The 118,643-nt window shown below is 41.6% G+C and overlaps 3 protein-coding genes across 5 annotated transcripts; 2 read left to right on the top strand and 1 right to left on the bottom strand.

Annotated features, from left to right (window-relative positions):
• Positions 1–17,750: 17,750 nt before the first annotated feature.
• TNFAIP8L3 (TNF alpha induced protein 8 like 3) lies at positions 17,751–62,617 on the top strand. Its single transcript, XM_059858353.1, has 2 exons — positions 17,751–17,913; positions 59,632–62,617. The coding sequence occupies exons 1-2, from the start codon at positions 17,862–17,864 to the stop codon at positions 60,192–60,194; spliced, it is 615 nt and encodes a 204-aa protein (XP_059714336.1). The 5' UTR covers positions 17,751–17,861; the 3' UTR covers positions 60,195–62,617.
• Positions 62,618–64,786: 2,169 nt separating this feature from the next.
• Positions 64,787–85,834, bottom strand: AP4E1 (adaptor related protein complex 4 subunit epsilon 1). 2 transcript variants are annotated; one of them, XM_059858351.1, is made up of 21 exons: positions 85,643–85,834; positions 85,244–85,315; positions 84,271–84,394; positions 82,056–82,129; positions 80,564–80,685; positions 79,614–79,773; positions 78,969–79,135; positions 78,322–78,395; positions 76,150–76,272; positions 75,952–76,061; positions 75,552–75,691; positions 74,344–74,456; positions 74,085–74,203; positions 73,088–73,390; positions 72,414–72,528; positions 71,912–72,047; positions 71,113–71,368; positions 69,794–70,372; positions 68,268–68,452; positions 67,416–67,573; positions 64,787–66,974 (listed from the first exon to the last, which is right to left on the bottom strand). In XM_059858351.1, exons 1-21 carry the CDS (start codon positions 85,802–85,804, stop codon positions 66,793–66,795), a joined length of 3,474 nt encoding a protein of 1,157 aa, XP_059714334.1. In that variant the 5' UTR covers positions 85,805–85,834; the 3' UTR covers positions 64,787–66,792. The 2 variants fall into 2 exon arrangements, with proteins under 2 accessions (XP_059714334.1, XP_059714335.1); XM_059858352.1 differs by having other exon boundaries at positions 85,244–85,311; positions 85,643–85,780.
• A 4,145-nt stretch (positions 85,835–89,979) lies between these two features.
• On the top strand, positions 89,980–117,310 carry SCG3 (secretogranin III). Of its 2 annotated transcripts, none has more exons than XM_059858350.1 (12): positions 89,980–90,204; positions 90,879–90,931; positions 91,508–91,553; positions 91,648–91,863; positions 92,888–93,030; positions 94,156–94,317; positions 94,625–94,802; positions 96,656–96,772; positions 107,097–107,180; positions 107,771–107,899; positions 109,883–109,951; positions 114,066–117,310. In XM_059858350.1, the coding sequence occupies exons 1-12, from the start codon at positions 90,120–90,122 to the stop codon at positions 114,182–114,184; spliced, it is 1,401 nt and encodes a 466-aa protein (XP_059714333.1). In that variant the 5' UTR covers positions 89,980–90,119; the 3' UTR covers positions 114,185–117,310. The 2 variants fall into 2 exon arrangements, with proteins under 2 accessions (XP_059714333.1, XP_059714332.1); XM_059858349.1 differs by having other exon boundaries at positions 109,883–109,963.
• The last annotated feature ends 1,333 nt before the right edge of the window (positions 117,311–118,643 follow it).

Below are 118,643 nucleotides of genomic sequence, written 5' to 3'. Positions count from 1 at the left end.
CCAGTGGATAGAAAAAAACCTTTTCAAATCTTGGAGATTTAACTTCGAGTTACATTCAGTAACAAATGTTCACAGATTCTTGCAGTAACCAGACATCTGTATTAATTTCTCTACAAAAGTTAAAATACATATTTAGGAAAACTAAGATTTAATTAACACCTCTGGAGAGTCACTTTTAAAATTACCATTTGACCACAACTATTTTTCTAACGCTTCAGTATAACTTGGGGTGTTGGTGTTACAGGACATGCAGAAGTGGATTAGCTTTAACCATGCATGACTGCAAAGCACACAGACTCCTGATTACTCCAACATGAGCACTGAGAAGTTCAATGAAGAGAAATACTTGCCCTCCCCTTGCTAATGGTGATTCTGCTGGGTTATTAAAAGGGGTTTTATGCATCACATCTTTTGTGTGTATGGAAAGGGAGGAACAAGGATTGTTTCACCTACTACATGCAGAAATCAAAGGATAACCTGCACATTGCTAATCCCATTTACTCAAAAATAGGGATTATGCATTGGTACATTCTTTTTGTGTGATCTCATACAAAAAGTTTCTGTACTTAATGTAATAAAAAGAGGAAGGCAAGAAATTTTTTAACTATTTTGAGTCCCATATACACCAGTTTTCTAAAGCATGCAGCAATACAAAAACCCACATTCCTAATTTATTAGATGTGATGGAGCTTTCTTACAAAGACAAAAATTTTGTGCCCACAGCTCATTAAACAAAAGTAAGCTGAAGAAATAAATTGGACTTTCCTAATCCTGGTTGCACAGAACCTTTTTGTCTTCCTCCCAGCCCTTGGGGAATCTTGTACCAGGGAGAGAAATGCCTTTGTAAGCCACAAACCACAAAGAATGAAATGGGATCACTGGATCCAAACCACACAACTTCTTAGGCAAAAGCAATTGCTTCTGTTGAGAACAAAGTGGATGAGCACTTGAACTCTGATATTATCCCTTAGATGGCAGAGCACCAGGTGGATGAAACACAGACATCAAGAGTCATGCTAAGACAATACACTTGGCAAACAATTTTCAGTTTAATTATCTCTCAGGAGTAAAAATATCAGTTAGTAAATCTGGCCTGTAAAGTCAAGTCTATTGTGCTTTCAAAATTAAATGTACAAAAGCAGCAACATCAAGAAATGTAAAAATTATTTAGGGAATAAGTTGCCTCCAATGTGTCTTTAGAATTAAATATCCTTTGAAGGCAAACAACAAGAATGAAACGTTCATTGCAAACTGGCTTATATTTCTTTTCAGGTGTCATACATTAATAGCAATATGTATTGACAAGAGGGCACATCATTTTTGGGCCTAGAGCAATGACTCCCAGAAATAATTATCTTTTATTAGACTGATGCTTGTGTACAAGACAAACAACTGATAAGCAACAGAGCTGTCCATCACAACCATCCTGCCAGGCTGTTATTAAAGAATGTCAAAGGAGTGATTGTTATGGGGTGATTATATCAAGTACATGCATGCATATAAAAAGCTTAACATTTTAAATTTATCCATTGGCAAAACCCCATCACTGGTCAGAACAGCCAACAAAACACATTCAATTCTGCATAAAAACACCAGTAAAGAAATTAAAAAGTCTCACAAAGTGTATTAAAAGATGCAATATTTTTGCCTCACATAAGGCAGATTATCTAAGGTATCTTGGCTGTATCTAATTCTTAAAAAAGTAAAAGGCAATACAAAAGCCTACACAGACTTTATCCTGTTCCCATTTTAACCAAAAGAGATTTTGTCACTACCTTTATTAAGGATATGCTACATTTGCTCTTTTGCAACAGGAAGGCCACTTGTTCTCAGTCAACTCTGCTGCAATATTTCCTCCCCATATCCATGACAGAGGAGGACATCTTTCTACAGAGCTCTCCTTCACACCTGAAGGAGAAGTGCCTTTTTGGTATTTTTATGCCTCTAACTCAAGTCAAATACAACTCTCTTCTCATTTCCCCTAATTCTGCAGTTTCCAGCCTTCATAAGAAGAAACTGAAGAAACTGTGACTGTACCTGAACCAAAGGAGGCCTTACTCATGCAAACCCCAAATCTTTAATTCAAGTACCTAATTAATGGCTTATTCATCACCATTTTTCTAACTTGAAAATTGTGACTTGATATCCAGAGTTGTGCAAATAAGAAAGGTCCTCCTCACAAGCCAGCCCAGTCTCAATAAAGCTGTAATAATATGCTTTGGAAAGAGTATTGGTTTATTCTAAAATTTCCATACCTTCACCATGCCTGTCAGTGGTGAAAAACAAAGCAGAATTGATGTCTTAAATGAGACTGATTTTTCAGCTGTCCCCTGTGATGGTACCAAGCAGTAGTTTACATTTTTTGCTATGAAAAAGTCTCATAGGAGTGTCCTTGCCTTTCTACATGAAAGTGTGAGGTTGTTTTCCCTACCTCCAATCTCAGAAACCAGGAGATTCAATCTCAAAACCTGTTTAAGACATATGGACACACAGAAATCTGAGCTCTCTAGCTGGGACATGATGTGTTATTTAGCTTTGTTCAGGTCAGGCAGACAGGCCTGGCTTTCAGCAGCACCAGGAAATCTCAGGCAGGGCTCTCTCTCTCTCTCTCTCCCCTTATCCAAGTTCTCCCTTTTGCTGCTCAGACATTCCAGTTCTCAGGTATTAAGTGGGACATGTACAGATCTCAATGTCATAGGGCACTCAGACACACTGTGCCACCACAGCCATTGGGAAAGGCTATTTTATCAAATTAAAACCAGATTTTATTGGTCCTACTGAAGTTATGTCCTAAGAAAACACCCTTCTGACTGCCTGGTTCTGGTCTGTCTCTTCATGAGTTTTCCCAAACTACTCCTCCCTCCTGCTTTCCAACAAAACTTCTGTTTGACAGCTCAAAAATCTTCTGTCTCACATCATACCTCAGACAAGTGTCCCACTGCTGCAGCAGGGGAGATAAATTATATCTTACATAAATCTTGAGTGTGGTTTGCTCAAACTGGATGTAAAATTCTATACAAACCAGTTGACAAGACCAGTTAAATACACAAAACTGATTGATTAGACTAGAAAAAATCTTGCTGAAACACATGTGTAGCCAGCAAGTGTTTACCACTTGTCCATGTATTTCTGTTGTGATATTGAAGTATTTTGCCCTGTAGTCAAAGAAAGCTTCAATAATGGGGAATATTTGTCTACCAAGGAAATTTGCTGAAGTGCTGAAAAGGTAAAATTTGCCATTTCCTTGAGCCAATGTAAAACATGTAAAATGACATAGCTCCACAATCTCTGCATGACTGTGGGGACCTGTTAACCTGAAAGCACTGAAGGACTCAGGATGATTACATGCTGGAGAAAGTCTAATTAATACAGCTGCTGTAAAAGAGTATTGCATCTTTTGATAATTGAGTTTTATCAGAAATGGAAAACCAGAGGCATTAAATTGATTGATTAAATTGATCTATTGCTTCCTGGATGAAAATGAACAATAGCTAATTCTTGGCACTCAGAGAATCCATTTTTGAGAGACTGTGGGGTAAAACTCTAAAAAACCTTGTTAAAATACAGGTAGTTCTAAAATATATTTTGAAAAAAAGGTAGTAAAAGCTGTATTTTCCATTCTGAATAATCCTGATGCTTTGCTGGTCAGTCATGACACAGTTACCACTGCACCTTCCCATCTACCAACCCCGTGGGAAATCTTCTCAGACCAACAGTCAGAAAATCCATAAACTCTGATTCAAAGGGGAAAATTCTGATATGGACTGCCAAAGGTAAATATGTTTACTAATCACCCTTCCCTGCCTCTTTAAGTTTTAAAAAGGAATTCTATTCAGCAGCCATTTTGATAAAGCTACCAAAATAATAATGCAGCTGTCAGTCCTTACTGGACAGCAAAATGTTTGCTGAGGTGGGACTAATTCAGCAATATATATTCATGTGATTGAATAACATCTATGTAAGAAAGTTCTCTTGCACTTCAGACTCCTCTCCTGTGAGTGGTCACTGGCTCATCATCTTTTCAGAATAACACACAGTATAAAAACACAAAACAGAATGAAACCACAAAAGAACAAAAAAGTTATCAAAGATTTCCACACAAAAAAAGGGCTGATTGTGGTATCCTCTCTTAAGCATTGTCCTGAAACATTGCTGACCCAGGAGTTCAGGACTGAAAAAGGAAGATGAGATTGGGCTATTAAATATGTACACAGATTTCTGAGCTGGGAGGAAGACAAAAACCTAAATTTACAGGTTTACCACACGTAGCATTCACATACAATTTTTCAGAAACTGGATACTGTGAACTTTATTCACAATATTTCTTTATCTCCACTTCAAATTTGACAAGTCACACCTGAAATAATTTATCTAAACACCTTAAATTCCCAAGATTGTTGAATTCAAACAGCCTCATGTGACATGATGGTTCAGGACAAGATCAAAGTAACAATGTTCTGGAACTGGGGTAAAGTTTCATGCCTTTTATAGACAGAATTTATACAATTTATACAATTAAGCTTCAGAGATTAAAGGTGAGCTCAGTTCATTGGTATTTATGCAAAGAAAATGGATCAGCAAATGAAATTCTGCTGCGGGATAAAAATGAATGCACTGACTGAGCTTTCTTTATCAGTTTCTATTTTTATTGTGTTCCTATTTTCCTCTTTGTTCAATAATGAAGGGGAGGGGTTGTAAGCATCCAAGCTTGAGCCCCCATATGCAGAACAAAGTTTCCATTGCTGTGCATTATCCAACTGGGTGTTAATTTCTTCCAATTTTGTTTCAACTCTGCCACGGGACATCTGTTCTTGTGTGCTGTGTTATGTTATTAACACTTTCTACACTCTGTTACAGGAACTCAGACAATTTTGAAAGGATGTTCCTGCTTTAGGAATTCTAGAATTTGCTTTTTAAAAATTAAAATGCCAGCACAGCTCTGTCATTATGGTACCAGCTGAACATCCATTCCCAAGTTGAGGATGTCAGGAGAAGCCAGATGTGGTGTGATATGTACTGCATGACAAACTTATTACTCAATGCTCTGTGCCATACCATACAAAGAGGAGATAGTTCCTACTGCTAAGTCCAGAATTTGAAGAGTGAAGATCCAAATCACTCCAGTTTGTTTTTAAGAGTGAAAACCCAACTGCAGTACACTTTTCTACAGCAGAATCAGACCCATTTCTTAATTTTTAGTGGAAGGGAGATTTCCCAAAGAGAGAATCAATCATCCAGATTCCTTTTCCACCCCAACAAATATGAACTTCAGTTGATATAAGTAAGACTAAGCCCAAATTTGTCTGAATCTTCAAAATTAACAGTGCAAAGACAACTTTATGATAAAAGGGATAAAAAAGGGTTTAATCCATCATACAGCATTATGTTAGAGCTGGATGTCAACTTTTAATAAAGTCACTTTTTATCAATCATTTGCCTAAACTGAGCATCCTCAGGACTGCAGCACTGTTTGAGAAAAGGGAAACAGAAATCCCAAAACACTGTTTATTTAAAGCAGTTCTCTCTGTTGGCAAAAGTTTGTCTTCAGCCTAGTGAGCATTTCCATGTATGTTTCATAGCTGGAAAAAGAACAGCGTGAAGAGGTTTCCAGACCAGCATGGGCTGTTCTAAGACTTAAATCTGGGAAAACAATCAAAAAACACTTGGAAGATTTGGACCAGATTGCTAAATATAATTGTAAAATTATAAATTATTTTCACTGATGAGATCTGGAATAATTGCATGGTAGCTGAAACCCAAGGCTGTGTGCCACTTTAAATAGGTTCAGGGTTTGTTATTAATGCATCACTTGGACCATGGTTAATGGACATGGGCAGGAAAGAAATTAAAGGTCCTGGCTTCCAAACCAGCTTTCTTTGGATTACTCAGACACACAGCTTCTGTGTCAGCTTGCATTTGCAGTGAAAGAAAGAACACATGCACAGAAACCCATCCACATGCCTTGTCCATGTTACAGCAATCAGCCTCTGGATTTCTGTGTTGGCCCAATAATGAGGATACAGGAAAGGATGTACAATGCCTGACACAGGAGCCAAGGGCTTGGTTATTGCTCGGAGTAAATCCCCACCTAATCACACTTTGCCAAACAGCACCACAGCTTTCTTGTGGCACACACCCAGCAAGCATTCCTTACTGCAAAGCTTACAGTATTGACAGCTTCAACTGACAGAATGATAAGAGTCTAACTCAGTTGAATTCTCTGTATCAGTGAACATTTCTGTGTTGCTTCTTACTGAAGGAGTTTGATTTTAGTGGTTGCCACTTAAAAGTTTGAGAAGTTTTGGGAGACTTTTTTAATGCTAAAAACAAAACCAAAAAAGCCCCACTGCTACAAGAAAAATGCACAGTGCAAAGAGTTAATATTTCCACTCAGGGACCCTCATCCTGACAAGAAACTTCTCAGATAGATTTGCCTTTAACCCTGCCAGCCTGCCAAAAATCCAGCTGGGTTATAATGGCAGACACAATGGTAGGGGAGTGCCATCCCCACCATAATAAGCAGCTAAAACAGAGACAATTTCATTACAAACCAAAACGAACATTTTGTCAGCTGTTACTAGAATACACAACTGCTGAAAATAGGGTATCACAAATAATGATAAATATTCATTAGGACATCATTACAAGGCTATGAGAGACATGGCTCAAGCAGAGCTGCCCTTGCTGGCTTTACAAGCCACAACCCCTTCTCTGGAGATGCTAAACTCTCTTCACTGACGACCAGCAATGATTTTTCCTAAATATCAGCAGGAAACAGGATTGTTTAGGATTTCATGGCAGACTCTCAGTGCCTCACAGGAGTGAGCTTCTAAAGGGAGACAAAAGGAGAAGAGAGTCTGCAGGCAGATGGCAGGCAGCCGGGGAAAAGCCCTGCTGTGTTGGCTGACCAGCTGAATAGAAACAGAGGGAGATGGTCCAGCAAGCCCATTGTGGAAGAGACAAGGGGAAAACTTGGGGGGATCACAAACAGCTTGCTTCTGTTACTGGTGCCCCTATTCCCCAAAGTGCAGGGGATCAGAACTCGGCAGAGGATGTGTGATACCATGCCAGCCTCCCCTGGCACAACTGCCTCTTGCCTCCCTGCTCTTGGGACTCCCTAGGCTGCCACAGCTCCCATCGGGTTTGTACTGAAGTGGCTTCAGCCATCCAACCAGTAAGCAGGTAACAAAATAAAGAGAGAAAGTCTCAGGCTGAACCTGCCCTATACAAAGGAATTACTGTACCAACAATATTGCATCCATTTGACCAGATGCAACAAGGCTTTTGAGAAGCTCCAGAACAACATCTGCACTCAACAGTCACAGGAGAGCTGCAAGTACCATGTGTATTTATGCACTTACACTGCTCTGCAGCCCCATAACCTGCCTTTCACATATCATTGCAATATATTGACACTGGCAGGCCTATTTCTATTATGGACCTTGGAGTTTTCATGATGCTAAAAAGAAATGCATTCAGCCCTTCCACACCTCTCCTCCCTCCTCCCACATACACATACTTATGTCCCGGCTTTGTAACGATCACCTGATTTCTACATGTCCTTACCATCCAGAAAGGTTTAAAAGTCACAAATTGAGCAAATCCTAGATGTGAAGAAAAGATGGCTAAAATAACAGGGTCCATCTTTTGAAGCAGAGGTAAGAAGCAGGGAGCAGGGGAAGTGCAAGAGCATTGTTGCAGCCGGGAGTGCCAGCCAGGCGAGCCGGGCTCGGAGCCGCCGGGGCAGCCCCTCCATCTGCCGGCTGCGCTGAGCGCCTGCGGCTCCCCGCGGCCGCAGCACCGCCGAACTCAGCCCCGACCTAAACAAGCCACCTTTCCCACACTTCATCCAAGGGGATTTATCACCTGATCGATTATGCAAATTAGAGAACATAATACTTTTAATGATGCAAATGCTCATTTAAAAACAAAACAAAAAAACCCCAGCAGGGGGGAAAGTTGAACAGTCTATTTCATCTCTTTACCAACCAAGACCTAAATCACCCCCAAAACTTACTTTCCCTAATTTTTGCATAGACATTTTTCACTGTATTCTAATTGATCACTGCTTATCAAACAGTCTAGCAAGATAAAATGAGACTATGAAAATCATAAAAGGCATATTTCTCTTAAAAATCTTTACCCACAAAACCACTTCAGCAGCAACATATAGAATCCAACAGAGAAGAGGGTAGGTGAAATTCCTCCATTAACTCAAGGGGATCACAAAGAAAGGGAGAGAAGAAATGGGGGCCAAAAATCCAGATTGCTGCCTGGGACAGAAGATGGAATTTTCAATAGTCAAATATCTGAGACATAAAAATCTCAGGATTGTTCTGTGAAATGAACATATTACATTCCTCACTGAGCCCTTGAACCTCACCCATCTAAGGGAACAGGAAAGAAGAGAATTTCTCCATAAATCAGAAATAAGAGAAGCAGTGTATAAAGGCTGAGTCATCACAACTAAAACTTCAGCTTCCACCTACACCTCTTACACATGCACACACACAGAAGATGAACAGCATTGTTTATGAACACTGACACATCTTAATATCAGATGAGTCACAATACAAGGTATTTCAGGATCCATTTTATCACAGAACATTAGAGGGATACAAAAAATGGACTGCTTCAATCCAGCCCACAGACACTTTGTCCAGGGCTGTGAAAGGTTGCCTTTTCAAATAGCGTTTTTTCAATATCACCAGCATCTCCCTTTAAACAACTAAAGCCCATTTCTGAAATTGAGGCAGTTATCCCAAAGCAGGTTTGGCTAGTGGGCAGTGTGATCCTGGATGCTTTGTAGTGATTACTGTAGATATCCTTGTACTATTTATATTTCTTTTCATTTCTACCTACTAAATGTATGCATAACTTTAAAAGTGTACAAGTTACATAACCAGTTAACTAAGGATTTCCTCTCCCAACAGTTCCAGTACTTCATACCAAAATTTAGCTGCAACTGTACCCCAGCTGTGGGCATTTTTCTCAGTCCTCATTCCTATTGTATGATGCTCTGAGATGACAGCAACAGCACAGGATCCTTGCCTCCTTCAGTGCTAAACTTTGCTTATCAGACCTCTTAAATCCCTAGAACTCATTAGAGCAAAGAATGCTGGCCTTCAGTAAAGTCATGAGTGGCCAGGCTCAGTTTTACCCCAGATAAGATATTTTTACTCCCAGAATGATATCAGCTACTACTGTAGATCCTTCTCTCTAACTTCTCAGTAGACTTATAACTTCATGGCACCTGGTTGGCTCTAGTGAGGCTCTGAACGTTCTGTTTGGGGTTATGTGGTCTCACTTAGACTGGTGTTCTCTGGGTGTGGTTTTTGTCATTTATTGGGTTCAATCAGGGTTCATGGTCCCTCAAAATGGTGGGAAACTTTCTTTAATGTCAGCAAGGAGCACACTTGCCTCAGCACCCTGATGATCCCCTGCAGCATTTCATGGGATGATGTTCTGTGCTTCTTCAGACTCTTCTCTTGTAACACCTGCTGCAGCCACTGCTCTGCCCCTGGGCTTGTGCTCTCACAATGAGTCTCTGCAGTGACTCAGCTGCTCCCTGAACTCTTGCTGGGAGCTGAGTGGTGTTACACAACCCACCCATGGACACCACCACAAATCTGTTCCCTCACTTGGGCTCTCAGGAAGGAACTGGGCCTCTCAGCCCTGCACAGAGAGGGTGTGGATTCTCACATTCCACAACACCTAGTGCTGTCTCCTCCTCAGGTTTGCACCACGTGCTGCTCATCTGATCATCCCTCTCCAGCACCCTTCACACCAACACTCAGCTTCCCTGGCACTCCCCAGTCCCTTGTGGTGCTCAGTGCTGCCTGGGAGAGGCTGAGCCTCCACTTCCACCTGTTTTTCTGAAAAGGGGAAATGTTCAGCCTCCCTCATGACTCAATCTTTACTCGGCATTCAAATAACTTCTCAAATACCCAGACATTGCCATTTTAATGTGACAAAAACCTTGGCAGAAACAGTTGTTATAGGAATGGCTGGGTTATCATCTTTGGCTCTAAACTGCTTTCATATAATGGATCTGATTCTCTCCTACCTGCAGTTTTTGGTTTAATTCTTGAATTTTTGTGTCTCTTACAGGTGCATAACAAACCAAGAGGGAAGATGCCCTGCAGACTGGTGCTGTATCCTCTGAGGTTTGCCTGGTTAATGCCCTGAGGTGTTTTCCAGCCTGGACTGTCCCAGGTAGTTTTGCAGCCACACACGTTGCACCAGTAAATGCAGCACTACTGCATCATGCATGGCATAATCTTGTTTTACCCAGCTACTTTTCTCTGCATGCCTTTGACAAATAAAGCACTGGAAGAGCAAAGGGAGTCCATCATGCAGTGAAAACAATCTGAGACTTCAAGCATTTCAATGTGAATTCTTCCCACAGCATCTCTGTCCCAAACTCCCATCTCTACTCTAGGTCCTTGATGTGGAGCAGCAATGCAAGTCCAAAATTCAAGGTATTTTTTCCTTCTTTCAGATTAGTATTTCTTTTTCCTGAAGGAGCAGAAACAGTGACCTTGACCCCTCACACAAACAGCTGTAGCAGCAGGGAAACAGCTGGATGTGGCACTTCAGTGCTGAGGGTTAATTGTCAGGTGGTGTTTGACCAAAGGTTGGACTCAGTCTTGGAGGCCTTTTCCCACCTTAATGATTCTGTGACTCTGTACTGGAAATAGGTAGAATTCTCATAAAATTGTTGAGTAGATATTATTAGGCTGACACATCCCACAGTACTGATCCAAACAATATTAAAAGAATGTCTTAAGTCTTTTGTCTTAGCTGCAAAAAAGGACCCAAGATCTACAATCCAACAATTTCATTAGAAGCAATAAAGTCCCTAGATCTTATCTAAAGACAGATTTGCATTGTCCAAGTTGAATTCAAGTTCCTCATATATTGTATTTATGGGTACTCTGAAGCCCTCTGTGCGTGCAAGAGAAATAACTCACCTGAAAGTGGCCTGGACAGCAAGTTTCTAAGTAATTTCATTCCCTTTAGTGGAACTGTTGTAGGACTACATGTAATCTAATTGCCTATGTTGCATGTTCCCAGGACTACCCATAAAATGCAATTTTATTCCTGGGTTGATGATATTTAGTTATTTATAGATAGGTGGGCAGCAGAGTGCTTTTTGCCATGCTATTAGAGATGGTCATGAAGTAATGCCCACACAGTCAGATGAAGATGATGCTTCCATGCTGTTCCAAAAATCACATCAAGCTCTACAGAAACCACAAATGAGCATATTAACATTCTGCCATTTGAGCATTCTCAGCTATTTGTGAATGTGAGTGAATTGCTCCACAAAATATTGATTCCTGCCTCTCTGATTGCCTCTCAGAGACCATGATTCCCTTTAGCTCAAAGGGTGCAACACTTCTCAGCAGAAACTCTACCCCAGGAGCAATCCCAGCTGCTGCATCTGCCTTCCAGTCACAGCTGTAGCACTCCTGGGCTGGAATCCACATCATGGATTCTGTCATCTGGCCAGAGTGCAGGTACCACTCATGGCTGCAAAGTCAGAGTCAGCACCAAATGTAAAGAAGCATGCAGACCCAGTCAGCTGCAAAACACCGAATGCTTTAACACTTGTCCTGAAAATATCCACTTGATTAAAGTTCTGCACAAAATGTGCAGCTCTGTGGATTTCAGCATCTGTCTTTTGTGGGAAAGTGTGACCTATCTGTTCTAATAAATCAGGATGCATAGGCATCATTATTATGTGAATAAATAGCAGCTTTCCAAACACAACCTAATTTGAAGTGCTAGGGAAGTTGGGTTCTGTGTGGTAAATAAAGCTGTACAGAAATAACCACAGCAAGAAGGCATTTTCTAGGATACAGAAGCATGTAACAAACAGGATGACTATAAAAAGGGGATGCTAGCATAAAGAACAGGATTAGAGAAGTTAATTAAGTAACTGATGCTACCTATAAACATTCTGGAAAGGCAGTACAGTATAGGTCCTCCATGGTTTCCTAGCAACAAAATTTTCTCTGTTTTCTCAGAGTATGGTGAAGTTGTGGAATCCTCCTACACGCAATTGGAAATCAGGGATGAAAACAAGGATGACCCATCTTCCAGGCTAGAATCATTAAACTGCCTCAAAGCATCCTGAAACACAGCTCAGAAAAAGGCACTGCTGGCTGAACTGTGTTCAATTTGCATTTTAGGCAAGGTCAAAGGCTGAAATGCAGCCATGGAGAAATCAGCCCTTGTACTGAAGGGCATAACTCAGTAACACCTGAAAACGAAGGAATGTGACATATTTTAAAATAACTTCAGTGACAACCACAAGAATTAAAAATAATTCCCAAAGAAAATGACAGAAGGCAAAAAGGTTTAGACTGGCAGCTGTCCCCCTGCTTTCCCTAGACAGCATCAGAGTAGGAATAAAACAGAAAGTCCCCTGGTTTATCCTATATTTCACAGTGATGCCCTTGAGAAATATTCTTTAAAATTTATTTCCCCACCCCCAGAACAGAGAAAGCAAAAATTTGTTTCAGCTAATCAGTTTTAGCCTTTACTATTATTAGTATCCTCTCTGTAATGAAATTTAAAATAACAAGTAAAATTATTTTAAAGCCCTGATAGTTACTTATAATGCCTAAATTCCTCCTCACTAAAAAAAAAAACAAAAAAAAAAATAGAGAGAGAAAGGATTATTGTTTAAACAATACAATTTTCATGCAGAAATTCCTCAAAAGAAATTTCCTGCCACAAAATTAACAAGTTGTTTTTCAATTTGGAAAGTAGCTTTCATTTCTTTAATCACTTAGAAAGCCAGGTTATGAATTCAAGAGTTTGCCAATATACAGGTAATTGCATCTATAACTTAAAGGAGTTCTATCTTTCTAAGCACAGGATAAATCACCATCTCACACAAAGGAATAGCCAAGTATTTGTAAGAAAATAAAACCCCATTCCACTAAAGTAGTAGAAAACCATGAACTTCCCAGGCAATCCAATTTAGAGTTTAATACAGAAAGCTTTACTCTACAGGCAAAATCCTACTAAAACTGAACAGAAAAGTAACAACATCCTCATGGCCAAAAGTGTACAGGAACATTTCTGCTGTGCAGTTCCCATAGGAGTCTTGTCTCTACAAGCTAAGAGGAAATGGGATAAGTTACTACTTTGCTTTTTCACTTTATTTCACTTGTAATTGAAATCTCCTGAGAGCAGCTGACAAGGCACTGAGATGATAGGACTGAAATTGAGCCTCAGTCTTTAAATCTGGTATTCCAAACACCACAGCATAGGCTCACAGCAGTAGCAGGCTGCAGTCTCAGCCTGTGACTGCCTCCTCAGCTCTGCTTTAAGAAGTCAGCACCAGAGGCAGAACAAAATTCAGCAAGACCAATGGCTAAAAATATGTCCGTGCTATGGTTGGTATCCAGAGCTGATGCTCCCCATCTCTTACAGTTACTCAAAAAGGAGGGAACAGGAAATACTGAACTCTTCCATATTTATCCTCTCAACACAGGATGTACAGGCACTGCCTTCATCATGTGTTACAAAAATCTCAATCTTTGAATGCCTACTGGCCCATGAGAAAGAATTAAATAACACAGACATCTTGTTCATCATTTGAACTCCAAATCTAATCAGACTGTTCACAGATCACAATAGATGCATGATTGCAATGAACATCTCCTAGCAGAGCACACAAGGTGTACATCTGCAGTGCATGCTGATTGGCTTCCAAACACCAGCAAGAGTCTAAGTTGCCAACATGACAAAATTGTTGACAGAGAATCCACTGGCACCAATTATTCACGTTCTGCCAATAATGGTGGGGGGGAGTTTTCTTCATGAAATATATACAGATACACCAGGAAGAAATTGGGGAAAAAAAAAATCTAAAACCTGCTACAGCACATTCCAAGAGTGTGTCAGCCTGTGGGAGATGCTGCTCTGTTTAATACATTCAGTAGCAATGGTGCTTGGCATTGTTAGGCTAGAGTGTCACTGCCAGAGAGTCTCATAAATGGTCAGACTTGAAAAGTTCCTTAACATCTATGAAAGATAATAAAATATATAGCAAAATAAAATATCAGTCAAGTTTAGAAACAGTACAACCTAGGGTAGATGAATTTAAATAAAGAAATACTTTGTGAAGAAAGAAATATAACCTTACATTTTTACATTTAGAACTGAGAGGAAGATACAATCCTACACACCTGTCTGGACAGTGTAAAGGAGAAAATTCAAACACAAAGATGGTAGATGGGGTTCTGTTAGATGTAACAATGGAAAGAGAAGAGAGACTGTTTTCTCTCACAGGTTTGAAGGCTCAGTTTCAAGGAGGAAAGCTTGAGTAGCAAACCAGAGGCAGCTTACCAGCCTTTCATTCAGCAGAAATGGATAACTGGACAGCTCAGGTACAGCCCATGGGATTCTGGTGAAAGTTTGTGCTCTACATCTGACTTTAAAACACAGCTTCTCAGTACCTCATTTTCCTCTAAAAAAGAAAAAATACTACTATCTTGATTTCACAGCAGGCCTCTAAGAGTAAGGCATGGATGGAATGGTAGCTGGGCACCCTAAGCATTTAAAATACAATGAAATGGCATTTGTGTGAACATGCAAGTGTGAGTTGCCAACAGAACACTGCAAAAGCATGAGTCCTGAAAGCTGCCACAGGCACATCTCCAGCACTCACACAATGAGTGGGCAGAGGAGAGTTTCAGCTCAGCTCCATATGGAATGAAGATCAAGACCAGATGCAGCTGAAATGTGAATGGAGGAGCCACACAGAGATGTAGCATCACATAACTGGGATTACATGGGGCAGCTCCAATGTTCCTGGCTCCCCTGCTACATCCTATTGGTAGTGATTTATAGACAAATATATTAACTGGCCCTTGAGATAAAACATTCCAGATTCTAAACATCCCAGTCTTTAGGAAGGAATAAAGGAAGCAGTTGCAGAGCTACAGTCAGAGATTCAGTTTATAACAATGAATATATAATTGCACTATTTGTACCAAATGCAAAAAATAAATCATGAAATACCAGCTTTCTCCATGTGGTGTTTCATTGAACAGGCATCTAGATAAGTGCATATTTGCTGTTAATAAACTTTTTGTGCTTTTCTCTGCACCAGTATTGCAAGGACTGGAAACTATGAAGTTCAGAGCTCTAAGCATATGGAATTTTCCAGGTCACATGTTAAACCAAGTGCAGGACTGCGCTGGGCAGAGAACACTGAGAGGAAAAAAAAAACCCTGAATTCTAACCATATGCTTTGAAATGAAACAATATGCTCATTCTGTTACAGCTGAAAACTTTTCTAACTGCTTTATGGTTAGCAGTAATAAAAAGGGAAAGTAATCTTGAGGCAGAATTTACTGTCAAGTAGCAAGTAATTACAGCAGAGTAATGAGAATACCCAATGCATGCATGGCAAGCATGGTGCAATACAATATTGATTGAGTTATACCATTTCCATCATTATATTTATTAGTGTGCTTATACAAGGATAAAAAACTGACAGGAATTAAAATAAGTGGGGCTTGGGTCTTTCTTTTAAGTATTCCATGCTGACTTCCATCTTTGAGAGGATTATGACTTTTCCTTCTACCAGCTGAACTATGATCTGTAGAAGAGAAGTAGGACTATTCAAGACCTTAACATTCAATTCCACACTCAGAAAAGAAAAAATCCCACACAGAAAATAGGGTAAGGCCAGTGCCTGAAACACTCCTTGGAAAGGCATCCACAGCTGCACTGTATCAGCCCCATGCACGACCCAAAATTCACTGCAGAGGCAGCCCCCTTTGCCACTGACAGAGCTGGAAGGGCTCTGCTGGACACGTCCCTTCAAAAAACCACCTTGTTCCTCTGCTTATCTGATTACAGCCATTGCCTTGAAATAGTCAGAATTTGTCCAGGTTAGAAATTATCATTAGTTTCTAGCAATCTAAGACAGTCCACAAAATCAATTCATTGTACTCAAATACAAACTCGCTCTTCCTGCTAAGCTGTGCTCTTATTGGGGAGGTGATTTAGGTTGCTTTTGACAATCATAAATGCAAACAAGAAAACAATAACAAAAAGAGAATGAGAGAGAGTAAAATCCTTTCAACTCTCAGGTTCTGTGCTTGGTGTGGCATCTGGGATTATTTCTGTAATACAATATTGGGACTTTGCTGTTGCCACGTTGTTCATACCACGACTGTAGATTCCCCCCATATTCTGCAGTCAGATTTTGCATTGGCTTTTCACAACAGAATCCTAGAGTCACTTTGGTTTAGATGTTTCTCTTTACATGAGTACTAATTTATGAAATTATATTCAGCAGTATTTGGAATGTCATTTTAAACTTAATGGAAACATCTACAAACAAAAGTCAGAATTTGTTTTCATGGAATAAAACCCATAAGTGTCTTAACAGTATGGGCTCAGGTTATGACAGCAATGTCCCAAATTACTTGAGAACTAACTTTCACTCCAGAGGTTGAAGGTTTTTGTGTCTAAACTGACCATAGCAATGTGTGCATTCTGGGGTCAGAAAGCTTGAGGTCTTTTGTCTCTTCAGGCTCAACCTGATTTGAAGGCAGGGAAGCAACCTTAGAACATAAAATGGCCTTCATTTTTAGTATTGTAGCATTGCAAAAGATAAGCCATCCCTGGAAAGAATTTAACAGAGCCCTTCGAGTTAAAAGAAATATGCTTTTTCTTAAATTTCATGCTCTATGTTAAGAAAAAGTCTTCACACTTGTCAAGAGTGTCAAGCTTGATCTGATGCAATAGATAATTTTCTACATGCAGCCTGAAAGCAGCATCCAAACATGGCTTTTCCCAGCAACAAGGGTGTGTGGTTTCGGGTAGAGAATTCCAGACTAAAGCTGTGGTCTACAGCTACAGGCATAAACATCTGGCTGGAGCCTGGGGTATGCTGCAGGTAAGTGTTGAAGGCCCCAGGCAGCTTTTAGGATGTGACATACCCATGGATCCATTAGATCTCTAAGGCCTGTTTTAGGACGGTGTTTGGCTCCCAGTCAGAAAAGTACTTTTATCTACTGCTTTCCTGAGACTTTGGTGCTAGAATTTCAGTCACATTTGGTCTATAGCAGCAAGAAAAAGTTGAAACGAATAAAAGCAAAGGGTAAGATCTGACTGACCTCAGAGCTGAACAAGTGACCTCAACCCCCGAATTAAGGGATGGCTCATGACTGTAGTAGCTTGTATGACAGAAGCAAGCCTGCAGAACCTAACTTATCGAACTTTTCACTTCAAAACAATCTAGTGACATGACCATTTACCAGATATTGCACTGTGTCCCTTGGAAAAACATATAATCAGGAAGCAACAGAATTCAGCCTTTCATTATTCTTCTGGGCACTAATGCCCAACAAGAACTGGCACTTCCCCATTGGCTTCCTCTCTAATTTTTGAGGACACATCGTAAAGGAGACAGAACCAGGGAAAACAGACAAGGCGACTGAAGCTCAAGGGAGATGCCCACGAGAAGGGCCATGGAAAAGACAGACGGGAGATGCGATGGCAATGTCCAGGACCGTCATTTCGGTATTTTTGCGCTCTGCAGCGCTGCCTCGAGAGCTGCCCCGGGCCGCGCAGCCCAACTCGTGTCCGACGCGGGGCAGCAGCCGCTCCTCGGCCGCGCCCCCGCTGCCTCCGCCCTCGGCGCGCCCGCCCGGCCCCGCTCCGCCCGCAGCCAATGGCACTCGGCGGGCTGGCTGCATGCGGCGGCGCCGACCCAGCGCCGGCTGCGAGCGCAGGGCCAGGAGCGGGCTGCGCTCCGCCGCTCCGGGCACTGCTCCTGCCAGCGGCGGCCCCAGCTGCCCCCCGGCCCCCCGGGTGCCTGCAGCATGGACTCGGACTCGGCGGAGCTCAGCGAAGGCGAGCTGGTCTCGCCCGCAGGTAAGCGCCGGCTGCGCGGCGGACGGGCGCCGGGTCCGGGTCCCTTCCCGTCCGCTGCTCTCGGGTCCCCGGTGCCGAGAGGCGGCTCCGGCAGCGCTGCCAGGCTGAGGGCACAGGGCAGCGCCATCCCCGCTGCCGCGGCCCCGGCGGAGCCGAGCACCGCCCCCGGTCCGGCCGTCGCTGCCGCGGCTCTCGGGCACGGACCCGCGGGCCCCGCTCCGCTGTGCCCCGGCTGCGGGAGAGCTGCCCCAGGGGCTGTGATGTGACAGCTGATTAAATAGCAGTGCCGGCGCTAGCTGATGCTCTATACCCAGAGGCTGCAAAGTTTTCGGGGGTTTTTTTCGCGGCTATTCCGCTGTTGCTCCGGGACCCCCGCGCCCGGCGCGCCTACAGAAGGGGGGACGGCCCCGTCCGGAGCCGAGCCCCCGGGCTGCCGGGCTTTTGTTTTCAAGTCTTAACTTGTCACAGGAACCATGCTGTCTGGTTGCTGCAACCCACATAGTTCTTGGATGAGACAGAAGGAAAAAAAATTAAAAACCTCTCCTGCCCTTTCCAAACCTTCACGTTCTCGTGTCTTACGCGAAACAAATGATGGTTAACGCGCAGTAGGCAAAGGCCATCCCGCACACATGGTGACAACGGGGACAACAAACTCGTGTGAAACACACAGAGGTAGGTTCGCTCTGCCAGCGCTGCACGTGGCCCAGAGATGCGCTGTCACCTCCCGGCCACACCTCTGGGTGCCGAGCCCTGGGTCAGTGGCAGTGCCACTCTGCCCACAGCAGAATGGGCAGCAGGGTGTCACACACACAGACAGCACCGGGCCGCAGGGGTGTCTCACACAGACAGACAGCACCGGGCTGCAGGGGTGTCACACACACAGACAGCACCGGGCTGCAGGGGTGTCACACACACAGACAGCACCGGGCTGCAGGGGTGTCACACACACACACAGACAGACAGCACCGGGCCGCAGGGGTGTCACACAGACAGACAGACAGCACCGGGCTGCAGGGGTATCACACACACGGCTGGCACCTGACAGATGCTGGGCTGTCACTGACACCAGGTGCAGAAGGAACCTGTTTGACCGCCAGCTTCCCACAGTGAGAGTCATCGACATCCTTCTCTGAAGCCATTTAACTAGCATCAGATGCAAGTGCAATTGGAATGATGCCTGAAATAGTGCCAGTGATCATCATAAATCCAAATAGAAAGTTGCCGTGTTATGCTATTAGATCTTTGAGAAAAATCCCCATAACCAGCCCAGTTTGGATGTGTACTTCATGCCAGCTAACACCGTCCTGCATCCCCAAAAAGAAGGATTTGAACACCAATGTTCAAACTACAAAGGCAGAAAAGCATATTTTTTGAAATAGTTCACCTGTCCTATTAATACAGCAGTGATAAACAACAGTAGCAAGTCAAAAGATAAACGTGCTTTCTAGTCTCCCAGCAGAACATTTCATAGCATAATCTGAAATCTAATTCAGTTTTAAATATAGGGGGTATTTACTCCTGATATCTTGCTTTGTATTTTCTTACTTGAGATCTAGAGAATTAAAGCAAGACCAGCAACAGGTCACAAAGCTCCTTTTATTCACAGAGCTCAGTTAGGCTGAGCTTACTTGCAAAGACCACCAACAGCTATAATTTTTCATCAAGACAAATCTTCCCAGCCATGCATGAAGAGCAAGTTACAAACATTACTTTATAGACAAATTAATATAATAGGGCTCCTGCCAACAATTTACTCCTGTTCTGAATAGGAATGTCTTCTAAATAAATTTAAAATAACTCTGCTCAGAGATTGCCATAAGTGGTTTTCATGTCATCACTTGCTAGCTGCCAAGAGTTGATGTTCATCAGTCTCCTTTCCTCTTTTCTATTCCTTCTTTGTTCTATTTAAGAGAAGAAAAATCTGGTATATTGGCCATACATGGCAGATGCCTATGCAGGAGAATAAAACTGGAATATAGAGAGAAAACTTGGATGTTTTGTCTTACCCAGCTGCAATTTTTTTCCTGCACTAAAGAATTACAAGCTCTTTGTATCCCCCATCGTCTTCCAAAAAACAGATATTTTTTCTAGATTTCCTTGGGTATTCTTTCTGTTCCCTGCCATATGTGTAGTGCAGCCTCTCTCAGTACGTGGGTGTTCAGTCAGGCTGTCAGTCACTGCTGCAGGCACAGCAGCTGAGGGGCTCAGTGTGGGGTTCAGCCACCCCCTTGCTCGGGGAGGTGCCCACCCCACAGCTCAGAGGGCAAGCACAGTGTCTTGGAGGAAAATTTAGGATGAAGTCCTGGTGGTGGTTTGATTTTGGACACTGATTTTAGTGCAGCTCGAATTTTGCACTGAAACCGACAGCAACCCCGGTGTTCAGCTTGCTCTCCTCATTACCAGTCCTCACACTTGCCCGGGCTTCATTTGGCACAGCTCAGCTCCCTGCAGGCACTGCCGAGCCTGGCCGACTGTCTGAGCCCCGGGGATGCAGTGTGCTTTATCTCCAGGGCTCCACCACGCTGATGCAACACAGATGTTTCGAGCACAGCCCGTTTCAGGGACTGCACTGCTCGTGCAGTGCTCTCCCAGCCTTGTGTTCTGTCCCAGTGAGCAGCACCCTTGCCATTCCTGGGCTCACAGGGGTGTGCAGGAGGCTACCTAGTGCTCCCCCCATCTGCCATACACATGTGGCTTCCAAGAACCAGCTGGAGTCTTGCTCCAAGACCCCAGCAGCCTCATTTGCTTTAATGGCCCTCTTCAAACTTGAGTCTCAAGGAGGCAGAAATATTTTTCTGTATTTATTCCGAACATACTGCCACAATAGCATCTTCACATTCCTTTGGTGCAAACAAAAGGCTCCTTATGTGTGAGCAGTGCAAGATGTCAGCTGTACTTTAAAGCAAACAAACAGAAAAACCACCACACCTCTAACAACATTCAGCTCCACAGCCTTGGCTCCCACGAGTCTCCCACGCCCATCTATTACTGCTCTGCACTTGAGGTGTCTAGAGGGTCAAAAAGCTTTGGTTTTCAAAAATGGTTACTCATGAGACAGACTCCTATTAAGAACATTAAATGGGTCTTCATGATTCTGAAAAAAATTATGTATTGTGGAGCAAAAGAAGAAAAGGTACATGCTCACTAGCTAATGAAATTTCTAGTTTTACTGTAGAGGTGACTAGTCACATTCTTTTTCTTGTCCTACAGAAGAGCTTTTAAGAGCTGAACAGGTAATCTTAAAATAGAACATTGTTCTCACTTTTTAATGTCCACCTATTGAGAGGTTGGGTTTCAAAAAAGCCCTTTTCAATAGAGTAATGGTCTCCTTTCCCTCAGCTCTTTCATAGTCATCCTGCCACATGAAAGAATGATCCTCCATGTCATCTTTCAGAGTAACATTTCAGAAATTCAGGTCATCACCAACAGAAATGATTTCACAGCAGGTTTAGAAATTCTGCATGTAGGAGAATAAAGGTGTGATACCTTCATTTGGTGTGCCTTGTCCGAGGTTCCCTGGCTGAAACAGGCAGGGATTTGGCCATGTAGCTTTTATGTGCACTGATTTAAGCCTTTATACAAGCCCCTAAGTCACAGCATGGATTTCCATGTTTGTTTTGATGGAGCTGTTGTGTTACAGGAGTAACATAAGATGACCAGAGGCTAAATTGCCTGTATGGCCTCTGAAACACAGATTATCCTCATGAAGTTTAACATTCTGTGGAGAGCAAACTGTTGCTGGTCCCTTCTCTGGCTTTCCTTCCACAGAAGTCAAAAGGTGTTTGACCTAGGAAAGAGCAGTTTGTACCCAAGCAAAACTCTAAATTGGTGGCAGGGGCTTTGGTTTTGGGGGTTTTTAAAGAATTGACAGTGTGAAGCCTACAGCTTTGTATAATGGCAAGGATGTGATGAAGGTGACCTTATCACCAGGCTTGAATCCATAAGGGCAGTGGGAGCCTGATGATTACTTCAGTACATCTTCAGCAGGGCCAAGATCTTACCCTGGAACTCTTAGCACAAAAAATGGTAATGCATTTAAAATCATATGATAAATTATCTGAGCTTTTGCCTGGGCAATAAATATATACTTAGTAAAAAACCCAATGGATTTAAACATTATTTACTGGTATAAAATGACCTGTACAGACATGAATAATTTTTCTAGAGCTGTACTATTATTTGATTTGCAATGCTTAGCTAGTAATTTTTTTCTGCAAATTATTTATCATGTCATGTGAACTGTCTGTAGTTCTGTGATGTTAATCTTTGAAGCCTGTTACATATTTTAATCACTGTTTTACAGAGTTAATGCCATTCAAGAGTTAATATATTCTTGTAAATACAAAATGAATTAGAAAGCGTCATGAAGACGTTTAATAATTATTATTTGAGGCATCAGTAACATGCTTATGTGATGTATAGTGCAAGAAAGCATTGTTTAACCTTTTGCAGTATCACACACACATTTGAAAAATACAGCCTTTGCCCCAAGAAATACTTGTATGAAGGAGGAGAGGTTTGGTTTACCAAAGCCTTGTTTTGATTCTACATAGAATGTTCCAAAGATAAACAATAATATTTATTAGACTTCAGACAAGCCAGAAGAAATAGTAGATAACATGTTCTAGGTATGAAAACAAGAAAAATATTTTAAAAGCAAAGAATTTTTATGAAGTTCTTTCTAACAACTATCTAATAAAGACTCTCCCTTTGCTTTCTGCTGGACAACAAAGGAAAACAAAGCTAATTAAAGGAGAGATGGACAGACAACAGACATGAGCTAACATGCCATGGGACCTCAGCACCAGACTGTTGCAGGGCTTCTGCATCACACTGCAAACTGAGACAGGTCCAGCTCTGTCTGCCAAGAGAGTGGGCAAGAGATGCTTTGGGGTGAGCAGGCAGCAGCAGCCAGGGCAAGGACGTGAGCCAAGAGCCTGGTTGGGTGAATTTTTTCTTTTAGTGCTCCCTCCAGGAATCACCTGGGCTGCTGATTTGCATACAGAGCCCTCATTAGCACAGCAGCTGCCAGTCAGGGAGTCTTGTCCAGCAGGGGAAGAAAAAAAAAAAGTAAAAATTTTATAGAGAAAAAATTCTAAGCACATTGTAAGGATAGTAAAGACCATGAATAATTCCATGTCTGTCAAACTGACACCTTGGACAAACAATAATTCACTTGAACAAGTCAATTTGATCAGGGTTCTGTTCTTAAAATCAAGTGGAAATATGAACTGCATGAGGCACTGGATGAAGCCCAAGCTCACCTGCCTGTGCAAGATCATGACCAAGCTGTTCCCCCACCTGAAATTTTGGTGCTGCTAGCAGTCAGTGAGCAGGAAGCCTCCACTCTTTCTATTATGTGGATATGGACTAGGAATTTATGATGGCATACTAAACTCATAAGTAGGAATATGGAGCAATTGCTGTCATGCAGCAATTATTGGCCATTCCTGTCTGCCTTGCCAAAGGTCTGGGATGAGACTCAGTTCTATTTCAAGTGATATTTTGGCAGTAAGGAGTGACCTGTACAAAGCAACCAGTGCACTGCCCCAAAAAACTCACACTTCCCCTTTGAAGAAATAAATCTCTTAGCCTTTCATCTCCTCTACAGCAGAGACTAAAAAGTCATGGTGGGAAGAGTATGTCACCTTGTTTAGCTGGTAACAGAGCAATCAAGCTATAAATCCCAGGTAAAAAGGACAACAGTGTGCCAGACACATGAGAGAGCTTTCCTGAAAACTCTGAGAAACCTTTGGTACTTGCATTCTACCCACAGCATCAGCCTTAGGGTGACAGGCCCTCCCAGGAAGGCAGGAGAACCCTGTAACTTTGAGACCTCACTGTTTTATCTGGTAAACTAAGCAGGACCTGGCTGTGAGCCCAAGCAGTGGTACACAATCCTCTAAACTGTTTATCTATTAATACTCTTCCTGGCACTGTTTCAGCCCATGCTAGATAGCCTCCCACTAAATGTCCTGGCATGAGACAGAGGATAACAGTGGCCAGTATGAATTAAACAACATTTGGAGTGTGGGAAAGAATTCAGCCTGTATCCAGATGGCAGCACAATGCATGGACAAAAGGGTCTGTGCTGCTGTATTTACAGGCAGAGACCCTGTGGGCAGAGCAGGCTGCAGAGGTTCTTCACTTGACTGTGGCCTCTGATGCCTGCTCAGGACTGTCCAGGCTGCTCAGGGACCCTGCTCAGGGCAGCTTCCCTGGGCTGAGAGCTGGGTTTGGAGCCTTGCCCAATTAAAAGTGTGTTACTTGCTGTTTGCCTGCAGAAATCTCTTTGCCAGTTACATTATGGGAGGTCATTTCATGGGCTGACAAGTGCAGCTGGAGGAGATTCACGGGAGGCTGAGACTTGCTGCAATAAGTACAACTTTATAGCCAAGCCTCCAACATCATCTCGAGAAGCCAAGCTGAGCTCAGACATGGGCTGGTAGCCAGTGAGTTTTTCTGCTCTTTAAGGCAGACATCTTTAACAAAATAGGCTGGGAAAGAGCAAGAGTCACTTGGATGTCTTTTCAGTGGTCACTAATCCCTCCTTGGTGCAGATGCTGGTTTATGTCAGGTTTGGGCAGCTGGCTCTGTTCAGCCCTTCTGCAGAGGAACAGACTGACCAGTCCCTCTGTCCAGGCACAGGTTTTGGCTGACATCTGTTGATATAACAACACAAATAGGGCAGGAGGGTTATGCCATCTATGAAACAAACACTTCACCATTCTCCTTCTTACTAGTGCTAGTTTAACATGAAAGGCAGTCTCCTGAAACACTAATAGTAAAAGTCAGCATAATGCCTCACTTATCACCATCCCATTCCTGGCATTAACTTTGTTTATCCAAGCAGTTTGTGTTGCAGGAAAAACTAAATTCTCCCTTTGAAGAAATGTATTAACACTATTATTGTGTTAGTGCTTCCTTTCCAAATAATTTTTCATTTACTTTTAGAGCCTATAGTTTACATGGTCAAATCACTGACAGATGCAGATCAAACAAATACAAGCTCCTTAGACTTTTCAAGTCAGGGGTATCTTTAGGTTTTTTTAATTAAGATAACCATCTTTCAGATTATTTTTTCAGCAAATGCTCTGTGCCATATAGTGTTATGCCAGATGAATATCTGGAGCTTTTGTTTACTTGCATTTAATTTTAGTTTTGTGGTTTTGTGCATCATTTCCCTCCAACTCCCAGAAGTGAGGAGGAAGTAGGCTAAAGGTATCAAGAATGACCTTCACATTCACTTCAAAGCAAGTTATAGTTGGTGCCTCACTATTTTTATACATTATTAATCATCTCCACCATTAGGAAGAATGCTTACTAGTAGATACAAAAGTAATCAGTGCAGTCATTATGATGCACAGCTACTGGATTAATTAGAAAGTGATAAAGAATTGGTGAGGAAAAATAGTGACTGAAATTACAGGTTTAAGAATGGGATAAAAAAGCTCAAGGCTAAGTATACATAAAAACCACTTGCACAAACTTTGTACAGTGCCAGTGTGTCCCCTTCTTACCCCCCTGGACTGACCAGTGCACTTTAAATTCAGAGGAAGAAAGGAAGTTGCTGTTCAGTGATTAAAACCTCACCTGTATCAGAAACCAGTTTCTGGTGCATGAATCTAGCCTGACCTCAGCTGAGGTTTCTCTGGCTTCTCTTACCTGCATTTGTCTATTTCTATACCAGTTCTTAAAGGTCAGATTATCCTGCATAAGAAGGATGTAACACTTTGCATCCTTGGGGCAGATTTAGCCCCAAGAGAGTTTACTCCTGCCTGCAATCCTGTCCATTCCTCTCCCCCAAATCAAAAACCCACAACCAAAAGCAAAAGCAACAACAAGAAACAAAAACAACCACCCAAAACCCCCAGACCTGTACACTCATCCAAAACAGTCACCACTGGCATTTCTCTGGAGAGCACTTCCCCTTACAGAAATAATACAGAACTGATGGAAAGCCAAGAACAAATTGTCTCAAGGACAGATGAATACCACTGTTTTCCACAATTTCATGATTTAACTTCGTAGTTTGGATTAAATCAGATGCTGGAGGGCTTAAAGTAGTCCCAATACTTAGTAGTTAATCAGCTGGCATCTGTTCATCCTCAGACCTGGATATCCCCTGTAGTTCTGAAGCCAAACTGGGAGCTAGGGCTCTTAACTAGTTGCTGTTGTTCACTTCTGCACAACTTTCCCTTAAACTTGCTGATTTTACTCTGTGCTAGGTGTTTGAAAGCCTAGAAAGTTGGGGACAGACAGAAAACAGCCACTTTCAGTGTTGTGTTGGCACATACTTGTGCTGGTGTAAATGGATGTTTCCACTCCATCAGGAGCAGTGAGGGAGGACAGGCAGAAACTCCTCCTGCTTTGAGAGCAGGCACGTGGAGAGGAAGGTCTGAAGTTTCCTTGCACCCTTGCTTGGGCTGCCCCTGCCACCAAAGAGGCTAAGGCCCTTGCAGGAAGGCAGGCACCTACATTTTGGCTGTATTCTCCATTTTCTAAAAATTTCTTTAAAATTCTCTCTTTTCCTCTCTGCCCTGATATCTTACACTAACAATTTGTTCATTCTCCAGATACCCACATCTTTCCAGCACTTCACTGATCTCTCACTTCTCTGTGCTCCAGCCAATGTGTTGCCCTCCTCAAGCCTCAATTCTTCCAGTATTGATCTGATTTCTCCTCCTTAACTCATTTCTTCTCAAATGCTCTTGGGTTTATGATTTCTACCACTAAAAAAAGGAGTAAATACTGTTAGGTTATATTTCAAGAAAGGGAAATTGATGGAGGTAAGATATCGACTTGGCATTGTAATTAAAGGTCTAGAAACAGGAACTAACATGCCTCCCCTGACAAACAAAAAATACAGACAGTGGACTTCCAACTGGGATCAGGAAAGTTAATTTGATTTTGAAATACAGAAACAGGTAGGTGCAATATTTGCAGAAAGTGAGAACACAATAGCATCTTCACAGATAACAAGGGCTTCCCAGCTATTTCCAGAATGCAGTCCTGAATGAACAACTCCTTGAAGGAACAGTATATCCTCACCCCTGTACGTTCAAATCATTGGGCTTGAGTAGCAAATGCAGGGGAGAACTGCATCTGTCACCAGACACAGCAGTGACTGTCACTGATCAAACGAGGTCAGAGCAGGACACTGTTTTCTACTGATAGAGCTTAACCACAAGGAACAAGGGAAACCAGAGCCTTGCCATTTTGCAGAGTTTTGTGTTGAATCACAGCATGCAGATCTCCCTCACACAAGGCTACAAATACATATTTATTAAAAAGTGACAATAAAGTTTCATTTAAAAACTATTAGAAGAGAATTGACAGGAATTGCCTCTAGAAAGTGATCAGAAGCTTTAAACAGCTGGGAAACCAAAATATGCTCTGTAAACTAAACTCATCTTCACTTGGGACAAGAATGCCTATTTGGATTTTCTACTGCTGATAAGACCAGGATGAGAGCACAGGAATGCACTGAGGGAGGCTTCAGGGAAAGGGCTGGAGCACAGGGATTGCCTAGGAGGTGCAGACTCCCCAGAACACCAGCACAGTGCCCACATCCACCCTTCCACTCTGCCACTGAATCAAACTGAAATTGGGCCCCTCCTGCCCTTTGGAGGCCAGCAGCCACCCTGACACTCAGGTCTCATCTTCCATCACTGGGGAAGAGAAACAAGGTTCCCAGAGCCAGGGTCCCCATTTCCCAGCACAGCATCTCTCTCTGGATTGCTGGCTGTGCCCAAGCCATGTCCTCACATGTCCTTGGTCAGCAGCAGCCCTGAGTGACCAGAGGGGGACACAGCCCTGCCTGGCAGACAGGGAGGGCACAGCTCTGCCCTTCCCCGTTGGCCTGGCCCAGGGCAGCAGGACAATCTCCCACTCTGCAGCCAGAAGCTGTTCCAGGTTGCCCAGGGCTGGGTGTGCCTTTGCCCATCCAGGTCTGCAGGGAGGGTACAGCTGCCCTGCTCTGTCTGGAGCTCTCTGTAGTCACCTCCCAGAACCTGTCAGGGAAGTGGTGCCTTAGCAACAGCAGAGTTTTATTAAAGAAGAGACACATGACATGTAGGAAGAGAATTTAGAGGGATGGTGGGGGAGAGATTATTCAGGGTTTTCCATATTTTGGTATAAGAGAATTTAATTTCCTTGAAGTTACAGCAGTCAATGACAGGCAGAAGTGTGCATGTGGAATACCTCTGGCTGAGCACCAAAATAAAGCATGACTAGACATAGCAAATAACCCATGCAGACTGCAAGGGGTTGTTTAAAAAATAATTATATACTTGTCACTGAAGAAGCTTTTCTATATTTATAATTCCTTTTTCCTCATAGCCTCCTCTGATGGAATTCAGATAGCATGCATGCCATTATGTTAAACAACCAATTCTGGAATACTTCCCTTCTTTCCTCTCTTTTGCAGGCATTAAGGCAGTAGTTACACTCCTTAATGGGCATTATTTTAGGTACAGCTAAGGCCTATGCTTAGTCACTTCATCACTGACTAAAATACAAACTCTGCTCATATGCCATTAAAGAGATGGAAAACAAATCTTTAAATAAGTACTTAGCTTGCTTTTAAAGCAATGTGGTTTCTTTACTATGATAAAGTGATAAAAATACATATGAGATCATAAAGCTCACAGAAATTTGTTGGTGAAGAAGTTTTACAGCTATCTACTTGAACTCATTTGGTTTGAAGCTTACCTTGGTCTAGCATTCTTTGAGTTGCAAACTTTTTATACAAACAGCATGTGATTGAATATAACTAAGCCTTTTTATACATATGTAAAATGGACAAAACAAGATTTTCCCTAAGTAAGGAAATGCTATATATAGAAGGAAATCTGAAGACTTTCAAGTCACAGACTTCAGGAGGTTTGTTAACACCATCCCCAGGGAGGCAGGAGGACAAACAATAAAAAAGCAATTTCCTGCACAGGAACACACAGAAGATCAGAAACACCTAGTAAAGAGAACAAAGAGTGTTGTGCAGAGTGGAAGTCATTTTTCCTGCTGGTTCAACGTTTTTCACTCTGCTAATCCTCATTCCCTGTTACCCTCCATGGGAGCTGCACACATCAGTAGGTAACACAGTTCTAAATGTTTTTAATAGGTGCCACAACCTGAATAAGCCAGAGAAGGTGTAGCCTCCACAACTCTTGAGATGTACAGTGTGGAGTAACAGCTCTGGGGAAGAAAGAATGCAGCAGGGCATGATTGTGCCATCAGAACTGCAGAGCCAGTGGGGACAGAGCAGTCTCTGCCCTCCAGAGCTGCCCCAGGCCCACCATGGCCAGGAAAGTGCAGCCCTGGGCAGTCATTGTTCTGCTGCTGAGGGAAAATCCTGCCTGCTGACCTTCTGCAACTTCTACTCAGCCTGGAGGGTGGCAGACCTGGATTGTGGTAGGAGTTGGTCCACATGCTCTCACTTGATGTTTTCCTTCTCTTTTTAGCAGACACACTACAAAGGAGTTAATATGAACACAAACACACAAAATTGGTATTTAAAGCTACTTTCATTTGGGCTCACAGACACACAGCTTTCATGATGACAAAGGGGAACCAGAAGCTTGTCTACAGCAAATAAAAATTAATCCTGGGGCAGTGCTGCCTGAGCCATTGAAAGCAGGGGGCTGATTGTGCAGTAGCAGATATTTAGGTAGAGCAGACATCACAGAAGAAATGTTAGATGGCTGCACTGAACGGGTTTAGGAAGTGCATGGATGTGTCAGATTTCAACAGATGGATTGCTGATTTGGGGTTGATGTAATTCAGAGCTGTTCTGACAGAGTACTCAGGGACAGACATACAGGGTAACAGAGAATGGCAGCATTTAAAAAGCTTTGCCATGTTTTCACATGCTCATTTGGAAAAAAGATGGAAAGAAAATAAATGTTTCCTTCATAAAAAGAACCCCAAACACATACAGAAAAAAAACAAACAAACAAGAAGGAAAAACAAAAACAAACAAAACCCTACAGTGGCTGGAATCCTTTGTGTGACATCCCATTTAGGTTGGTTCACCAGTAACATTGTATTCATATTAAACCAATTTAGTACATTGTAAAAGGCATCTCTAATCTGTATCTCTTTCAAAATGCACCTTGCAGCAGGTTTCTGTTAAATAACACCTTCCTGAATTTCAAAGCAAATAAAACTGGAAATTTAAGGACACTGTAAAGATACTGGGCTAATTTCTTTGTGCAACCTCCCATATGATAACGTCTCAAAATCTGGTGGATGAAGTACTGGGCTGTCAGCAGGATCTTAATGACAGCCTTAAGCAAGGTTTTCAGTTGTGTCTGTGTCTCCTCCCCTTCCTGGTCTTTGTCTGTTTTTACCTTCACTATTTTTAGATGAGGAATGTCTTTCCTTACACTTGTGCAGTGAGAACCCTGAGATGTTTTATGAAAAGCTTGTAAATACTAATATCAGGGCATGGTCCCTCCTGGCACTTTTATAGGTATATTATCAGAGGGCTTCCTTCCCTGCCAGAGAAAATCTGCACTTCTGCAGGGCACCCATCATCTCAAATGTGAAAGATACATATGCATCAATAAGGACTTCCAGAAGTTTTTATGGAAAAGACTGCAGTTTGTACACTACTTTATCTTAACCAGACTTGACATTTTGTCACATTGATCAGATGACTGAAATTATTTTTTTCAATTATCAGTGCTACTGTGTATCATAAGACAAAGGAATGTTACAAGCAAAAGTAGAAAATTCATATTTTTATCAGCTGAGCTAATGGGAGCACACATTTTTCCCCTCCATTTTCCCATTTGTTTCTGATTCCAACTGTTTTGCTTTCTGGCAGTGAAAATATGCTTGGAATCAAAATAGGCCCCACAATTTGAAGTTAACCTGTGTTGCTTTGTTTTGTTTTTCCCTTTAATATATTCTTTCTGAAATGAGGAAAGCCATTCACCCAGAGAGAATTTACCAGAAAGGGTTTGGCAGCATTAACCTGCTGATGTATTCTCTGATACAAGTCTTTGCAAGGTGGGATCAAGCACAAAAAAAGAAATCCTGATCAAGTGATTGGACAGAAGCTTTGCTGCATGGCCTTTGTACACACCCCATGGGGCAACACTCCATCATCCACGAGAAACCTGCTGTAAGCCACAGGGAAAAGTTCTCCCCCTCACAGAGAGCCACCTCCTTCTTTGCAGTTCTTGCACATGAAGGAGTTGGGGTGGACTTCACAAACATAACCCACCTACACAACCATCTTCCCAAGAGGTGCTTGCTGCCAAGCTCCCTTGTGTGCAGGCCAAGGAACATGGACATTTTCCAGTCCTGTCTGTTAAGGCTTCCCTGCAGGAAGCTGGCTCCCTAGGGTGTGAATTTGTGCTTTAGACCATCTGCCCAAGGCTGCTTCATCTCAGGCAGTGCCTCAGTGCAAGAAACAATAAGTCCTGTTCAAGGTCACAGGGTCTGGTAATCTGACACTGACCCTCAAATTCTACAAAGCCAGGTGAAATCCCACAAACAATCCCCTGGCCTGAAATACAACAAACTCCAGAGTCAGCTCTGGCCAAAACTCAGCTTTTCACTAACAGAGCTCTGAGAGTCACCTTGCCTGTAGAACACACAGGTTAAAGACTTCCTAGTAAGCAGCTGGAGTGGATAATGTTATTTTCATTCCCTCACTTCTCAAGATCAGTTTATTTAACCTAGAAATGAAATCATGGCAGGAGAACATTTTCCACAGTCACACACACTGGAGAATGCTGAGCCCTGTTAATGCACAGAGGGATCAGTGCCTGCTGGGGAGACAAGAGGCACTCAGCAAGTTTGCAGCCAAGGCTTTAGGAAAATCAGAGTTACAACCACTGAGAAGGAACCTTGGTCTTTAGGAACATATCAGACAGCTATCTCTTCTAGCCTGTTAGCCTTATCAGAGAAAGGAATGGATTAGATGTTTGATACAAGTTGGTTTTTTTTTCCTTCAACCCCAGGTTTCCATGGCACTGAAACAATACACAGCAGTTCAAAACTTTAGCTCAGTGATGTAAACAACCATTTTTTACACCAAACCTGACTCACTTTCCATGTGAGCACATAGAATAAACTTTGCCAAAACTCAGTCCCTAACTCCATCTCATTTTAACACTGATAGTCTTTTAGATAAAGCCTCCACTGGTTCTGGAGGGATAATTCCTTCAGTTAATATCTGTGCAGATTGCCCATCCTAACATCAGCCCTGCCAGCTGTGCCTCATTCAGTGATCAGTTACCTAATGACATTGCAGGTGACTTTTAACACAAACATTGCTTGCCAAGGTGTAAATGCACACAGTTCAGTTGCAGAGGCTCATAAAGACAGCTGAAAAAAAAAATTTTAGAAAACATACTGAAATATCCTTATCCTCCAATCTGCAGCAAGCCAAAAATCCATAGATGGCATGGAGCCATGAGATCAGGTGCACCCCATGCTATAGGATCACTTTCAGAACCCATTCTCATCTCCCTGGAGTCACCCCAGACTGATTCCTGCCAGCATCACCTCGGGTCCTGCTGGTCCCTGACTGCTGCAGCAGGCACTGCCCTGGAGCCTGGGCTGGCCCCACCTGCCTGGAAGGCAGTGCTCCTGCAGGAGCCAGGTGCAGCCACCTGCTGTGCCAGCTGGCTTTGGAGGCAGCAAAAGAGCCAGTCCAAATCACCAGCAGATTGTACCTGGTGGTCTTCAATAACATTTATGCTTCCATACCCCACAGCCATCATTGACACCTCCCCCTCTTCACTAACAGCAAAATGGATCACCCATAGGAGTTGTAGATGCCACTTGACTAATGCCTACCAGAAACACTCTGTGAGATAAGTTACAGCTGGGAAAAAAGGAAGGTGGGTTTAATTAAAAATACACCATCTACTCCCAGCCTGCAAACTGATTATACATTGATTTGGAGCTCAGCAGTGCAGTGAGGCCAGGAGACAAATGAATAGCAAGTGTAGCTGCTGAGGAGCAGACACACTTTCTGTCAAACTGGACAATGTAATTTTATACATTAAACATCTGGGGTTTTTATTTTAATCTTGTTAAAACACAGCTATATATAACAGGAAAAAAGAATCTTACTAAAGTAGACCTGTTCTGAAGTGACTTAAGATAGACTAAACAGACCATCTGTCTTGGGAATCTGATTTTTAACCAGAAATAAAAAGGAATGTTAGAACCTATGAGTTATAGTTAGTCCTTATTTCATAGTGCTCTAACTTTGCCCTGGAAAAATGTAAACAGACTGAAGGAGGGGGAGGAAAAAAAGGTTTTCTAAAGTTTTATTGCCTAGAGGGAAGACAAGGGGGAAAGTCATTTTTCCTCTCAGGGAGAGAGCTGCAAAGTCTCTCTGAGCTGTTCAAGAAAAGCACATCAGAGCAAAGTTACTGAAGTGCAATGCACAAACAACACTACTATAACAAAGTGATTGGCATCATGTTAGCATCCTCACCTATGCTGCTACCAGAAATAAACTTAGCAACTTGTCTTGATGATATTTATTTGAATATTAAAGAAGATTCATTGCTCTTCTAGATGAAAATAAAATACCTCAACAGAAAGCAGCTAAAATGATAATAGAAGAGTAATCCCAAGGACCATGTAAACTTGCACTACAAGAAAATACCCTTTCTGGGAACTCCTCTTGAGCATGGACAATGTACTTATTTATACTGATTAATCCAATAGTTTCCTCTCTTTGTTTCAGATTACCAATTAATATCTATGCTTTAAAAAAAGCAACAAACCAACCAACCAACAAAAAAAAAAGCCAAAAACCAAACACAAGAAAAAAGAAAACCACACAACCTAAACAAGCAAAAATCCAAACATTGCCAAACTAGCTTTACTTTTAAAGTCAGAGAGTGAAGAGGTATCTTTTAAACCCATAGTCAGACTGGCTGGTGGAGGTGTTACCACACACAGTGCCAGGGGAATTGACTCCTTGGTGCTTGCAGAACTTTGCCAAACACCCTGCCAGACACCACTAAGAATGCATGAATAAAGAGCTGTAACGTCAGATATTTCCATTTAGCTTCTTTCAGCAAAAACAATGAAAACCTTATAAAAGTAGTTGGATCCATTCTCAGTTCCATGACAATGAAACAAAACTACAGCACCCATGCAGACAGCCCCAGGTTCCTCCTGTACCTGCTGCCAGAGCAGCAAAAAGGAGCACAGAGCCCTACCCTGTGCAGACCTGGGGCACTGTGACAAAGCCACCCTCCCTCACAGAGGTTTTGCCTGCTGGCCCCAGGTACCCTTGGGCAGAGCAGTCCCCAGGTGGGACCAGGGCTCCTTCCAGCCCAGCACACCATGTCTCACAGCAGCAAAACCCCAAACAACAACTGAGTACATTGTGATACCAGCAAAGCAATTTCTCACAACAAACAGCCCCAAGCAAGAGGACAAGGAGCACCCAGGAGCTGCTCACTCACCTTGCAAGTTGTGTGTCCCCTGTTCCAGCCTTCCCCAGCCACCTTCTCCCCCAGCCTTCCCTGCAGGAATAGCCCCCTCCCCTGCCCCTCCCACATTGGAGCCCCAGGTGCAGCTGCTCAGTGCAGCCCTGGCTCTGCTGATGGGGAGCACCTGGAGCCAGGGGGGACAGCACCAATGTGCTTGGGTCAGGGCCCTGTCCCAGGAAGGTGCCACGGCAGAAGGGCTGGCAGGTGCCCCCACTGCCTCCTGACACCCCTGTTCTGCCCTGGGTGCCAGGTGAGTTTGCCACCACAGGCTGAGCCCTGCCTGGCACAGTGGTGGGGCAGACACTGAAGTTCTGAGTCTGTTGTATCTGTGAGGTGCCCCAAGGAAGGAAGGAATGATGAATCTGACTCCATGCTCTCAGGAGGCTTATTTATTATTTTATGATACTATATTATATTAAAGAATGCTAAACTAAACTCTTCTAAAGAATACAGAAAGGATCCTTACAGAAGGCTAAAAAGATAATAATGAAAACTCGTGACTCAGAGTCCCAACACAGCTTGGCCCTGAGTGGCCAATGACTCAAAACACTCACACCAGAAATCCAATGAAACAACCATCTGTAAACAATCTCCAAACACATTCCAAAGGAGCAAATCAGGTAATTATTGTTTTCCTTTTTCTCTGAGGCTTCTCAGCTTCCCAGGAGAGAAATCCTGGGCGAAGGGATTTTCCAGAGGATGTGAATGCCACATGCATCCTGGTGGGGTTGTGCCCCCCAGGTGACCCATGAGACCCCAGCACTTGCATAAAGCTCCTCTCTCCCAGTGCAGCTTTCCCAGCTGCCAGGCTGGGAGTGGCACCACGTGTCTCCCATGGCTGCAGTTCTGTGTGCCTTGGACACATAATCCCAAATGTGGGCACCTGCCTCTTCTGAGTTGGAGCCCTGTTTTTGTCCTACTTTGGTACTTCAAAGTCTGCTTGTTGGTTTTCTGCTTCAGTCATTGCTGTGTTCAGAAGCAGAATATAAATAGGATCAATCTTCCATTTCTTCCAGAATAAAAATTACATCTGCACTATTGACATCATCATATGGCAGCAGCAATCACAGAATAGAGCTACATAGCAAGTCATAAAAAGATGCATCAAATATTAAAGGCGTTTGGTTTTTAATTGGACTTTCAGTGGTCAGACTTTTTTTAATTCTGTCAATAGTTTTGAAAAGCATTGACAGAATTGTCTTGCAGTATAAAGTTGGTTAATACATAAAAGAAGTATCTTCAGATCAGAGTAAGGCAATTTAAGAGCTCAAAATACCTTATTAGGATTATGAGGAAACACATAATTACCTACTACCAATTTGCTACTAATAAAATAGATTTTTGTTTATTGTGAAACACTGAAGCAAGACCTAACCTTGCAGCTTTAGTTTGGTAGAACTCCCATCAAGTGGGGAATTAGTGCTGCTGATGTGTCATCACATGGGAATAGTGCAGGAAATATTTTTCTAATTAAGCCTTACAAGTTATTATTTGGAGTAGCTAGCAGGTATCCTCACCTCTGGGGAGGTTAAATGTTTACCTGTCATCATGCACTGGGAAAAGCACACTGTCAAGAGCCTGAAAGGGACATAGCACTGAAGCAGGGAAATAGAAATTTAAAATTAATTTACTGTCCCACTCGTAGGTTAGTCTAGGTGGAAGTTCTCAATCTGGAAATGATGTTATTTGGGTCTCTGTCTCACATCCTTCACCATATCTTTCATGGTTGCTAAGAAACAGCAGCATTAGAGCAGAGTAATCATTGGTACTTCAGTGTAAATTGTGGTTAATTAGCTGATGTGTGAAGTGGGATCCCTGCCACGAGCAGAAAGAGACACCCTTCACGTTTAAAAGCACAAACCAACACAAGTGACAAGCTGAGGATTCCTTCTCAATCAAAATGTTCAAATGCTAAAACGCTTTGGAAAGTTTACATTTCCTGGAGTGGTTTGTAATACATGGGAAGGATAAAGGAAGCATTATTAGCTCTGTCCCAAAATCTGTCCTTTTGCAGGCCTTAATGAAAATTCTCAGCTTGAGTGTCAGATCTGATGGGTACAAACAAAGATGATGTGATTGGATAAATTAAAACAAAAGGAATTTGTTTTCTGCCATGGATAGCACATACAGCAGGAAAAGGGTTACAGCTTAGGAGAAGGTGGGAAGATGCTACTGGGCTTTTTTAGAAGATTTGAAGGTATAATTTTATGTGGAAGTTATTTGGAGATAGAAATGTTTAAGATACACAAAATAACTGATTATCCTTGTCTTCTGTATTTCTTATTTACCCAAACAAGGGTAAACATCATAGTCTTGAACAGAAATCAGTCTTGGCTGTGGCATTTGCCAGGGAATTTTCTAATTAGTGCCATTGTTGTACATAGCTGCAGTCAAACAATCTTGTCATTTGATTTCCAAACAGGAGTGAAAATTTGATATTTCATTAGGAAAGAACAATGAACAAGTGCCTGATACTTGAAGTTCAGGGCAGATCTGTCATTTTCTTTCTAACAAATTTGAGATAGCAGTGAGATTGCTTTTAGCTAAGTCAAGTAAGAGAATTTTAAATACCTCAGAAACTGATTGCTGTGAAAGCATTTATTTGGTACAATTTTAGATAATATAAAATTTTCTTAAGTTCTACTTGGAGAGGAAAAGAATATTTTGCTTCAGTCTCTTTTCCCATTTCTTTTCCAAATATGGATATTATGGAGAGACATTTCTAAGACAAGTGCAATGAACTTCTCAGTTCTTACTGAGCAGAGCCTCTGGCAGACTATCTAGGGGCCAAGTGTTTGCATTAATAACCATCTCAATCTATGCTCTGTTAGACAGCCTTCATTTTAGCAGCTATTTTTAAGAGCCAAAATGCTTTGTGTGATGGTTTATTAAGCAGGATATACACTGCAAACAAAAAGATATTTGTGTTCATTATGCTTTGGGAGCCTTCAAATTACAAAAATGTAGAAAATATGTTTTAGATCTTTATATGTTAAAAATGTCTATTTTTGTGTGTGTTGCAATTTCCAGACTAGGATTCAAAAGTTATTACTCTGATTGTTTCTAAAGCTTCTATTTTCCTTCCTCTCCCTGATGGTAGAAAGATTCATACATCTTGTAACAAATCAATGTTTATTTCATTTTGCTACTGATTGGGATGTCAGAGGGCTTTTAAGATGTATTGTAAATAAATAGTTTGAGTGAGACCACATTGGCTGTGCCCCAGAGGAGAAGCTGTGGTAATTTTTGGAGCAGCCCAGTGCTATTTTGGACATCAGCTGAACAACCAGCTGTTGTCACTGGGGCAGAAAGAGGTTAAAGCAGGGGTGGATGCAGCCAGGAGCACATAGTGAAATGAGTGAACTGAGCAGAACTGGGGTTGGAAGTAGGATAAAACTTCCCTTTCTCCCACTCTTTCATCTGTTGATCCCAGCTCAGACTGTGACATTCATATGGGTACAAAAGATCCCCATAAGATGCACTTCAATAAGGAGCTAAAGAATGTCTGTAGCCAGGGGCTTGTGTTGGTCTTCAGCAATTTGGAGAGCTCTGCAGGGATTCTTTTATGTGTCTTATTGCCCTAAGATAACACAGTACTGAGAAAATCTTCAATTCTAGCAGTGAAAGATTGTCCATGGTGGATCATGGCTGGTAAGGTTTCACAGAAGCTTGCTGGCTTGTGACAATACAGTTTTCAGAAGCATGTGGACATTCCACAGAAATCTGTTTCAGCCACTGTGTTGGAAGTCCATCAGTATTTCAGTGTTTTGTTACTCTTTGAATGTCGTTGTGAAAATGTGGTGAGACATGGAACTCATTGGGATGGGGAGTTTTGTTGCCAATTCCCAAATGTAATGCATCATTTGATTGCAGGGGATGTTACTTGAGGGACTGGCAGCCCTACCTGGGCCTAGCAGAGTGGGTTTGCATTTCTTTAATGGGACTAGGCTGTGAGTAAAGCTAACCATGAGCTGGAGTAGCTCATCTTTAGTAAGGACAAACTCACCCACAGTCCTGGGAGTGCTCTTTGCTGATGCCTCACAGACCACCTCTCTTCTGGCTTGCTCGTCAGGACTGGCTGTGCAATGTGAAAGAAAAGCAGGGATGTTCTGCACATGGTCAGGAGCCCTGCCTGGGCACATCACTCACTGCCTGAATCCTGTCAGCAGAAGACATTCTCAGCCATTGGGTGTCTCCCACACAGAGATGGTTGCAGCATCAATACAGCTGGTACTGATGTGCCCAGAAAGCTTGGGCTCCTGAAATCAACCCAAAAAAGTCTTTATTGAAAACAGTAGACAGGTCTGTAAGTGCCAACCCCTTAAGGGACAGCAGCATGGCAGGGCAATTCCACTCTGTGGGAAGGAGAGTGTGTCTCAAGGCCTGCTCCAGCTGTAGGACTGCTGCATGTTGTTCCTGGGATGCTCTTGGAAAGGCTGGTGGAGATGCAGACATGTGACAAACAGATTTGGCTTCCCAAATCCTCTGGCTGAATCCCCTGAGTGTGGCAGGGGCAGCACTGGGCTCTGTTGCAGCATCTGAGCTGTCCCAGCAGAAAGGGAGGAGCTGGCAGGACCTGCAGACACTGGGCAAGGACTGCACTCCTGCAGTCCCAGTGGCAGGCTCTGGCAGATCTCTGTGCCCCAGTGTTTCAGCTTTCAAAGGAAGCTTTTGGAAAAAGGCTATGGAACAGCCACTCAGTTTCCACTTGACAGAAAGCAGCAGTTCAGTCCCAATAACTGCAGATTCTTTTTAGAGAACAACCCTAGAAATGAATCAGTAAAAGGCACAGCACAAAACAGGCTGCTGTTTCAACTGGCAACTGCAGAATGCACTTGTGTTGGGCTATTTCTGTCTTCCTCATACAAGAATAATTTCCATTATTTTAAATCATTTTTCCAAGTTGCACAAGCTGGTTTCATTTTCCAGCACTAATCGAGGAGAAACCTTTATTTAAATCATGTAAACCATCATGAGTGAGTAGGTGAACCTGTAACAGAGCTAAATAAATATGCCAGATACCCAAACGAGTTTGTTATCTAAAAAATAAAAATAAAAAACCTATTCTGATTAAGTCTTTGAGTGGCAAACTTCCAATCCCAGCAATAAAGGCAGGCCCTATGTACTCTGGAGCTGACATATTTCTTCAGCATAGAACAAAGTGGGCTCTGCAGCAATGATGATACAGCCAGCTATGGGGAGGAGTAAGCACTCCCAAGGAATAAGCACTCAATAGTCTCCTGCAGTGTTTCCAGTGTTCTATTTAATTTTGCAGATTATGTAACTTTTTTTCAGTTTGGAGTGCTTACAGTAAATTTAGGCTTATAAAGACTTGACTAGGTTTTCACAATTACCTTTTGCTCAGACATTTTGGAAAAAGCTCATGGGCTGCTGTGGTCTGGGTATATCCTCCAGGTCTACAGTCCAGGACTCAGCCTGGATATAAAGATGTAACCTTCTATAATATGCTTCACCCAGGAAATAAACCAGTGGAGAATTGGGGAATTTTTCCTCTATCAAGACCTGGTACCAGTGTGATACCACACGTGAGCAGTGGTGCATGACATCCCTGTACACATCTGAGCTTCATCCAATGCAAGGAGGAAGGGAATACTTCAGGGCTTAGTGGGTTTTTTTGTCCAGCATTTTCCTTTTTAATTAATTTGTTCTTTACTTCCCCTCTAATAAATTAGACATCATGGACTTTCATCTGTCTCTTTGTCTAGCCTGAACTGCACAGGCACAGCCATGGAAGTCAATGCTTTCAGCTCTGCACTCTTTACTCAGGTTTTTTAACACAGTCATTATCAAAGACTGAGCATAACAAATATAAACAAGCTATCTGAAGTTAAAAGCTTTGAAGGTTTGTATAACTACTGGTTCTAAATAAAAGCAAGCACTGAAGCACCAGCAGCAGCACTTCTATGGACAAGAAAGACACCTTTCATGTGGGGAGTACCTACAGAGACTCCCCCTGCTCCCCAGCACATGAAAGGAGAGCAAAGAGGAGACGTGTGAGACTTCACTTGCACGAGGTTCATACATTGTCTGTTTGAATCATCAAAAACAGCAGCAAGAACACAGGACACTGAGAAGTTAAAAAAGAAAAAAAACAAACAGCTCAGCCTGATTTAATTGGAAAGCATCACTTGGCTGGCTTCTTCAGTAATTGTTGGAAGCCATCCCAACTCTTTATATATTTAGAAGTGATACAATTCAACTCGTAAATAATTTTTTAATAAGCGACAGTGCTCCCTAAGTATGTGACTTAACCCTTCAATGTGTATGAGAAATAGGGTTGTTCCTTTCATGCTTCACACATTTAGAAGGTTTTATGATAACAATAATTCTTCTGTTGTGCATTTTAGAAATAGGATATCACAATAAATGCATTCACTGTCCTATGAAATGACAAAGGCTTTGGACAGCAGGTAACAATAACAACAGAAACAGTAATACCATGCTGAAACAATTAGTATTACCAGTCCTGTGGTGTCACAGAGATGAAATTATCATTAGGGAGATCTACATAAGTGTATGCAAGATTGGATTTGATTAAAAGGCAGTCTTTGCACTGCAAAATCTACAAAATCTAGTGGTGCTGCGTTGTCACTGAGAATGAAAAACTCCCTGAAAAAAATGTAGATTAGATAGATAGATAGATAGATAGATAGATAGATAGATAGATAGATAGATAGATAGATAGATATTCTGGGGTTTTTGGTTTGTTTTGATGGTTTTGTTTGGGATTTTTTTCCAAAATCACACCAAGTCTACAATAACCAAGGTCAGTATTATCAGCTCTCTCAGAAGAGGACTGAGCTGGATTCCCAATTGCATGGGGGAACAATTCACTTTTTCAGCCAAAATCAGTGCAGCAAGGCTAACTCAAATGGCAGATTCAAGAAGAAAGGGCTGAAAACCTGGGAGATTGACAGGAAATTACTAGGGGTTTTAGAAAAAATACATGCACTTCCAACAATATTTTAGCCAGCCAACATTTTCTGTCAAAATAGCCTAAGAATTCCATTTTATATGAATGCTGGAGACGGTCTGTAACTTGTGATTTTTCCCTGTTCTCAACTGCATAAGTAGAAAAAGTTGTAGTATTTGTCCAGTCTTAAGTCTCATTAGGTGCAGAGTGGGTATTGTTCTTCAGTCAGCCTATTAAAAAGAAATCTGATGAGGGAGTGCTCCCTCTCTGGGTGTGGAACTGGAGCAGTGTGCCAGCACTGGCTGGAATTGTGCTGGTGCACACCAGAGGATTTAGCTTATTTTAAAGACAAGCAAATCTTTTCAGAGTCTGAATCTGTACCTAGGGCCAGAGGGTATAGGAAAGACCACAAATTATTTTTGATTCAGGGGTTATGTTTATCTATGACTTCAGTGCAAATTTCAGCCATGCTGTGACTCATCTTTGGGATATTATTCAATATAGCTATTAAACATTAGATTGCATGAACAGGGTCACCTTAGAACTGGCAAAAATTAAGGACATATTTGGAAAGATATGAGGAAGGGGGGAAATCAATTTTTTTTTATTCAATTTCCCAGTAAGGTCTGCTCATTTACCTGAGAGCAAACCCTATAAAATGACAAAGCTATTTACATTTGAAAGTTTAGGCAGCGCTTGGCTGTGAAATCCCTGGCTGCTAGGGAGGCGTTTTCATTAGTTTCAACTGGCTTTGGGTTTAAAAAAAGTAACAAATAGTGCTGAAAATCAGCAAGGTGCCAAGGCTGGCAACAGGGAGTGCCCTGAGCCTGCAGCCCTTCCAATCAGGGTACTGCTGAAAAGCTCTGTTCTCAGAGCTGTTCTGGCAATGGAGAGCCAAACGTCTTTTCATTCACTTCTTCCCACTCCAGTGCCTTAGCCAGCACTGACTGAGGAGAAAAGGCTCCTTCTGGCTGCTGTTCAAGGGATAAGGATTTTATATTTCTGTGTGGGGGTGGCTTTGCTGGTGTGACCAACCCCTCACAGACTGTCGTAGGACCTCTAAAGGTCCACCTGCACACAAAGGTCCCCAGAGGATCCCTTTGTTCCACTTACACTGAGAGTGCTCAGTTCATTTCTGCACATCTCAGTCAGGGAAAGCAGCCCCAGCAGCTTTACTCTCTGCAGCTCATTCATGGGAGTGCTGCAATGTGACACTGCAAACTCTGCAAGGAATCAGAGGAAACCTTTTGCATGGAATCTTTTAAAGGTCCCCAGTAAACCTTTGAAGATGGAAGTCCATTTTCCTTCCTGACAAAGAAAGATTTCACCAGCAGGACTGGAAGAACAGACTGTGGTTATAGTTGCCCATATTTAACCAAAATACTGTAATTAGCCACGTGATAAAAGTGACAGCCAAGAAATGGCATAGAACTAAGAGTTTCAGAGATCTCACAAATCAGTAGAGTTTGGTGGAATTAGCCTGTTATATTTCAAAACTTTAAAGCATCCACTGCACACGTCTCTCCATTCCTGTCTCTGAAGGTGTTTTTTTCCTTTACTGCTTTACTGACCTATGCCTGTGGTCTCTTCACTTCTGAAGCAAAGATAATGCCATTAAAAGTCACTCCTAAATGTAGCCATTGACATAAATAATTTATATCCCCATATTCCAGATGATTTCTATTATTTTGTGGTGAGAAAAAAACAAAGGGTGAGGAAAGAGCAGACGCAGTAAGATTTTAGCTTGTTCTCTGAGAAGTTGTCTAAGTGAAAAATAAACATGACTAAAAGAAAGCAGAAAATAATCCTTCTCTTCATTTGCAGATTCAGTCCCCAGTGGAGAGGGTGAGAGCTTGAGTGTGAGACAGACATATTTTATAAATTCAAGACATTTATTCAGACTGGAGCCACTGTGCAGTGCAGGGTTATGCTCTGGTAGCTGTGGGAACTCAGAAGGATAACACCAAATATCTTGTACCAAAAAAGGTCCTGAGAAAGGTGGTGAAGTGCACCCAAAAACATATAATGGTTGATTGGGATATGTCCCCTTTAATCAGTGAGTTCCCTCTAAAAGAATGAGGAAAGAGGACCTGCTGGGGGTTAAATCAGGTTAGGATGAGAAGTGGTTGAGTCAAACCCAAGTGCATCATGGAAAGAGAAAGCTGTGTGTCATCCCAAGTGACATCATCCTTTTACCTGGCCACTTCAGGCCATTGTCACTTACATCAGTAAAGACTTTCTTTCAGGAAACTCTGACTATAGCAAAATAATTCTTATCTATGTAAAAGGATGTAGAATGGAGTCCTAAATCTTGTTCAGGTGCAACTTTTGTGAAGAAAAAAAGGCAAGTATTTTCTTTAAACATTTTGTTTCTGTAGCTTATCTGAGCAGATAATTTGTTCTTACTACAACATCTTGGCCATATATTTCAATTTTTGTCAATTTTTCTTTGGAAAGAAAATGAAGGGGAAAGCTGCCTCCAAATGCATATAGTTTCATTGATTGTAAAATAAAGAACTTTTATGGCTAAATGTAAAATAAGAAAGCAATTAAATTGTATTAGAAGAAGCCATTACAGGAATGCCCAAACTAAGACATCCAAGTGTACACTTTTAGAATATTGGAATGTGCTACATTCTTTTTATAATGTTGGACCAAGCTTTATTCTGGGACAAAGCAGATTTCTGTACAATTGTCAAGCATCTCTAGAACCTTACAAACCATACCCATCAGATTATTAAGGAGATTTATCAGGTTCATCTGACCAGTTTCCAAAGCAGTATCATTATTATAACCAGCTTGAGTAAGAACTCAGAGCTGCCCTGAACAAACCGTGGCACATCATCACATTTACAGACTTGTGTTCAGAGCATTAATGGTCTCACTTAACCAAAAGTCACTGGATACAAATCCCCTCTTCAGCTGCTGTCTTAGGATGGATCCTTTGTGTGAGCTCCAAGAAGGAATTGCATCAGCCAGCCACGAGCATGACCATGGCACCAGAACACACACAATGGCAGCTGACTTTCTTCTTTTTACCCCACTCTTTCCATTTGTCAGAAATCTTGCAATCTCCAAAGCTGCTTGGATTTATAGGCTGTCTCTCACTAGACAAGAGACAGGGTTCTGGTATCTGGAGTTTTGCTTCTTTGATAAAAGCTTTCCACAAGCAATTTGGTGTATATTAAATTCAAATAAATGTCCACTGAAGCACCATTACACCCCCACCACTGGGCTGAACTGAATGAGAGCTCACACAGTGGGGAGTCTGAGAGGCTCTCTGGGATGCCCATTTGCCATGAGAAAATGCAGTTTTATCACAGACATATTTTGCATTGGTTGTTAAGCAAGCCAAAAAGCCAAAGCTTCTGCATGGACTTTCTCTGGAAGCATGAGAATATTTGGGGAGAAAATACTGAAAAGTGGCAAAACACCTTCTGGCTTTAGGCTTGGAGAAAGGACAGACAGCTGACTGAAGGGGAGGTACTGCTCCTGAAACAATCCCTGAGAGCCCTGTGGGCAGGGAGGGAGCAGTGCTGCCAGGAGCTGAAGAAATGCAGAGGAGCAAAGGCAGCCCTGAAGAGCTCTGTGCCAGGGGCACCTCAGCAACAGCATCAGGCCCAGAGGAAGAGATTGCTGCAAAAGAAACTATTTGAATAGACTTGGGTGGTGGAAAGGGGGGAAAAAACCCTAAAAAAGAAAAGCAGGCTAGCTCTCTTTGGCAGCAAACCCAGCTCACTGAGGTGAGGGTTAAATTGCTGCTCAATTATTTGCCAGGGGAAGCTTCAGCTATGCTGAAGTGTAGGGCTTAACAGCATGAGACTAGGAGCTCAGATTAGCTTGGGTTAAAAGGAAATAAGAATAAACAAAGGGGCTCCTCTGCCAGACCTTTCCTGTTGAATATGTAATGTGTGATGTCTCCATGCAGAGGAGTGCAAACATTCTCTCTTTTGGATTAAAGCATCCTGGGAAACTTCATTAAATTAATCATGGCTGCTAGTAAAAGTTAAACAATTATTTTAAAGTATCATTCAGCTTGATGATAGGGTTTATTGAAGTGTTCCTGCCAGCAGTTTACTCCTCATGAGCAACACCTATATTCAGAGCTCAAACACTGGATCATCACTCTCTAGGCTTTTTGGTGCAAACCCATAGGAATCTCAAGATTATTGTGGTTTATGAAATAATAGCAATGAATTACACCAATACAGTCATTCCTTTGTGAGGCCCCTATCTCCATTTAAAAGCATAGAAATGTCTCATTTGATCAAAGGCTCTCTGCTCTCTGCTCATTCCTTGTGTACTCAGATGTGAATGTCCCTGGGCTATGCTATGGCAACAGCTGGAGCACAGGCAGGAGCTGCAGACAGACCTTGGTGCAGGAAAATCCAGAGCCTACAGAAGCAGGAGCATGGGACTCTCATTTCTCTAGCCAAGTGTGGGACAGGGGTTGCTGGACCCCCTCACCAAAGGGGCTTGGGCCAGGTATGAGAACTGGGCTCCAAGCAATCTGGCCCATCCCTGGCTGACAAAGACCCCTCTGGGGATGGCCCATCTGCAGCAGGACATGCCAGAAGTGCTCAAACCCCCTTCATGGAAGGAATTAACACTTTCCTGTGTTGTGTAAGAAGTTGAATGGGAAATATAGGATCGGGAAAAATCCGATTTTTTCCCACAGGACTGATGAGAGCAGACCAAGAATTTGGATTTTGTCACATTTCTCCAGGCAGAAAGAGCACTGAGCCCAGTGTCCTTGGGCAGGACTAAGAAAGGCAGGATTAATTTTCTAGGAAAGAAGGATTTACCAAGTCCTACAAAGCAGCAAGAGAAAAGTAAGCAGCATTTTCCCTCAGGTGGCTGCTGGTCTATCTGAGAAAGTTCCACAGGGTGTTCAGCCTTTGAATACCTTGTCAATCCCAGGATAACATGGTAACATGGCTCTAAACTCACCTTTGGAAACTTTCAAGGTCAGCCTCGAGAAGCTGCCTGTGGTTGGAATGGCTCCAGAAGGAGAAGTAGCAGGCAGTGCCTTTGCTTCTTCAGCAGGTACCACAGACACCCTAAAAATTCATGTTTGAGATCAAGAAAGGGCTGCCTTGTCCAAAGTCCCTTCAGAAGTGTCAGTTGATGGGAGGAATGAGCTCCTGCTCCCTAAGGCTGTGGGACTCTGCTATTCCACCAGCAGCAGCCAGAGCCAAAGGCAGCAGCCCTGCTGCAGCTGGAGCAGCCAGATGATGGCAGCGTGTGGGCTGAGCTGCAGGGCTTTCTCTTAGCCTCAGCCCGGGCCAGGCTCAGCTCTTGGGGAGCCTCTCCAGAGGCCAATGTCCCTGCTGCACCCAGAGGTTCCATTCTGCATGGCCCAGCTGGATGCTCTCTGTACAGTGTGGGCATCATCACAAATCAGTGCCTGCGTGCTCAGAGATTTCACTGAACTGAAACCATCAGGGGTGGCACATTCTGGTTATCTGTGTTTGTTGGTGAGGCTTGTCCTGTCAGGCTTTTCTGTAGGTAATGCAAAGGCAGTGAGTTTTGGATTTTCCTGTGAAATTCAGTCCTGACTCCTTGGAGCTGCAGTGTTATGTAATGAGGATACATGTGCATACATACATCCATATATATATATATATATATATATATATATATACACACACACCCCCACACAACACATTGCTGTTACTCACACGCTTCAGAGCAATGACACAGACCTTCTAAGAACTGTCTTGACCCTTTCAGTACTTTTCCAGCATCATTCCCATTTCTGCTTTCCTGAAATAAAGAGTTGTACTTGAGTGAACTTCAGCACCATGGGTGGTTACAGCACTGCTGTTCCAGTGTTATTAGAGGCTGATGACAGCAAAAGCATCCCTGCTATCAGTATTTTCCTCCTGGCACGAGGGAAATACTGTGTGTACTTTGCAGTATGTACACACACAATGAACAAGGTAAAAGCACAAAACCAGATTGTCTTCATCAGGGCTTCTCCTCTGCAGGAGCTGTGGCTGTCAGGTGTTGTTTGTGCTGCATGGGTCAGTTACCTCACTGGGAAGGTACTGATGCCATGCTTAGCAGTTTGCTTCAAACCCATAACAAGGAAACCATCACCCGTTGTCAGGTTTCTCCTCTGGTTTTTGTTTTTTTTTTCTTCCCAGTATAAACTCAGGATTTTTTCTTTCATTGGTGTAAGGCACTAAGACACAATAAGTTTAGCAGATAATATTAATGCAGATTTTGAACCAAGGAGGAACAGAACTGACCTGCAGTTCTACCTTCCCAGGTTTTCTGTCCTTCCAAAGAAATAATCTCTTGCTTGTACTGTAAGGCTCAGCTTTCATTAGCCTGGAGTAAGTTTTTCACAGTGATCATTCCCTGTGGCAGGATTGCCAAGGGCAAGTGTGGAGAATCCAGCAGGTGGTCTGGTTCATGTGGAGCAGATAGATATATTAACCTGTGTCCTTTTTTCCACAGGGCTGGAATTCATCACACATTCACCCCTAGTGTCTTGTGCATCTTGATCAGATGCTTGACCTGACACTGTAGACAAGCAGTGCAGAGCAAATCACACAAAGGATATGTTAAAGTCCAAATCAGACTTCGTTTTAAAGGAAAACAAGGTTATAGATCACATCTGAGGCATAAGGCAACGTGTTCCTACCAATAAATCCCCAATCAGATGCACAAAAACTTGTAAGAGATGCAGAGTGTGATGAATCCCAGCTGCATTGACCAGCATTAATTTTTCCTTTGTTCAGGAGTTTTCCATTTAGAATCTGGGTTGGCCATCTCCCCAGCAACTAATCCTTCTCTAGAGACAGGGGGAAGAAGAAACAAAAAAAAAAGAAAAAGAAAATTACTCAATGATTCTACACAGCCTCATGTTCTGCAACTGTAAAAATGTCTTTCCTTTTCTTTTGAACAACCAGACAAACAGTAAAGCATTGTTCAAAATAATAAGTAAATGGAGACTCTTCTAGTTTTGTTGTCCTCTTTGGGGAACAACACCAAACAGCAAACTCTTCTCCTAAGTAGTCATATCCTCTGTCCTTTCAGTTTCAGCTTTGCTGTTGTTAACAAATACTTTTCCAGCACCTTCAGACAGAAAACAAGGCATTTCACCCTGCACTGAGATATTGACATGTTGAGGTCAGATTTTCTTTAAAGGTGTGCAGAGCTCCAGTGCTCATATGTGGGCAGCTGTTTCAGGATAGCACAGGCTTAATCTCCTCTCTGGTCAACAAGGGGAAAAATGCCTAAACTACAAGGAAAAGGAATTTACTCATTTGCTTGTCAGCAAGGAGAAGCCAGTGACATTTAAGAATAAATTTTCTCTTTTAAACTTGTAACACCAGCAGTTCCTTTATAACTATACCATTGAACTAGCTCACTGTAGGTGGATTCTGCAATATCAATCCTGGTGGTTATAATCCAACAGCAAGCAGGGTTTGTTTCAGCAAGGCCACTGTTAGAAGTCTGTAAGGAAATTGTTAAAGAAAACCCAAAAACTTCAAAAGAGTTTAAAGAAACCAGAGCAGGCTTCATTGAGAAACTGATATTATCAGCAGCTCTTGCTCAGAAAGGAAGGGTACCCTTAGGTCTGTTATGAACTTGCATAAGCAACATTCCCATCTGGTATTGTGCTGGGCTCATAAAGCTGCAGCACAGTCAACAATTAATTGGGGCTGGATGGAACAAAACTGCTTCAAGCAGCAGTGAAACCCTCACTGCCACCTTTGAGCTCAGCTCTGCCCCTGAAACCTGCTGTAAGAGCAACAGTTCAGCACCTGGCTCAGAAATGCTGCTGCTGAGCCAGGCTGCAGTGGGACAGCACTGGGGCACAGGGAGTAGGGGTGCTCTGGGAGGCACGAGGAGAGTCCTGCCAGTGGGAGCCATGAATTCATCCACGGCATCTTCTTTACCCCAAAAGACTTCACAAGATGCACCAACTCTTCCAAATCTGTTTAAGTCCTTTTTTACCTCCTGCACATTTCTCAGAATAGGAGCTAAAATGTTGGACTGCAGTCAGTGATAAATTAGATGCCTTTACAACTCCAGGCCCTTGCATTCATGGAGGGAGTGAAAACTGTTATAAATACAGAGACAAGTGCACCCACATACCTTGTAAGTAATGATTCTGTGGCACAGACAATATCACGAAGGGGAGGGTTCAGAGAACTGCTTCTTTAGGAATAGACACATCTGCAGAGCCTCTTCTAGCAATAGCTTTGGGTTGTGGTTTTGAGTGGGATTTTCTGCGTGGTGAAGGGGCTGTGTTTGTCTTACTGAGGGGGAGGGTTGGGGTTTGGGTTGTTTTTTGGTTTAATCTGTTAAGGAGCATCAGTCCATCATAGGATAAGCCTCTCTTGGAGCTCCCTTATGCCCATACCAGGGCTCTCTGTTGGAGCAGGTTTGACATCCTTGGTTTGTTTAGTGACACTCACATCACAGTCCTGCCCTCCCAGCTGAAAGACAGCCACAGCTGTGCCTCTCTGTGCACTGTCAAACAGCAGCTCATCTTCCAGAGCTGTGAGCTCTAATCAACGGCTTCAAAATATTTTTTTTAAATTGAATCCCCCAAAACACATTCACAGAGAATAAAGATTAGACAATAAATGACCTATGCAAAAGGTTAAGGAAACCTTCTTCCCTTCATAGTTTTAAACATGTTGTGATCAGTCTACAGTGTCTGCTCCTGACTTAGGAAAATGAGCTGCTGTCAGACATTTCTTGCCAATATTGTCCTCTTCACCTTCCCCTCATTTGACTTTGTTCTCTGGTATAAACAGTTTGGAAGCATGGCTGGAATTAAATGTGGAAATTAGCAGCTCCTCTGGCCTTTTTACTTAGGGACCAACAGTATTCTTTTCCAGCTGCACCTGATATCTGGCATTGGTTTATTCCCCTTCCATCCATCACCTTCTTAATTCAAAACCAAGGGGTCAAGGAACCAAATACCAAATTAGGAAAATAATAGCACACAGTGTCCATAACAGAGTATCTCCCTCTTTTGCCAGACACACAGATGCCATTAACTCACAGCAAGCTCCAACAGCCTGCCTTTCCCCTGCACTGCCCTTGGCCTCTTCCCATTCCCACACGCCCTGCCAGGTGTTACCCAGCCCAGCCAGCTCCCACTGGGTCAGTGCCTGAGGCACTGCAAGCAAAGACACAGTGCTGTTTTCCAGGTGTTCTGCCTCTTTAGAACCCCAGACAAGTACCATGGAGCAGAGTGAGTTACAGCTGTGCCTGTCCCACCCCCAGCAGCGGGTCTGGGGTAGCTCTGCAGGGATGGATGGAGCTGCTGCCCCAGCCTCTCCCTCTGGACATGGCAGAGCACAGCTCACACAGCCACCTGGTCAGCAGCAGCTGGACACCTGCTGCAGCTGCATCCTGGTGTGGGTTCTGTGGAGTTTATTCACCTTGACCTGGTTCAGCAGAAGTGCTTCCCCCTTCCCTTGTTCCTTCAGCCTCACGTTAGGCTACAGAGAAATGCCATCTCAGTTTCACAGCATCTTCAGACCAGCTACCCTCGGGGTCCCAAGTGCTTGCTTCCTCGTGGAATTTTGTACATCCCTAGAGCACAGACGTGGTTATTTTTCATGCCATTCTTAATATCTTAGAGTCAAAAATAGAATTATTCTATGTAAAAGGCAAGGGCGTTTTATCTCCGGAGAAAGAGCAGTGTAGTGCAGCAGCAAGCAATTTGAAGGCACAAAAATAAACCCTCAACATTTTCTTCCTGAGAGGATGAGGAATGGGTGGGGAAAAAAATAGCAATTGGTGAAGCAGTACCCAGTAGCTTGTTTCCTAGCTGCACTTTAACTATTTAAAGCACCCAGATTGCACAGAGGCCTTGTTTAATATTTAGGGCTGATATTGATGGGCCTTCTTTACTAACAGCATATTATTTTGTTCCTACTGGGAACAACCAGCTCCTGCATGCTAAAGAGACTTCTTTGGAAGGAACAGAAAGCATTTGAGCTGCAGAAGCACAGGGAAATCTGACCCTCCTCTCAACCAGGAGTGGTGCCTGTGGTAACTGCCAAGCACCAAGCCCACAAAAGCACAGATGCCTCCACAGCCTCCCTCTCTCCCTCACCCTGCCAGAGGAGAGGATAAAAGAATCCATGAAAACCATAAACACCCTCATCAAGAATTCCAGTCATTGATGAAACTGGACTGAAAGCCCCCAAGACCTCTGCAAGTGTCACCATGTTCAAACAGCTTTTCAAGTTTCTGTTCAGAACAAATCTCTAAGTTTGGAACCACTGCAAGCAAGTTCTACAGATCATTGGCAAAGAGAAGCTGCTACAACAATTGCATCAGGACAGCTGCAAGATCTTCAAAGGTTGCACGTGGCTTTTAAGTCTCTGTGACAAACAACACTTTGGCAAGAAAATCCTTTCCTTCCTGGATAATTGTTACCTTAGTGTGGAAGAACGTGAGGGTTGAATCCTTTCAAAGAAGCCTACAAGCCTTCATTCCTTAACAAGATAATTGTTTATCATTCATTATATGCCTGATATTCCCCAAGAGCCTCTGTCCCTTCTAAGCAATAAACAACCCCTTAGCACATATCAAAGAGCTCATTACAATCCTGTTGTGAAAATTACATGGCCAGACATTAAAACAAGCATAATTTTCCTATAGAGATAATAATTATTTGACTAATTGGGTATTTTTGCCACACAGTCCCCAAGATGGCTTCTTTTTTCCCTGCTGTGTCTTCTAGAAAGGCCAGTGTAATAGATGTGGTAATTGTGGGAAAGGATAAGGACATGAAACACAAAATGTTTCAGAGACTGGAGTTAAATTCTTCAATAGCTCCTGCCCAAGATTTCTGGAGAGCCTATATTGGGAAAAAAAAATACTTCAAAGACAGTTTGAAGGCCAAAAACCCCTGGCCAATTAGAGATGTCCCTGAGTGCCACCAAGGCAAGGGCTGCTGGGGCTGGTGAGCTATCCATGCTTAAATAAGATCTGCCTGTCGTGTTTTGGGTATGCCACCATGCCTCTTTGGTCAAAAGAAGTCTTTTAGAGTAAAACTAGCATTAAAAAAAAAAACATATTAATATAGCCATAAACCCCTCAAAACAAGAGCAGGATCAATAGTCATTGCAAGGGTAGTAACCAATCTTCCCTTGTCAAAACTCTGCTGTCAGTGGGGAACCTTTTGTCTGGCAGTGTCAGGCAGAGCTAAACAAGCTTTTTCTGGGACAGGGGTGTTCACTCTTTGCACTGTATTTTGACATGGACGTAAACTGACATCAAAAGACTTTAAACCTGTTTATAAAATGCAGTGGTCAGTTTATCAAAACCTCTTTTAGTTGTATAGCAAAGCTTGGAAACCCAAACACCCTGGTGTTTTACTATCACTCCTGGCAGACAGACTTGAACTCCTGAGCAGTTCACCTGAGAGCAAAGCCTTGCTCACACTCTGGGTGTGCCCCAGGTGCAGGGCAAGCTTTGCATCACTCACTGCCAGCTGCCAGGACCTAACCAGATGTGTTTGCTGCCTTGGCAGAGCTTTCCCCTGTGCTGCAGAACACAAGGTGCAAAGTTGAAAATGAACCCTTGAAAGTCACCTTACAAAGATACTATTCCCTGAGCCAGGTTTAGGCTTTGGTTCTGATTTACATTATCAGGGTAATAAAATGAAAAGCTTTAGGGGCACTTTCAGAGAGGTGTCTGCTGCCTGCATGTGCCCAGCTGGGCCAGGGCTGGGCCCTGAGCAGAGCAGCTGCTGCCTGGTCCAGCCCATTGGTTTGTGGCACACAGGGCCAGAGATGATCCTCAGGGAGCCCCTTTGGCAGGGAGTGGTTTCCTCTCCCACAGGCTGGCTGTGAGTTTGCAGGATATGACCAAGCACAATGTCTCATTTGTAATGTCAAACAGCAGCCAGACAAAATCCCAGCCTGGTGCCAGCCCTGCCATATATCCAAGGGAGTGCCTGGGAGGGTTTCCACCCTGTGAGCCAGGCTCAGCTCTGGGACAGGGCTGTCATCCACACACCACTTGCCAGCTACTGCTCTCAGACCCGGGAGAGCAGCCCAGCAGTGCAGCTCAGTTCCCAGCCAGCTACCAGGGGCAGCAGGAGCAAAACTCAGCCAGACCCTCTTTTGGCAACTCCATCAGAGCTGATGGAAACTGCAGCTGAGCTCCTCTCCCCTGGGCAGGCTCCTGGAGCCATTACCCAGAGGACAGCAGTCCATCCACTCACTCTCACTGCTCTTCTCTTTACAGAAGGGGCCCCCCAGCCTTCCACCACCTCCTCCAGGTATTGAAAGGCAACTCCAGTATATAGCAACAACAGAGTGCTAGAAAAGCAACTGCCAGATAGATAGAAACCAGCAGCAGAAATAAGACTGTCCATTGGAATCTCCAGTCCCCAGGTTCCCAGACAGGGCTGTTTTTGTGGCATAGTTACTGCCCAGCTAAAGCACTGAAAGGAAAAATGGTCTTTTTTTCCATTTAGTCACATTTCCTCTGTACAGGGCTGTTGCTGCCCTTTCCAGCATGTCCAAGTTCTGCTTTCAGACGTTTGGGCACTGGCACATTCTCCCAGGATCATGTAATTATCAGTCTGTAATCTCCTGTTCCACTGTGGGTCTGAGCAGCCCTTTAATGCTCACAGTAACAATTTGGAAGTGTTAAAGTTTGAGCACTGGGCCCCTGGTGCTTACACGTGTTTAAATTGGCCCTCCCTGAAAGCTGATGTATTCCATCTGCTCTACTGGATTTCTTGGCTTAAAGTTACTGGAAACACTGAATGTTTCTTCTGCAGTGATCCTGTGGCTGTCCAAGAGTAATACACACACTCAGAGCTCGTGCCTGGGCTGCTCAGGGCTAAAACACTTCACTGCAAGTGGCTTCACTGGGCTTTTTTCCTGTCTGCTTTCAGAGCTACATTGAAATCCTAAGTCCTGCAGTTCACATTTCTAATCAATCCTATGACATGCAAGTTAAGACTTGGTGGATAAATAAAACACACACATTTGCAGCTCATTTCCTCTAACATTTTGCCTGAATGATGGAAATTAAGCAAGTAGATTTTTTGTATGTATGTCAAGAAAAGGAGCCATTACAGGAAAATCTTTAGGTTATAAAGAAACAGTAAATTATCAACACCAGCAGCAGCACTGGATTAACCATTCAGATATCCACTGCAAGAGTTTTACAATCCAACTGCCTCATTGCCATTCTCAGACTGTCCAGGCTCAGGGGCAGGTACATCACTAAGTTCAAGTACACAGATGCATTCAAACTGGGCCACACAAGTGATTAAACCAGCACATTTCTACAACAATTTTCACAACCCAGCCACCTCACACTGTGGGAGACTCTGTGCCTGGCCCTTGGCTTGGTCCATCTCCCCCAAGCCTGAGCAAATGCTAGCAGCTGGAGGGATGCCCATGTTTCCAGCAGCACTGCTGACTCCTTGAAGCCTGTCTCTTGCTGCAGAAGCTGCATTTTAAAAGTGAAGATTCAGGAGTATTAAAAATATTTCAGCTTCTTCATCATCTTTACTTTCTTATACATTTCTATCTTGTTCAGTTAAGATTCAGCCCTTTGCCTACTTCCAGTACAGCTGGAGCACAGATGCAGGGAACCTTTTCTGGTTCCCAGCACCTCCCATTCCTGCCAAGCTGCAGGAACCCTCTTCAGACCTGAGGCCTCTTCATGATTTTAGCTCAGACCTTTAATTTAAAACAGCTCAACTCACCTCTCCAGGATGCTCTCAAGCCTACTCAGTAGCTCCACCACATGCACTCCTTGGCTGGAAAACACAACCACCCTGACTGCTTTGAGCTGGGGTTGCACCCCTTGTAGTGGGAAACCAGGCAGAGCTCCACGTGTGTCTCCCTTTGGAGCAGGTGAAGCCAATGGCTGAGCTAAGTGATTGCCCAGGAAAGCTGCAGCAGGCACTGGGGTAACAGCTCCCAGTGTCAGGTGACATTGCAGCCAGCCTGCTGGTACAATTGAAAAAGCACTGGACAACCTCCACAGAAACCCTTTAGATCAGCTCCTTCTCTCTCCATTTTTGTGGTGAAGCCACGCTCTCTCCAGAGTTCACTTCAACTCAGTTTTCAGCCATTAGCCAGGGGAGAAAATATCCTGGCTGCAAAATGGTATCGTGGCTTAGACTAAGCAGCTAACTGGGGGGGAAATGGATTCATTGTTCAGGGGGCTGGTTTCCATATCCTCATAATTGCTTCCAGCAAATGGTGACCATTCTCCCTCCTCACCACAGTGGAAGCATCTTCTGGTTGAGCGGATTTGCCGTGTGTTTTGTACAGAGCAGCTGAATGCAGATTTACATAAAAATAGTATTGCTGAGCATTTAGTTCTGACCATTTTGTACTTGGTACAGCCATCTGCAATCAAAATGTTGGGAGAATATTACAGATGTTCCTTCACGCTAGTCTCAAAAACTCCTAAAATATAAAACTCCTACATCCGCTCTCTAGAGTTGCCAAACTTTTTCTGCACTTCTGTTATTAAGCAACTCTGTTATTAAGCCATGGTGTTATTAGGTTTAGTGGGTGTGAGACATCTTTGTCGTGTTCAGCACTGCATGCCAGGAGCTGGCTGGTCACTGGTGGGGAGTGGTGTCCTGCCCTGACCGTGGGACTCCCTGGGCACAGGGAGCCTCTCCCCATCCTCCTGCCCACAGCTGGGCACTGCCCACCCCTCCGTGGGCACCACAGCAGGGGAAACGGGGCTGGAGAGCTGCACTCATAGAAGGCTGGAAGATTGCTGTAGGATCAATCCCACCATGAGGAGCTTTTTTAACAGCTTTTATCATACATAGCTCTCTAGATGACAGAGAGAAGGTGAGAGCAGATCTGAAGCCCAACTGGCCCTTTCTTTAGTAAAAACTAAGATGTCAGATTTTCTGTAATGGACGGTAATCACTACCCAACAAAGCAGTATGCTTGGAGGGTGGTTTTTCATTTTTAGCCTTGGTGAAATGTTCCTGAAAGCTAATAGCATCTATAATGTCGTTGCTGATTTGTTTTGCTGTATGAAAGAAAGCAGAAAATAGAATTGCTGTATGTAGGAGGTGAAGATGTATTTTGTGTAGTGAGCAATGTGCTGCAGTAAGAAAAGGCTGCCACGGTAAACATGCTGTCCCCACCAAAGCCTGAATGTAATCATGTGGCTAACCACTTGTGATCTTTGAAAGGCAAGGCGTCACCTGGGTGTCTGAGCACAGTGTGGTTTTGGAGGCAGGAATCCAGACAATCAATCCAAGCAGCTTCTCTCCCTCTCCAGCAGATGCTGCTGCAAAGCTGTGCACGCCCAGAATCAAAGCAAAGCCCAGCACAGCCCTTTGTGAGCAGCCCCCACGCCGCTGTCTGGATGCACCAGTGGGCTGCTGGCTGCTGGCTGCCTTCTCCCCATCCCACACACATGGTCTGAGTGCAGCAGCAGGAGCTGGGCAGTGCTGGGGCTCTGCAGAGTGCCCATGCCAGGGCCTGGGCACGCAGCCCTGGGCAGGTGGATGCTGCCCTTCACCTCCTCCAGAGCTTGGCAGCAGCTCCTGACGTGGTGCAGGGACCGTGGCAGCAGCTGCAGCTTCTCTGTTCCCCAGACACAACAATCTGTGTCCCACCAGGCTCTGCCTGTGCCCCCTGGAACCTCTTCTGCCTGGTACAGCTGAGTGGGAGAGAGCTGGTGGTGAAAGCAGTGCCAGCTCCTGCAGACTGTGCAGTGCAGAGAGCAGCCCAGGCCATGGAGCCAGCCAGGGGAAAGGAGCCTGCCCAGAGGATGTGGGGCTGCCTGGTTCCTGAGGAATGGCATGGCTGGGGGCTGCAGATGCCATGGAAGGATAGGATGGAGAGGCAGAAGCACAAAGGGAGGGAGCCACAGCAGCAATGCAATAATAAATTTCTTATTTTACTTTTAGAAAGATGAGGAGGAGCTCAGTCTCGTGCTATTGAATAGTAGATCCCACACTTGGGACTCAGTGTGGAAAAGCATTCCAGCCCTAACATTGAGCTAAACTTGGCCTGATGGTTTCCAGCTGGGCTGTGCTTTTCACAGCCTGCACCTTTCACTGGGGGCTGTGGTATCATCGTCTGAGCTACCAAACCCAGGGGTGTCCCGGGAAAGAGACCCATGTTTGATGGTCACACTGCCCAGTTTTGTGGATAAGAGACAGAACTTTGGACACACAAACATAGATCACGCTTTATTTTCTGTGCCAGACAACTCTGCCTTCTGAAAAGTTCATTAGCAGCTTTTATGTGCTAATTTGAACTCCAGCTTTGTCTCAGAGATCACACAGGAGGGAGGGAAGCTGCATGTGCCTGTATTTGAGGTGCTGGTGGCACTGCTGGTCCCAGACCCCCCCAGGGTGTGGGATGGGGATGGGATGTTTCGCTCACCCCAACTGCTGGCTTTGCTTGGAGCCACAGAATTGCAGCAGCTCTGCAGAGCTGTCCTTGCAGCAGGGCCAGGCACAAAGGATTCAGCTGGGCTCTCACCTGGGCAAAGGGACACGAGGCTGAAGTGTCATGAACTTCAGTAAAATTAATATCCTAAAAATCTACTGCAATTCTTTTCAGGTTTTGATCAAACCAGGTGCTGATCAACCACATCCACTTGATTAATGGCAAGCACTCACTACAGAAACAGACACTAACAATCCCCCATTTCAGTGTGTCAAATGCACATAATTACTCATCACAGATACTATTTATATGCCCACGTACTGCTAAGTGAAAGAATGCTTTCATCCTGGTTTTATCATTTCTAGATTAAATCACAGTTTTTCCTATTTCCTCCAGACAGCAGCTCAGCCCCACAATTTTCTCTCCAAATGACAGGCAATTCTTTTAAGCACATTGAATTATTTTTTCCAGGTGGTGGTTGAGTTGAAATTAAATGTTACTCTTTAACACTGCTCAGCGGTACAGCTGTGGCACACAAAGACGACAACTTTAATATTCCAGCCAACTTGAAAACCAGAATTAAAAAGAGGACTCTCAATTCCAAGTGAGCACTGGCAGCCAGCACCCCTTTTTCTTGGAAGGGGAGTGTAAGGAGCACAGGGGAAGTGACAACACTCCTGTGCTGAAGGCTGGAAAGGGCCTTGGAGCTCCCCCCACCAGCTCAAAGACTCACTCAGACCCCACAATCAAATAAGTACTGGAAGATTTGATTTTTATTGTCATTTTTAATCTCTTAGTGGTTTGATTTCCCAGCAGCTGGTGAAGGAGGTGGTTACCTCCATCCCCCTGGGAGCAGCCAAGTGTCCTGGTGAGCAGAGCGAGGTCCCCAGCTGGCAGGGACACAGGGGCACCTCCTCTGCAGGAGCACAGACTGACGGGAGATGTGAGGGAAAGGCAAGGAAGGTCTGGGAACAAAGAGGCCACTCTGCCACCACTCAGAGCTCACTGGCTGTCCTCCCCAGATACACACCCTCCTCACCACCTGGCTACAGTAATAAAGTGCCCTTTGATCCAACAGAGGCTTTGTTGCCCCAGTCTTAACCTGGACAATTATTTCATATCCATATTTCCTTTGCTTTGTCCACAGAAGCCAACATTAATGTGAAGAACAGAGGAAGGTCAAATTAATCTTGACCAAGAATTACAGTTCATGAGATAAAGCCCAGCAGTAGCCATGTGTTCAGGTGCTCTGCTGAGTGAAATGTGCAGATAGGAGTCAAAATAATTGTTTGATAAATGTAGAGTAAATAGCTCAGATATTTTTGTCTGTCAGGAACTGCATACACTGAGGCACCAACATTTTATAAAAGTCATATTCTATAATTTTGCAAGTTGATAACAAAACAGCAAGGCATTGATACTACAGATTAAGGTAAAATAAATGCATTCTTGTGAATCTGCTTAGCCTTACCATGGAACAACAGTGCCTCCCAATGACCAGAGTGAAACTCTGAAGGTTCATGTATTGCTTGTCACTATATCTTTTTGCTTGTCTCTGATACTTCATGTATTATTTCAACCCCCACATCTCAGCAGATTTCTCTGCCAAGAAAGTTTTCATACTGAACTACAAAATTAAATTACTGTCACAGAATCAGCATATATATCCCCTGCCAGAATATTCTGTTCTTTATTTGCAAGCAAAATAAAGTGGCTGCAAGACCTGAAACATGGGTGTGTGGAAGCCAAGGACACCTGGCAATAGTGTGTTGGGAGTGTGCCTGCAGTTGTGACTGTTCTGGTCAGTGACACATGCGAGGTCTCAGTTAAGCATGCAGGTACTCCTTTTCTTAACTGATGGCAAAAAAAATTCACCAAAAAAAATTAACATTTCCCCTTTTTTTCTTTCCCAAACCAGGTCCCGATTATTTCAGCTCCAAGAATCTTGCACTGCAAGCCCAGAAAAAGATCCTGAGTAAAATGGCAACCAAAACCATGGCTAACATGCTAATCGATGACACAAGCAGCGAAATCTTCGACGAGCTGTACAAAGTAACAAAGGAGCACACCAGGAACAAAAAGGAAGCCCATAAAATCATGAAAGACCTGATTAAAGTGGCCATAAAAATCGGGATCCTCTACCGAAATAACCAGTTCAACCAGGAAGAGCTGGAGATCGTGGACAAGTTCAGGAAGAAGCTGAACCAAACTGCCATGACCATCGTCAGCTTCTACGAGGTGGAGTACACCTTTGACAGGAACGTGCTGGCAGAACTGCTGAACGAGTGCAAGGAGCTCGTGCACGAACTCGTGGGGCGGCACCTGACGGCGCGCTCCCACGGGCGCATCAACCACGTCTTCAACCACTTTGCAGACGTGGAGTTCCTCTCTGCCCTCTACAGCCTGGACGGGGACTGCCGGCCCTACCTCAAAAAGATCTGCAACGGCATCAACAAACTGCTGGATGAGAAGGTTCTTTGAAGCCGCGCTCGAAGGCAAGAAACCAACCAAAAACTTCTCTCTAGAACTGGCCACCCTTCCTAAGCCATGGTAGGCAAGCAAGCTTCCTTCCCATCAGTCTTACTACAGTCCCCTGCAGGGCCCAGAAGGTGCTCACCAGGCTCGTGATGAAGTGGAAAACTCAGATCAGAAAGCTATCGATTCTAATGCTTTGTTCAGATTATTCAGTCTTTTTCAAGGAGCAGAGTGAACAAGGCTGCTGATATATATTGTTCAGACACAGATTGCAATTCACCATGATCTCGCTAGCTTTGTGTCCAAGGCTGAACAGAAAGTAAACTCAGATGCATGGCTATGGAAAAATAGACAGATGAAGGCAAGAGCAATACATGGAATTTACCCCCAAGGCCCTTGGTGCATATATTTTTATTATTTCCACGCTAACTGAAAAGGCTTTGACAGAAAGTAGGGCTGTAATGGATTAAGTTCACTCCTTTCAAAAGGATCAGGAATCAATATGAGAAAACATCTCTGCTTTTACATGGTATTTAAATCTAATAAGGGAGTAACAAATCACACAAGCAGGAGAAAATCTAAAGAACTGCTCTATGAAAAAACAGTTTCATCAGTTTAGTTTTATACTTGCTAACAACAGAGAGGAGGTCTCATTTTAATTTGAAAAGCAGCTCAGTGGTTGAAGCTCAAAGGCAGATAAAGTAGTACAGCAGTTCCCCTGCTCTCAGGGCTTGTCTATTGGGTAACAGCAGGTGAGTTCAGACTGAAGGTTGTGCTGCTCTTACTGCTCTGCCTGACAGAACAAAATACTCTTTGTGAAGATTTTGAAATTGCCCTTGTGAGGAGCAACCAACATTTACATCCCTGAGCCTCAAAATATTCAGCCTAGACAATACTCTTGGTTTAATGTACCCATGACATTTGTGCCTACAGTAAATCAGAGGTGGGATACAAAGGAACCCCATCCACCATTTGTGCAGTGCCTCCAAGTGTAGCATATCCACAGTTGTCAAAACAGAACAGCCTTAGTGACTCTGGTGAGTTCCTGGAGTGAGTTTTTGCTCAGAATGATTTCAGTGAATTTTCTAGGTTTTTTTGAAACAAGATATAGCAATGTCTTCAAACTGAAAACATTTTGCCAAGAAAGAGTGGGTTTTGTGCAAGCATGGTTGGACACAGGGAGTGTGGGAGCAGAGTGGATGCTCTGGCTGCCACTTGCAGAACCTGGGTAGGTGGAGACTGATCCAGAGTGAAAAACACATGTTCAGAAATCTCTCCTCTCCTTGTCCTCTCCATCTTCTCCTCCAGACTCATCTCTGTCTCCTGACACTGCAGTGTCAGGAGCCCTCTCCTTTCAGCTGACACAGAGAGCAGACAGTGCCATCATCTGGGGGGTAATGCCTTCCATATCATGTATACTAGAATAGAGAGATGCATGCATCTGAAAGTCGACAAAGACAAGAAAATGTATTTGAAAGCCATTCCTCTCTAGGGGAAACTCATTACTTTAGGATAAGAAAACAAAACAAAAAAACAACATGTTTCTCATTTAAATAAATTCTTGAATACTATGGTTTTAATAGAAAACTGTTCAAAATTCTTATTATCCTTCTGTCTTTCCTCACTCCAGCATAACTATATTTTATCTCTTGCAACAACAGTTTTTACTGCCATACCTTTATACAGTTGAGAATACACACACCCAGGTCATATACTCACTTGGGTTGTCCTAGATGGATTTTTACCTGTTCCCAGAACTCATTTGAAGCACAGTAAAAATGAAATACATTGGCAGAACAGTTTTTAATGGTGTAAATTTCCCCCACATATTTCCTTTAACCATTTAAAGTAGATTTAGTTGCAATGAAGATGGACAACTCCTTTGCAACACAGAAATGAAACAGCAACATTTGGGGTTGCAAGTTCAGCCATTGCAGAGCCATATTTACATGCAACATTACCTGCATTTCTTCCAGGCATGTACTTGTCAACTGATGCTTTTGAACTGTATTTCTTGTATCCAATGCTCCTGTCCCAGTGCACATGTCAGATTTTGTGTGTTTCATTTGTGGCAAACAAATTTAAGTTCTTCTTTTAAGGCCAGAAAAAGATTATTCAAGATGTCTAAAGGAAAGGGATATCCTGTATTTGTGACTTTTTGTGTGTTTCAAGTATCAATATTCAGATTCTGGTATTTTAAACACACCAGCTGAACATCTGTTGTTTTATTTAAAAATAATCTGAGTAGCCTTAAGGAAAGATATGTTTTCAAGTATTTCTTGTACTTGCATATCCTGTATATTCATTGTTTACTTTTGTACTTGTAGCTTGGTATGTAAAAACATTGCTAAAATATGGGCAATGTTCAGGTCACCTTAAATATATTATGTATTATCACATTTGTGGATTAAAAATGTGTGATTACTGCCCTTTTTGTTTCCTTTAGACTTATTTATCCTACCACCTCTATTGTATCACACCACATGTCAGCAGCAAAAGAGCAGGTACCACAAGCCAAAATCTCACTCTTCCAAGAACCTTCTTGCACGTTTCCCATTATATATTCAGCCCAGTTTAGCTTGATGTGATTTAAGGTAAATAGAAAACACATTCCTGACAGATTTCACAGCCCTGCCCTAAACATGGAGAGGCTGGAACCTACCAGAACAGTTTAACAGGAAACATTTATTCTCCTGTCCTTATTCCCAGAAAAGACAAACTGTTTTGGCTGAAAGAGCTCGGGATTTGCAAACAGCTCACATGGCAATTATACTGAAAGCAGTGAAATACTGGCACAAAGAAAAACTGACAACTACCTTAAAATCAAAGTTTAAAGCAATCTCCTTAAGTGGTGCTTTGAGCCTTCCTGCTGGTAAAACATTTCTGTCAGGTTAATTTTATGAATCATATCATGGCAGGACACAATATTCTTTGCTTCATCACTGCCAACTTTATTATATAAAGACAAGAATGCTAATGTTTAAGAAACTCTCATGGGAGTGACCACTTTTAACATCTTAATGAAATGGTGCCTGTGCCACAGAGCTGCACATCATACTGAACGTGTGATCTGATTTGTGCTAGAGAAATATTCTCAGAGACAGGCACATAAATAGCTGGCCCTGAAGAGAACCAAGCAGTAAAGCAAAATTGTTTCACCACAGCAACAGAAAGGCAAAAAGCAAGTTTTAACTGGATGACTTCAGCAGGTCTATTCTGGTTTTTACATAAATCAATGCCAGAAAAAGACCACACACAGTCTTACCCACACAGAAAAAGATAATACAGCTTTTTATGCTGAAAAACTACTGATGGGACTCTACAAGAGAGAAACACTTTTCCAATGCTTAGAAACCACCAATGTCATTTATGAGCTACTTGCAAGTACAGGAAAACCTCAAGATCCTGCCATTCATTACACAAACTTACTCTTCTGGGTCCTTACAGAACGAGGAGGATTTGGGAATACTTAGCAAAAAGTAATACAAGCCAACAGATTTAGTCTGTATCTAAGAAAACATCCTGCCTCAAACTGCCATGTTGCACTTCTTCCAGTTTTCCTACCAAAGTGTTTGTTTCAGTAAAAATACCTGAAAACACTTGGGGTAAGGAGGTAGAAGCTAACAAAACAGCTGAAATATGGATCCAATGCAATCACTTTCCTGCTGACTCCCACATGTCCAGAACTCACAGGACAGAGCAGTGGAACAGCGAGGCCTCCTGGTACCCAAGGGTTTGGTCCAGTCCCTGCTAGCCTGCCAGCTCAGCATGGTCAGTACAGACTGACTGGCTGCCTCTTGAGCCAGCTCCTTCATGCAAACTGCTAATGTGCTCTCTTCCTTCTAGCCTGCTTCTCTGCACCTCATCTCCCTTCCTGGAAAACAGGTTCATGCTTCAAAGATGAAGTCACTAAGAAAAGAAATTGTAACACTATGGAAGATGAGGATACTCACAACAGACTTTTCAATACAGAGCTAGATGGAATAACATTCCTTTGAAGAGTTCCCTCTGCAGCTCTGTTTCTGAGACAACTGGGTGCTGGCTCAAGATCAGAAGGACTGCCAGCACTGAAATACTGACATGTTAACCCTGGAGGCTCTCCAGGGCCAAAGTTCCCCAGCTAGCCAGGACTCCTGATACACAGCAGCAGCTTTGTTACACCAAACAGCCTCATGGCTCAGCTCAGGGCTGCAACCACCTTCAGCTCAGCCCATGCCACACTTCCCAAGCTCCCAACTCCACAGCAATGGCTTATGCTTGTACTGAACTTGACAATATGCTATTCTTGTCAGCTGTGAATAACAAGAGACACTGAGATCTCCTCTGATGCCTAAAAACAAAATCAGACTGTGGCAGTATTTCAAAAAAAAGGATTGGATAAAGTGAGCTGGTACACAATGCTGCTTAAAAAGTGTAGTCCTTCACTGTTTTCATATCTCCAACTGAGAAACAAGACATTTAAATTATTAATGGATCCAAGACTTCTGTGAGGTTTCACTGTTCAGATGCAAAAAGAAACACTTAAAATAAAAACTAGTTCTTAATATACGGAAACACTGCTACATGTGATGGAAAAGAACAATTAACAAGTATCAAACTTTTTTTTAATAAAACTGAATTTTATTAAACTGCAAGAAATTCAAATATGGTGATAGATTCAGAACAGTATTTGTTGGGCAATCCAAAAATAATGACTGACACAGGTACAATTCCCTGCACACTCCTTTAAGAGATGACACCATAAAGCAATCAGAATCAGAATACTGACACCTTAACATACACTATTCATACAGTGAGAAGGGTTACACAGAACATTACATTAACAACAGAAGGCATTGTTGCCTTTGCAGTTCTTTAAACACCAGGACATTGAACATCTCCTTGCTGAAATGGTTTAAATGCATAGGCCACAAACAGATATTTGTATCAGAGTTCCTATAATTACAGAAGTCCAATTGCATAACACAAGTCTGATTTACCAGCAGGGAAATCATCTGCTGGAAATTATTCCACTATAAATCAGTTTTCATTTATATAAACTGTCTTGAAGTGCCAAGTAAACATTTAAGTATGCAGAACATTAAATATATTTACAGGTTCAGTGCACTTTAAATTCCTCAGTAAGAGGGTACTGAAACAACAATAAAAAAGGAACTTTGCTTGGATGATTATACTTGTGATAACACAAGTAGCTTGACTTAAAAGAAAAATTGCTATCAGCACATTAACCTTCTTACAGCAATTTCATGAGTGTTTACCAAAACAAAGTAAAAGAATACTTTGTTTTCCTTTAGAACCAGTGCTTATCAGGTGAGAATCAGTAATGCTGACATGTGAGAGGTTCCTTGTTTCTACTAAACACACAAAGTAGAGAACTCCACCACAGAATCCCTTTGTACCATGTCTGAACTGTGTGTACAATCTTGGATGCTTCAACAAAAAACAAGACCAGCTATAAATACTAACCAGTACTATTTTTCATTTAGGATCTAAATAAATGAAGATTGCTGGATTTTCAAGATTGTGAGGTTACTGCAGGAAGAGGAGACAATCTGCTCAGACACATTTTCCACATTTGCTGCTGTGATTTAATCCCTCATGCCTTGCTGCAGTTCCCAGGCATGCACACACAACACAGCCACTTCTCTGCAAGTCAGACCTTTGGTGAGTCATACCAAGGCTATAAATAATTACAAGTAAAAATAAATGGAAGTTTTCCCCTTGTGAATTTTCATGCACAGGGATTTTGGCCAGATTAAATTTATAGGGTGGACTGGAAAGCAATGAACATGTTCACTACCCAACAATCAAGGAGTCAACATGTCCACAGCCAAGTGCCCCCAGCTCAGTCATCTCAGAGCTGATCCATGTGGAACTTCATCTAGGACATGCACAGACACTCAGTGACTGTCACAGACCCCTGTGCAAAGGGAATGAGACTGAAATCTGGGGCAGGAAGAACTGCAGACAGGAACTAACCTGAAGGGCTTTAGCTAATCCCTCAGGAGGTGCTTCCAAACAATTTCACATGCCTGACTCTTATCAAAAATCTATTTAGATGTTATCCCTTCCATGGTAAATACCAAAGATCATGGGAAGTGTTTTCCTCCCTAGAATCTTTTAAGTGTTTTAAAACCATGCATTTGTTGCTACATAAGTTATTTTATATAACCACCAATATGGGTCTTGTTGCCAGCAGTGCTTAAAAATAGCTTTAGAAAAATTATCAAAATAAAATTAAATAACTAATCAAGTCTGACCTCATAATGGACATGTTTCTTCAAAATCATATTTAAGTAGTTGTCATGAAGAATAAGTGTTGGCATCTATAAAAGCTGTGTAATAAAAATAAATACTTTCAGTCATTTACAACAAAATTAATATACATTTCACTTACACAGGTAACAATACTTTAATGTACTGTACAGTCCTGAGCATGTTTTTGCAGGGGTAATTTAGGTCACCATTTTTCCCCCACAAGTCTACTTGGACATTGCCAGCTGGAAGAAAACTTAACACTTGAAGAAGCAGTATCTTAGTTTAGCTTTGGTAATTATCTGTGCAACTGTATAAATCTTTGACTTGCTTTCACACACCAAAGAGATTAAGGCAGGCACTGCTGCTCGCAGGATTCCTCCATCACCTTCTGGCACTGATAGAGCAAACCATCTGGAAGAGCAGCACAAGGGGACCTGAACCACAGGGCCAGCAGCCCGGAGTGAGTGCGGCAGTGCAGCAGACAGGGCACAGAAGGAAGGAGCTGGCAGGCCAGGATTCCCTCATTACCTGAGAGACCACAGGGACAAAGGCAGTAACAATTAGCAAGCAACAACTGCTATAGCAGACTTCACAGAAAATGCATCTGCCACACTCCATGTCTGCTCTTTTCCCCTACTCTTACCTCTAACTCATGGAACACATCACCACAAATCATGCCAAAACCCCACCTTGGTATTTGTCATACAGCTTCATTCCCTTTCTGTCCTACCCAAAACTCTTCACGGTGCAAGTGTTCTCCTTTGTAAAATCCAGTGTTTGCTGAACACTTGTACCTTTACATCACCTTCCCACAGACCCCTGAGTGAGGCAAAGTCCATGGGACACCAGTCCCTTGTTCACCATGCTCCCAAACATTCCCTCCCTTAACCTGCAAGATACTCTCTTCCCTGCACTTGTTTTCCTGGGACAAATTACCCTGTGAGCACCCCACAGCAGACTTTCACTTACCTATAACATCAACTCTGTGGAGTTTCAGCTTCTGCTGCAGTGTATCCAGGGCTGCTGAAAGGGAATCTTGGCAAGATGACATCTTTATATTCTGTTTCACATCATTGGAGAGAGACAACCACAGCTTCCCAAAGTCTTCTGTAGTCATTTCCATTGGCCTAAAAGGAAGTTGACCACATTTCTTAGCCAAAAAATATTTATAAATCGGAGTATCTTTGGTCTCAAAAAAGACCCTGTATATGGAAGCAACTGGACAATGGAGCACACAATAAGCAAATATGTATTAGTTTAATCAAACCCCTCCTCTTTCCAGCCTAACATTTAAAAAATATTTCTATGTCTTGCTTTAGATTTCTAAATTAAAAAAAAATTAATTTTCAAATTTCACTTCAAAAGAAAAGTCTCTTGGACAAAGGACACTTGTTTTTTCCTACTCCTAAATAAATGCGGTGTTCAAAAACGAAAAGAATGAGCTTTCTTCTTCCTCTGCAAAAGCTGTCAACCTTTTCATACAGTGTTCTGGTTTCTGCACTCAAACCACTTATTTCCTCTCAACATGTTTACATTATGCCATATTTTAAAGCATCGTGTCCTTCTGTTCTCTTTTCTGTTAGTCTCCTCAAAAACAGTTACAGTCAATATTCCCCCTGCCTTTGTACTTCTTGCTGGAACTTTACCCCTTTTTGCAAGTGGAAAATAACCCTTTATTATCTTTACCAGCCATCTCAGATTTGAATTAGCTGCTTAAGGTGAAGCCTTATATTTTCATAGTCAGTACCCAAATCACCTACCTTTGTCTAACACTGAGCTGTAGAGAAGTGTTTTTTAAAAACTGCTGCTTATTTTATTTACCTGATGAAGTCCATCAATGATAAAGTTACTGAAAATTCAAGGCAAGTTTCCATCTCTGACTGGTAGCTAACAGAGCCAGGAAGAATTGCCTGTGTACAGACTTTGTTCATCCTCATGCATTTCTGGCAATGTTCCACACTTTGAGCTTCAATTACAGGAAACTGGGAGGTGGCACTCTCCAAAATCTATATGTCATAAAAGGAATAAAGAATGGAAGTCTTGCTGTCAAGTTGTGCAAGTGATTCAGATGCAGCTATAAAACTGTGTAAGTGCCTCTGAGCTCTGTTGATTGTTCTTGGAGTATTTGACAAGTGAGCAGAGCTACCATATCTCAGCCCTCATGAAGGATAAATCAATCACTAACACCTACAAACATTCTAAGGGATACACAGCACCAGTGAATTTGATCTCTGACAACTGGCTTCTCTCAGCTCCAAAAAACTGCAGCAGGAACCTGAATTCTGTAGCTCAGTCCCAGCATAAACTAATACACAAGCAAGCAGCATTACATCAAGTCATACACTAAAACAAGAACTTGAGCAAACATCCCTAATAAAAAGGAGGATTTCTAGATTACTCAGCAGGCCCTGGCTCTCCAAACAAATGGGTAACACAAATTCTATCCATGGTGGTGGTCTGGGTGGGAATTTAAGTGAATCACTAGAAAAATCCAGACAGGAGATGCTCACTCTCTATCAATGCCAAGATAAGTTTGATTCTAGTCAGAAATGGAAAGGAAAGGGACTCCATAACCAATTAGCAGTTCCATCATTAAGTCAATTCTAAAAGAAACAATCCACTTAATTCTTGTTATCTGGATATCACTTGCTGAGTTGTTTAATGATTCTGTGCTTCTTTTAAGCAAAATCTGGGGACAGATCAATCAACTGGCAATTCCTAAATATCTTTCCAAATATTTAAATGAAGTTTTATTTATGACTACAACATCCCTTTATCAATCATATTTAAATCCCTAATGTAGCCAAGGTAAAAAAATAAACTGATCAACTCCTCTGCACTCTCAACTAAATGCATGAGAGTGAACCATGACTGATGTCTTTGAAAAAAAAACTGGAAGCAGCTTACACAAATTTGGTGTCAAGAAAGCATCATGTTTGCCTATCAGGTAAATACAAATGATGGCACAAGCACAGTAGCCACACTCAGACAAAAGAAAGCTACACAGTGAGGTGAACTCAAGTCATACCACTCCAAGCAGGACCAGTGAGGTCTGCATTTGGTTTAGTCTTTGCATTTAAAATGGAAAAATCTCATTACACAGAGGCCAAACAAAATCAAGGTGAATTGAAAAAGTGAGAGGCTAACTTTTATAACCAGTAAGTTTATAGTGAGATTTCTCTCGCCTCCTTTTAAAGCTATGCATAACAGGTGTACCACAGTTTTAAGGAAATACTTTGGAAAAAGGCATGGCTACCACATTAAACCAAATACTGCACAGTTAAATACAAGCAAAAAGCAAGAAGTTCCAAGTGAATTTAAAATACAATGGAAACAAAGTTTCTTACCTGAAAGTGTTCTGTTTCTTCAAACACTAAATTCACAGCATGAAGTGCAGAAGTAGCTTTATTTGAAACAAAAACAATGAGCAACAGAGAGTCATCTGTCCACACCTTACATAAATGCAGAGCTAAGGCATCATTCTGACAAAGTCTCACTACTTCAGAGTGAGGAAGCTCTTCAAGTTCTTCTGGTAAGGAAGGGACCAATGGTGTTTCACTGGCACTTTCACATTGAGCACTTGAAGAAGGCTGAAAAATTTCAATATTGCTATCAGCAAACAAAGATGACCGTGACAGCCTGTTAGCTGAAATTCTGTCATCCAGCACAGATTTTCTGAGGGACTGAGGTGCTTCAAATGCTAAATTGTCTTCTACAATATCTGAAGAAGAAGGGGAGGCTTTCCTTAACCTTGTGTGCATACTTCCCTCAGAGTCCTCCACATTAACAGGTACTGTATCAAGTAAGGGACCAAAATCTGGAGCAGCACTGTTTTGGAAGGCTGATGCCTCCTCACTCAAGTGCTGAGTTTCAGCTACCTTTGATTTCCTTTTGAACTTCTGAGTAGCTGTGTCTGCTTTGCCCATCTGAAAAGGAAAGAGAAAAAAAAATGGGTGGAAAAGTTCCTAGCAATCAGCTGTGTTACTGTTAATACCATGCAGTGAGAAGGTGAAGAAGGACCAAGGGATCAAAACAGATGACAAATACAGAGATTCCAAACATTTTAATGGATCCAGGGGGTGCTGTATCTCTTAGAGAGTACTAAATCAGCTTATAATGCAAGAATGACTCAAGATTCTCTTAACTAACTAAAAGCTCTTATTAATAAAAGACTAAGCAAAGGTAATATCTGGTTAACCAGTGCTAAGTGCCAAGATTTGAGCTGGCTAATATGACGCCAGTCTTAAAATATTACCTAATAGTGAATTCTTTTATGTTCCACATACTACAATACATAAATTTAAAATGGTCTTGAAATAGGCTGTCAAATTCTAGCCTTAGATCCAAATGAATGGTGACAGCTCTACAAGGCTGGGTCAAGGAACAGTTGTTCAGGAAAACTAACACTGGAACTTGGAGCACAACATGTCAACAGAGGAAAGTTCCAGTTACCAAATCAGATCTGCCTCAGAGGTTGTTTCATCAAGCTGTTTCAGGTTTCAATAAAATATCACAGTGCAAAAGCCATTCTAATAGTTTTTCAATGACTTGTGGGGGTGGGGTTGTCTTATCACTAATCTGATCTCCATCTGCATACAAGTACCTATAATTTTCAACAAGACCATATGTAAACTTTAAACTGCTAAGTCTCAAAAGAATCACTTACCAGGCTGACACCAGCACTTGATCCCAGCCCGATAAACAAAGTTGATGCTAACTGCTGCTTCTCTTTGTCTTCCTCAGACAGGCTGGCCCCCTGCTCAGGCTGCAAAGCAGGAGGTTCCCCCACTGGCCCTGCTAATAAGCTGCCACAAGGCACTGCTTGTGGCTCGTTTCCTTTCCCTGTTTTGTTCTCTTTCTTTGGAAGGTAACCTTCCTTTCCCCAGAGCTTGCGTACTCCCTCAAGTTTCAGAGTATTTGTCCTAAAAAGGCAAACAAAACAAAGCAGGATCAGCCATATGAACATGCTCATAAAAACATGCCAAGACTCAAACACCATTCACTACTTTGGTGCTTTGACAGACAAGAGTGAGCAGTACAATATAAAGACTCTGGAAAGGCTTCCTGCATACCAGTTTAGCAGAGTATAAATGAAGTTATTAATTCCTATGAAACTATGGATATGGAATTAATGTGTAGTGCACTAAAAATAAAAGGAGCATCTTACCCTGCAAACCTTAGCCTCACTTTTATCTTAGTGTAATCATCAGGCAATCCTGCCCCGATGGTAGTGCATTAGCTATTACCTCAACTGCAGTCTGTGAACAAAGTGCCAGAAGAGTCTGACCACATCAGCTGTTTTATTTATTACACAGATGCTCCCACCTGATTTTCTTCTTATGTGACAGAGGCTTCCAAGTTCAGCTGCACTCTTTCTAGCTCCGTGCAATGAAGCAATAAAGACTCACGATAATGACAAGAACAGAAGCTTAGATGTACTTCACTTCAAATACAAATGAACTCACTCTTTGTGCCCCGTCTCAGCACTATTCCCAGATATATCAGAGCCAAAAGATAAACCAGTGGGAGACTGTCTGCCAGTGACACCAGATGAGGACACACTTGAAGCAAATGACAATCCATAAGGTTCAAAATTCAGAGCTGCAAGACAGACAATTTTAAAATTACAAGGAGGCATTTAAAAAAGTAAGAATTAAATCTATTTTCTGAAAATAGATATCCCTGTTTTGCTGGACTTCTCAGGCTTTCACATTAATAATCCCCACAAATTTCAATTCCTCTAGATCAGCAAGGATTACAGTAAGACTTTCTCACCTACAGAACAACAATCTATATACATCAGCTAGACAAAGGTGGAACCAAAATCTAAGTTGAACTCAGCTCTTGTCTACAGACAACAGCTGCATTGAGATACTATTATTTTAAGAAGATAAATTAACTGTACACTTTAATTGTTAATATTTCTCGGCAATTTACCAGTATTAAATAAATGCAGTGAACTGTCACCTTTTTCCTGAGAAAGTTTCTCCTCTTGTCTCTGGTGATGAGGCTTATATGGTGCTGCACCATGACCAAGTCCCTCAGCCACAAACCCATCCAGAAAAGATAAGGAAGCATCTACCTACACAGAATTTAAAGGAATGAAAAGGCAATAAAAATAATTGCTCCATGTGAGCCAGATGTCACCAGAAGAATATGGTGTCTTATCAGCAAATCAGGATCTTCATGTCACATGTCCCATACCTATCAGTTAAGATGCTATATAGAAAGAATCTTTTCCATCTTTTGCTGTGAAAATTTCATGGTCAAAATCACTAGTTTTTAAATAGGAAGCAAAACCTTTGAATTCAAAAGCAGTATTGTATCACTAAAGCAGGCCTACCTCATCTTTGAAAAAAACAAGAGACAACTAAAAATAAACCAGTGTATGAAATCATTATTTTGCTAAAAGCTACTCCAGCTAACTTAACTAACACACCATGGTTCTTTATCTTTCAGTACAGAACACTATGGTTCATCCCACATGCCTGAAGAAGTGTTTCTGAAAACTCACTTTAAGTAGACTTGCACCCAGTAAGAACTGCAAATAACCATTCATTTTGGAAACACCTTTTCACCAAAATATTCATGCCCTTGGACCACAAAGAGGTTCATGAAAAAGAACCTGGAGTGTGCCTTACCACCAGGTCACTGCAACTAGCATCAAATGGAAGCAAGGTTTTCATCAGTGCTTTGTCTTCACACAGATGCTTCAATTCAAAGGCATATTGTCTCAGGCATGTATCCAGAGAGCTGCTGAGTTCTTGGATTAGTGCATCCACTGTTTTTGAGCAGGAAGTGTGTGATGCTATCTTGGTGACTGCAGCCATTATCCACGCTTTAGTTTCAGAAGTAACAAAAGTCTTCTTCAGCAGGCTGTGCAGCTTTGTCAAAATAACTTCTGGATCAACATCTGTAACAAGACTGAAATACTCTCCCAACACCTATTCACAAAGAACAGACAAAATATGCATTTAGAGCAGAGCTCTCAGTTTTGAGATTGGAATATAGTATTAAAATAACACAATAAACCCACTCACATTCAAGAAACTATTATTTAAACATGTTCCAAGTTATTTCTTTACCACGTTGTGTTTCCTATGTCAAAGGGTTGAAGTGACCTTTGCGTTCACCTCAACAGACTCCAACTTTTGGCTTTTTAAAAAAATCAAATAACTGTCTTGAAAAGAAAGCCAAACATAACTAGGCTCTGACAAACCACCATCTCCTCAAACTGCAGCCTCTCCCTTGGGTGGGAGCTGAAGCTTCCTCAGTATCAGATAACACCAGCACAGCACCTGGCCAGTCATCTGCAGGGCTACAAGAGCATTTCACAACCACACCTGGCTAATTTGGATGAAGACAGAAAGGCTCTCAGTATGCAGTCAGAGTCAGGTGGCTGCTAAGCCATTCCAACAGCCACTTGCATAAAAGGGAGCAAGTCAGCTTTTCCACAAACCACAAGTTAATAGTCCTCAGCCACCAGAGAGGTCACTAAAATAGATTTCAGCATGTTAGCTGGACTTCAAGTAAAAGTGACTAAAAATTAAAGTTTAATAAATACTTATTAAAAACGCAATCATCTTTGACAGCTTCCTCCAATCTGTGTATGGAATTCTGACCATGTGTCTACCTTACCCAACTCATAACTTGAAGGAATTTCTGTGGATACAATCTATCTTCCTCCTCAAGTAACCCCAAATAAGACTGAACTGCATACATCCGTAGCTGATGATCTTCTTTTTCATCATCAAATCCTGGATAGAAAACAGCACAGTTTCTGTGAAACACAAATAACATATCCTACCAAATATTCCAAAGTTCATTTTAGGAAAAGACAACTGTTTCCAGATTATTAAGGAACATGTCTAATTCTTCAGAGCATGTGGGGAGTTACCTTCAGCCAACAGCCTCAGGAAGTTGTTTGGGATATCAGAATGCACAACATCACCTCCAACTGAGAACACAGCATTCATTGTCTGGATGAACCACTCATTGTTAGGGGCATATGTGTCCAGATGTTAAGGAATGAAATGCTAAGGCATAACTTTTTCCTTTTTTTTTAGTGTATTTCCAGAGGAATGCCCATCATGAGTTTATTCAGGCCTCACACATTAGGAACAGCATGTCCACATTTGTCCTACTCTATTTTAAGCTCACACTTGTCCTGTGCTAGGCTTCCAGATAATCTTTTGTTTACCCAGCATCATTTGATCAATGATAACAAAACAGTTCTTTTCAGCAGTGCTTTGCTGTTGATTTACCAACTTTAGAAAAACACTTTGAAGCACTCCACATAAATCCTTGCCTTTTTTTAAATATATTTAACTTTTCATCAGCCTTTACTAACTTAGTTGGCTTTTGCCTTCTCTCAGACAAGTCCTGAAAACACACAGTTAATGAATGGAAATTTTTAACAGCACAAATTTCAGAGTTATTGTATTCATTTTTACATACTGCAGGACAACAGAACTTTTTTTAGTACAGTACTCCATGCCAAGCACTGCACAAACAGGATGATAAGGCAGCTCTATGTTATTAAAAGCTTACAACTCAAGATATCAGACAAAAACACACACAGAAATCAGGCAGTGGCAGGTCTAACAGTAATGCCCATCATAAACCAAATCCCTAATCATTACTTTCATCTTTCATGGCATTTTTTTAAAAAAATCTTTTCTTTATTTCTATCAAAGCATGCTGTTCTTAAAATCCATACACCAATGAAGAGTTCTATCAGGGAAGATGAGTCCCACAATTACAGAACAGCACTTCAAGTAGCACTGGGACACCTCTCTCTATGCAGTGGTATAGGGCTTCAAAGTTTGAATTTAAAACACAAGGTTTTAATGCTAAACTCCAAAGGCAAAATTTGTGTGCAATTAGCTCCTCTCAGTGAAACACAAGAAACACTGTAGTCATTATTGTATGTGCTTTCTTTTGCATTTGAAAGGATGAGAAGCACAGCTCTAACACTTCCTACTTCACAAGATCATGAAAGATGCTTTGTTAGGTATCAATGCTACAGGTGCCTCAGTTCTGACTTCAAAGTTTCACAAAAATAAAAGGATATTTCTCAACTAGTTCAGAAAAATAAAAGGATATTTCTCAGCTAGTTCTGCTATTTTGCCAACTAAGCTAATGATAGCATATTCTTCTTGGCTTTCTTTTAGATAGTCAAGCATCTTCTGGACTATGACAATTACATTCTGCCCATTTGTAATCCTGTAGAGAAGCTCTAAAGTCTGAAAGAGAGTACAAAAAAATTAATTGGTTCTGATGACTCAAAAAAAGAAGCAGCAAAACAGCAGCTTTAGTACACCAAATTGAGCAACTGTTCTTAAATTAAATACACTGCTTCTCTACACAGCTTGTCACATTAATAGTGTTTGTAACTGCTCTCTCACCATTATGGAAACATAGCATTTTTACACTACTCATTTTACAAAACTTATCCCCCACCTTAACAATTACCTTAATTTTTGGCATTTAGAAATTCACTGACCTCCCTTTTAATAATGGGATCTGGATGGTCCAGACATTCAATTATTGTCATCTGGTGCTGAAGTGCCAGGTTTGGATCCTGCTGGATAACATAGGTCAGAGCCTTTAAACCTGGAATGTAAGAGATTGCAAGTGATGTAAGGCAATGCTACCACTATGGCCAAATTAAAGACAGCACAATGAAATCAGGCATCCTTACCTAAGTATTTCAAATTAATTTTGGGTGACAAAACAAATTTTCCAATGCACTTGGCAGCCTTTTCAAGTAATTCAGATTTGGGATAAATGGTATAAATTGTTTGGACACATTCAAACAAGATGGCTGCAGGAGGAGAAGACACATAATTAATGTGTATTGAATACTTCTATAATCCAAAAATTTTAACAAACAAATGAGCTCAGTGTTCCTCAAGGACTGGCAGTGCTATCCCACTCCCACTGAATCTAACCAGAGAGTACCATCTGACATAAGGAAAAGAAGGTAAAAGTCTATCTCCTTTAGTACATACATGTTTTAATTAGCCCCTGCATACAACTTTCTGTCCTTAAAGTTCTTCCAACCTTGAAGTCTCCTAGAGCTGCTCAAGGCACTGGACTGGGACAGTCTTCAGAAAGCCAACAAGCAACTATAAAGGATTTGAGATAAATTATTTTTGGTAACTCATAATTTCTTAGCTACTACCAACAGCCAAAATCATCCCAAGAATATTCTTGAAAAAAAAAAGAACCAATGAAAAATTAAAACAGAAACAAAACCAGAAAAAACCCCAACAGCTTTGTACAGTTGAGAAAAATCTAGAAATAAACTGAACAATACACAAAGTAATTAGTCCTTTATGGCAACAATTTGGGCAAAGATTCAGACCAAGTTAATTAGGGCTTAAAATCATGCTGCTGTTCTTGTAATTCAGTGCCTAACTGAACTGTCCAATAGACAGCCCCCTCTCTTCCTTACCCATTACAGACTAAATCTCACAAAGACTAGCACACAACAGCCTGTAAGAAACATGCCATAACCAATGACTTTCTCTAAGAAAGAACAAATCACTCAGAATTACATTTTTCTTTTGTCTGGGATTATCAACTACAGTTTTATAAAATGCTTGCCATAGGTGAACAAAAACTACTTCTATGTCCTTGTAGAAATCATAATGAACTGCCCAATTTGTCCCTTTAAGGGCTCAAAACAAATTTAATGTTTAACTCTTGGCATGTGCAAATAGCCAGTATTAAAAGTCAACACATCTCCCAATAACTTGTATGTTCTTGTCTAAAAGAACAGTAGCAATCAGCTGAATACTCTAAACATCTGACAGATGCTTCCTCATTTATTATTTACTAAAAGAGAATACTTCTCCAAAGCACCCCTTTTTATGGAAGTGAGGCTTACACAATGCTTTACAACATATGTATGATGTAGGTGTTAGACATCTACAGCTTTGAGCCATGTTCCTTTTTTGCTTCATCCCTCAATGATGTTTTAACAAAGTCTCAACTTTCTTTCCATTCCATTAGCACAGGGACTTGGGCACATCTGCTTTATTTAACAAGAAAAAAATTGGGGTGGTAGGTTTTTTTTTAGTAGTAAAACAGCTTTTAAAGTAGGGTTCTAGAGCGTCAGAACTGGGATTTTGGGGAGGAATTCAGATCTGGGGAGGAGAAGACAAAGAAAAAGACAAATTTCTCAACTTTTTAGTAGGAAAAAATTTAACAGTGCAACTATTCCTTTTGCTTTGTAGTAGCAACAAAACCAGCTTTCTCTACTGAGAAGACAATGAACTTCTACCAAAATGAACTTTCTGCTACGTTTTAGAAATTTTCAATTGAGACATGTGCCAAAGACATCCTTGCACAGGCAGCACTGCCACTGAACTCTGGAGGTGTAATGTTTATTAACTGTGCCCAGAGGAGAAGCCCTACACAGCTGCAAAGAACTGACACTGTCCCTGCACACTATTACCTTTCTCAGGGCAGTGAAGAGAAATCAAAGCTTTTCTACCACAAAGAGATGTATCAGCAGGATTTTCTTTTATTGCTTATTTCAATTTAAGCAATGTCCAATAAAAGCTTTCATGAAGCAGCTGACTTTGTGTATTTAGGGGCAGGGTCAATGCAAACACAAGGGTAAAGGCTTTGGAGCCAAAAAGAATTCCCTGTGTATAGATGTGTTTTACTTCAATGATAAAAAATTAATGCTGTACAGCAATGCATCACTTGTGCTACTATTTACTAGTTGGACACTTGAGAATACAATTCATGTTAAGACTATAATTAGATTTTTCAAAAGTACTGTGTAAGTATTTTAGCGTAATCAACTACTCATTTTCTATCTTTTCAAATATTGGTAATTACATAAAATAACCTTACCCACCATATGTAATATTATGATTAATCTCTGCTCTTCTTAAAGATTCATCTAGAACATCATACATCAATTCACTTGTCCTATTTAAGAAAATATTTACAATTAATTGCACCACTAATAAGCATGCAGTCTTATTTTGCCAAACAGTTCAGAGCTATTATTGAAACCTGTAACACATTATTCATATCCACAAATTTGCTATAACACAGAAGAGCTCTATAACATGATCCTAAATGGCATTTAACAGGATGCTTGAAGCTTTCAAAAGAAACATTTACCATATTATAAGAATAAAAGCACTTCCCTTGCTGCTTGCATAAATAAAGAGGTCAATAGGAAAAGGATCACGGACAACCAGGTCCTCACAAAATGGCAGCACTCATTTTAAAATAGCTTTACTCCAGCTCTTCACTGTTATTTGGTAACATTGTAACAGAAGTCCCAGTAAAATTACATTTTAATCATATTCCACAACAAGCAATTGTTTAGACAATCCAGAAGCTAAAAAACTACTTTTGCAGAAATTAATCTGCTCACTGTCTTGGTTAAAAACAAACATGCAAGAATTTTGACACTGAAAGCCTCTTACAGTCCATAAGGCACAGGCTGTTACTGCACTTCAAATTATTACTTACAGAGAAAAATCTGGTTACCTTGAATCATCTTTTCCCAACAGCCCCAAAATTCTTAAAAGCTGAATTTGTAACCATGGTGCTGGCACACTGTGATAGTTGAAGTCAGCAGAGAGTTTTCCTCCCACTACCTGCTTCAGGATGGTTACAAAACTGCCAGTCAAGTCCTTGTATCCAGATGAGTTTTCCTACATAATGAAAATTAAATTCAAATCAAATATTTCAATACAGCAGCTCAAAAGTAAAAATAATCCACAACTTGAGTAAGATCAAAATACCTGCACCGATGGCATCATTTCTTTAAATCAGACTTCTGCTCTGAACCCTCAGCACCCATATGCTCTTCACTTTAAGCCTCTGCTCTGTTCTCACAGATTTGCAAAGGGAGCAGGTGTAACACATTTACAATGAAATTTCCCTTGAACCCACTGTAGGACAGATCCACTAGCTAAGCACCCAGCAATGCTGAGCATTCAGACCCTGAAGAAGTGGATCTGTCCAGCTAAATGGAGGCCTGGCAGAAACAAACACATGGCTACATAAATTAACTTTTCTAACTACAAGTGAGTTTCTTCTGTAAAACCTTGGTAGAGCACACTGTGTATTTAAAATAAAAAACAGAGAAATAGCTCCCAAATTCAATTGTGCTTTGAATTCTTCGCCTACCTTAATCATTTGCAGATAAATATGCAAAGAAGCAGCCATGACTCCAGCATCCCTGTCACACAAAGCCTTCCGGAACTTATCGTGGATGTGCTGCACTTGATTAGGAGCAATGAGATAGAATTTGTATAAAGCTTGAACAGCTTTTCTTCGGATAATTTCCCTGAAATGAGATTTACACTTAACAAAACAAGTGTACTTTAAGTACTTAACTTTACAAAAAACTTGCCAGACCCCAGATCATGATTTGTAGAGATGGGAACACGTGTTTTACATGTTGGTAAGAAATGACTTTGAAAGTACCACCTAAGCAAGGAAGTGACAAAGCCAGCTTCAGAGCCTAGTAGAGGTGGATGTCAGATTGATCATTTAAAACAATGTCCAAAAAAGAAACAATGAAATAGACCATGGCTCATCTGCTGTAGTCATACATGCAGCTCCAAAAAATACACATCTAGAAGTTGCTGAATTAATTCATTCTGCAATTCCCTTTCAAATCAATAATTACAGCATTTTCCTCTCTTTATGGGATATAGTAAACGACAATTCAAACAAATCAAGGGTATCCACAGATACACCTTTACCAGTTTCTCTAAAGAGCTTGATGAAAAAAGTATCAGTGAAGTTCAAGGATCTAGATCTGTTTCCCCACCTACTCAACAAACACTTCTTCATGCATACTGGTTATATAAATAAATTCAGCAAATAAATTCAATTACATTTACCTGTCCACACTGGCTATGAAAAAAAATTCTATCTATTCAATACTCAGTCAAGCTGTAAATAAATGAGACAAGAATCCAAGAAAAAACACAAGGAAAGGATTCATTTCTAAAGGTGATGACTAGAAAAGACCAACTGAGAGAAGAAACACTGGTTAATACAAAAACTACCTACAAAATTAAGTTATTCAGCTGTATAAGGCCATTTGAAATTCTGTAATGAATACCTACTTAGAATGCTGAAGCTTGTCTTCTATTAGGGGCAGAACAGCTGGAATCATCTCCCGTGGAAAGATCTGGCTGACGACAGTTAATGCCATGCATACCTCAACAAGATTAGTGCTCTGCAAGTCCTGTTACATAAAACACAGTAAATTTTTCCTTAGACTTTTAAATTCTGCACAGACATCCCCCAAATCTTTCACAGACAAGCTGGACCTACCCCTCCTAGAGAGCCCACCCACAGCCAGCATCCTGCTCATGTTTGAGAGGAGCCAGCTCTCACTGAGCTCACCAGGCTCCTCTCCTCCACAGGAAGAGGGAACAGGTAGTTCCTCATACTCCTCTTACAGAACTACATTCGTATTTCAAACATGTGCAACATTAACACAGAGCTACAATCAATTTTTATTTACTGAAATGACTGCAAAAACATGTTGAGTCCCTATCTGGATCAGGGAGATTAGTCACTTCCCACAGAATTCAATAGTACTCTCTCTACTGCTTTTGATTTAGCCAAAAGAATTTTAAAAATGAGCAAGCTCAATAATACTGCCAATTACCTATCTGTACACTACAATATTACCTACTTCCTAAGAAGCAAATGCAAATTACAAGTAACATTCCACAAAACTAACAATCTCAGTCTGTCCCACATACAATCAAATACAGTAGGTATGGCTCACTGTAACCTTAAACAAAAAAAAAACCTAATGGATGAACTTATGAAGACTACAATTACTCTTCAAAACAAATTAAATGTGTGAGATTTCTAGCTGATATAACTTGCTTGGCTCATCTCTCCCAGATAAGTTTCAGTCCTTATTTTGTTTTAATTCTTAGTGAGTTTCAAGCCATATTTTTAAATATTATAAAAAGGTTTTCAATCACAGCAACAAAACAACCATCACTTTCTGTAATTTCTGGGACTTTAGCCTACTGCAGTAAAAGAGTAAACATTACACAGAAAGAGTTATAATAAGTCATAATTGCTCCATGCAAGAAACATCAGTAATAGATTTTCAGTGGTACTCCAAAATGTTTTTCCATTTTCTGTCAAAGTCATCAGATGAGCTCAGAGAAGCCAACAGACACCTGCCATCAGCTAAAAGCCAAAGCTAACATTGCAAGATGCATGCATGGCTCCTCCTGGAGTTGAGAAGTTATATAACTGGTACATTTATAAAGTAAAGCTTATGGCATATCTCCTGCGAAAGACCTTTTAAAATATGGCTTCAAGAGCAAGAACATTAAGATCAAATTAAAAGGCAGGGAAAGCCATTTCAGACTGTCTTTGTTAATCAAAGTAATTAGATGTTGCGTGACAAAATGGGAAGAATTGGTCCAAGTTTTTGACCCCACAGCCCCCCTCCACCAAGCTGCAGCCAAAGCTCTCTGTTCAATCAGGTATTCTTCCCCACTGGCTCATCTCCTGGCACATGGAAACAGCCTCTCCTGTGCCTGTAAGATTTTCTTTTTTCATTTTTTTACAAAGGCACTATACCTTCACAACTGTGTTCACAAGTAGAAGCAGCAGTTCATGATTTTCATGTAGAAATAAAGAAACTGCCAAGTAACCTGCAAAAGAAAGCAGACTTCATTACTATTTTCAAGCAATAAGCAACTTTATGACAGAAACTTTAAGACTGTAACATGAGAAGAGTTAACTCAAACAGTTACAAAAACCCAACAAAAACAGCCTGCTGGATAACAGTTGCTCCTGTTTTAAATATAAGGACTCTCTTTTTCCAGGCAAATCAGTTACTTTTAAATTGTAGTGAAGCTCAACAAATAACAGCTAAGAATTCATAAGTTGTGAGAAATAAGAAACATTACAATACTTTTACAGCTAAAGAACAGTCAAGAGCACCCTTCTATTATAAATCACTTCCTGGAAAACTAATGTCTTCTCTGCACAGGGAAAAGTCTATTACTTTTAGACTATACAACATGACTGTACTTCCTTATAGCTGTTATTTTTTTTCCAAATAATAAAATTACTCTTCAAAGGAATTTTATATTCAACTTGGAATACACAAAAGCAAATCCAGCATCCTATGCCAAGAACTCCTATGTTATTTTCTAACAATGAGGAAACCATTCCAGAACGCAGGAAAAGAAACCTGCCAGCAACTTTTTTTTCTCCAAGGCCCCTCTCTGCTTTTAAACTAAGGGACTTAAGTGGGGAGTAGGGAGAGTGTGCTACAACTTATAGCAAGAACTGTACTTCACAAAGAGATTTTAGAGAATTCTTGGTTCATACAGGGCTTGGAGATCAAAATGAACAACTTGAAAATAAATAACTGTACTGCCTGGGCTATCAGATTGATCAATCTGCTTATGATCATGGCCATGATCAGCTCAGCACATACACAAAGGGAGAGCTCACTCTCCTGAATCGAGGCTCACACTGGGTAAAGGAGTCACCCATCCTGACCTGCTCACCTGACAATTCCTTGATACCAACCCTGGTATACTGACCAAGAACTGAGAAGATTACCCTCATGTATCACATATAATTGCAAAGCAACAAAATAAGAAACCACAACACACACACTCTCTCTTCTTGGTAACATACTTTTATCAGATCAAAGCTTAAGGGCACTTTGTGTCCAGAGAACTTTAGGCAATCTACCTTAAAAACAAAACCAAAAAAGCGCTGCCTCACCAAACCTTTCTCAAAAAGAGCCCTAGTAAGGAAAGGTCTCAGTCTGATTAATAACAAGACACACTGGCTCTCGACACTTACACAAGTCAAAGTTTTCTTCAAAACAGCTTATCACTTGCCTTTCCAGGTTTGGTGAAGACAAAATTTCATAATCCCTACCAGAGCATCTGTAAACTTTCATTTCATTTCATACACTCTTACTTTCATTACTCAAAGAAAAGCAACTTTAATTCATCACTTGCAATGGATCCTCTCAGAAGTGCCAATACTTGAGTGGATGATCCAGATGAAATTCTAAAAGGCTATCAAACAAGCATTTCCCACAAGACACTGCCTTCCTTCTGTGCATGCAGACATGGTATTGCTTGGAGTTAAACCATTTTCTCTGCAAAGAAGAAATGTCTTCACTAGGCAGCTGAATCAGTAACTGCAAGGAAATTCTCTGGATGACACAGGCTGACAGACACTTCAAACTACACCTGCTGGAAACAAGCTTATAGCCACACTGGCAGGAAAGGAAATCAATCCCATGAAATTTCAAAGGAATCTGAAACAGCCTTCAAGATTTCTTTGGGAACTTCTGCCTCTATGCTGTAAGGGCCTCCCTGTTTGCCTCATTCCCTACAACTCTTTCTAAAATAAAGAAAAAAAAATCCTACAAGCACCAAAGCAGAAAATATTTGTCTGACAGAACCATCTTTATCTAATCTTGCACTAGTACTTGGAAAAGAAACCAGATCCTGACAGAAATTCATTTTCTGCTTGATGTGTTTAACAAATATTCTCTTAAATTATTTGTTTACTGGTGTCGCAGTTCAAAACAATGAAAGAACTGATGAGCCAAAATAAATTCATTCCCTGCCTTCTGTGCTGCAAGCACACACAGAGCACCTCACAAGATTTAGATAATTTCAAAAAGTAACAGACCACGAAACAAGACCAAGAAAATAGAGGAACAAGTAGGTTGTATTTGACATGAATTATAAATCCTGAAAAATTTTAAAACTGGGAGTTTGAGAATATTATAAAGGCTACAGCTTCATGCACATACCAACTCTCTTCTCCAGAAGATTCCCTTGCTGGGCAAGTTTGATTGCATGGATGTATCCAAAGGAAGACTCGTAGCCCAGCATTTCACAATAGATGAGTCTCACCATGCACTCCTTCATCAGTCTCTGAAATACCAGAAAGAACTTATTGAAAATGTTAAGTCCCACGTGTTTTATGCTCTCCTTCACTGCTCTACTGAAACAGAGAACTTTATCTCATAGAAACACGTGAATTCAAGCATTTTCTAAAATCTCAGTATTCGTAATTTTTTCTTTGCCATGAACTTCTTCAGCAAAGCAGTGTTAAATTTCTGCTAAAATGGCAGAACTCCTCCTATTCTACCCCTAAAAAAGTTCTTATTTTGATTAGTATGTGATCAACAGTAGATTAACTATACCAACATAAAAAATATTAATCGTCTGAAGCATTATGATGATTACACTGTTAATACAAATTATTTTTTACCAATTACTACCCTGACTGAGGATAGCTTCTTACTACATGCAAGATAAAATTTCATTTTTCCCTTCAAAAATCCTCACTCATGGGACTGACATATGTATTAACTAATTCAGAGTAGAATACATCATCTCCTGAAACTCAGACATGACAACAGGGCATACAACAAAGCACAGCTTCTTAAAAACCACTGACTAATTGTAAGAGCAATGTCAGCCTGCAAGAGTGTTATTTAATGGAAGCAGCATCACCTAGCTTTGCTGTCTGCATTACTTCAGAAACTACAGAATGAGAGTAGGGTCATACTATTACAGTTTATTCACATCCATCAGAATCAATATTCTCACTGTTTTAACCATGCTATAAAATCATATGTATTGGCACTTTTTAACGCTGATGATTACATGTCTATAACGCAGATAACCAGCACAACCACCTGTGATAAAGAGTGAGAACACTCTGTCCTTCACCTTCGGTGTGCTGTTCCACAGCCTGCAGCCACTAACAGAACTTACAAGTGTTGTGCTGGGGGCTGAAACTGTTGCTTTCAAACTGGTTAGTTCCTGCTGGATTAATTTTTCTTCTTCCTAGAAAAATTAAACTTGTTTTAAGCTCGCATAGATTTCACAGGCAAAGCGTGAAAGAAGAACCAGAGGAGACACGGTCGCTCAGCGCTGCCCCAGACTGCCGAGGCAGCGCGTCCCTCTCTCCGGGGCCGCTCGCCTCCAGCACAGCGGCCGCGCTCGCCCAGCCCAGGCCCCAGAGCGGCGCAGCGCGGCCACCACAAACACGGGGACTTTATCGGGGGCTTCATCGTGGCCCAGGGGAGACGCCGCGCCCGGGGCCCCCAGCCCAGCCCCGCGCCGGCTCCCCCGGGGCGGGAAGGGAGAGGAGCCCGGCCCCGCAGCCCGTACGTGCTTGGAGGTGAGCGCCGTGATGCTCCGGATGAGGCTCCCGAGCCGGGAGGAGGCCGATACCCTGCCGGGGCCGCCGGCACCGCCCGGGCCGGCACCCGGGTCATGCTGCCCCAGCAGCCCGGGCAGGGCGCTCAGCGTCCGCTCCACCACGTCGCTCATGCCGAACCCGCCGCCCCCGGAAGAGCCGGCCCCGGGCGGCCTTTTCCGGGGCGGGACGGGACGGGAGGCGGGGCCGGCCCGGAGGGGCGGTGGGGCCGGGCGAGGAGGAGCCGCTCCCCGGGCCCCGCCCGCCGCCCGGTTGGGCCGGGAGATGGAGCTGGAGCGCCGCGATCGGAGCGGGGCAGCCCCGGCGGGTGTGGCGGGCACCGACCCTTCGCCCCCGGCGCTGCCCTGAGGGAGCGCGGCCCGGCCCGGCCGCGGGAGGAGGGTGGCCCGAGCGCCGGTGTGCCCGCGGCGGCCCCCGGTGTCAGCTGCACGGAACGGACACTTCAGCCGGTTCCAGTGAGCTGCGTGTGGCAGCTTGTCACAGGATCGGTTCGGTTCAAACCTCGGCTTGTCACAGGATCAGTTCGGTGACAGAGACCACTGAGTACACCAAACACCACCATGCCAATCAGACCATGGCACTGAGTGCTACATCTAATTCTCCTTAAACCCTTCCAGGGACGGCGACTTCACCACCTCCCTGGACAGAGCATTCCAATATCTCATCACCCTTCCTGTGAAGAAATTCTTCCAAATATTCAATCTAAACCTCCCACTTATGAAAAATATTATTCTTAAAGAGTGGGTGGGAACATCAGGAGGTGTGTCATGGTTGAGAGGCTTCCAGAGGCCTGATCTGAGATGGTACCCATAACCCTGGTAGCGTTTTATCCTCTTGGGAAGGTTTTCACTAGGGAGCTTGTATTTCAGTTCAAAGGTAGTTTTGGGGTTTTTATTTCTAGAAAGGGTGGGGAAGAAACTGAAACAATCCTTTCCAAGCTATGTGTTTCCAATCCCTCTGTCTTCTACATACATCTGGACAGAAAATCATGCTGAATTTCAAAGCTATAAATTGATTTATTATTAGAAAAATAGAAAAGCCCATTAGGAACAGAGATCACTATTTTTAAAGGTATTAAAAGTAGGCATTTCCTTGAAGCTAAGATGAAAGATATGGACTGGTAGTTTCTAAAGTTCACTTTACAAAATGAGTTGGTTAAGAATATTTCAGTTAAGAACTGCTCGTGTAAGAACATCACAGTAAATTGTAGAAGCATGAAAAAGTTGTGAGCTTTGCAGACCAAAAATGTACATTTAATAAGCATAGGAAAAGCTGCTGGTGAAGTTGATGGAACTTGAATAAATGCTCAAAACCCACTAGCTTTGACTTTTTTTTTTTCATGGTTCTAGAGTCTTAAAATCTTCTCTTTGTCTTAGGTGGTGTATAAATAAATGCTGTGTGTAAAATGATTCGTAGAGCACAAACCCTCAGGCCTGCGCAGGGTTAATTGTTGATGATTGCATTGAAATCAAGAGGACTATTCATAGTGCACACATATATGCAAAATACATGACTTATAGTCAGATGATTATAGATACACCTAATGCCTTGCATAAAGATCACCAGTAACTCTTCCAACACTTTTTTTTTTTAAGCACGGTGTTATTTAGTATATAATTTGCATTATATGAGATAAAGAAAGCAAATCCACAGAAGTAAGGAATGTCTACCATCTAGGCATAAACTTGGCAAGGCGGCTTGTTGTGCCTTTTTCCTGCTTTCACCTGCTTTCTTTTTTCATCAGCTAGAGGAAAAACTTTGAAGTGTGGTTATAAAACAACTGCAGATGTAACACTGAAAGGCTGCATTTCGGTTATTTCTCTATGCTTCATATCAACTGCTCTCACCATACCAAGCAACATTCTAATTGCCATTCCTCTGAGTTCTCCTTGGCATCTGATAGGCAAGTGGTATTCTTTCTGGCTCATTTCACATCTCTGGAAATAAAGAGTTCCAGAATAGAAAATGGGTTGATTGTGTATGAGCCAAAATAGAATCCAAAATAGAAGAGCTTGTGCTCGTCACCATGTTGTCTCTGCAACAGAGACAGGGGAGAGGAGTGTGTAGTAGTAGATGATGCAGATGATGCCAAATGAAACAGGTGTAATGAGAAACAAATACAGCGTCATTTTTCTGTGAGGATTAAACCTACTTTGTCAAAATGAGCAGAGATTATGTTTGATCTGTCACATGTCACACAGACTCACCGGGGCACCGCCAAGGAGCAGGGGGACCAGTGTCCCAAAGCAGAGGGGGCAGTGCCAGTGTGCTCTGTGCTGACAGCTGCAGCAGGTGACAGGCAGTGCCTGTGAACAGGGAAAGGATTGGTGTCTGAAGCTTTAGTGATGGCAGGTTTCTCTTCTCTCCCCATCATCAGTCCCAGCCTCTGCCCTGTCCTTCTCATCATTCTTTGTTAGAGAGGCTTGCCAAAACAGGAGACACTTTAGTACTAAGGAAATAAACCATATGGATCTGGGAAATAATATAGAAAAGATTTCACAGAAATAGAAGCAATTGTCACATAAACAGAAGGATATCCTGTAAAATAAACACATTTGAACACAATTAGATGTATCATTATACAAAGACATATGTGGATATATCACATAAACAGGCATGGTTTTGACCTGCACCTTCTTCATGCTGTTGTCTCTAATTGGAGCCCCTTTTCTGGTCTCACTGCTTGACAGACATCTTCCTTTCCGCAAGTTTAAAATATTCACTGCTTTTGTACTGTTCAGTACTTTTGACTGAATGAGAAATGTGTAGAGTCTTAGCAATGGATGCATGTTTAGAAAACATGGATGTGTTGTGAGAAATGTTTGAGTGGAATGGAAGTAAACATCAGGAAGGGCACCTGGAGAGAACATCCACATTTTTGTGACATTGAGAACATTATACAGGCAAGAAACTGTTGAATTAATTCCAGACTGGGATGAAATATAAAACCACATTAACGTAAGAATTTATCTTTTCATTTTTCTTTATCAGCACTATCCTGTAGTTTTGAGGTTCCTTTTGCTGTACATACACATCTGCTGAAGATGGCAGGGGAGGAGATTACTTCCTTGTGAAAGCTGCTTATCTTCTCTGCTCCTAAAATGAAGGATCTGTTCATTACAATAGTTTTCCTTGTAGGTCACCAAGCAATGTGTAAATAAGGCTGTTTTCTTCTTACATGCAACTGTGATTGAAAGGTTTTTATCCAAAATATTCTACAATTCCTAACTCTGGCTCAGCTCCAAGAATTACCAAGCCTGGTAATAAGTGAGGATTCTGAAGCTATCAGTACATTTCTGGAATCTATTTTCATTGCTCTGGATGTTGAAGACTAATTTGTAGAAGTGAATCTGATGTAAACTAGAGCATCATTTTACGTAAATCATATGCAAAGGCTTGACAATAATATACAGTGGCTGCTAAGGGGAAAAAAAGCAATTGTTTTTAGTGCTTGTGGTTAAATTAATTATCATTCTCGTATCTTTTTTGTGTGTTCTTCATAGTTTATGCTATAGTACTGTGTATATATTCATTGATAAAGGAATGAACAGTTTGGCTGTGTTCCTGCTTTTCACTTGTGAAAGCACTGGTCCTTTTCAAATAAGTTTTTAGCCATTTTTAGCTGTCAGCAAGAAGTGACAATTCTCACGTTTAAGTATTTTCGTCTGCTCCCTGAGTGTGCGCATTTGTGACTAGAGAATGATGAGCTCTTTTCTGAAGAAAGAACACTGTGATTTATTTTGGAAGCAGCTTCTGTAGTTCTGAAAAGCGCTACCGCTGCAATCCTTTGTTCCGCCGCGAACTGGTGAAAATGTCTTCCTCCGATCCCTAGGGACTTGTTGGTGTTCTGCGTCTACAAGGGCTAAATTTTAATATTAAAAACGTTCAGAAATAGCTTACATGCTTATTGTCATTTGTGCTTCTGCTTTTTCAAATCCTAAATTTTAAAGAGCAGGATGTGCTATAATTAAACTTTCCACGTCCCCTCTTTGTCGTAAGAAGAGTCACCGCCGACTGCGCCTTTGCCGTGTAATTCAGCCCCGTGGAGAGGCTTTGAGCAGATGACAGGCGGTGATTCACGGACCGCCTTTCCGCTCGCTCTGAGCCCGGCTGTGAGCGCAGCCTCCCGGGCCCGGTGGGCGCCGCCAGGCCCGCTGCGGAGCCGCCGCCGGGCCCGGCGCTGCCCCGGCCGCGGAGCGAGGGGCCCGCGCATGCTCCGGGCGCGGCCCGCCCCCCGCTCCTCCCCGTGCCCGGGGCCGCTGCCGGGGCCGGGCTCGACCATTTCTGCGGGCGCGGGGACGAGGGGCCGAGCCCCGGGCAGCGGCTTCCCCGAGCTTCAGCACCGCGGGCCGGACAGCGCCCGCCGGGCCGGGCGGCTCCCGCGGGCGGCTCCCGGAGCGAGGCGGGCCCGGGCTGCGCGGCCGCACCATGTTCCTCGGGCTGGCGGTCGCGCTGCAGGTGCTGGCGCTGCTGGCGAGCCGCGGGCACGGCTTCCCCAAACCCGCGGGCACAGGTAAGCGCCCGCCCCGAGCCTTCTTGCCCTTCGCCGCGGATGGGGAAAGTTCCGCGGGATAGACATAGTGGATGGTCAAAACTTTCCTTCCGCTTGGCTAAAAGCAATGAGATCCTAAGGCGGTAATATTCCTGGTGCAAGGCACCGATCACTGAAGCTGCAATCTAATATTTAAGTGAAGGGATAGGTTTTGGTAGAGGGGAAAGCTAGTGTTTTCATCCATTCTGCATCGATGTCTGCACAAGTCTTTGCTTCTCCCAGTCTCCCGCCGTATTCTGGATGGAGGAGATTTTTAATCTCTTGCTTGTGCCAATCCGATTATTGCTATTTTAGTCAACCTCCTCCGGCACTTTTTTCCCCAATTAGTGAGTTTTCTGATCAGAAGGAGGTTGCTGAGTCTATATCTGTATTTCTGTCTTCTGCAGAACTGCTCTCTCTGCCCCAGTCATGCTTTGTTTAAAGGCTTGACTTTTTTTATTGTGTTCCCATTTTTCTAGGAACACTGAAATTTTTTTTGCAAGAAAAAATTAAAGAATGCAGTTGGCATCCTATTTAAGACACCATGTTGCACTGGAGAAAACTATAAATTAAGGAAAAATGTCCTGTCTCTTTGTAGTTGCATGTATCATATAACTGAGTATATATATATTTGTGTGTGTGTGTGTTTATTCTAGATAAAGCTATACACAACAGACAATTAAGTGTAGAAAGACCTTTGGAAGAACAGGTGAGTGAAAAAAAAAATATTTACAATTTTTTTCTTTTTTTGGTGGAATTTCTATAAATATTTTTAGCTTTTCAGGTACTGGATCCATGAATACCATAAATGGCCAGTAATGGGTATATATCATGAATTAGCAGTAATGGGTAAAAAATAGATTTGTCGGTAAAGTGATTATTGATGGGGTTAGATACAAAATAGGGTTTCAATAATTTTTAAGAACTGTCTTTCACTGTCCAGCATTCTAAAAGCAGCTTATTAGCTCCAACAGCTCACAGATATGCCATGTCTTTCTATTGACGTCCTATGGGAATATAGCATGAGCTTGGAATGAAGAAGGAAAATGTAACTTGCATTTATCTTAAAATGCAGCTTCTCATAATGTCTGGTTCTGATCAGAGGATGGGTGGTAATGATGAAAGTCTCCAGTGTTTATTCCTGTTCTACTTATTCAGGCAAACTTCATACTAAGAGTGAAAATCAGGCATTAAACCCCTCTGCTAATACTGATAAATCAAGAGATCACACATTTTATTCCTTCTACCTGTTTGCTGTTTTGTTTGCTTTATTTTTGTATATTAGATTGCTGAAGCTGAGGCAGACAAGAATAGGAAAATAGCTCCCACAGGTAAAATATCTTTCCTGCCTTTATAACAATATTCATAATGGTATTCAAAGAGGTATAAGATTTTATGTTATGTTGATATTGATATATTTTCCAGAAAACAAGCCAGAGTTCAGGAATTATTCCTTTGTTGATGACCTGAACCTGCTCAAATCAGTAGCAGAACGAGAGAGGAAGGAGAAGGAGAGGGAGTCCATTAGAAGCTCTTTGTATGAACAGCAAGTGGCCATTGATGATGCAGACTCCACCAAGAACCGCAGGCTTGTGGATGACTATGACTCCACTAAAAGTGGCCTGGATTATAAATTCCAAGGTATTCCATAATCTTTCAGTGACTTCTGGGTTAGATTTCTCTTACAAATTGATTGCTTTCATGAATGTTGCATTCACCACTAAACATGAGCTCTGTTTGTTGCTGGAGTGCAGTTTCAATTATTTCCAGTTGTGGAAGCTTGTTGTATTACAGTTTGGTTATTGAAACACAGTACAAAAGAATTGCTCTTGATTTTAATGGACTTCTGTGGAGGAAAGTCTAATTGTGTAATTTGTAATGTCTTTTAGCAATTTAGATTTGATGGAAGGAAAATGGGACATATTTTTGGATGAAAATATATTTATTCTGGTTTGTGAGGAAGAAGCACTTCTATAGGCCGCTAATTCACCTGTATTTATTCCAAAAATTATGTGCAGTTTTAGATAATTCTCATAATCACAAACCCAGAAGAAACTACCGAAGGCCAAAGAATACTTGCCTTTGCTACAGGAGTAGTTAATTGACTTGTAGTTCAAGTGAGTCTTCTGAGAATTGTAAACAGCATTTAGCTCAGGATATTTTTAATTATATCAAAGTATGCTGATCACAGACCAAAGCTCACTCATTGTATTCCCTCTCCCATTGTCACAATGATATTATTTGCCACAGGTAATAACTACCTAATTAAAAGTTAATTTGCTGAAATTCAAACAAGATTATGTGCCATTGTCATGAACTGTTTTGATCTAAGTGGCCATACTATGAAAGTAGATACCAGGAAGACACAAATAAGTGGATATGGAAATTCTACCAATATTTTCTATAAACAGGAAAGTAGCTCCTAAAATTTATCTCTGCTCCTTCAGAAGAGCCACTCAGAAAGATGTGGAAAATTGACACAAAGAACTTTTCCCTGTGACTGATTTAATGGCTTACAAAGTGTGTATCAAAGTACATTCCTAATGTATCTAAAAATGCAGTTTTGTTCTGAAGAGAAAAAGATGTGGGCAGATATTTTTTAATGAGATATTTAATCTAAATGAGTTAGGATGGTCAGCATATAGTAAAACTGTAATCCTTTCAGATGATCCAGATGGCCTCCATCAATTGGATGGCACTCCTTTAACTGCTGAAGACATTGTTCAAAAAATTGCTGCAAGAATTTATGAGGAAAATGACAGAGGAGTGTTTGACAAGATTGTTTCAAAACTTCTAAATCTGGGGCTAGTAAGTATCTTGGAAATCATCATTTAACTGTGCTTTGGATTGGATTAATGCTCTTTCTAAAAACAGTTCAGATGCACACTTTGTGTGAAGCGAGTGGGACTCAGGGCTAAGCAGATTTCTGGAGCTATTTGGGCTTGCTGGTTGAGCTCTGCAATAACATTGTTGTTCCTCTGATGTCTTTGCAACAAAATAGGCCAAACTGGAGAACGTTTCTGATGTTGAAAAAACATTCACTGATTGTACTCCTCCCATCTCTGCCCTCATTTTTCCTTTAATTTGTCTTTTGATTTTCACTGAGTGCTTTTTTATTATTAATTTCTTTTCTATACTTAAGGGGGAAAGGTCTGAGCTCTTTCCTATCCACCTCATGCTGATTAGTGTCATCAGCAAACACATAATGTTGCTGGCTAGTTGAGGATATTTTACATTACTGATTTTTAGGGAGGGTGGATTTGTCTCTGACCTCTGAATGTCTCAATGGCTTTAGCCATTGCCATTTGGGATCTTTATGTTTTAAAATACTCACCTTATCTTTTGAGCACCAGATTTTGGAGCTGAGTGTTGCACCCCAGTGATTACAGAGGGAGCTGTGGGACAGCTGCATGGGAGAGAGTTCTCGTTCAAGTGACAGCTGTTATGAGGCAAAGAGAACATTTTAATGATATCAAAGAAAGCTGTTTGCTTTTTTCCCATTCAGTATTACTGAGTTCTGTTGTAATTATTCAAGTGCCCATAGGTGTGTTGCAGTGCATATGTGTTTCTATATAGACACACATGGACACATGGATAGGGAGGTGCCACACTTGCAGCTCCATCTTTCAAGCTGCACTCCCCTGTGTTAAGTCCTAAAGAGGTTTGGTTTGAAGGCTGTATGTGTGAATGGATTGGGTTTATGTGTACACACAGATCAGATGTGTATTTCCATGTATATATGTATAGGAGTGCTATAAATGTGCACGTTTACATGTCTATATGTACACACAGGCTTACACCTCATTTGGCTATGCTCAGCTTTGCAGCAAACATACAGCAACCTATTTTCCTATTGATATCAGGTTTCTTATTGATATTTGATCTAGAAAAAGCACAGTATCTTATAAGTACTCTGCACAAATATTTTAACAGATCACAGAGAGTCAGGCCTATACCCTGGAAGATGAAGTGGCAGAGGTTTTACAACAGCTGATTGCAAATGAAGCAAAGGATCGAGAGAAGGAGTCTGAAGATTTTGATTACCCTGCCAGCAGAGCAGATAGTGATACAAAAGAAAAGCAACAGGAAAGAATGGTAATTTCTTAGCTAATAATTTTGTCTTGCTTGCCAAATGGTACTAGTACTGTGCTCTTTAGGGAATAGTTAGGTCAATCTGGAAACAAGAGGTGTTCTTAAAGAAATTCTGTCTGATAGAAAAAAGAATCATTTAAAATTTAAGCCAGATGTCAATTGAAATAACTGAGAAAATACTATAGTCTTCACCTTGCAATTAGGACAATGTTGGCAGGAGGTTGTGGTAGAAATTTTTACTCTATTAACTCTATGATCAAAAGCAATGTGCTTAAATACTTATATTTTTTAAATTATGTCTTATGTGGAGACACCAAGCAAATCTGATCAGGATAGTTTCATTAATGGAGAAGTTGATGACACACTGGATAACACATGGTCATCATCTAATGTGTTGGAAAGAAGAAATGAGCTGCCTTCTGAAGATAATTTTGAAGACCTCCAATATTTTCCGAATTTTTATGCATTATTAAAAAGTCTTAACTCAGGTAAGCTTGTCGTGTGGTTACAGAAATATTAGGAAAAAGCTTTAAAAATTAAGATCCTCTGTTTTCTCTTCCTCTTGTCTCTTCCCCACAGCTTCCCTAGATGCAAGAGACCATGTGCTTTGAAAATGTTCTGTAAGATACATAGCAGAAACTAATTTGCTTAGTGATTTTGATGGCAAAACACTGGCAGGAACAACACTCAGAACTGCAAAGAGTGTGACCTAGACAGCCCTTCCCATCTTGTGCTGTGTGATTCAGAAGTCCTGAATTCTTTTAATTCCTGTAAGGACATGATGAAAAGCTGGCAAATGGTTTTCCCCAGAGATCTTTCCAGTAAAATCCTTGTCTTCTAAGCCAAGAGATACGAGTAAGCCACAGTAGGATCCTCACAGTGATGGTACCAGTAAATGAGTGTGAGCCTCCCAGCCTTTCCACAAACCACAGGTTTGCTGTTTATTGCAGTGAAAGCCCTGCAGTCTCTTCCTATTCCGGTGCTGGACATCACAGCTTCCAGTTACTGCAGGAGGACTGTGGCTCCTTGCCACTCCCTGTGTCATCACCCTCGACACACACCCACTCTCTGCAGCCACACACACTCTCTAACTATTAGAGGGATGGGGAGGGTGGTATTTTGTAGATCCCTTGTCCTACAGGAGCATTAATAATAATTGTCTCTATGTGCACCTGAGTGGAGAGCTAAAATGAAAAACCTGAGGGCATATTTTGCTCAAGTCCAATTGACAAACTTTAAATTCTTCTTCCTGTTCTTTTCAATTTTCCCATGGCAATTCTGCATGCTAGTTCTTCTCCTTTTTCTACTCACAATGCAGGCAGGCATGTTGGGTTTAGCAGATTATGAAGCAAACAGAGCCAGGTCCACTGGCTGCACATCTCCTGCTTTATGTGTTCACCTGTCAGGTTGTATTGAGCTGGAGCAGAGGATTCAGTTGCATCCTACAGCTGTGTGTTCAATTGCAGACAGCAATAAAAAGTCTGTTCAGCAGCTCTCCAGAGTGGCTGGCCCTCTGCCAAGGTTGGGAGTATGTTTCTGACTGTCCCTGACTGACTGTGCCCCTGGCTCTGTTGGGTCCTTCAGTGGCAGCCTGGGCAGTGGGGAAAGCCTGTGTGACTGTGATGGGGGAGTTTCACACTGCTAATGCAGAAATAGCAGTAATAATGTTCAGCACATAAACACAGTGGGAAAAGAAAAGCTAAGAAGCACGTAAGTGTGGGCAAAACCTGATTATTTGTATAATTTTTTTTTTTTGGTATCCTATTCTGAAGTCATGATCCTCCCAGCCATATAATGCTTTGTTGTCCCAGTATGCAAGTCATGGACTTGTCCAAGTCACAATCTCATTTGGGGCACTTTATATTTTTGTCATTGTACCAGTGGATCTTGTAGGAGAAAAGATCTCTTTCACACAGAGCCAGACTGATCTACTGAATACTTCCAAACAAATACAAGAAAAATTTCATACTCTAGAAAATGCTACCTATATCTGCCCTCCAACCATCAATTTGAACTGTCAGATCATTCCATCTTTGTGTGCTTAGTGTTCTTAGCTGTAAAATGGAATTAATACCATTGGCCTTCCAAGCCAATGGTATTATGACACAGCCCCTCAAGACAGAAAGCTATAAAGAAGAACCTACCCCTGATGTTTTAAAGTATGTACTTTGCAGGAACAGTTTAAAAAGAAACATGTATGTAAGTTTTCATTCTAATCCAGCACAGCATTTTCTCTTTTAATGAGTAGGTCATTCTTGATGCATGAATTTTGCACAGCTTGCAGAACAGTTTTTCCAAGTTGCCTGCAGGTTGACTAGTTTTGCTTCATCCCCTCACACAGAGGCAGAGACAAAAGAGAAAGAGACCTTGATAACTATCATGAAAACCCTGATTGATTTTGTGAAGATGATGGTTAAATATGGAACAATCACACCAGAAGAAGGAGTTTCCTATCTTGGTGAGAGTACATACTTTATACAACTGTTATTAATGGTGTGTTCTTCCTCTACCAGCAGTGATAATTACCTTCTCATCTTCCTTGCTCTTTTGAAACCTGTTTCAGATTTGTTCATTGAAAATGCTAAAGCTTTTAAATTATTGATCATTCCCTACAGCAATGTTCAATTCCATACTGCTTTAATATTTCCATCTAATGAAGGAAAGGTAATATATCAGATATGCATTTAGAGTATTATTGCACTTTTGTATCTGTGAAGCACAAATTATTTCAATTACTGTAAGTCAGGGAAATATTGGGGTTTTCTCTGTTCTGTTAAAGTGGATTAAGTACCTTCATTTCCCAGAAGTAATCCAGAACTTCAACTCCTTTAATCTCTTGCTGTAGGTAGCTGGACTAGATGGGACCTAATGCTAAGTTTGTCCACCAAGTAAAACTCCTTCCATCTATGAAGAGTGTTACATCTTGGCACAGGAGTAGATTTTGAAGTGCTCTTTCCTGGATCCATTTTAGAGTCTGTGGATATGTAGGGTTTGTAAAATTGCTAGCATTTCCTGAAGAGTGAATTTGGAATGGCCTGGTTTGTGTCTCACCCACATTTCCTGTCTTTGACAAACACTCTTCTATTCACTGTAGGCAGCCTGTCTGGTTAAACAAGCTGACCTACAGAAGAAGGGCTCATCTGTACAAACTCTGCACAACTCTTTCATTTTTCTGAAGTATTTCTGGTCTGGGTTAGTCTAATAAGTTTTTGTTTGCATCAGGGAAATTTCTCAGTTTCATAAATCAGCCTGTCACAGAGAGAGGACTGGCAACAGTCTTTCTACATTGCAGATACTTGATTAATGAAATTGTAACTGTTTGGATTGATTATCAATTACTTGCCTACAAAAGATCCAGTAAATCATGACTCACATTCAGTGCATGATTGCACCTCCTCTCTAAAGAATTCATGGTATATCTGACCAAGAAATCTCCTTGAATTTTGGAATATTTGGGCAACTTATGCCTCAGTCCAGCTCTTTATTTCTCTGTCTGCCAGTACATCTGAAGAAAATGCACATAAAGAAATGATTGATTTTAAGCACAATGGTTTCAGTGTCATTCTAGAAATGAAGATACTATGGCTTGATCGGATATTGCCAAAACTTAATAGGCTAAATTCATCCCTGATGCAGGACCATGCAGATAATGGAGTTACACTAGGAAAGCATTTTTCCTGCTAAAATTCAGGGCAGTTGTTCACATTGACTTTTGTTTGAGCAAATAGATACTGTAACCCTGGAAACAAATTGCCTTGATGACATAGTACAGAAGGCAAGGATTGGGTTGAGAGTTTGAGAGGTCTGAATTAGTCAGGATTTAAAGTAAGACTATCAACTGATGTATCCAGACTCTGCCTTGCAGATGAGTGATTTATGCAGAGATGGATTTTGTGCTCCATCAAAGCAACTTACTGTGGTGGAAAAAGCTTTCTCATAGATTCTCAGGTTGCTTCTGTGGTATTCTTTTTTTAGACTTGCTGTTGAGAAATTGCTTTAAAGCTGACCTTCATTTATGGAGGTAATACTCTCAAATAATGAGGAAGAGCATCCACAGGAGCATGTTAGCTTCTTGCACTGTCCTTTAGCACGGCAGGAGTTTTATTGCCACTCTTACTGAACTAAAAGTTCTGTAGGCTGTAATAGCTGGGTAGGTTCTGTGTATCTTGGTGCAGTTTGGATCATGGGATTGATACACAGCTGTGCTTATTTATAGCAGATAAAGGAATTAGTATGAATACCTGTCAGAGAGAAGAATCAGTGTAAAAAATTGGCAGCTTTTTGTTGTTTCCTCAGTCTACAATCAGTGAGCAGATTCTGTGCTACTTGGTGGAAAATACCTAGTGGGTCTGTGCAGATTGCAGATGGATTACATCCTCTCTCCATTTTATTACAGTAAGAAACTGTCTAAATTAATTTTCCCCACTCTGTGACTGAAGCCATGCATAAGCTAAGCCTCTGAATTATACATTCAAAATGATAAATCATTTACTGAATCAAGTCACAACGTGCAGCTTTTCTGCCTGTCACAGGGGTGCAGAGACAGTGAATTTGAATGCATATACCAGAACAGCTGGCTTGGGATTTGGAAACCACAGCATTATGTCATCATCATATTACTCTAGGGGAAAGTATTTTGCTGCAGCAGTGTCTGATGTTATTGGGTTTAGCTTTAAGTTACAAAGGGTCTAGCTGCAGTGTGGTGCAAGAAAAACACAGATGCACATACATGGAAACACAAGGAATAAGTTTATTTTTTTTAATACATATATTCAATATTATGTAATACATATTTAAAATCTTTCCATATGCTAAATGTAATCTGTAACAGAATACAGAAAGCCCAGACCAGCATATTCATATATGTGAATCAGGAGGAAAAGTAATGCCTACCTTTTACAGTATGTGTTCAGAAAGCACTGTTGGAATATTAGTTTGGGACTTATATCACAGTTTCCTTCATTTTCCTTCTGTCTATTGAGTAACATGATGGTGGAGATTCACTCTAATAGCCTTTCCACCAAAGCCATCTATCACAGACCAGGTAAATATTGAAGAAAAGCTTCATCTACACCACACAAGTGACTTTTTGTATGACAAGTGACTGGCCCTGTATATGCCAACTATCTAACTAGTTTTAAAATGAAAGCATATCAGTCCACTACCATCTTGATAAAAGCTCTATTTATAGTAATTATGTAAACTATAGTTTTGTAATAGATTTATTTTAATAATATTGTTGTCAGCTTAGAAACAGGAACAAATGGTTTCAGCCAGTTTGTTCAGATACTGTTGTAAATCATCTCCCACTAATAAGACCAAAATAATGAGTGATTTTTAGAACAATTCTAGGAAATATTTGCAATTAGAGGCTTGGGGCCATAAAATATACAGCTTTCAGAGATGACAGACAAATTCTTAAGAGACACCAGTGTGTATATATGAATCCTTTTTACACAGTAGATTAATTACATTTTCCTGCTGTGTGCTGTTTACACGAGTAGATTGGTAGCAAATGTATTCATTGCCACCCCAACCAAGTGAAAAATATGTTACTCAATAAACTATTACCCTAAAAATGCAGATTAGTTATGAGCACATTGTAGCCTTGTGTGGAGTTCTCATTTATTGACTAGCACATGTAGCACAAACTTTTGCCATCATTACTTCTCTATGTGACAGATACATCTGTGAGATAGAAAAATACTGTATCATCCACAACTGGAGAAAAGAAAGGGGCAAAGGAATTAAGAACTCTGTAGCTTTGCCCTCTTTGAAGGGGATCCCACTTTTTACCTCGTTGTGGTAAAAAGACTACTAAAAATTTGGTCTACTGGAGTCACAGTGTAGAACACACAGCCCACAGCAGACTGGTTGAGGAGCAAACCCCCTTTTATTTCGGAGGGAAATAGAGAAATCATTCCAGCTGATCAGAGTGCAGTGTTTGAGTCACAGCTGCCTTCTTCCCTAGACCAAACCAAAGCTGCCTCTCACACCTCTCCCTTTGGCTCTGACTCACTGTCAGGATCCACACCGTCCCCCGTGACTGAGTAGGAGACTGTGTTAGCTAGAAATGGGCCTGAACAGATGTCTCTGTTTACCTTTTCCACCCTCACATCATTTGTTCTTCGTGGAGAGCAGGGGAAAGGACCAAGCTGCAGGACCCAGGAGCACTGGGAGATGGATTGTTCATGGGGAGCTCTGCCGAGGAGTAGGAGCACTCGTTAGTCTGGTCCCTTCCTAAAGCACAGCTGGGATATTGTTTTACTATAGTGCTGTCTTTTAGGCAGACTGAGCCTGTGTGAAAGGGGAAGGAGAAGAGGCAGAAAGTCTCCTATGTTGGTTTTTGACACATCCCTGCCTCTCCACACTAAGGAATATGAAACAGCTGTTGAGCCTCTCCCATTCATTCTTGGTACCTCCCCCAGCTCCACTTCTGGTGAAGGCAAAGCTCTGTGATTTCCCCATTGTATGCCAGGGCACAGTAGCCACAATCTGGCCTTTTCCTGGGAGAGGAGAACTTTGTGAATAATGTGACTAATGCCTGACATTCTCATCAGCACAGATGCTGCAGGCCAAAGATCTGATCCTGATATTTGTTCAGCTAGCCAAGAACAGGCAGAGAGCCAAGAGTGTGAGGCAAAGTGCAGATCACAGCCCACACTGGCATCATCTTTCCTCTCCTCACTGGGACTGAGGAGAGGAACTTCAGCCATAAGCTGATGCTCCCTGATGCAGACTGTGATTTCAGAGGGTGAGGGAAGGTCTGGCTAAAGCAGAGCCAGAGGCTACAAGTGGAATATGGACAGTGTCATGTGGACCTTTTGTTCACTTTGACCTGGGCCATGAAGGGCACTCACAGTATTTCATGCAGGGAACCATTTATGCAGAATACCATCTTTTTCTTTTTAAAATCCTTTTTTTCCAAAGGTCTCTTTGTTGCTTCTGCAAATTTTCTTCATGAACATTAAATTATTTAACAAATTTTTCCCTACCTTAATTTTCCTTTTAGTGATTTTCCTTACCCAGTATTTATCATGTGAATGATGCATACAGCTGCCAGTGGGAGTTGTTTAATTTCAGGCAGCTCTTTTCTCTGCTATTTATTTTTTATCTGATGAACTAAAGTCACACAGATGCCAGTATACTCTACTATATCTGAAAAGTACAAATCAGAGACACCTCAGATGTGAGAGTGAGCTGAATACTGAGGAGCAGCAGTGGTTCTGTAAAGTACATGCAAATAGTTAAACCCAAGATGAATTTGCATGGAGATAAGATAAAATGATGTGGGGACAGAGAGTGTGCAAAGATCCCAGGCAAGACTGGAATCTAGGAAGTATGTTGATTGCAGATCTCACTGCACCTTTATAGCTGTTCTTTCTGTAACCTCCTCCATGTCTGTCCCCTGCTACTTCTGCATTTAAATAAACACATGAATGTGGTTTTTTACTCCACTACTTAGATCTTACCTCCTGTTTTCCCCCATTCAGCCTCACTGCATAATAAAACAAATGGGTGGCTGTGGTGTGGAAAGTCTGTGACCTCACAGTTCTCGAGACCAGGACCACTACACAAACAGGAAACTGAGCATCACCTGAGGGTGACACTGTGTGTGAGGGTGTAGTGGTTTTGTATCCACAGGTTCTAAATCTTCTCAGATATGTTTTGGGAGAGATCCAGGAGTTTTAGTCTCACTAATTGCTTTTCCCACCACGTTACATGACTATCAAATCATGTGTTTAGGAGTCCAAATAAATACTTTACAGTTCATTCCTTTGCTGGTCACTGTCTACCGTTTGAATTTGCAGTTATTCCTTGCAAATATATTGCCTCTTCTTCTATTTCCCTTCACTGCCTCTTCTGTGCTTTCCCAACTGGATGGAAATCTCCATCTTCTCATAGTACCTTATTTGCCAAATATATTGCTTAGTTCCTGAAAATCCAGGTTTTGCACTTTCCCAAGTGGTTGGTGTTTCTAAAGGAGGGCAAAGCTTTTATTTTTTTCTCACTGTATTTAATAGCTCCATAAACTCCTCCCTACTTTCTGAATTCAGAGCCCCTCTGTTGACAGCTGAGCTCTGAGACCGTAAGTTTGAGATGATTATGTGGGTGTGGGGGAAAGAAGGTGTCACTGAACATTTAAAATTCCATCCCACTCCTGCAGGAGAGGCAGCTCTGTGCTGCTTCAGTCCCAAACCATCATGCTTGTGAAGGGCATGCTGTGAAAACACAGAAAATGTGTGCACAGGCCATGGAGCAGCTCCAGGATGGGAAAGGATTAGCAAAGGACTGCACCACACAGCTCTAGGAGACCTGCAGTAATGCAAAAGAGATGCCTGTAGAATATTAAAAGGATAAATCTGAGAAATAGCCTGTGAGGTAGGGAATTTGATAAGGATGATTCAGAACTATGTTCACCTTAAAGCACATCTATTTAATTGTGTTTTACTTTTGGAGTTGCTTTTAACCTGATTGCCAAGTGATGCTATTGCTGTCCTAGTTTCAGGTCACTCTGACCATCTCACCTGTAATCTCTTTGCAAGTGATGCCATGACCTGGGACTTGTCCCCTGATGTGTCACTCCCCATGGCAGCATTAGGCTTCAGACGCTCTATCTCATCAAGTCAGTCAAACAGGGAGGTTCAGAAAGAAAATTCCCTATCTTGACATGTGAGGCAGGGAGTTGGAGAGCAGCAGGAGATTTGCAAGGCTGAAACCCATCTGTAATTCCACAATGGAGGAATTACAGGAATTTTCTCTTGTTCATCACAGTTTCAGTAGTTTATGTGACATATGCTTGATACAGCTGTAGCTGACCAAAGGTCAAACTCTGCTCTTGGCTACATTGGGGAAAATCCAGTGGATATTGACAGTTCTTGGACATGCACTTGTCCAAAGAATTAATCAGATATACTCTTCCCATAGAACAGTCCCAAGCAAATGCTGAGATGTCTAGAGATTTTTCACAGATGGAAAATGGCCTTGCAAACTCTTAAGGATCACCTACAACAGGAGACAGAAAAGCCCTAGGAGAACTGTGGTTTCTTAATGCCTGAAATATGTGCATGTCACACAAGCAGTCATCAGCACAAAGCTTTCCAGCTGAAGCAGTTGGAGTGTATGAACTCATTAAAAGTGATCTTAGGTACCTTGATGATCCCTTTTCTCCTTTAATAAACACAGTCTTTTTATGCTGCATGAAAACAGAACAGCAAGGCAGGTCTTTCTGTAGCAATTTAATGACATAGAATCTCAGCCTCAGTCAATTTGGTGAGGGTAGAATGTGAAACTGCCTCCCAGGTACTGGATAATTATGCAGAAAAAAAACCCTGTGCAGGAAAATTTGCAGGAGTCTGGAAAACATTATGAATCTGTCTATTGAGAAAGGTCCATGTCAGGCTTCCGTTACCAATTCCATGAAATATTCCATGAATATCAGATGGATATGTTAGTTCCTGCCTCTCTAATCAGAACAAAGTAATTTAATTTGTAAGAGTTATCCATAGTTTTAATAGTTATCTTTTCTCATGGATTTGGAGGGTGTTACCACAGTACATTCTCCCAGAATAAAGGTAAAACAATCTGGGTTTATGCAGTTCAGATTTTTGGATGCCCAGCTTGAAGGACTTTAGAGTTTCAAAACTGCAGGGAATTTGCATTTTCAGGTGGAATTAAGAGCAATTATCAGTGTGTAGGAGCTGGGCCTAGGATGGCTCAGAAAGCCTACTCAAAACAGAAGCCCTCCTGCAGGGTGAATGCTCCAGTGAGTCATCCCAGATCAAAGAGCAAGTTAGAAAGTGAGGCAAGGCAGAAAGCAGATCCTGTGACTCAGGTATCCGCTTGGATGATGAGATTATCCCGCTCTGCAAAAAGCTGCAGCCAGAGCCCCGACCTATTTACCAGCCCGGGTCACTTCCATTAGCTCAGTGGTTACTGTCCTGTTGTTTTAATTAGTGCCATTTCAAACGAGTGGCGGCAGTGTGGAAAGGTCAGTACCTTTCTAAGCTCTTCCTCTGTGCAAATGAGGTTGCCAAGGAGACGACTCGGGAAAAGTGATCAGTCCCTGTTAGAGCTGGCCAGGACAGCGCTGCTTAGCTGCTCCCAGGCACGGCTCACTCCGGAGGATGACTCACTCCATCAGTGGAACTGGAGCAAACACTGCTCAGCCCTGGCCCAGCCACACGTGGCAGGTACAAACATGTTTTGAAACAATACCAGCTGTTAAAGCGTTCCTTGTGATGGGGAGCAAGAGCAATAAATCCTGTTCAGGAAGAGCTGGGATTGTCTGGCAATATTCTCTCTGGGGTACACATGTAGGCACATCAAACAAGCCCCTAAACATGGACTCTGTCACTCAGGAAATTGTAAATGTTGATGTGCCATCCAGCTGGCAGGGTACCTTCACCACTTCTCCTGTCAAACATAGTGCCTGTTAAATGGCCTGTCTTGTAAGTTTGTCTGCATCTTTACTGACAAAACAAAGCTTTGAAAATGGATCACAGTGATTATGGTGTTCAGTCTGGCTTTAGTGGCAAAGCTCAGGTCATTAGCAGTGCCTTATTACACCTCATGGGGCTGGAAAGCAATTCTGTACTCACCTAGGAGTGATAGTGAACTCACATGAAATTGTTACCCAAATCAAAGGACTCAGAGAAACTGTACAATTCCTGATGCTATTTATAGAAGTGAATAAATAATGGAGGAGTATGAATCCCATTGCCTGCAGTAGCACAAGCTGTGTGTGGATATATGTACAACTTTTAAACACTACACTCTATTGACAGAAGCAAAACTTTCAGAAATAGAAGTGTCAGACATTTAAATCCAAAGATGTCCTGGCAGGTTATTACTCTATCTGGTGGTGGAGTCTTTTTATTTCCTGTTAGTAGAAACTTACTGCCTAAATGCAGAAACTTTAAGGGAAGAACATGAAAGGCACTTAAGAATCAATGCACTTATATATGTGTAATATTTTAAATTTTTGAATACTTTTATTTTTTAAAACTAAGCCTAATTTAATAGAACATGCCAGATTAAGCTCCAAAATCAGTGACATTTTTGCATTTGCATGAATAAGTGAAGGAGAATAATCTATTCGTTTGAGTTTACAAAGGGTTTTTAAGCTCTTAGCTGTGGGATCTTATCCTGAAAACTGTGCCTCTTGCAACAGAGAAATCCTTATATTCCTGTTGAAATACTAGTATGGTACTGATTCAGGATGAAAAATAGAATCTTAAAATGAACTGAAAGGGATGTTTACAGTCCTTTCAATAAGCTTTGGATCAAGTGATTAGTGAGGCATCAATACCACCACTGTAATTCTAGCTTGGTTTGTATTTCACCAGGATGTCTGATCCAGCTTGTAACACAGCCCAGACCTGTTTTGGTTAGGGCATATGGGGCAAGGTCAGAAATCACATTAAAGGGATAAGTACCAAATGAAAATATTCCCAAAAACCCCATGATGTGATGTAGAATTGAGAGGGTGCAGTCAGGCAGGGTGCCAACAAATACTGCTTACATTTTAATTTTATGTAAATAACAAAATATAGAGGATGCAGCAGACAGGATTATGTGATTTGTCATCAGATGGGAGGCACAATTGCTTATGGTGATCTGCCACAAAGAGAAATATGCTTACTAAAAAACTACTCCTTAGGTTTCAGTGCTGAGTATCTTTCTAATGGAAAAAGTGCTCCCAGCTGATGAATAAAATACTGACCTTATACAGAAAATATGATTTAAAATATTATTAGCCTTATTATATCTATTCTGCCACAGTTCCCACATCATACACTGAATATGTCAGTTGTTTATATAAATGGAATTTTGATAAATTTCAAAACTAAATCTCTCAAAAAGACCCACCAACAAGATAGTTAGTATGAAATTTTGAATCCATGTTTAACTGAACCTTTAAAAGATAATAAAAGGAAGGAAAATTCTACACCATGTCCATAATACGACTGAGGAAACATAGCAGGTTGTAGGTGATCTGTAGTTTGAATATCCACCAAGTGTGGTACCAAAAGGACTTTTTTCCCACATAATCATACAATGTTTATATCTGAAACATCCATCTTTATGAAGAGGTGCTTTTACTTTCAAATTAGATTAATTCAGCCCTGAAATTTGCATGGAAATACATTTTCTAGTCTTCTAGAGCTGTATACATGGCCATGGCTGTCTAGTTGGCTTTCAGGTAAATGCTTGACTTCAGCAACTTAAGAAAGTGTTTGTTTTCATCTCTTCAATTTACATGTTTATTTCATCTAAATATAATTTAAAACCTTTGACTAGACTTTTTTTCTAATGAAACCATATAAAACTGAGACACACAGGCAGTTTGGGATAGTGTTTTCCCACCAGGATGAAGCACATATTTCATAGTCTTGTCTTTTTTGTGCAGCTAATTAAAGCCTTTCATTGCTTTCATCAGAATAAATTTCTACAGATAGTCATCAGTATTTTGTGACTTACATGACTGAAATATGGAATGTAATGTACACTTTTACTGACTTTATGCATGTTGGCACTGTTTGGTACTCCCATTGTCATGATTCAGTTGTTCATTTTTTAAATAAGATTGATTGATTTCCAAATTTGTTTGTTCTTTTAGCATTGGCTCTGCATTAATTGTTCAGGGGCAAGGATGAAGGCTGTTCTTTTAGATTTCTACTTACCATTCACACTGGTGTTGGGGAGAATGTAGTATGGATTCTGCATCTTATCCACTGGAGAATAACTGGGCTTTGGTTTTGTTTTGCCTTGATTTCTAGAAAACTTAGATACAATGATAGCTGAGCAGACAAAGAAGAAGCTTGAGAACCCTTCCACTAAAACCAGGACAAAACTAACAGCAGGTACTTAGTCTACAATTTTCTTTTCTGGAATAACACCTTTTTTTAAGCTATTCACTTATAAGTATGGCTAATTGCTTTGGCAGCCAGACTGCTTGTTAAAGTCTCTCAAGGACCTGTACCGTGCCATAGCCTGGTTGTCTAAGCACACAACAAGAGAGAAACTTTCACCTAATTGCCCAGTCTTTGAGAAGTATATTCACTCTCTTTTGCTTCACTGGTGTCCAGATGTCACACATATACAAAAGCAAGCTGAATCAGTGCTTTTTAATACTAAAATAATAATGAGAAAGCATTATTTGTCGATTTTGAATGTTGCAAATGCAAATTTCACAGGATTTTTCTCTGCTCAAAGAAATGTGCCTTTGCACTGCAGTCACCTGTATTCAGCTATTGTTTGTGAGAGCAGAAACAAGCATTCCTCTTTCCAGAGGTCTGGAGTAGGGATGACCTTTAGGAACCACTTGAGACAGGCTCCAATGAGGCTCTTCCTCAACCAGCAGTCAAAATGCTTGACTTGCCAAGATTCTATTGGTGTGATTGGGAAATGCTCCTGGACATTTGATACAAAATTGCTTTTGTTATTTCTTTAGACAAGAGCAGTGAGGAAGCAGACAGTACAAAGGAAGAAGCAGCTAAAATGGAAAAGGAATATGAAGTTTCAAAGGATTCCACAAAAAATGAAGGACAAAATGCAGCGGGAAACAGTGAAGAATCCAGAGGTACAGAATATTGCTTTTCCTCCAAGTGATTGGAGTCTTTCCCTCTCTTTGGTATTGATTTTCCATGGTGTTAGCATAAATATCTTCAGTCTATAGTCACTGGGAGTCAGCACACAAGAGCTTGATTGGGAAGTGTGCTTATCTGCCAAGTTTTAAACATGTGACACTACATCCCTTGCTGAGCAGACATTCACAGAATTCATAGACCCTTTTAGAACAATAGGAAATGCACTTTGATGCAGTAGTGCAAAGAAATTTTGCTTCTTTGCATCTGTGGCTTTTCAGGATGGCCAGAATATTCACTATCTGAGCAGGCTCATTGATTTCTGTAGTTTGTGTTAAAGCAAGCTGGTACTCAAAGGCAGTGAGGAGTTCTGCAGTGATACAATTTACATTTCCCACTGCCAGAGGTTAAAGGTTATCAGTAATCAACCTATTTTATGTAAGATTGAAACTAATTTACATTACAGTAAGTTAGTGTCTCCCTGAGCAAACCAGCACAGTAGTACAGTTATTTTTGGCATGCCTCAGCATGACACGTGCTGGATTACACTGTACTGGCTGAAGTCTCCTGGGTGCAAATCAGCTACTCTCTCTGAAAACAAATCTGCAGGGAACGTTGTGCTTCCTTATTGTGCTGAATTCTTGAAGGAGAATGTTTGTTGGTGCAGAAACCATTCAGTGAGTTCTTATTGCAAAGGGTCCAGCATAAATATCTATGTTTTGTAATCAGTTGGTTAAACAGAATTGCTTCTTTTGCACCATTGCTGTCTGATGCTCATACTTTTTGGAATGCAGTGTTTTCACTCAGGCTGCTCAGTGATGAATGGCAGAAATCAGGGCTGCAGTAGATTGTACTCCATTGGTCACCTGGTTCAGCTCTGTGGGCAGTGCAGCCACTCTCAGAGGGAAGGTGGCATTTTTTCCAGCAGCTTATTTATTTCAACATGGAAGAGGAAAATAGCTCAAGGTGGCTGTCTGATTTCACAGTAAAGAAAAGTTGTCTCAATACCTTTTGGTAGGAAGTGATAAATAACACATTTTGCTTGTCTCTTGAAGATTTGTCTTTTCAGTTTGGTTCAGGTTATTTTCCTTTATCTTCAGCCCAACAGCTTTTTAAAAATTCAAATTGGATCAGTATTTGTTCTTTATCTCATCATGCAATGCCCTTGCTTAACTTACTGTAGAGTTACTGCACTCCCAGCTCCAAAATGAGGGTGTATCTAAAGCTGTATGCCCTTACTGACAGGAACAGACATGCATGGCTGGCAATAGAAACCTTCTACACACTAATCACACTAGGTTTTATTCCTGACAAATGTAAGAACATTACATCAATAAAGCTCCAGCCAAGCTAAGAATTCAAAATCCATTAGCTGGAATATTTTCTTAGGGGCCTTATTAGGTAATCCTTGCACTAATTGTGTCCTGTGTGCTTTCTGGTCCAAAAATAGCCATCACTTTAAATTTCAGCTATAACAAGGAGTTATCATGGTAATTTTAATACATCTTTTTTCTCAGTAAATACATTTCAAGTTGTCTTTCCAAAATATCACAATTTTAGGTTTGCAGCATGCTGCTAGTACTACTGTATGGAGGAGTTTTGATACTGAAAGCTCTCAGCCCTAATTAAGTCATTCCTTGCTATCTCAACAGCTTTTTCTTTGCTGAACAATTTTGATGATCAAAAAGCTACAGGTTGTTTTTAATCCACATATGCAGTTTCTGTGGATGCCACCAAAAGTTATGTATAAAGATCAAAAGAACCATGATCCTAGGTTTGTGTATGACTAATCTTGCACAGGCAACACCTGCTAACCATCTCTGGGAATTTTGCCTGACTGAGTTTGACAGGACCCAGGTTTTAAACAGAAACTAAGAATAGTTTTAATCTGCCTTTGCTGTGACCAACTTCACCCAGTTAAGCAAGCTGCATCAATCATTGATCTAAGTGCTTGATTTCTCTCTCATCCTTTCCTCCAGGGAAATCTGAGGCATATTTGGAAGCAATCAGGAAGAACATAGAATGGCTGAAAAAACACAATAAACAAGGTAACAAAGAAGGTATGAAGTAAAAGGTCTTGACATTGGGGGGGGGGGGCACCATATGCATTAAAAAGCAAGTCATTTATATTGTGTTGTATAACTTGTGCTATACCTTAAATAATAGTAATGCTTGTCTAGCTCATAGTGACCATTAGTGGTGTTAGAGTTAAATAATAGAGGTCATGTAAAAGTTAAGCCAATGAACATAAATAGTGAACTAAGGTAGATTAATGTAAACTGGGTCGAATGGCCACTGGCCACAAAACCCAGAGGCTGAGCAGCAGGGAGTCAGCCACGAGCTGTCCAGGCAGTGGTGGTGGTCTGCCTGTCACCAGGTGGCTGTGTCAGCTTGGTCTAGGGCTTCATTTCTTAGCTCATCATGTTGTTTGAGTATGGCTTTGTAGGTGAGACATGCATTTGAAATGTCTGAGATGTCTAGAGGAGCTTGGTGCATCTGGCTAGCGTGCCTGCACCAGCAGCAACGAGTCTGGCTCCATAACCAGGAACAGCTGAGATACAGGCTTATGTCAGTAGCCCTGTTACACGTTGGATTACTGCCCAAATCAACTCGAATGACTTGTAGCTCTCACATGCAAGGCTGTGTAGAAGGGAGCAGTGACTGAAGCAGCTGCACAGGGTTTGCTCCCCAGCTGTCCCACCATTTGCCTCTTCCTTGGAGGCAGGGCCGTGAGAGCTGCCAGCAGGGACAGAACTGCAGCAGAATTTCTCCTTTATTTTTCACAGGTTTTTATTCCTCCATACCATCTTTTCCTCAAGTTCTCACATAAAAGCAGCCTCCCTCCCATCCCTGTTCTCTGCCATGGCTGGGTGCTCTGCCATGGCCCGCTCTGGCAGTGAAGGCTCCTAGCCAGGGGATCTGTCCCTGGGCTATGAGTGGTGCCTGGCAAGAAGGATCCTTCTTGCACCAGCCAAGCAGAGGGTGATCTGAGATGAGATTAGCCCTGGGTCATCCATCCATCCTCTCTGTGAGCTGAAGTGTGTATGAATTCCATTTCAGAGATGAGTGCATGCCTGCAGCCCAAGACATTCATTTTTCTGTACAGAAGCTGTAATAGGAAAGACTATTAAAAAAAACCATTCCCAGCTCTCAAATCACTTCCACACAATGCCAGGGATAGCAGTTAGCAGCAGGGCTGCATATTTGCTCAAGAGTTTTCCTGCCAATTTTAATTAATGATTCTGTTTAGCAATGTACTCATTGATGTAATTAGATCTCCATCATGTGTGATTATATCTCTGTATCCCACACGCTGCCTGAGCAGCCCCTCACTCCTCTTTGTAGTAATCTTTCTTCTGCACTGCTGCAGTCTGAAAATGGCTGTGACTGCAGATCAATAGCATTTTATGTGCCTGTGGATGCATGAAGATATATATATCTGTGTAGATGGATTTTCATTTGCACTAAACTATCTTTATTGTCCTCTGGCAATGGAAATAGGCCTTAAAGTGAGTGTAAGTTATGACAAAATTAGAATAGTATTCTTACTCTTCTCATACATCATCTTTATTTTGCCTTTTCTTACTCTTTATTTTTGTAAAATGCTAATTCAGTTCCCCATGGATGATGTTAAAAGAAGTACAGTCAGGGTAAGCTTATCTAACTATGAATGCATTGCAGTGTTTCTTCAGTGCAAGATTAGGTGGTGTTGCTGTGCTCATCAATCATTTCCCCACTTCCAGCTGGCACCTGGGGGCTGGCAGAAAAGCAATTCTCAAAGTAATTCATGTATTAAAATGGCCAGACTTTCCCAGCCCTACTCATGGATTGGGTTACTCACCCCTTGAAGAGGTTTAGGTTTTCTTCAAGCAAATGTTTGTGGGTCCTTAATTTTGTATGAATTTCAGTAGATATTGTTCATTCAATGACTAATAACCCTGGAAATGTTAATTTGCATTTCTGCAGTTTGGAGTATCAATTGCCTGTTAAGGAGGCTGGTAAGCTGGAGTGGCTGGGATGATTTAAAGATAAACATGTCAAAAGCCTGATTTTGGGCTCATTACCTTTTGTGTCCAAAGTTTGTTTTGCCTGTTTACAACCTACAGATGCCATGGGCCTGTCCTTCATATCTCCCAGACCTGGCTTGATGCTTGAAAGCATTGCAGAGCTGAGCATTGAACCAATGCAGGCAAAGAGCACGAGTGGGTTGTTCAACAAACACTTGGGTACCTCAGAGCTCCACACCACTAACAGCAGCCATTCAGAAATGAAAGTAAATCCTATCATTAATATCAATGGCAAATGGCTTGATCTGAATATGCAAATAATAGCTCACTTCATTTACTGGAGCTGTTTCACAGCTCCATGTTATGCTGCAGCTGTTGCAGTGAGTCAGCATCCAAAGCTGATTTTTCTAATTACAATAGATTCTAAATAAGTATTAGAAATTGGCAGCTATTAATTTCTGGAAAAAAAAACCAATTTAAATTGCTGTGAGATATACAAATTAGCCCGAATTGGATAATGTCATAATGGTTGTAATCCCATACAGGATGTTTAGTAATTAAACCTTCACATCTCCACATAATAATCTTAGAGTTAGAAAAAGTATTCTAGAAGTAAAATAAGCACAGATATTTTAATTTGGAAAATGTGAATATTAAATTAAATTAGTATTTGTTCTTTATTCATTTCCATTCCTTGGTATCTTTCAATGGAGACCCTCATTCTGTCAAGATGAATAAAATCTCTCATCCCAGTTACAAAATAGCTCAGTACTATTTGTCCCTGTTACTCCTGCAGGATGGAGACACAAGCAGGTTACATTCTCTTAGGTAATGACAGTAACAGGGCAGAGAAGAAATTCTCACCTCAGTACAGCAAATGGCAAAATTCCTGCTAACTCAGATATGGAGAGAACACCTCTGCAGGAGTGGGGACTGTTGAATATAAATTTTCTGTATTACTCATTTGAAATTGCCTTATGCTTTTATAAAAATGATCACAAGCATCAATTTGCTTGATATCTTTCTATTTCTATCCTGTTTTGGTCAATTTTTGAAACCTAAAAATCCACAAATTCATTATTGTCTACTTTGTTAAGAATGCACAGTCTGAAAAAAGGTTCTTCCACATACTGCTGTGTGATGTTATACACTGGACATTGCAAAATCAGTTTTAATGTATTCTGAAGGCTCAGTCTGTGGAATAAGTAATTTATACTGAAAAATTCAGAATGTATTCATTCTTGTGAAAGACACTAATTGATTTAACTTACTATGAACATTTAAAACATTGATGTTCTTCTGATTTTAACAAATTAGGCTTTACATTTATCCAGCTAATTATGTAACTGAAACTTTATTGTGTTTATATGTGAATATACTGAATGTGCTGCCAGAGTCACAACTACACAATAGGTTTCCTTTCTATGTTATTTGAAAAATTGCTTTGCAGTAGAATTCTTTTCATGGAAAATAGTGAGGTTCTCCAGCATAGGAGAAGTCTATTTAATGCATAAGGTGTGAATCAGGCTGCATAGAGACACTGATCTATTGGAAAAGGAGGAAGGATCTTACAGCCCTCTGTTGCAGATTGACAGAGGAAGGTTGTCCAAAACTGACACTAACACTGTCACAAAGGCTGCTCGCTGCAGTACTTTTCAAACCAGAATATTATGTTCTGTACCAAGGTAAATAATTGTATTATTTTGATCTGTTTGCAGGGAGTTGCTTTCATGAATTTCCACTACAATTGTAGTAAGTGGGAGTTTTACTGGGATTTGAACTGGAAATAGTCTGTTTAATACTTTCTTCTCATTCCATGACAGTTGTGAAAATATTAGGGCACAACAGCTTTTGCTGTGCAGACTAGAACATCAAATCCCTGGACTGGAAAATATTCTTGCTTTAGCATTTGATAGCAATCAATCAAAAGCAAGAGATGATTACATCTCTTGGATAATAAAAGCACCGTGGTGTGTAAAAAGACTTTGTGTGGCTAGTTTGGGTTTTTTAATGTTTTCACAAGATGCACTTAGAGAGAATTCTCTTCATGTCTGATAAAGTGCATTGGTTGGATCAACTTTACAATGACCTTGTTTCTTAGGTGAAGCAGTATAATGGCAATGACTCATTGTGCAAATGCATTCTTGTTTTTCAGACTATGATCTTTCAAAGCTGAGAGATTTCATTGATCAGCAAGCTGATGCTTATGTGGACAAGGGCATCCTGGACAAGGAAGAGGCTGATGTAATTAAACGCATCTATGGCAGCCTGTAAACGTTAGTGACTGCCAAACCTGTAGGAATCTAGTCTAGTTTCCCCCACTCCTGACTCAATGACTTATGATCTGTTAATTTGAGGATATCATTAGAAATGCTCTGTTTACATTGTACTGACAACTCTAGACAGAATTGAAGACTGTAGTGCTCCATTCACTTTCTGCATACTGTATTTTCCTACATTCACAAATCAACCCTAAACACCAAATTCTGACACTGAATTTCTATTTGATAAGGTAAATATTTCTCTAATGCTCTCTTTGATTTATTGTTTGTGTTTGGTTTACTTTCGTAGCTAAACCAGTCATTTCTGATGGAAATTTCTTTTAATGCTACATTTTTTTGCTTTCACTCAACAAGCTTTCTATAGATTCAACTATGTAAAGGGCATTATTAGAAAATAGTTCATAGTTCTCTAAATAAAGTATTTGAAAATAATTTACCCATTAAAGTTTTCATTAATCTTAATATTATTTTATATTAATTTATTTTGCTTTTAAATACTAACACTTCTTTTTATCCTTTTTTATTTCTATATGTAGTATTCTGTAACGTGGACTGTAGTGTCCTTAGCTAATTGATAATTCTTTGACTTTACAATTGCCTCCCATATTAGAAGAATATTCTCTTCTTCAGCATGTGTGAACATTCTCTTTGCACCATTTGATGATTGTGCATGCATAATTAGTTGAATTCCTGATGTGAGTATCCTGATAGCAAGTGTAAATAGCCATTGCTTTCTCTAAAGAAAAAAAAGAGAAAGTAATTCAAGTCATTTTGTATGGGAAGGGAAGTTTGCAACTAGAGATGTTTTTTTAGGAACAGGGGCCCTGCTTTTCAGAAAGACTTAAATAATCTGTTCTATCTCAGTATCTCTGAATATCAAGGCTGTGGTCTGATTACTGACCTCTGTTCTGTGCTGAGCAGTATTATCTTGGAGAACAACTTTTTTTTTTTTTTTTTTTTTGGCCTATATATGCTAGCATTAGCCAAGAATTTGGTACTTCCCAAAGAATCCAAAAGAAAAACAAAAATGTCATCCTCATTCTTCTTCCTCAAATAACAAAGTTTTGGAAGAATGGTTTATGAGGTCTTTTGCTTTAAAGTGAGTGGATAACTTTATGTATGAAGAACTAAGAAAGCAAGACCAAAGGTAAAGAAGCATTTAGAAAGGTAAATTTCAAACAGTGTCCCAGAAGATGTGAGGCCTTAGACTCAGTTGAATAGAGGAACTCCAGGAAAGCCCTGTACTCTTTACTTACAGATTCCTCGTTCATAATTGAGGTTATCCCTTCTCTGTTTTGGTTTTTTTTTTAATCTTTTGATATCTCTAAGATTGACACTGTTAAAAAATGTTATCTGATGCAGAGGTTGGAATTTGCCTGCCAGTGGATGGAGATACTGACTTAGAGCACTGCCTTACAAAGTTCTCTGAGTGTTGAGTCACTCCTTGGGTCATTTCCTTCCTCACAGCTGGAGATTAAAGAGGAGGAGATTTGAGCAATGTTTCTCAGCCAACTGAAGTAAACTCTGGAATCCCTGCAAAACATAAATTGTCAACTGAGCATTATTGATAATCAGCATTAAGTGACTGTGATAGCACTGAGGTGTAACAGCATAACTCCTTGCAAACTGATGAAACATAAGCCAGTGAATGTTTTCTAGCATCCACAAAATACATCATCACTGCCTGCTCATACACATCCTGACATGAATCACTGAATTGCAGTATCAGTCACTAATGGTAAAAACCATATTAAAAAATATAATCAATGTAAGCTTCCTCTGACAAATAGTCCCTTAGAAATTCTATAGAAAAATTAGGAAAAAAGAATCTATGTTCTTTTAAATCAGTGCATTTTTTTCTCATCTAAACCCTCTTGTTAGTTTATTATTATTTGCTATTGTTCCCAAAGATCCTAATTTCTTTATGTCTCTATAGATCTCAGTTGCATTCTGCAACAGCTTCTGACTTCCTTTCTTATGTGACCATCACGTGGGAAAAGCAAACTGTTTCCCAAAGTTGGATTTATGACAGAAGTCAGGAGGATGGTAACTAACCCTAGACCTCTACAGATAGGGAAGTGGCAGTGACCTCGGATCTGCACTTGAAAAAACAAAAAAGGACAAATTGTCCTTCTCAATGACTACTTTTAAATAGACCCCAAATTTCCTTCTCCTGTCAATGTGATGAGTAGTATAAGGATAATTTCAGTTTTCATTGGAAGTTAGTTTCTTACTTAGTCCTCTCACGAGTCTGGTACTAAAGGGCAGATGTCATCAACCAGTGACCAGTGACTATGAACAGTGTGTGGTGATATTTGTTAACCTCAGAGTTTTGCAAATTTTATAGCTTGAACAAAGTTTCAGTGGCATAACTTAGGAAAACAAAACCCAGCAATGGGTATGCCCTGATTGTATTTCAGAGTATGCACATTCTTGGAGTTGTTCTGTACTTACCCTGCTGCTCTGCATCCCTGGGGGTACATGGAGGTAACTGGAGCAGCCTGATGAGTAGCTGAGAACAGAGCAAGCTTCTGACAGATAGACCAGAAATCACAGCTACGGTTCCTCAAACTAAATTCACTTTCCATCCTGCCCAAGCCCACTAAACTTGTTCCTTGAATGCTTCAAATGCTGGTTCCATTGCTGGTACGTGGAATGAACACCTATCTGTACATCACACCTCTCAGAAGCAGGCAGTGAAACACAGCCAGCCTGATGAATCACCCTGCATTCCTAAAGGGCTGTGGCTTACCCAAAATAAAATCAAACCAAGTGATGCAAGTTTCAACTTGCATCACAGATCAGTACTTATTTTGCAGGGAACACTTGGAGCACATTAGGACTTGACATGCACTGCTGTGTGTTTAGCCATAATTAGTAAATCACAGTGCTTGCTTTCTTCCTGATAAGAAAGGTGTTTTCAACAACTGCACATCTCTGTTTCAAAACTGACAAAAATCGGTTTCTGTGTTGTTTCTATTTCCTTCAGAAATCCTTCACTTCTAAATTATGACTGAAAATGTAATAAGTACAATATATATGGTATTCACCTTTTGAGCTTTTCTAATAGACTATTGTTTCTGATACTGTACTTTATTAAACACTTTACTACAAGCTACATTAGCGTGCTGCTTTTGGTGGGGGTAGAGTTTATTTCTCCACAGTAGCCAATTTAGGGCTATATTTTGGATCTGTGCTGGAAACACAAATGTGTTGATAACTCAGAGATGTTTTCATTTCTGCTGGGCAGAGCTTGCACAGAGCCAAGGCCTTTCCTGCTCCTCACCGCACCCCTGAGGAGGCTGGGGGTGCACAAGAAGCTGGGGAGGGAACCCAGGCAGGACAGCTGATCCCAAATTCCTTAACACAAATCCTATACCAAACCCAATCCCTATCTCCTAACCCTAAACACTAACCCAAACCCTAACCAGAGGATGTCCCAGACTGTGGGGGGATAGAATGTAAGAAAATAAAGATAGTGCAGAAGGTAATCTCAGCCCTAAGGGCTTGTGGCTGCACTAATTATCAAAGATTAGGAACAGGCCACAGCTGTGTCTAATGAGTGCTATACAAGAGTGGGTTAGCTGCGTGAGGGGAGAGCTGGAGTTTGTTGGTTGTGCTGTGGAGATGAAGCAGTCAGTGCTGTGAGGAGTGCCCATGAGAAATCACTGAGCAGGTATGGGAGCTTTGCAGTAAGATGACAGCACTGGACCGTGTGGTGCCATGCTCAGTGTGTAATGCTGGGGAAGGAGGAGGAAGGGGCTAAGGGCTGTTAAGAGTGGCAATGTTTGCTTTCCCCAATAACCTTGACCTAGGGTGGAGCCCTGCCTTCTTGGAGATGGCTGAACACTTGCCTGCCCATGGGAAGTGCTGAATGAATTCCTTTCCTTTGCTTTTGTGCCCAGCTTTTGCATTACCTATTAAACTGGCTTTATCTCAACTTGTGAGTTTTCTGCCTTTCACCCTTGTGGTGCTCTGAGGGGCTGAGCTGCCAGCTGGGGTTAAAGCACAAGAAGCAGTACAAGGCTGCTGTTGTGCATCAAAGAGAATACATCTATTCTATCCACTGCCCAGCTCTTTGAGGCTATGGCAGTTTTCTGTTGGGGAAAACAGGTGCAAATGCTGGGTGTCCTTCAGGTCCTGCAGCCCACAGGCACAGCCCTTCTCTTGGAAAGGCCCAAATGGATTGTGGCTTCCCAGAGGTTGGGCAGTCCAGTCTGGGAGGCAGGAGGTGCAGTGCTCCTGTGTCAGGGAGCTGTTCTGACCTGCTCAGTAAAGAACTCTCAGCCTGGCTGTGCTGCAGCACTGGGGCTAACACAACAGCAGGCCTTCAGTAGAAAAGGATTACATTTTTCTGTGGAATAATAAAACATAGCTGGGCTTGAAGCTAGGGTGGCCTTTGGAAAAGTAGCAAATTCTGGCTTTGTCATGTTCTACTGAAATAAAATGAC

This window comes from Haemorhous mexicanus, chromosome 13, assembly GCF_027477595.1.
Source record: "Haemorhous mexicanus isolate bHaeMex1 chromosome 13, bHaeMex1.pri, whole genome shotgun sequence".
Lineage (NCBI taxonomy): Eukaryota > Metazoa > Chordata > Aves > Passeriformes > Fringillidae > Haemorhous > Haemorhous mexicanus.
This window is presented reverse-complemented; position numbering and strand designations above follow the sequence as displayed.

What these genes read in the sequence shown, in the direction of transcription:
- TNFAIP8L3 (XM_059858353.1), top strand. Translation starts at nt 17,862, where the DNA reads ATGGACTCGGACTCGGCGGAGCTCAGCGAAGGCGAGCTGGTCTCGCCC. An exon ending in CGAGCTGGTCTCGCCCGCAG is followed by an intron (nt 17,914 to 59,631) that starts GTAAGCGCCGGC and finishes TTCCCAAACCAG; the next exon opens with GTCCCGATTATTTCAGCTCC.
- AP4E1 (XM_059858351.1), bottom strand. Translation starts at nt 85,804, where the DNA reads ATGAGCGACGTGGTGGAGCGGACGCTGAGCGCCCTGCCCGGGCTGCTG. An exon ending in TTTATCTGCAAATGATTAAG is followed by an intron (nt 79,136 to 79,613) that starts GTAGGCGAAGAA and finishes TTCATTATGTAG; the next exon opens with GAAAACTCATCTGGATACAA. An exon ending in AATTAATTTGAAATACTTAG is followed by an intron (nt 76,062 to 76,149) that starts GTAAGGATGCCT and finishes CTTACATTCCAG; the next exon opens with GTTTAAAGGCTCTGACCTAT.
- SCG3 (XM_059858349.1), top strand. Translation starts at nt 90,120, where the DNA reads ATGTTCCTCGGGCTGGCGGTCGCGCTGCAGGTGCTGGCGCTGCTGGCG. An exon ending in TAGGAAAATAGCTCCCACAG is followed by an intron (nt 91,554 to 91,647) that starts GTAAAATATCTT and finishes TATATTTTCCAG; the next exon opens with AAAACAAGCCAGAGTTCAGG. An exon ending in CCTGGATTATAAATTCCAAG is followed by an intron (nt 91,864 to 92,887) that starts GTATTCCATAAT and finishes TAATCCTTTCAG; the next exon opens with ATGATCCAGATGGCCTCCAT.